Source organism: Myzus persicae, unplaced genomic scaffold (assembly GCF_001856785.1).
Source record: "Myzus persicae strain clone G006 unplaced genomic scaffold, MPER_G0061.0, whole genome shotgun sequence".
Classification (NCBI taxonomy): Eukaryota; Metazoa; Arthropoda; class Insecta; order Hemiptera; family Aphididae; genus Myzus; species Myzus persicae.
This window is the reverse complement of record NW_019103297.1, coordinates 5,051-123,662: the sequence shown is the minus strand read 5'-3', so window position 1 is coordinate 123,662 and position 118,612 is coordinate 5,051. Positions and strand designations below refer to the sequence as shown.

General features: G+C 28.3%; 10 protein-coding genes and 1 long non-coding RNA gene across 25 annotated transcripts in view; 3 read left to right on the top strand and 8 right to left on the bottom strand.

Moving 5' to 3' along the window:
* Nucleotides 1-2,880: 2,880 nt before the first annotated feature.
* Nucleotides 2,881-4,606, bottom strand: LOC111034210 (nucleoside diphosphate-linked moiety X motif 8). 2 transcript variants are annotated; one of them, XM_022315312.1, is made up of 2 exons: nt 3,506-4,606; nt 2,881-3,434 (listed from the first exon to the last, which is right to left on the bottom strand). In XM_022315312.1, exons 1-2 carry the CDS (start codon nt 3,980-3,982, stop codon nt 3,390-3,392), a joined length of 522 nt encoding a protein of 173 aa, XP_022171004.1. In that variant the 5' UTR covers nt 3,983-4,606; the 3' UTR covers nt 2,881-3,389. The 2 variants fall into 2 exon arrangements, with proteins under 2 accessions (XP_022171004.1, XP_022171003.1); XM_022315311.1 differs by having other exon boundaries at nt 3,501-4,543.
* Nucleotides 4,607-4,775: 169 nt separating this feature from the next.
* On the top strand, nt 4,776-14,235 carry LOC111034209 (myeloid leukemia factor). Of its 2 annotated transcripts, XM_022315308.1 has the most exons (6): nt 4,904-5,201; nt 8,202-8,442; nt 8,502-8,703; nt 9,592-9,679; nt 12,124-12,201; nt 13,777-14,235. In XM_022315308.1, exons 1-6 carry the CDS (start codon nt 5,149-5,151, stop codon nt 13,877-13,879), a joined length of 765 nt encoding a protein of 254 aa, XP_022171000.1. In that variant the 5' UTR covers nt 4,904-5,148; the 3' UTR covers nt 13,880-14,235. The 2 variants fall into 2 exon arrangements, with proteins under 2 accessions (XP_022171002.1, XP_022171000.1); XM_022315310.1 differs by lacking the exon at nt 12,124-12,201 and having other exon boundaries at nt 4,776-5,201.
* Nucleotides 14,236-14,444: 209 nt separating this feature from the next.
* LOC111034199 lies at nt 14,445-15,900 on the bottom strand (the record flags this gene model as incomplete). Its single annotated transcript, XM_022315292.1, has 5 exons — nt 14,445-14,672; nt 14,737-15,080; nt 15,144-15,321; nt 15,392-15,590; nt 15,653-15,900. Coding segments are annotated over 5 exons (1,188 nt in total), but the record flags the coding sequence as incomplete, so codon positions are not given.
* A 4,280-nt stretch (nt 15,901-20,180) lies between these two features.
* Nucleotides 20,181-39,678, top strand: LOC111034211 (protein Fer3-like). Of its 2 annotated transcripts, none has more exons than XM_022315314.1 (4): nt 20,181-20,366; nt 31,625-31,857; nt 32,347-32,513; nt 38,464-39,678. In XM_022315314.1, the coding sequence occupies exons 2-4, from the start codon at nt 31,792-31,794 to the stop codon at nt 38,831-38,833; spliced, it is 603 nt and encodes a 200-aa protein (XP_022171006.1). In that variant the 5' UTR covers nt 20,181-20,366; nt 31,625-31,791; the 3' UTR covers nt 38,834-39,678. The 2 variants fall into 2 exon arrangements, with proteins under 2 accessions (XP_022171006.1, XP_022171005.1); XM_022315313.1 differs by having other exon boundaries at nt 20,185-20,366; nt 38,461-39,678.
* A 5,210-nt stretch (nt 39,679-44,888) lies between these two features.
* On the bottom strand, nt 44,889-51,322 carry LOC111034214 (cytochrome b561-like). Of its 4 annotated transcripts, none has more exons than XM_022315322.1 (6): nt 51,012-51,322; nt 48,015-48,151; nt 47,802-47,943; nt 45,371-45,579; nt 45,125-45,279; nt 44,889-45,060 (listed from the first exon to the last, which is right to left on the bottom strand). In XM_022315322.1, exons 1-6 carry the CDS (start codon nt 51,022-51,024, stop codon nt 44,895-44,897), a joined length of 822 nt encoding a protein of 273 aa, XP_022171014.1. In that variant the 5' UTR covers nt 51,025-51,322; the 3' UTR covers nt 44,889-44,894. The 4 variants fall into 4 exon arrangements, with proteins under 4 accessions (XP_022171014.1, XP_022171016.1, XP_022171013.1 ...); XM_022315324.1 differs by having other exon boundaries at nt 51,021-51,322; XM_022315321.1 differs by lacking the exon at nt 51,012-51,322 and adding an exon at nt 50,116-50,296.
* On the top strand, nt 50,367-67,412 carry LOC111034212 (glutathione synthetase-like). 6 transcript variants are annotated; one of them, XM_022315315.1, is made up of 13 exons: nt 50,367-50,778; nt 54,970-55,108; nt 55,171-55,354; nt 55,414-55,489; nt 56,195-56,331; nt 63,720-63,762; nt 64,894-64,967; nt 65,140-65,304; nt 65,392-65,545; nt 65,774-65,881; nt 65,952-66,065; nt 66,138-66,307; nt 67,218-67,412. In XM_022315315.1, exons 2-13 carry the CDS (start codon nt 55,006-55,008, stop codon nt 67,345-67,347), a joined length of 1,458 nt encoding a protein of 485 aa, XP_022171007.1. In that variant the 5' UTR covers nt 50,367-50,778; nt 54,970-55,005; the 3' UTR covers nt 67,348-67,412. The 6 variants fall into 6 exon arrangements, with proteins under 6 accessions (XP_022171007.1, XP_022171011.1, XP_022171010.1 ...); XM_022315319.1 differs by lacking the exon at nt 56,195-56,331 and adding an exon at nt 63,064-63,194 and having other exon boundaries at nt 50,371-50,778; XM_022315318.1 differs by lacking the exon at nt 50,367-50,778 and adding an exon at nt 53,391-53,504.
* Nucleotides 52,640-53,268, bottom strand: LOC111034215. The gene is made up of 2 exons (XR_002604501.1): nt 53,081-53,268; nt 52,640-53,020 (listed from the first exon to the last, which is right to left on the bottom strand). It is a non-coding gene; the product is annotated as an uncharacterized LOC111034215 (long non-coding RNA).
* Nucleotides 67,413-72,139: 4,727 nt separating the features above from the next.
* On the bottom strand, nt 72,140-83,380 carry LOC111034195 (sister chromatid cohesion protein PDS5 homolog B-B). Its single transcript, XM_022315283.1, has 21 exons — nt 82,849-83,380; nt 82,233-82,340; nt 81,973-82,173; nt 81,723-81,907; nt 81,439-81,646; nt 80,871-81,377; nt 80,508-80,806; nt 80,259-80,440; nt 80,021-80,190; nt 79,089-79,193; nt 78,882-79,023; nt 78,662-78,813; nt 78,475-78,600; nt 77,614-77,718; nt 77,293-77,550; nt 77,001-77,223; nt 76,660-76,928; nt 76,149-76,319; nt 75,980-76,090; nt 72,618-72,662; nt 72,140-72,555 (listed from the first exon to the last, which is right to left on the bottom strand). Exons 2-21 carry the CDS (start codon nt 82,314-82,316, stop codon nt 72,487-72,489), a joined length of 3,612 nt encoding a protein of 1,203 aa, XP_022170975.1. The 5' UTR covers nt 82,317-82,340; nt 82,849-83,380; the 3' UTR covers nt 72,140-72,486.
* A 6,895-nt stretch (nt 83,381-90,275) lies between these two features.
* Nucleotides 90,276-105,013, bottom strand: LOC111034183 (oxysterol-binding protein-related protein 6-like). 2 transcript variants are annotated; one of them, XM_022315263.1, is made up of 17 exons: nt 104,881-105,013; nt 104,735-104,822; nt 104,398-104,540; nt 104,155-104,322; nt 100,000-100,126; nt 99,636-99,796; nt 99,383-99,559; nt 99,213-99,324; nt 98,949-99,142; nt 98,636-98,885; nt 94,043-94,218; nt 93,525-93,737; nt 93,340-93,457; nt 93,097-93,269; nt 92,756-92,909; nt 92,565-92,691; nt 90,276-92,459 (listed from the first exon to the last, which is right to left on the bottom strand). In XM_022315263.1, exons 1-17 carry the CDS (start codon nt 104,983-104,985, stop codon nt 92,231-92,233), a joined length of 2,715 nt encoding a protein of 904 aa, XP_022170955.1. In that variant the 5' UTR covers nt 104,986-105,013; the 3' UTR covers nt 90,276-92,230. The 2 variants fall into 2 exon arrangements, with proteins under 2 accessions (XP_022170955.1, XP_022170954.1); XM_022315262.1 differs by having other exon boundaries at nt 91,477-92,459; nt 94,043-94,221.
* LOC111034184 (probable ATP-dependent RNA helicase DDX27) lies at nt 104,991-109,318 on the bottom strand. Its single transcript, XM_022315264.1, has 14 exons — nt 109,167-109,318; nt 108,954-109,085; nt 108,701-108,883; nt 108,556-108,640; nt 108,135-108,492; nt 107,946-108,069; nt 107,559-107,884; nt 107,340-107,484; nt 107,148-107,282; nt 106,916-107,093; nt 106,606-106,824; nt 106,136-106,333; nt 105,971-106,082; nt 104,991-105,898 (listed from the first exon to the last, which is right to left on the bottom strand). Exons 2-14 carry the CDS (start codon nt 109,041-109,043, stop codon nt 105,754-105,756), a joined length of 2,298 nt encoding a protein of 765 aa, XP_022170956.1. The 5' UTR covers nt 109,044-109,085; nt 109,167-109,318; the 3' UTR covers nt 104,991-105,753.
* Nucleotides 109,319-111,125: 1,807 nt separating this feature from the next.
* Nucleotides 111,126-118,612, bottom strand: part of LOC111034201 (BRCA1-associated RING domain protein 1-like) — an 8,572-nt gene continuing 1,085 nt past the window's right edge. Inside the window, exons 3-18 of one of the 3 annotated variants that reach the window (XM_022315294.1) lie at nt 118,562-118,612; nt 117,904-118,171; nt 117,730-117,831; nt 117,527-117,631; nt 117,345-117,449; nt 117,171-117,275; nt 116,821-116,868; nt 116,579-116,725; nt 115,701-115,946; nt 114,854-114,958; nt 114,145-114,225; nt 113,867-114,063; nt 113,429-113,614; nt 113,225-113,349; nt 112,827-112,948; nt 111,126-111,571 (exon numbers count right to left, since the gene is read on the bottom strand). The exon at nt 118,562-118,612 is cut by the window's right edge and continues 84 nt beyond it. In XM_022315294.1, coding sequence (XP_022170986.1) covers nt 111,257-111,571; nt 112,827-112,948; nt 113,225-113,349; nt 113,429-113,614; nt 113,867-114,063; nt 114,145-114,225; nt 114,854-114,958; nt 115,701-115,946; nt 116,579-116,725; nt 116,821-116,868; nt 117,171-117,275; nt 117,345-117,449; nt 117,527-117,631; nt 117,730-117,831; nt 117,904-118,171; nt 118,562-118,612 — 2,308 coding nt within the window. In that variant the 3' untranslated portion in view covers nt 111,126-111,256. The remainder of the gene's footprint in view (nt 111,572-112,826; nt 112,949-113,224; nt 113,350-113,428; nt 113,615-113,866; nt 114,064-114,144; nt 114,226-114,853; nt 114,959-115,700; nt 115,947-116,578; nt 116,726-116,820; nt 116,869-117,170; nt 117,276-117,344; nt 117,450-117,526; nt 117,632-117,729; nt 117,832-117,903; nt 118,172-118,561) is intronic. The other 2 variants (XM_022315293.1, XM_022315295.1) reach the window with 2 other exon arrangements.

The window sequence follows — 118,612 nt, the reverse complement described above, 5'->3', positions numbered from 1 at the left end:
CAAAAAATTACAAGTCCTTCCTCTCCAACTTCAGCGTCTTCGGCGTGGGAATCTTGTCCCGTCTCGTCAACAAATGGTTTTTACCAACATTTTTATTCTAAAAGATAGGGTTTAATCAGTGTTGGGTAAGTTACTTTTTAAAAGTAACTAAGTTACGTTACAAGTTACAAAATAAAATAGGTAACTAGATTACTTGATAGTTACTCGAGTACAAAAGTAATGCATCACGTTACATTTTTTACTCAAAAGTAACTAGTTACAATGACGTTACTCTTGTGTTATTTAAGTTTCATAAAAAAAAAGTCTTTTTTAAATCAATCTTTTTTTATATTTATTTCATACAATAATGTATTTTCAAAATTTTGATCAGTTATTCTAGCTCGTTTTTTCGTACAAATGTCTCCAGCTACACTAAAGAGCCTTTCAACAAAAGCTGAAGAAGGGAGTGACGTATTAAACTTTACAAACATTTGTTTCATCATAGGTAAACTATTTAAAAATTTTAAATCGCCTGTATAAACTGTATTATAATTGCGCTCCACTTTACCATAGGGTTGATCAGAAACTAGGTTAAAATCAGTTAAATTGAAAATAATATTAACACAAAATCGTATATTTATAAAATTATATTAGATTATACTGTGAACATTTTGTAATTACATAAGTACCTACTTAAATTATTAATATAATTACATTTTCTGATGCGGATATGAGGGGAAGGACTGTCTCGTGAAATAGCACCACGATAGTATCCCAGCCCCGAAAAAAATTTAATTTATAATGTAATGCGTTCTTTTGCTAAGTTACTTCTAAATAATTAACGTAGTTTAGTTACTCTTGCGTTACCCAAAAATAATAATAATGAAGTTACCATAACGTTACTGAAAAATGCAACTATGTTACAGTAACGAGTAACGCACGTTACGTTACTACCCAACATTGGGTTTAATCTACTTATTAATTGACAGACGTTTTATAAGTTTCACATAAATTCAGACTTAGTAACAGCCCATTCCGTCTACAATTTGAACCATGTTTTAGCTCCATTAACGTTGGAATCCTGTCGTTTTTCGTCAATAAATAATATTTTATCCCAATTTTTATTCCAAAAGGTGGGGTTTCATGTGTATTAAATGTTTTTATACGTTTTTTATGTTTTAAATCATTCATGGACCATATTCTGGCAACTATGTCGCTGTAATCGTATCACGTACTTTTTTTTTAAGAATACATATTTTTTGCTTATATATTTTTACTTTATGTAAATGTAATAATAATATCTAATTTAATTAATCTAGTCTAATTAATAATAATATAACCGTAATATATTTAAATGTATTATATATGTTATTGGTAGTTGGTACATAGAAAGTACTTATTTCGCTGGGGTTGTGCAGGCAACTCTGTGTCTGTCATCAAGTTGGAATGGAATCGGTCCTGTCCCGTCTCGGGTTTTGGAATAACCCAATTTAAATCGTGGGGTCTAAAAGTTTGAAAATTTAATACAAGAGTCATGATGTATTTTTATAATAGCAGTTGTAAAAGATTAAAAATGTATAGGCAATTTTATTTTATAAGCATTTAAAGTTCAAATTCTGACAATATTTATTAAATTCAAAATTTTGAAAGTTTTCAACTTTTATTACTAAAGATTGAAAACTTAAAACAAGGTCGCATATGTAATTAATTAATTCTGTAACCAACAAATTAAAAATATATATAAACACATTTTTTTTAATAGTTATTTTATTTTCAAATTTGAATGAAAATACATATTTAAACCAAGAATAACAATTTTAGTTATTTTGTTGTAATTTGAAAATATTATTTGTGGATACTTAAAACTTTTAGAGTAGAACAGTTAAATTTACAGAAAACACTTTACACAAATTAATGATTACTAACAATTAATATACAAAAAAACAAAAATAATACTAATTAATTTCTACTATTACTATATTCTGCAACCAATGGCAAATATTTATAAACACTGATCCCATGCAATTTATTGCCCGTTAAAAATACCGTCTCCATATGCTCCAAACTTTGTTCAATTTGTTATTTAATCTTAAGTGTAATGGTGTTGAGAAAAATTCTCATTAGCCAATTATTAATTGTGCAATACTTTGAAAAAGTGTTAATTTTTGGAAAATGTTTTTTGAGTGCACTTACATGGGTACAAAAGATCCGTGAAAATTACAAGCCTAAAGTTATCCTATCAATTATCCTCAAGCTTTTAGTAGACGAAAAGTTAGTAATATGATTAACATTTTTACTAAGTTATATTCTTGGTAATATGGTGAAAATTACAATTTTATCAAGGGGATAGTAAAATCTTAACAGGCATTAATAAATATTTCTAGAATTGATGATTTTTTTTAAATAATTAAATAATGTTTATTGAAATTTGAATGAGGGAGTTGAGACGAATGTGAAACCTAAGAGTGTAGTATATAATACATTTTAGGCTTATAACAATAATAAGATAAAACGATAATGACACATGTGTAAATTGTATATTATTATTACATTCATAGTAATCATTAAGATAAAATATAATAAATAAAATTGAATTTAAGTCGTATAAATGTATAATAAATACATTGCATAGTGAAATGGTAGGTACATTTTAAAATTATGTTATCACAATTTGTTTACTTATAAGTTATAGATTGAATTATAATTATAACTACATACATCAAGTATTTATTTCACATACTAAAAATAATGTATATTATATGCATATTTTAATACATTAGTTACTTATTAGTTATTAGGTACTAAATTAAAAGAACATAGTAACAGCAATACAAAACATTTGTCTCTGTCTAACTATTGCATAATATAGCAAAACGTAAGTCCTGAAGTTCCAATTCTGTGTTTTTATCCTTAATATTAGAGAGAATTAACATAATAACATACTATCAAAGTTGAATGTAAGAACATTAACTGCGTTTTCTTGCTGGTTTTTTACAATACTTGAATTTTCAAGTGACTATAAGTCCATAAATTATCAATATTTGAATATACTCATAATTTACTTTAAAATTCAAGTATGATAGAAAACCAACTAGAGAACACAGATAATGTTATCACATTTACTTTTATAATAATTTAATCATCTCTAATATTTATGTTAAGGTTAACACACAATTTTAACTGCTAGAATTACATTTTGATATATTGAGCGTTATAAGACAAAGACAATGTGTGCAGATATTAATATATTATGTCCCCTTAATAAAATACTTAAAATGGTAACTATAGTTTATAATAGATAATACATAATCCTAATATCTTAAGTAAGTTTTTGATTAAACTTCTCTGGTATAATGGATTTTAATACCAACCAAGTCATATAAGCAGTCATGCCCCATATTCTTTTATAGTCATTTGTGTATACTGGAATCTTCATTAATCTGTTTGATTGTTGTCTGAAATATGTATGTTTACAATTAGATGGTATGCAAAAATGCCTTAAGGGAACAGCAAATGCATACTGTACTTCTTCACTAGAAATATTTAAATTCTCTGGTTCTATAACACCAATATTTCCTAAAAATGGCATAATTGCTATGTCTTTAGAAACAATAAATCTACCACTTCCCCAAATATCAATACTGGTTTTGCTTATTCCAAGTTCTTCACAAGATTCTCTCAGTGCTGTATCTTGTAGTTGTTCATCTGTTTCACGCATTCCACCAGGGAAAGATACTTGACCACTATTTCTTTTTAAATTATTTGTCCTTAATGTATACAATAAGGATATTTCATCTTTAACAATACATAATGGAATAAGAACAGCAGCTTGACGTTTACCATCAGTATTCAGTTTAGGACATAATGACTTAAAACATTTCACAGATTTTAAAGAGTTGTTTTTGGAAAATATATCATGAGAATTAAAATGTATTTTTCTGGATGAATAAGTATTTGATAAGAATCTTGAAAGTTTTGAACATATCAATTGTAGAGGCTGCATTATAATATTATTTATATTATATTATAAGTCACTTACTTTAGTATAATGAAGTCATTTAAAAAAAATGTATTTATTAAATGTTAGTAAAATATTAAAGTAAATAACACGATACATTTTTAAACAAATTGTTATACTATAGTAATATCCTCATTCCACATGTTCACTATTCACATATATTGAAATGTTATTGAATGTTTAGTACATAGTATGAACTTAAGAAAGGATAACTCACTATTCGTACTAGGTACCTATTATTATTATTATAATTAATCTTTAAGTATATACAAATTATGAAAATTACAATAGTAAAACAATATATCTGAGAAATAAGTGACTTATGGTATGAATTTCTTCAAGTTAACTAAAGTCTAATATCAGTAATATCTAAATTGTATTTTATATTAAAATTTAAAGGTCAGTAAAGAAATTTATTGTGCAAACCAATTATTAAACGTGCAATATTGACATTCTAATTTCTAATTCATGGCAACATGGCATAGCCATATTGGCATTTGGCAATAATACTTTTCCATATCATTGTCTATTAACATTTGAGTATTTGACACCTCAATGTTATCACAATATGATCAATCGTTTATGTTAGATACCAACATACCATTGATTTAAGCCTTGATCATCTGTCTAATTATAATCTACATACATATCTATAATCTATATACCTATTCTGTGGTTTAAATTTTGCTTGTTTATGTTGAATTATCATAAAATATTTTAGCGTTTTATTTATGGTCACACTGATTACGTGAAGAAAGTTCTCGATTGTACTAGGTATTTTTTTTATTAGGTTCAATTCAAGTGTACAACAAAAACACAAGTGGTAAATAGTAATTTGTACAACTGTTTCACTGACATGCAGAGAAACTAGAAATCACAATAATTTTCGATTTTTAATTATCACATCGCGCTGGACGCTGAACGCTGTTTGTTCTTTTACTTGGTAATCATCGTATGATTCTAATTTCAATTTTCAATACAGTTTTATCTTGTGAATGCAGTATTGTGCGATCGGCTTGCGTTTAAAAATTAGGATATCAATAACTGGGTGATTTTTCTCTTTTCGTCGTATATCCAGAATCGTAATTCTCAGTGAACCACTTTGAATCCTACAGTCAACTTTGCAATTGTTTTACTACAAAGAAGCTAACATGTTTCCCAATGCATTGACGACGGACATGTTTGGAAACGATAATCCATACAGGTATGTGTAATGCTTAATAATTGTTGTCTTTTAGGTATGGCTATGAATTATATATGTGGGATAACAAATATATCATATTTTTAAAAAATCTGATGTAGATTTGCTCATTTGTTACCTCGATTTATATCTATAGATTTTTTACTATACAGTAATTTATTTATATTTTATATAAAGGTACAGTAGGGTAAATTCAAAATTTTGTTAGGATTAGTATATGTATTAGTTTGAGTGAGGATGTGATGGATGGTATAAACTTAATCTGCGTGTTTTCTGCCCAGCATCAATTGGTATGTTCCTGTCCACTAAGATCTATTCTATTCTTTGGCCCAAAATTAATTAACAGCTCATTTTTTGTATTTAAACTGGTTTTCTTCACATTTTTATGTATATATATACTTCAATTCTCACACAGCGGCTTATCCAGAATTTTTTTTTTAAGTAAGTCGGAAAGAAGATAACAAAATGTACAATAGGTAATGTGCCTTGTAATGTATATACAATGTAGGTCTTTTCAATCTACATGATTACCTAAGTATGTACCTATACCTAATATCTATAACAATTATTCTGTATATATTATGTTTTAATGTTTATAACAGTCAGGTATTATATATTGTGACCATAATTTCTTTGCCGGGGGATACCTAGAGTTTTTTAGAATTGCTGATACTGATTGGATAAAATTACTAAACACTTTGGTACTAATTAATTACTGCGCTGGTTTAAAAGATGATAGATCAAATTTCATGAGATTTTAATCCCCCTACTGAATGTGCCGCTGCTCCATAGGCGGAAATCCATTAGAATTTCTGGGGGGGCTAAACTAAAATAAAAACTATATTCAAATAATTTGATAGATATCGAAAAACAAAGAAACACATTGTGTCGCATATTTTGTTGAATTGAATCTGAAAGCATTTTAACAGCCTATAAGTACACATAAATACAACAAAAAAAGACCATTAAAAGAATAAAGTTTATTAAAATTATTGTAANAATATAGGTTAAATATAAATTACTTTATTCACCTTAATATCACCAAATATACTTAGTAATACCATAAGCTGACTGACCGTTTTCGCTCAGAATCGTTTTTCTTATACAATGATATTATATCATTGAATTCAAATTCAACACCATCCATACAGTGACCCACTTGTAACGTACTGTACAGCAAAGCGACACCTATTTACCCACCTTTTTAATTTTGTTAATTCAATAATATTATCACAATAGATAAACAATATACATATTATATATTATATTGTTTATAGGTTACATTACTGTGTTTTGTTATCGCTACTATTTTAGTATACATTTAAATTAATATTTTGTACAAATATCATAAGCATTAATCACATAACAAGAGTTTTATTGTACTGTAATATAGTGTGATGTTATTGTAAATTACAATTAAATATTAATGTAATCGAATAATGATCTCAACCATAATATTATGCTGTATGCAAAAGTAGGTATACCTTATTAAAGTTAATAACACGAAATTAGTTCTGTTGAACGTACATTTGCAATATTGAATGTATATCTACACTAATTATGCAAATCGAACATATTTTATGGATTTCAGTCCTAAATAGTAAATAGTAAATAGATAGTAAAAATCGGATCTGCAGTTATAAGGTAAAGGAAAATAAAAATTTTCAAAAACCGTTCTTGATACCGATAAATTTTAAAAACCGATCTTAGAGACTTAGAACCTATACCAAAACCATAAAATGTAGAAAACCGTTCTCAAAAACCGAAAGCGTAACCGTTAAAATTTGAAACGGTTTCGATCCCTGGTAAAATCTTATGAATTAAATTAAATTTTTATCATAGAATATTTTTTTTATTTTGTAATTCAGATATTAAAAATTAATTTTTTAATTATTATAATTATTGTATATTTAGTCACATTAAAATTGTGAGGGCCAGGGGGGCTAAGACCTGCACTTTAAACTTCTGGGGGGCTTAGTCCCCCCTAGCCCCCCCCCCCCCCATTTCCGCCTATGCGCTGCTCTCACAACCAGTCTATACTTTAATCTGCCCACCAACAATATCTCAAATGCTCATTAAAGTTCTATCCGATCCTGATTTTGTCATCACTCATCAAACAACACTGACCATTGTTAACTACTATTGTTAGACGAGTATTGTTTTTTAATTTTGGTTCGAGTATCAATTATTTTGAGTCAAGTTCAAAAGTCGAGTACTCGACAAATTTCAAGTATGCGAAAAAAAGTTTGACTACTGGGAATTGCTTAAGTATTTTAAATTGTACCAGCATTTGGGTTCTTTTGATTATTTATAGTGTTTTTAATTTTTAATTTTTTAAAAGTAGTTATTAGTTTACCGAGAGCATGTTTATAAAATATAAAACTTTATTTGTATTTGATAGTTTTTGTTTTCCCCACAAATAAAGTCCATAAGAACAAATTTGTTTTCACACATTCATGTGGGGTTAATTTGAGAATAAAAGTGATATTACTGAATTTATTTTAAATTTACCTTAAACCACCACCATCTTGAAAATCATTCTTTCATATTATATTAATTCTAAAAGTATACCCACTTACCTACCTACATTATATTAGGGTCTGTAATTAAAATTGACCATTACTCATTATTAATACCATTAAATAGACTATAAATTTGCTCTTTAATTTATTTAAATATAAATTTTATAGTTACTAAGTTTATATGACTTACACTGGGTTGCATAAACAATCACTAAACATTTACTGAATCATTAGTGGAATCTAATGGTAGGGACTGAACATGAATTACTGGTCCATTCAATTTTAGTCTGTAGTGAATCATTAATTTATTAATCAATGATTTTGCCCCCCGTCATAAGCGTGGCAACTTAATAGTTAATTTTAAAAAAAGCTAAACAAAATAAATAATTTTTTGTTTCCATGGGATTTATAACAGTATTATGATATTAAATATTGACATTCATTTTAATAAATAATTTAATAACTATTTTATTTTATTCAGAAATTCGATGCGCCAAATGGACCAAATGATGAATTCATTTTTTGGCGGATTTCCTGATCCAATGGCTGGCATGATGATGCCATTTGGCGGTGGAATGTTTGGAAATTTTGGTTCCATGATGGGTAATATGAATAATCCTATGAATATGATGGTCAGTGGTAATCACCCTGGTCAATCATTCAGCAGCAGCAGTAGTACATTTATGTCATACTCATCAAATGGACCAAATGGACAACCACAAGTACTTCATTATTGTTCAATATGTTAAAGATATTTTATTTATTTATTTATATTTTCTAGGTATATAAAGCTTCCACTTCTACACGTACCGGTCCAGGAGGAGTAAAAGAGACAAAAAAAGCTGTTAGCGATTCAAGGACAGGTGTTAAGAAGTTGGCTATTGGGCATCATATTGGAGACCGTGCACATATTGTTGAACGTCAACAAAATTTATATTCCGGAGACCAAGAAGAAAACCAAGAATATATTAATTTGGATGATGGTTGGTATAGTTGAAAAACAAAACAAAATAAAATCTAAATAACTATTACTGCTAGATATAATGTACTCTTATCTTCATAGAAGCACTAGTCCAACCATTTTTTGGTAAGAGGACTAAAGCTGTTCCTTCCCTATATTTTTTATAAATGACATATTATTATGGTTTGTGCTAAATACTAACTTTTGAATGGGGGGTATAAGATTATATTCAACATTGTATAATTACAATACTACTTCAATTTGATGTCGATTAAGGTACCAAATAATTGATATCTTAACTGTTTTTTTTAATCCATTTTAATGTGCACTAATCATTTTTTCTTATAGCAGTGTTAATATATCAACCACACAAGGTTGTGCTCGCCTATCTATTGGTTTTACACAAGATTTGGAAAATACATTAAATTTTTTCTTAATCCCTAAAAAATGAAAGAAAAAATGTATAAATATTTTTAAACTAATTGTTAGTGTAATTTTCTGTCATAATTCACTATTAAAAATTCCATTAAGGTTTTTCTAAAAATAAATTTACTTTTCTTGAATATTGAAATTCCACTGTTCAGACAAAATTACATCATTGCCTCTATTCTAATATTATTTTACTGAATTACTATGCAGTACTCCTTACATACGATATAGTCAAATTTAATGCTTTCGTATTTGTAGTTATAACATTTAGCTACTTCAGGCTTATTTCCTGCTCTGATATATAGCTTGAAATGTTTTTTATTGCTATTTGATATAAAATACTATATTTAAAACTACTTAGGAATGATTTATTTTAGACCTCCATGTTTGTAATTTTTTACTTTTCAATGATAATAAATGCGTTTTACATGAATATTTTTTTATACAATGAATGACTTTACTTGAGAGTTTTCATTTTTAGATGAAGCTGAAGAGTTCAACAACGAATGGCGCAGTAAAGCACAAAACATAAATCCACATCGTAGCCGTTACTTGCCCTACACTCATAGGTATGTTTAATATATTTTTATTTTATATTATCTCTTAAACAAATATTAGAGATTAGTAGATATTATTAGTTTCAAATGAACTTGGTACAATAAAATAGCTCATAATTGGATAACATAATTTTTAAACAAATAGTCAATCTACATTACATTTAACCTAGTAAGTATTTTTATTATATCACGTAAATAAATAATGATGAACAAATATCTAAATGAACAATATTTTCATCACAATTAACATAATTCATATAGAAATATATTATATTCAAGTATAAAATATCTCACAAAATCTTAACTTGACATTTTTAATATTGTTTTATAGTTGATTAGCATTTTGCATCCTAGTATTTTTAATTACTAAGAACTCTTTTATTTAAAAATAAACTAAAGTATAAAGTACAATAAAAGTACAGTCTCATAACTCATAACATGTTTTTTGCACATAATATTTTTCTTTAACCTTGAAATATTCTTTTTATATGCAAAGCAATTGTATAAATCAGTTCATAGGCAAATGAATCGTCAAGAAAGCTTATTCAACTGGAGCTGAATACTCTCAGTAAAAAGATGTATAAACATAAAAATCCGGTCTCTACTTATGAAAGGTCTTTTTTTTTAATTTTCAATCCTAAATTTTAATAATTAAAAATATTGTACTTTTTAACTACAAAATTAGTTCTGTTAATTGCTCCATTCAGAATCTAAAAGGTGGGTAAGTGGGTCACTAAAATGGATGTGTATTAACAGGGGCGCCGGCAGAGAGGGGCCAGTGGGTGCTAATGCACCCACTGGAATTTTTTTTATAAACCAAAAAATCAGTGTATAATAATGTAAATATGTCACATAAATTTAATTTTGCACCCAGTAAGATGATTTTCTGAGGGCGCCCTGTGTATTAATGTGTTAAATTTGAATTCAATGATATGTCATTTAAAAAAAAAATTGATTGATTTTCAAAAAGTGAACATTATAAACATTTTTTTAAAAAATAATTTGTTATTGATGTTTGTGATCATGTCAAATTTTGTCAATATTTGGACTTTAATGCTTATAAAAAAAATAGTGCCCGTGCATCTTTAATATTTTTAACCTGCTAATAACATCTTATGAGAAACCCTATATTACATTTTCAAGCTTTCTGATAATGTAAAAAATTATTTTTCAACATCTAAAGAAAATATTTTCTTGATAAAATATTAGTATACAATGTTTTGACTTTTTGTGTCATTTGTATATATATTTGACATTTTTTAATTTTTAATTTATCTACGATTTATATTGATGATAAAATGTTTGTTTTGTTATTAACAAAGCTTAAAAATTGATTTCAAGGTTCTTCATAATATTATGTTGTTCTCCCCACATTTAAAAAATATTAAAAAAATATAAAATCACAATAACTGTTTTATAATTGTTTGAATTTCAAATTTTAACAACATTTGGCACAATCACAAAAATATATTTTATTTTTATAATATTTATACAATCTATACTTTTTAGCATAATAAGTGAAAAGAGACAGGTTTTATTTTAAATTGTTAATTGTCATGCCTTCGCCCAATTATACTAGTTACTAGAGAAGGCTAATTATGTGATTTTCATAATACCTATTAAGATTAATTTTAAGCTATTGATACCATAAACCTATTCACACCATGTCATGAACTTATAATATAATAATCACTGTGTATTTTTTTTTTTTTTTTAATTTAAGCTTCGGCAACTGAGGCCATTAGCTGTAGGTTGTGGTACTGTAGGGTTATGGAACCACGTGTGTGTTTGTTTGGCAGAATTTCTAGTAGGCACCCGTAGGTTTCTGCCATGCCAGGTTGGGGGATGACGGCCTCTCTCTCCAGACACCGTGACTGCCCGGAGAGAAGTGCCGCCTGTGACCGAGGTTCGAACCGACGACGGTGCGCGTTGCAACCGACGCGTTATCCGCTCNCTTCGCCCCCCCCCCCTCACTATGTATTATATCATAACATATGTGATTTGTTTTGGGGAACAATTAGTTCATCTCACCATATTACTAATATATAAAATATCCTGTAAAATATATGCTCAGCAACCATCTCTACTGAAAATTGTTTTTCTTTCTGTACTATGATTTATCATTGAATTTAAATTTAACACATGTTATATTATGAGACAGTGCACTCAACTCCTAATATACAGCAAAGACTTCCTTTTTTTTTAAATTTGATTTATAAATCTAGCATGGTTAGAAGATTAATTTTAATATGTAATTGACCATTGAGGGATGACATTTTTTTATGCAAATTAAGTTGATCTATGTTTATGTTAAAATTATATCACTGCACTATTATTTAATTTTGCTTCTTAAGAATTTAGATGTACCTGTATATTCTTTTACACTATATTTTTAGTTGATTTTATGTTTGTACACACTGGTATTATTTTTTTTTTTTGATTTTATGTTTTATTAGAGTTCAAAATTCTTCAGTTCCTTTAAAAAGGCATCTCAAGGCATTACCTCCTCCTCCTCCTTCAACATCACGTATCAGGTATGTGTAGTTATTATACATGAATCATTTAATATTATTTTTTATAGTATGTATAGGATAGGAGTGATGAATGTGTTAGTTGGTTTTTACTACATCACTAATTATAGATGTTGTTATTATTATTTATACCAATAATAAAATGAGTTCAGTTGTACTCAATGCCATAAAATAATTAAATATGTTGTTTGTTTAGTTTAAAATTAATATATTTCCTTTAAAAAAGTTAGAAATTATTGCTGTATAATGTATATTATAAAATAAAGATTAAAGTATGGCACTCAGTGGTGTGCTGAATACTTCCAAAAGTTTTTCAAGACAAATTACCTCGAGTTTAAAATAGATGGGTTTATTATACAGTAAAATATTAAAAATACAAAATTATATAATATGACAATGTAGTTTTTTTTTGCTTTGTAAAAAATATTTAGGGTAAGTGCATACTTCATTTTTTGTCTTGCCTCAAGTTTAAAAATGATTCAGTATGCCACTGGTATTATTTTAAATCATAAGACAGTTTTATCAGGTGAGTTGAAGTTTAAATTAAGTGTTTATTTTAGCATGCTATACAATATACATGTTTGAATTTGTTATTTTTAAACCTATACTGTAGGCTTTAATTCTTCTGTATTGATTTGACATGTTCAATTAAATATTTATCTGATAAATTTGTCTCACATTAATAAGTGGAAAGCAGATGCATAAATTAAGATTTAAGGTGAATAGTAAATTAGTTTGAATAAAATAAAATGCATGTTTTATGCATACAAAGAAATATTAGACATTCTGTTAAGATCTAAAAAACAATAAATAGTCAATATCAATGTCTGATATGCTCTATAGTATCATATAATAAGATACAAATTTACAACTATTCTAAACAGTAAGGATAAGACACTCCCATTATCTTGGTCACAATGAGAGCGTGTCTTTAAATTTGGATGAATGATTAAATTATTTGAATATAACAGCTTGACAGTAACCAACTGGGGTAAATGTATTTAAAATATCATGAAACTTCTTTGCATCCAAAAATAATTAGTGTGCTCAGCCCACTTACAGAATGGACCAAGATTGACTAAAAGAAGAGTGTATACCTATATAGTAGCAAATAATTTAATTAACCCACCCATGGGTGGTTCAACCTTTTGCAGTTAATGGGCTATACACCACATTTATAAACACTAGAGGGGCAGCCAAAAGAGAAGAAAAAATGTTTTATTTTCTTTATTTTATAACAAACATATTATAGTTGTATAATATAATAAACAAGTTATCACATCATAGAAAATTAATTTGTAGACTAGTACTGCCAGCTCCCAACGCCCAAAGTTTTTTTTTTAAATTCATCACACTTAAACACTAAAATGAAAAATTATATGTCTTCTTCAGAGTGCTAAAAATTGGCTTGAAAGGGGAGAGGGAAGCTACGTGTTGGGACACCCTGGATTTTAAGACATAAAATAAATATAATCATTCATTTGAAAAAAAAAACAAATTCTTTTGGCCTAGTGGTAGCGAGAGTGAAGATATTCATATTTATTTAAACTTAAACATAAATATATTTTGTTTTTGCAGTGAGGTGTTGGCTGTAGAAGGTCATCAAGATCAAGGAAGAAAACGTGCAGCCAAGCAGCGGACCCCTAAAAAGATCGAACAATATCCTACAAATGATGCCTAAATTAAGCTAGCAAGTTATTTTTTTTTTACTCTTCATTAAAAATATATAATATAGAATTTTACACTCTCATTGTATTCACAAATTATATTTCAAACTGTGTTCCATATAATAATTTTAAGGAAAGGGTGTGAAAGAGTATGACATTTAAATAGGATATGTTTAATATTGTAATATTAATTATTTTATAAGAATTTTAAGCTGAAAAAGGATTAGACCATTCTTAATGTTCGGTAATTATTTTTATTTTCTTTACTTAATATGTGAGCGATTTATTGATTTTATAGTTTTCAATTTGTGATTCTTGCTGGTAAAGCTTAGCTTATAGTTAATACTTATAATTATAATAATCTTATAAATAAAAAAACGAATAATTTGTTCAAAAAAAAGTATTTATTTTCAAATCGAACTATCCTTGTCCATAAATATAACTTAAATGATAATATAATGAAAGAAAAAGTTACTGTATAATATTTAACTAGAAAATATTCTATCTAATATCACTTATGAAAATAATAATTTAATAAAAAAACGTAAAAGAAAAAAATATAATTTTTATAAAATTGTGAATGCTAAATTAACCGGATAAATTGTAATTATTAACGCCTTCATTATTGTTATTTTCATCAACTCCAAGTTTGTATATATCATCATTAATTTTGCACATTTGATCGAGAAAATCTTTGTCTTCTAATATTTTTGCAAGTGCAGACAATATATTACAAAACTGAACCTTCGTCATCTTAAGATGTTTACTACTTGTATCTAATATCTTCTCGACATCATTATCAACTTCCTAAAAAAATATTAAAATTGAAATAAACAAGATACAATTTAACATTCAATTTAGCTTTCTTTACATTTAATGTAATAAATTTAGCAGATGGAACTTTAATTCGGTGTTTAATTGTTGAATCTTGGTCATCATCACAAAACAATGTAAATGTGGACTGTAACGCTGCTTTAAAATAGACACCAGCCAATAAATGACCTTTTCTATCAGTGGCCAATAAGCTTCTAAAGTTGTAAACTAAATTTCGACGTTCAGTGACAGACACTGGTGAATGATAAGACGCCCCTATATATACCAAGTTGGTTTCTGGTTTTGGTGATCCATTCCATACGGACCATTGCACATACTTTTCACCAACCATTGTTTGATAACAATACTCTTTTTGCGGACAAGATGATGGCACAAAACGACCTAATAAATAAACCATGATATAAGTTAAAATAAATAATAGATATTTTTAGATAAAATATTTACCAGTATGAGGATATTGTTGATCAATCATTACAGTTACGACTCTTCCAATTTGATAACCTGGATCCAGCAATATCACACCACCACGACCATTGATTTCAATTTGCATAGCAACCATAACATGTTCTTTATCACTTACCCATGGGTCTGGGTAGTCATTACTTATGTATCCTTCATGACTCTATTAAAGAAAAAATAAGGTTTTTAGAAAAAATGTACATCTTTACAACTAGCATAAAGTGAAAACTAACCTCTATAGATTCTTCACAAGATACCAAATAAAGACTATCTTTAACACCAGGAAATCTGTTTTCCAACAACGCTAATTTCCCAATCAATAATAAACCAAGTCCCACACAAGTATTTGCATTTTTAGTTAATGGTGGTTTATATTCCCTAAAGAAGTTCTCCAACGTATCACATTTTCCATTTTTGTATTCATTATAAAATCTAAAAAAGAAGTATTATTAAGTTTTCATATCATAAGTGCACTATGTTTAAATGTTATTTACTTGATGAAGTTTGTTGTTGAGTCATAATTATATGCCTGAAGTAAAGTCTGTACTTCATTTTCAAATTGTCTGGTCAGCTCTTCATATTCCTCAATGGAGCTGACCGTAAGGGGTGGCCTTGAACTACCCCATTTCGGCAAGGGCACTGGCTGACCAATTGGCCAGTCGGCCGCCTTCTGGCCATAGTTCAGCCAAAATGTATACTCGTCGTCATTGTTGTGGTTGTCAGGAGAAGGCCGGGTTTCGAGTCAACTCGGCCATTCGTTTCCCCATCTACCGACTGTTGGTATGTAGCTGGATTCATCCCTGTAGCAGCTGTCTTCTGCAGCGCCAACAGGCCCTTCTACTTCTAATAATTTTTTCTCACGCTCTTTAAACATAAATAAAATAAACGTTAAGATGCGCACATAATTTAAGTTGCTATCCTAAATTATCAATATAATTTATATCGATGTAACTATTTTTAGAAATTAATGGTGAATCAAAGGAACACCTGCATGTTAAATTATCAAAGAAATGAAAAAATAAAAATTCTAAAAATGTTGATTAAAAAATAATATATAAGTGAACAACAATAGCAGTATTATATATATTGTATATTTGTATTCATAAAAAATTGTAACAGGAATTGTTGTTACCTACATTTAATATAACTTTCAACAATTCAATTATTGTGACATTATAAATGTTGTTGTATTATGTACATACTGTCACATATTATAAACGTATATAAAAACTCATATACGTATTATGTAATGAATTATATAAATGATTGTATCTATATTCTAAAATACAATACATTGAATTTAGAATATGACATCATAATTCATCATAAATTTCAAAGAATCAATAAATTGTTTTTTAGAATAAACAGTGCTGCCTATAGTACGATATATTTTAAGTTAAAAATGTTAAGTAAAATGAAACGACGAGTACAATGTAATGATAATTCAGCAACTAAAATTATTTTCAGAAATAAAATGTTTAATTTGTGCGCGTACCAGATACGTCATTATAATTAATAAATTATACCAAACAATTTACAAATAATTGAGATAAATTCAACATTTATGTAAACACTCATAAATCTATTAATAACGTATGATTCATTTAAATATTAAACAAAATTACATACCTACATAATATAATATTATTGTTCACTAGTAAATTATTCAAGAGGAATTATTATGTACCCTAAAAACTGCAATTGTTGTTAATATTTCTCTCGTAGAAAAATAAACGACGGCAGTAACCTATTATGGCGATATCTCGATGAAAAAAATTTAGACGAAAGTGATTAAACTCCAACTACAATTCAAGACGATAAAAAGTCTCCATAGAACTATAAAATTAAATACTCCGAATGATATTTTATTTTATGATAATCATAATACCAATGATGCGTGTTGCGTAATATCGTTGATAATAATTAATATATATACTTAAATTGAGGAAAATCAATGGTAATAGCGTCTATATTACACGACGCGTATACGATTAATAGTAATAATAAAAGTAATACATTATTCCTTTTATCACATAATCGTTTCGACACACCACAGTTTCGAAACTCGTAGTAAGTAAGTTAGTAATTACAAACTGGAAATTGTAATAATTCTATAAAACAGTTATTGGTGGGCACGGGTCAATTTCAATTAAATTAATCGATACTCGGTGATTGGACACGGCAATGCATTATTAACATTGAAAGGCAAGCACAAATCTCGATTAGGACAGTAAATTACAAATAATAACTGTTGTAGTGGAGTAGTGGACAACGAACGGCACTGGAAAGTGCGGGATCGTGGTTTAAGAATATCGTGGCGCGAACCAAATATTGAAAGACATAATTGGGCCAAGGAATTCGAACTCACTCTTCCACGGTCCCATAGTCGTTCGGTGGTAATATACGGGTGTGAACATTGACACAGTTATGTCCGTCCGTGACCGCGGTACGTTAATACATAATATTATACTTACCCGTCTATTATAATAATATGTATATTAATATTGTTACACACGGTCACTGGAAGTCAGGACCGAACTGTAACGAATCCGCGGTACGGAATGGACGTGGTGGGCAAGACCGATGCAAGTAGGTGGCGAGAAAGGACGGAAATAATAAAACCACTTAGCACCTACGCGTTTCAATGCCAGTGTGGGACTCTACTCGTAATAATATAAGGTTGATATGCCATTAGTCGTTAGTGAACTACAGTGGTCAACGTCGTACAGTACCAAAATATATTATCACAATCTCTAGGTACGTCGAGCCCGACAAAACCGTAATAATAATTTTACAAACGACGCATCGCACCGTCACGACTTAAGGGTATTGCGTTACAAAATTACAATATACCTATATTATGATTATTAATTATAATTACACTAATGTTATAACTAATATTGTAGCCGACACTCACCCATACAACGAAAACACACGACTTGAAGAATACCTTTGCACTCGTGGCCGTTTGCGACTATGAACAACCGTTGATTAACACTGGTGCCCGTTCCCCGACGAGCGGAAATATTTATACGGTTTTTACGCGACCGAACGCGGTGGGGACGGGGGGCTGTGCGTACGGTTCGGGCGGACTGGTTGCGCGTTCCCCACTGTCTGCGACCTACGTAGGAAGGCAAACAACAAATAAACAAAACAAACGAAAGGGCACAGCGGAAGGGAAAACGAACGCGTTACGCGTGAACACTTAATTAATTGCGATTATTAAAGGCTGTTGTTTAATGCGCACTGCGGCAATCGTCGATTGCACGAACCCGGACGGCCGCCGCGTGTCGGTGTTGTTAACAACAATAACAACAATCACCAATTAAACACGCGTTTGAAACGGGACGACACGACGTCCGAAGTCCAACAGTAACAATTGTACTGAAGTATGACGATCGCTACACGTTTAACGTGTGGAGATATCGTCATCGTTGTCGTTATACGGGCGAAAACTGGAACATTACGCTCGAGAATTAATAATATTTAAGTAAAAAATACCGTTGCCGATTAACTGGGACAACGACGGACAAACACTTGGTTCGGCCCCGACGAGTGACGTACTCAGCACTGTCGTCACGCCACCGACGACGTTTTATTAATTACAATTTTGTAAGAGGAACCCTTTTATAAATTCGATCGTTTCCCGTACCACTGATTGATAACAATCGTGATAAGGAGGACGAAAAAATGGCGTAAGCCTGGAATGCCAACAGTGTAGGCAGCCGAAAATAAAAAATGCCGCCAAACGTAGGGTTAAAAAAGTTCCGCGACAACGGAATATTTACCACTTCGCTTCCTCATAGGCGGTCCCAGGATTTTACTTCAGGTGCAGCCGTGCAGCATAGATGGTTAATTTCTAAATGTTAGGGGTATTGGGAAATGGGAATGTGTACGAAGTTAGATTTACCATAGATAATAAAGAATATATATATCTATGAGATTTACTGAGTATCGATGAACCATAATTTACTTTAGACTATTACATATAATTTTTGAAACTAGTAAAATAGTAATTTCCTTTCCTCCGAACTTGGTTTTTCTTCATATTATGATAATTATAGATGTGATCGCGCGTGACTATAAATACCACCAGGTTAGGTTATTCTGTGATACCACTGTTAGCCTAGGGTCTTCCTCCCTTTAATTCTGGCTTGATCATCAGATCTACGAGCTAACAACTATCCAGTGTTAGGTAAATTACTTTCGATAAGAAACTAATTACGTTACCTACTTGGCTACTTATTACATTTAATATTTTTATTTAAATTACATAATTCGCGTTTCCCGACATTATTTTTATCACGTTATGTTACTTTTTCATTCAAAAAGTAATGCGTAATGAATTGTTACTTTTTCAAAATTTAACGACAAATTCAGTCTATAACGAATGCCGAATGTAATAAGAAGTAGGTATACTATTAATTATTATATGTAAATTGTATAGTAGTATATGTAATACATTAATTATGTAGGTACACTATATTGATAATGGATGGATGTAATACACATGAATAAAATACGTAAAATGCCTGCATATTTTATAATATTCATCATTATTATCTAAAATTTTCAGAATGGTAAATACATTTTACCGATTTTTAATTTTTCTCGAATATCTTAACCCTTAGTCTATGTCATGGACTCTACATTCATAACTTATTTTAATAACGTGGAAAATAACACGTTGCTCCAAAGAAATTACTTTTATAAGAAATTTGGTTACAATTGCGTTAATTTAAATAATATATAATAAAATTACTACAGCGTTACTGGCTACTACAATAGTAATTTGTATTCTTCGTTACGTTACTATCCAACACTGAAACTAACAAAGTAACAACTAAGTTCATGATCAGAACAATATATCGTGAAATAACAAAGATATAAACTATAAAATATCTACCTTATGAGTTATGAATAGTTATATGATTTCAACCAATAAAATAAAGTGGTGGTTGTAATGTCAGGTGCAGCACAGGCTGCAGAGGCTGCACCCGTAGGACCGCCTATGCGCTTCCTCCATAATATACTTTCAAGTAATATATTAGCATACATTTTACTCGCTCACTTGTCACAATTAACTAAATAATTACAAAAAAAGTCAACGTATTTAGTTTTAGCCATGGTTAGGTTGTACAGTGTACAACGCTACTAGAGACGACGAGATTTTGCAGCGTCAACGGGACACATTTCAATCACGTAAATGTAAATTATAATATCTATTTAATACTTAATATAATATTTAATAATAATAAATATTATATTGCACACGTTAAAGATCAAACACCTATCGGCTGTCATTGTCGTAGTGGATTCGATTCAAAACGTACCTATTTCCTAAAAAATCTTCAAAATTAAATTAACGATAATTTAAAAATATATTCGAGTATAAAATCAAACACATCTCTAACTATTACAATTATATATTATCAGATATTTTTCTTTCTAAAGTCCTACAGTTTATAATATATATATAAATATATAGTTATTTTAATATTTTAATATTTTATCCTATATAGCTATACTCTATATCCTTATAAAATACAAATATTATTTTATCATATACGTTGTGAAAATTATTTCAATAGTCGTTTGTATGTGTATATAATATTATTCACCTATGCCGAATTTGAAATTACAATATCAAATGTTTATTATATATTTAAAGGATTCTTCAAATAATAATGATTATAATGAGCTCGGAGCTTTAAGGATAAATCAATATACATGGTAATTCAAATAATGCAAGTAGGTACTCATTTTATATCGATAAACAAATTGTCTACATTCCAGAATATTTCCATTATATGTATTATAATCTTAATTATAACGAAGTATTGTAGTGTTTGAATATGGTATAACAATCAGGGTTTCTATTATACATTAATTCTATAATTACCTTATTCGATGAAAAAAAATTACGGCTAAGTTGATAATTCATATAGCTCATAGCTGCGGTAATAAAATGTTATGAATAATATGTAATTAGTATTACTATTTACCATATATTATAGTTTGCAGTGGACTATATTATATTTATTATACATTTATAACAGTTACTATTTAGTACTTACTAGTTCGGTACTTAGGTATTAAGTATTAACCTATTTACCTATAAGTTTATTAATTAAAACTTAATAATAAATAATAATGTAATACTTATATGCTATATCATCTATATTACGTGTATATATGTACTACATTTACTATATACTCACTATTTACTTCTTTAGTTCTATACAGTACCTATACGAATAAGTAATTATAAGGATTAAACACGATAAATTAAAATGTCATTAATTGTAAGGCCCTTAAGACATAAAAAAAATTAAAATGTCCTCTGAAGTAATATTCTGTTGCATTAGGTATTATAACATAATACAATAAAATATTATGTATAGATTAATTGTCATATTGATATTATTATAAATCAAGGTTTTGAACTTGCATTGTAGACTTTATAGAACTTAATTTAATTAATTTTTCATGCCTTCTGATAGGTTAGGTTAGAGTTAGGGTCAGGGTTAGCCGTTAGGTTAGGTTTCCTAACCACCTTAGGCCTCTACCTTATCCCTATATGACCTTACTACATATTGAGTTGGAAAGTTTAAAAGTTTTTCTAATTAAATATTTTGTACATTTTCAAGAACAGTTTCTGTAGTTAGCTGTGACTTATGTATTTTTAATATTTCACACAATTCTATTGGTATCATAATCTACTATCTGGTATGTTATAACTGTTCTAAATATAATACCTTTATAAGCTACAGTCATACTATACTTTTATTACATGCGTTGCACTTATGTGCGAAATAATCCATTGGAAAATATTATAAAATATAAATTAACCTAAAATACTTTAATAAATAAAATATAAGGTGGGTAAGTGTGTACACCTCTGTTGTACCTTGTGCCATTGTAGGTGTCGTGTGAGTCACTATGTATACCTGTTAAATTTGAATTTAATGATAATATATATTATCATATCATGAAAAATGATTTTGAACGTAAACGGTCTGCCAGTCAATATATACTACTAATTAGTTAGTATATATATTATATACTTAAGTACCTATATTATATGATATATTAATGTTAATTAATCAAAGTAATTTATTAGATTTTGCTTAAAACTAGTTTTGAGTAAACATTTCCGTTTTTCCTTCATTTTTTTTTTAGATTTTTAGTGGAGCGATGAATGTATTGATTTTATAGCCGTGTGTTTTCTTTTGTGTCTGTCATCTCTTTTTGGGTGGCAGTGAAAGTGCTTCTGTTTTCTTCAGCATCTTTTCTGGTAGCTGGTAGGAAGATTAATGTAGTTGGTACTTTGGAGGGTCAAACGTTAAAAGTAAAAAATTCCCAATAGTTTTCAAAAGCGGCAAGAAAATCAAACTAACAATTAAATAAAACGGGAATTTTTACAGAAGCCCGGTTTTGACAAAGTCGATTTTTGTTTTTGATGTACCTAACTTAAAAAAAAAATACCATAGATTCATGAAATTTTCATTGAATGTGTATAATCACATTTTCTATACACCATACAAATTTCAAAATATTTTGACTTGTGTTGAACTATTTATATGGTCATGTAAAATTTTCGATTATTGTTATAGTTTTTTCAAACTAATATCGATAAAAAAATTTTCGCTCTGTCAAAAAACTTGAAATGTAATACAATATTCCTCAAGTTGTTGTTAGTGGAAAAAAATAAAAAAAGTGAGCGTAAATCCACAATAATTTTTTATGATCATTTGAAGTTGAAGTTTTTACTAAATTGGATATTCACTCGATTTCTCATCACGTATGTATCTTATTATTTTGTATGATTGTAGATACTTGAAATTTACACCATTTGTTTATTTTATCAATTCATATATTTGACTAAAATATTTTGACGCGTTTTCAGCTGTTAACTTAAAATTTTCGACTTTTAAAATTTTTTTTATAAATGGCAATAAAATTGTATTTGTTTTGTTAAAAAGCTTGAAAATTTAATACAAGGCTCCTTGTATATTGTTACAATATTCGATGAAAAATATTAAAAACATATACGCACGATTTTTTTTATATGCATTGAAAGTTTAAATTTTGACAACTTTTATAGCTAAGGTTCCACATAAGTAGGTTATTCTGTAATCAAAAAATCTAAAAATACGTAAGCACAGTTTTTGTATAGTTGTTTTATGTTTAAATGTGGACGAAATAACATATATACCAAGAATAATGATTTAAGTTATTTTGTTGTAATTTGTATATATATTATTCGTGGGTACGTACTTGAAGCTTTTAGAGTATATTATTCTATTTTATACACTTGATGACTTTTCAAATGTATTTCTTTTGGCAAAAATGAATTTAATCTACTAAGTAGTACTAATGCTTATTAGCAAAATAAATTACCCTAATCACAATAATATCATCAAATATACTAAATTACTATAGGTAATGTTATTGGCTGACAGATTGTCTTTGTTCATAATCGTTTTTCGTATACCTACAATGATTTTACATCATTGAATTAAAATTTAACACCATCCATAACAGTGACCTAGTTGTAACTTTCTGTACACCAGAGCGACATCCACTAACCCGTTTTTTAGTTTTTCTATTATAATTTGAAAAATGTGGGGAATATTTACTACTTAAAAGTACCAACTAGATACAATTTGGTATCAGAAACCTGCGCTTTAAAAGTTGAAAATCGTAGTATTTTTTCAACTACTTTTAGTGTATAAAGATATAGATATATAGATATAGAGCGTACCTATAGACACAAAAAAAAAACCATTACAAAAATCAATTCACAGCTCAGAATCAAAAAATGGAAAAACATGAAATAACATGGAATAATAAGAATGTATAAAATATATTCGTACAAATAATCTTATATTAAAATGCACATTTTGTACATTTTAGTGCATATTTGCATACTGATTTTTTAGAACTACAAGTCCTCACGCCTCTGCCCTACTAAAAACTGAACATGTTGAGCAATAACCATCTTGTGATATTTATTTTTGAGTTACACCAAAACACTAAAATCGATTTTATCACAAACTGGCTTAAAATGTAGAAAAGGAATGTCAATACATTCATTGCTTCTCTCAGAATTTAAAATATAATTTATTTGAAAAGGAAAGAGTAGATTTTAATTTATTATAATATTTATTAACTATTGCACATTTCCATAGTTCCATTATTAGTACATGTTTGTTAAAACTATTGTGATGGAAGTAACATACGTTATTTGTGATGTTTATGTTTACTATTCTATCCTTTTACTAGACTATTATAATTATAGTGATGTTTACAATTTAAAAAGGAATTGCACCATTTCATGGCATGACATGTGCATGGTATTCTGTAAGCACACGCGTGCGCATAATTTAATATTAAGTGCAGCATAGTAATCAGTACAATCTAATAATTACGTCTTGACCTAGGTACAATCACTGAGTTTTTTTATTTATATACTGAAATATTTATTCTACGATGTAGATATTAACGATTTTTGATAACATAGGTTTTCGTATTTTACATTATGATAATATTGATATTTTGTACAAAAATTACGAAAACAATAATTTTATCAAATAAATACGATTTACTCATAGACATAATTATTATATAAACAATATATATATGTCTATGGATTTACTGCAGTTGATATCATAAACATTTATTTCTATGGTTGATACCAATAAGCCACGATAGAAATCTTGAGGATTAAGCATGATAGCCCATAGGTAGTGTTTTAACTGTTGAGGAATTATAGTCTATAGATAAAGACTACTATTTACTAACTTCAATTATTTAGTTAGATCACCCTTGCATACCTAGTATATATAGATAGGTAATTGGGTTGCCAGACATTAATTTAAGTGGGTGGATTATAAGAATATGGTTTATTATAGATAGAATCGCAGTATTGTTTACTGTGGGAATAAATATAAATAACACTCATTGGTAGGAAATTGATGGAAAATATTAAAAACGTGGGTAATTTACCAATTGTTATTGTGTAGGTGTTGGGACACCAGCATTGGACGTTATTAAGTATAAACATAGAAAGTCCAATGTTAACTAATAATTAATAACACTATGGTAGTCGGTGATAACTAACTGGTGTACACCACAACTTATTGATGAGTAGTTTTAGATAATGAAACTGCGCCACTCCACGTCATTTTTTATATCGCAGTATAAAATATTATATAATATTATATTTATTATTAAATGATAATTATTATTATATAGTTAATAACATTTTAGATTCTGTGTGGAGCTATAACGATTAATGTTTAGGTTTTACAATGAAGTGATTTTGATTCTGTCTTTCGTCATCTTTTGGGGTATTAAAAATGTGTCAATTTTCTTATTTAATATCTTTTTTGGTAGAAAAATGAAGAATCTAGATGCTACGTCGGGGGTCAAAAATTGAAATATTCACCAAAGATTTATAATATTATTTCCATGCATGATAAAATCTTCAAAACATTTCAAGTTTTCTCTATTTTAAGTTATAAGAAAATTTCAATTTTTCGTAGTTTTTTTCAACTATTTGCTTATAATAGATAATAGTTTTATTTTATTTTTGTATATAAATGGTTGCCATTGGTTACCTTGTCAAATGAGGTAAAAGTAGATATGCATCAAATAATCCCATTATGGCCCCGAATGCGGAATGAATAAATAATATCTTAAAATAATAATTAAATGATTAAAAATATATAATTATGAGAGTTAAATATATGTTTGAAGCTTATATATTCAAAAACCAATTTACCGACTTTGTGGAAATTTAAAATTGTTTTTAGAAATATATGCAAAAAAATGTAGGGAGTTTAATTTGAACCTCTTTCGATTTATACGAATAGTGCTATATTATATCTAATTTACTACAGGAAATTGTTCATCTTGGTCGAATTAATATAAAAAGTGATGAACAGTACATATGCCAATTTGCCGGTAAACGGAGTTACAATAAAACCAAAATACACAAATAAATATAGTACTACATTTTATGTTATTTAATTTTTTCAATAGCGAAGTCTGGTTGTATATACAGCTTAGAATGAATGTTGATTAATCTGGAGTTAATAAACACAAAAACTACTAGGCCCTTTTCAATAAAAGTTATATCAATAGATCCCTTGAAACTTGATGGGTGTATTACTGGGCGAGGCACGTTTGGGCCAGGGACGTTTAGGTCACTAATAAAAATGCAACCTGTTTGGACCAGGATTTTGTGAACCCGTTTGGGCCAATTTTTTTTTAGTATATTTTAAATAAAGAACTTCTAAATAATTACTAGAAAGCTCGCTAAGGCCCGTTTCACATGGACGAGTATCGTACGCGCACGCTTTTAGTTTACATTGGTTAAGTTTATACGCGTCGTATCGGCGAACAAAACGCGCCATCGTCGGAGTAATAAGATGTCCAGTTAAATTGTGTAAACTAATTTGTAATTTGTAGATTATGTACAGAGCAAAATTATTTATAATTGATAACTGACCAAAAACCCACAGTTATACGTATAATACAAATGTAAAAAAATACATTTTCGTAATTCAGTGGACTCGTATTTAAAAAATTAATAATTTGACAAATTGTATATTGTACCTAATGTACCTATTTATTATTTAATATTTTTATCTTTAAGCCGAAGTAATCATATATATTTGATATTATTATAATAAAACAATAATAATAATAATAATAAGAAACGGCATTTTTAACCATGCCAAAGATAGTCCTAAGCCTGTTAAAAATAAAATGGGAAGGAAAATGCTGGTCCAAACGAGTTGTATACAACTATACAAGTAATATTTTTTAGTCCAAACGGGTCTTTAAAATTGGTCCAAACGAGCTGTGTTTTAGAAAAATTGGTCCAAACGGGTCCTGCCCGTAATTTGATAACCTTGATAGTTGTTACAATATGTATTTATATTCTGTTTTTCTATCTAATTCAAATTGTGTTAACGCATTACGCAGTAAACTATAAACATCAAGCTGGCTTAATTGTTATAATCCATTATTAATGAAGTATTAGGTATCTACTATTATCTAATTCAGTATTTCTATTTGATTATTAATTGGCATGCATTAGCTCATTTATGTATCATGTTGTAACAACCGTTACTCATATTTTGCACGTGATTATTTACGCATAACACTTGTCATTGATTTAACAACGCATTTGTAAAGAAAATAGCCACGGGTCCATGTAATGTTTACTTATGTGAATATGAGATTATAAAATCATAATATTTACCTATCAGCTATCACGTGTTTACACATCAAAGTACATTCATGTTGAAGTTTAAACTGTTAAATTTGCAATTTAAAAAATCACGCAAAAAAACAAAATTATAGATAACATCAGTAGGTATAGTATAGGTACTACACTACTACATATAGGTACCAAAAACATAAATATGTTGATAACTGGTAAATATAGAACACAAATTATAAACAAACATACATTTTTAATAAATTACAAAGATGTATTTATATTGTAACAATAATATAGTCAGTAACGATCAGGGCTTGGGACTTATGGCACTTAAAATCTTTGAAATGGGCACTTAAAAACATCATTATAAGCATTTAAAAAACTTAAATTTAAGCAAAAATATTTATTAAAAAAAAAAAACTAACAATTTTAACTAAAAAATCAAAAAATAAATAAATAAATCTTTTTATTATATTTATACATATTATCAATATCACGTCGAGTGTTACTGCTGGGTAACTACGACTCACCTCACGCACTCAAAAACAATGTAAATTCAGCTAATATGCTTATTGTAAGTTGTAACCATTATAATATAACAGACTGTATATTTTCTAATAAATGTTTAAAAATATATATATATTATTATTATATTATTTATCTTTATATTACAAAAATAATTGTATTTTACTTTCAGGATTTTATGTATTTGCTGAGGGATTTTTGAAAAATAAAATGTAATCGATATTTACAAATAGTTGAAAAAAAGTTAATTCAAATTAAATCTTATCGTCATTATTGCATTGAATGATCAAAATATATGTTTTAGGTTTTCAAATATAAATTCTTTTATTCGCTGAAAATGACGGTTCGACATCAACTGATTGTAATAGGCGCTCACTATCAAAAACAACTTTGCAGGAGAAAACTAAAAAAAGTTAGATAAACTGGTCAAAAAATCAAAAATAATCAGGAAAACTTCAAATAACCATTTTTTTAAAAAATCTGTGTAAAAGCAAAGAAAAGCACTTCAAATTTCATAATTGAACTTGTTATTGTAACATGACATACACTTCCATAGCACTCTGCTACATTTTAAGTTAATCCATAAAAATTAGTAAATGCGTTAAGTCCTTAGCCCTGGTGATGATTATACATTTAGTACACGGACACAAACACACAAAAAACACATAATTGTAAAATCAATATATTCATCGCTCCGCTCAGAATCTAAAATGAATCTATTCAGAAATCTATCTATTTTCGTAATAAACTATGTGATCGATGCACATTTTTTTTTAAACCACAACTAGCCTTTTAGATGGGTACTTACTTATTATAATTATTCTGATCAGTTGTTTTGGTAAAAAATTATATTATACAATACGATATATATGCCAATCTGTATAATAAAAAGATATTAACTATTATGTGTATATTTTTATTTAAATTCTTTCAAATTTTATTTTGATATATTTATTCAGTTAGGTAGTCTATGCTTTAAACTTTAAGTATGTTGTATTTATTGTTGTTATACTAAATAAGAATAATATATTAAAAAATATATTTATTCTATTAAAATATCAATGCAGAAGCGTAAATGTAGTCATCGCCATAAATATTTATTATATATTTGCATTGGCATATAACAATATTGTTATACGCTCAACTAAATATTAAGTATTGAGATCACGGTGCATTGCATTATTTTAATAAAATTAATAAAGGCAACACAATATAGCAAATAACAATAGACCGTGTATATTGGCAAGAGGGGAATTAATAACTTCAAGCGTGATACTGCTGTATAGAAATCATTTAGCTATGGTAACAAACAAGTGAACGGTTAATATTATTTATACATAAATATTAAAATATTTATATTATTATTGGAATATGCAGTTATAATTCAATTTTGGATTTAAAATTTAACTGGATCGTCCAGAAATTATAGGTATCTAAATGAAATATGTTTAACATACAATATAAACAAAATAATACTAGTATCATTCGTGTATAAGTTATGTACCTATATCCAACTATATACGAATATACGACTATGTAATATGAATTTAATCATTAATATTCTAAACATTTTTGAATCTCGTTGAGAATTAGTAGTTCGGTTCCAATCATTTTTATGTATAATAATATCCATTATTCCGTAAAAAACATATGAGGGGATACTGTTATATACACTTGATAGAAACAATATATATGAAAAGGATACGGCAGATGCTACTGGAGTCAACTAAGGGTGTAATGCTAATCGTATATCATAACACGCGGTTAAACGGAGGGCGACAGTGTTATTGAACAAATCAAAATATGTAGGGAGGCTTAGCGCGAATACGCTCATTTAGCAAAATATTTATTAAATTTGACATGCGTTTCGACACACGACTAATGCCGTAACAAATTAAATAATTTCCTAACGCTTAATATATTATTTCAATATATATAGAGTTCAAAGAAGGATTTTTATATTATATAACGTTATACGTCATAAATCATCCTAATATCTTCTGCTGTCGTAATATAGATGAAATTACATTTTTTGTCAAAATATAATGTCTGTAAGTTTCATTGTTTTCGTAGTCCAGAACTTTTCAATGTCCATACCTTAATAAATAATTGTTCATAGTGTAGATTGTATAGGTATATTTTTAATATAGAAATATTGAAATGTAGAAAAATCATACAGGTAACTTTCAAAAAACGTAATGATATTTAGGTTCTATGATTCATTTGTTTTTTTACAAAACCTTTTAATTATTAGGATTAGCTGCGAGCCTGCACATCCTATTATTTATTATATAAAATTCACTCATATAGTCATATATATTATATAAACATACATTATATGATATGAATAGATATAACTACAAAGTATATAGTTATATATAGACATTTTGAAATATTGATTTAATATCAATATGTACTTTCCTACCATTCATTTTTATCGTGCAATAATTTATTTTTTAGTTTGTTCTGCTTGGTATTGTTAAAATTGTTTAGGCTCTGTCGAAAAGCTTGAACATTTAATAGAAGATTTCTTATAGGTATATGCTATAATTATAAACTTTTGGCATACATAAAATGTACGTTAGCACGAATTTTTTTATAAGCGTATTTGATGTTCAAATTTGGGCAAGATTCGTATTTAATTTTCAATTTTAATAATTAGGGCTTGAAATTTTAAAACACTGTTCTTCAAATGTTTGTCTTATATAGCACAAAAATAAAAATATTTTGTTTAGACACTTGAAACTTTACTTATTGTTTTCTATACATAGTGAGATTTTCAAAATATTTTAAATGTTATACCATTGTTTAAAAATTATCTTTTAATGATATTGTATTAAATTAAATTAAATTAAATTAAATCATATAACTGGGTAAAAACTCGTACAATATTTAAATAAATAAATAAACAAATAAATAAATAATATATGAACATTATATATTATTATATATTTACGCACCGTTCCTCCATTAAATACTATAAGATGGTATTGCAGATTTACACAGGTATTAGTTAATACAAATAATATACAATATAATTTATTATTGTTACATAATTTATACGTGATTTATACGTGAACATTTTTAAATGGTAATCCGAATAAATTAGAAAATATCACTATAGAAAGAATGATTGACTATATACGATTATCTCAGAATCATTTTTCGTAGGTTATTAGATTTATCGTGGCAATATTAAAAAATAAAAACAGTATAGATTCATTTCAGATTACAGTTATCTAGTCAATATAACAATGTCTACTATACAGCGGGGCGAATTCTCCGGTTTTTAATATTAACAATAATTTGTACTGTAATATTAATTTATGTAGGTAATTTAAATATGTTAAAATGTGTATAAGTATAAATTGTAAAATCATCCGGAATCGATCGAGGCCAAATATTTTTTCATTTTAAATAAATTTCCATTACATGCTGGCTTTTAAAAATTACAATTTTACAGATACATCTTTATTATTTTTATTTTTATAAATATCAAACAAAGATAATGTACCTAAGTGGCTAAGTTTATCACAAAAATATCTTTTTCAAAACTACATAAGACATAAGTATTTATATTTTATACGGTAGGTAACGCTACTAAAATGCACTAAAAACGTAACATAGTTCGTATTTTATATTATTTTTGATTATCAACAGTTCAAGTAATGAATTTAATTGGACATTTTTATGATTTTTTTAGAACTACAAAATAATATTTTTCAAGACAACAAGAGGGTTGAAACGGACCAACATCTGCTTGCATCATCATTGGCTGATCTGATGGACCAATATCAAGCTTTCACAAAAAGGGAAATACGCCCCCGGTAAACTCGCTGTACTTGCTCTCATATTCTGAAGCACTGCACAATGATGAGCAACGGATTCGCAACTACGGGTCATACACCCACTTGGGATTCGAGTTTGACGAATACAGTAAGTGACAATATTTAGCAAATATCTAGAATAATTAATAGTTATTACAGTTGTTATAATGTGAAAAAAGTATTTTTATAACTTTTCCAATTAAATTTTTTCGTATATAATTTTAACAAGGACCGCTGTTAGTTATGAGATATCATCATATATGCTGACTTAAGGCAAGCACCTCGAATTCAGCTTTTCTCATATTATTTATTTACAACTTATCCTATTTTAATCTCAATAAGTTTTTTAAATTGTTTTAAAATGATATGCTCATATATTTGTAGTGCTTATTTGTGAGCTTTCTCATCCTAATTAGATGTACATAAAGTTCTGAATTGCTGAATGTCCATAAGTAACAACGATTACATTGCTTATAAATTGCGTAGGTGATGTTATATCATATAGCTTGTCTATAGCTGAATTAGTTATCCATTAAAAATATTATAATTTATTAAAAAAAATTATTAGAATAATACTAAATAAATTACTCGTTAACAGGATAGTCAAAGTTACGATGAATGCTGGCCGGATGCTCACCTCTATCATTATCATCACCATTTACACCATCACCATATTCACCAACACTCATCTTCAGTATCTCAAATGTGGCCAAATCCGCATAACCATGCTCAGCAACAGAGTGTAACTCAAAATGCTGTTCCCAGGTAATAATAATATTATTCATTAATATTTTAATATATACGATATACCTACCTATGATATACAATTTTCGGATACTGTATAATGTATATATTACATCGTTTTTCCGTGTTAGCTTTATGGTAAATTTTAACGATCTACTTCAAGTATATACTTACAGGTAATGCATAAGTATATGATTATTGATTGATATAACTATTCAATACTGCAAACTATAAAAAAACCTACCTATATTACACCATGTATACCAAATATGTCCTCTAATCTATATAAATGAACGAAAAACTTATAGAACTGCATGATTGAGTACCTGCATACATTTTTTCCTAGTTTTTTTCTATGAATAATGAATATACATAAAAATGAATAGGCACCCAGAGACCTATTTAGTAGGGGATGAAGGGGGGGTGATTGTACAACAGAAAGACCTTACAAAAAAACATAAATACTACTAGTTAAAAAGTATGACAAAAATTATAAAAATTATATGAATAGTAAATAATTTAAGAAATATACACTGTCAAGAAATACAAAAAAAAAATATTTTGAAAAAAGTTATTACATTTCAAATTTATTTATTCCATAAACATATTGATGTTTAAAAAAAATTGTGAAAATAAATTACACGAAACTATGGAAGTTTTACTGTATTATGTTTAATCTGTGATTACAAAAGCTTAAAAATTGAAATTATAGACTAGATGCCATTGAGCATAATGATATATAAACAACGTCTACTGGTATACTGGTACTCAATTTGGTTATTCAAGATTTTATAACCATACATTTTTTTTATAGCAGTTTGTTTTATTCATTATTTTGGTTGATACAACATGATATTTGTAATATTTATAATATCATCTTGTATCATGCAAGTCGTCTATAAATATTGGTTATTACCACTAATTGGTTTTTAAATATTTTAACTATGAATCATATTTAATACTTGGAATAAACAGATTATTATAAATTAAACAAATGAAACAATAGAAAGACATAAGTACCCATATGATATTATGAGATAAGACTATATAAGTAAATATTACATCGTAAGTCAGATAAGAAGAGCCGTATACGTTCTATATAGGTAATCTATAATCTATACATTATTGTATTATAATTTATAATATCTGCAGACTGGAATCATTCAATATTTCTATGCAATTATAGAACAAATTATTAGTATAAGTAAAAATATATTGATAGGCTGCAAAGGCAGGTATTTAACCAATAGGTACCTGTTTTAGCAAATAATTCACGTGCTACCTGTATATACGATATACCATAATATCTCAATATCTGTACAATTAATTCTGTGGACTATATAGTGTGTAAAGTAAGTACTTTTCTTCAGTATCTTCCTGGTGGGAAAAATAATTTTATTAGTGCATTCAGGAGGACAACATTTAAAATTCCCAGTAGTTTTCGAAAGTGGAGGGAAAAACAAATAAAAACCTTAGAAAAAACTGGGATTTTTTACTCATAATAATTTTTGGTGTAACTAGGAAACTTTCGATTATAATAAGTTTTTTTAAAACTAATATTGATAAAAAAAATTGCTATATATCGCTAAAAAAACTTGAAAGTATAAGTTGTATTTAAAAAATATTATTTGTGGGTAGGTACCTACTTGAAACTTATAGAATATACTATTATATTTTATAAACACAATGACTTTTTAAGCGTAATTTTTTTGACGAAAACGAATTTAACCTACTGTATAGTAGGTACTATATAGTACTATAGACGTATTTTGTCATATAGTATCTATCTACCTACCTATGTACGATGTACCGGGTTATACCGATAGTATAATTACCTATTACTCATATTAATACACTGTACACTGTAGATGCACTATATACGCAGTCACTATACTACATTGTAGAGTAAAATGATTACTCAATACTTTTTATAGTTATTACTTATTAGTTATTCATTGTTAATATTGTTATTGGTATAGAAATTACCTATGTATGCCGTATATCATATGAGTTAATGATAAATATATACCTAATATTATACAAATATAAATAAATAATATTAGTTTGAGCATTGAGCTTTTAATTTTAACGTTGTCATCCCTATAGGTTACACATTTATAATTCATACGTCATACTACCTTCCAATCTATCCTCCAACTTATAGGTATTAAGGTATGACAATATTAAAATTAAAAGCGCAATGCTCAAACTAACATAATTATAACTCATATAATATACGGCATGCAAAGGCAATGTATAAACTAAAAATTCAAGTTTTTACAGCTTATGAGATGTGCATTGCACATAAAAATAAGTTTTTTAAATACATAATTGAAATATTAGATTGGAGGGTAATCTAAGATATGAAACTCATACTTTGGATAGGTAGAAAATATAGAATAGAACTCACAATAAATGTGCATATTATAATATGAAAATCCTTCACATGAATTGATTTTAAAAGCAACTAACTGATGGAATTTAACTCTCAATTATTAAGGGGACAGTATTTATTTTAAATAATAATCACAATTACTAATTTATTTACTATACATCAGTAGAGAACAAGAGCAGCTTTTTAAAGTATAAATACTCTTAAAAAAATGTATAGGTATCATTTTTATTATAAAATTATTTAAATATGCAATCAAAATGATAGTATGCACCATGCATAAAAAACGATCGATTGACGATTGAGAACAATAGTCAGCGATAACATAGAATTAGTGAGTCTTGGGTGTATATATATATAAATAATATTATTGATGGTATACGAGTCGGTAGAAGGTTTTATGATTTTTATTTTTATTATTAAAATGTAGTATTACCAATTAGGAAACAACTTGTTAAGTTAACAATTTAACATTAGTTATTACGATACTTATCAAAATCCAAAATGAAATTATATTGATAATAATATACCAATTAGTACTTTATTAACAATGAAAAAATAGCTCATTAATTACACCGCGTTGTTAATTGGGATTCTACTTTTAATAATCGAACTATTGATATTTTTTAGAAATGTTAAATAAAAATACTTAATTATCTTATACAGTTAAATTAAATCAGAAAATGTTTTCCAAAACAATTAAACGAAAACTATGGATATCTTAGGTAGGGTATTTTACCATCTAGGGATAACTTTATTCAACAATGTTGAAATAAATGAATGTAGAACATTAATACATGTACATAAATGTTTTGTATTTACGATTTTTTTTATTTTGTTGTAACTAAAAAATTAATCCTAAACTTGAAATTTTTACCAAATCTTTATTTTATTATTTTTCATACACGATACAATTTTGATTTGCTATGCGTTATTTATAGACATTTTCAAATTGTATTTTAGTATTTTTTCTATAAATATCAGTAAAAAATTGTTGTAAAAATCCTTGAAAATGTAATACATGATTCCTTTTAAGTTGTTTTAATAAGAATAGCAGTTGATAAATATCAAATATACATTTGCACGATTTAGTCAAGTATTTGTCAAGTATTTAAAATTTTAATTTTATCAAAATCTCGAAAATTTACAAATTATAATAGAAATTTATAAAATGTTCAATTTGTAGAACTAAAGGTTTAAAATTTAAAACAAGGATTTCCATAAATATATCCAAAATATTTAAAAGAAATATATTAAAACAGTTTTTTTTGCTATAGACATTTTAAACTTAAATTTACACAAAATTATTGATATTTGAATTTGAAAAAAACTCTAAAAACCTATTGTACAGCAGAGTGGCTTCCATGGTTGTATACTTTGTTTTAATTGCCCGTATACTCGTAGGTATTACTGTATGAAGTACCTACTGTAGCATAATATGATTATAAAATTGATATATTCATGGCAATATTCTAAAAATTTAAACTTTAAACAGAAAATTTTAAGGTGTATATAAAATGTTAATATAAACATTTAGTAAAAATTGCATGTAGTGCCATGTACCTATCTAACCGAAATCGATTTTGTCAAAAACCAATTTTGAGTAAAAATTCCCGTTTTTCCTTAAATTTTTTTTGTTTTTCACGGGGTTTTTAAAAAATACTGAGAATTTTAATTTTTGACCTCCCAAATGCACCAACTAGATTTACTTTCCCATCAGAAAAGATACAAAAGTTGAAAACCGACTACTTATCGTGTACAAAAAATAAAAAAAACTTTGGACACGTGGACTATGACAACGTAGAGCGACCAATACTTATACAATTTACTTCAACTAATGGAAACCATGCATGAATACTTGTTGGATCACTCTGTATATATATGTATCATAAAAAGAAAATAATTAAAATTATTAGTGAGAATCTTGAGCTTGTCGTTTCGTACACAAAAGTTCGATACGCGTTCGAATTGAAAACAAGCACACACGCATTTCCTGATCAACGGAATGAAGTCTCTCCCGATTTTTTTTACGTTTGTTAGTGCCGAAAATACTAACTCTCATAAGTAGGTGGTTGAAAACAGTAATAAAATATTGATTGTTTCTTCTGCTATTACAAGATATTCTGTCTTTGCATACACATTCAAAATCTAATTAGATTGAACTAATTAGTTGCAATTCATTATATTTCACTATTTCAGCCATAGTGTTCTATCCTCTTGAATTTCTGCCAGCTGTTCTACTTTCTCAAGAGATAGGTCAGTTGTTGATTATGACGAAGTAACGTAAGGATTACGCACCCAATCATACTTGTCTACTGGGATTTGGGGAAAATACTGTGCCATACTATACCCTCAAGAGCTGTGAGCTGATTTAAAACTAATTGAGCGGTTATGTCACCTTGTGCACAGGGTTGATATATGGATTTATATCAAAAAGTAAAGGAAACATCTTTAAACTTTCCTTTTCTACATACAGTTTCCAAACTTGTAGTTTCTTCAAGAACTCTTTCAGTTTATCACTTGAGATCAGGACATTTTCTTCTTTTCCTTGCATACTCTCATTTAAGCAGTTTAAATGATAAATTGATAACATACATTTGCTAAATATAAGCTACTTTGGCACACCACTCTGTGTCATTCAAATACCCAACAGTCAGGTTTTTTAGAGCTAAAGAGTCTTGACAGCTCGTTTTTAAGCTCATAAAATATTTGCAGGACTTCATTTTTCGACAACCAGCTTATCTCTGTATGAAGAACCAGAGTATCATGTTTGGATCCCGCTTCATGACACATTTCTTTGAGAAGTCTTGTTTTAAGAGCACTTGATTTAACGAAATTTACCAAGTTTACAACTATAGGTTCATAATTATTTTCAGTTCTGCAGGAATAGTACTCACCATAAGAGCCTCGCTGTGTATAAAGCAATATGTTGAGCCCATATTTGGAAAATTGTTCTTAACTTTAGCAACAAATCCTTTGAATTTTCCAGTCATAGCAGGTGCTCCGTCAGTACAAAGTACAAACAGAAAAACAGTTTTTAGAATTGTACAGTTGTTCGGACATACATAGAAAATACCAATTGACTAATTGTGCACTAATTGTGCATATAAGACGATACATTAATAGGCGCGTTGGGTTAACTAATGCCCTCGGTGAAGTTGCCGAAGTTGTTGTTGTCAAGTGCGTGAGTGTGCCACGAAAACTTGTGATGAACGTGTGCCGTGAACGGTGAACTAAAAAAGGTGGAGAACTACTGCTCTACAGTTATCATAGTTTTGGCTGAATGCTAATTAGTTGGTAAAGAAATCCTCTTTTATAATATATACATTCTAAAGGCTCTTTTGAAATTATTTGCGATTTCACTTTAGATTCTAAACGAAGCGATTGATATAAAATTCTTAAATTTTTGTCTGTCATCACCTTTAGGAGGCTGATACAAATATTGTCTTTGTAGAATAATATAATTATTATAGGCACATATTAGAAACTTTTGTTGAAACGGGAGCGGCCATTTTGCTATCGTTCAAAATTGAGTTGGGTTCATATATTATATTATTATTATTATTATCGTTTCAGAAGCAGCGGCGGTAGTTCGCAAAAGTCGTCATCAATGGCGTCGTCGAAGAAAATCCGGCGACGGGTGGCCACGCTGGCGCAAAGGCGCGCGGCCAACATACGCGAGCGCCGGCGCATGTACAACCTGAACGAGGCGTTCGACAAGCTCCGGCGCAAAGTGCCCACGTTCGCCTACGAAAAACGGCTGTCCCGGATCGAAACGCTCAGGCTGGCCATCACGTACATCGGGTTCATGACCGAACTGCTGCAGTCGACCCCGTCGCCCGGTGGAGGCGCCGACGCTGCCCAGTCACCCGCGTCCGCGGCGTACGCTTTGCCGCCCCAACACCATGACATCCCCTACGCACCTTACTCGTTGATACCGCCCGTCTAGGGGGGTGAAGGTATGTAGTCCACGGGCATCAGCCGCCGCCACCCCTCCTCGTTGTAAAATACTCGAAAGCTGTTGGGCAATAATGTGTACATATATATAATAATATATACGGCGTGTCGGCCGCCCGTAAGAAATCTGCAGACTGCAGTTATTTGTTTTGTGTTTGCAAATTGCAGTGGGGGTGAAATCGATCTGAACCTATTGTCCGTATATTATTATAGATAATCTGACATTATTACCCCCAAAATCTCCCTCTAATTATTATACGAGATTACCTTGCAGGGAATGACGAAATATTACTATCGAAAATATTTGTATTATATTGTACGTTTTTCAATATACTTGGAAAAAAAAATACATTAAAACTATATTTTTGATACCGAAATCTGGGTTTGAAAAAAAGTTACTCACTGTCCTCCTCGCTGTGTATGTTGATATATTTTATAATATATATATTATATACTATACACTATATACAGACATATAGTAATTATTCAAAATTTTCGCGCTTACGTAGAAACTTTTGTACATGTATATAAATTATTGTAATATATGCTTTGTATTTATTATTGTTATTATTATAAAGGTTCGCATTGCATTATGATTTATGATCAAACTAAACCGTTTAAAGTTATTCTGAACTATTGAAGTACAATGTATAAATATATAATACAATTTATTACAATGTTGTGTGAATTTTTTTTTTGGTCTGTCAGAACCCTTTTGGAGAAGTAGTAAGAATGATTTGATCTTCGACTTTTATTGTAGAAGAAGGAAAATGAAAAATCACCAATATTTTTCAAAATAATCTGGATAAATTTTATAAAAATTACGAAAAGCCGGGAATTTATTCTTTAAATTCTACACATTTTTGATTAAAATGTATTTTGTTTTTTTTTTTGTATTTTAAGAATTAATAATCAAAATTAGAAATGTTCGTCTTACGATGAAAAAATATGTTTGTCAAAAAACTTGGCAATTTAATTAAAGTTTATTCGGCAGTTGTTCTTACAGCATTCTAAAAATAAAGAAAATATATTATTGACACTACTCTTTTTATAGACATTTTAAGTTGTCATTTTGACATAAAAAATAAGCTTTTTTCAAACTCCTACTCAATAAGTAACCTACTTGTCCTACTTAATTATGAGGTATACATTTGAAACTTTATATGCTATACAGCAGAGCGTCTTATCCTCTTCTTATTATTGTCATTGGCAATTTGTATTTATATTTTTTTTCAAGTTTTTATACGTAGCTGTTTTACATGTTAATAAAATGGGATTACAAATCCTACATGTGGCATCAATATATATCACAGAATTGGCAAGTCTCAGTCAATCCCAAATCTCTATATAACAATCAATATTTGTCGATAAGTCGATGAATTGTATTTTAATAATTTTACTACTAGCCACTAAGACACTATAGTATGTAGATACTATTTGTTTGAGTATGAGTCAATACTAGATAAATATTTAATATTTATGAATTATGAGGCTAAATATTAGTACATACTTCCTAGTGCATAACCCACAATATGAGCTGTGACACGTGTTTAATTGTATTAAGAACTTTATATACTATATAAGTAAAAACCTTTAAAAGGTAAAAAATGTTAAAAATTATAATTTGAAGATATTATGTTTTTGAGTGCTCTAATAAAAATTAAAAACACCATTCAATTCGGTAATGTTTTTATTTTATGTAGGGAGTTACATTAATTAAAACTAGTTTAATATGATATATTCAATATTGTCGTCCACTAGTATAGTAGTTTAATATGTAAAAACATTAGTACAAAAAAATAAAATATCCAAAATTCTGGTCTTAAAATTTATATTATAATATTTAAATTTTTATTTTTAAGAGGACCGAAGGAATATTTTGAAAATAAACTCCAAGTTCAGCATAATATTTTGTCAGTAAGAATAAATTATAGCCTGCAGGTAACTGAAGACCTGATGACTTATAAGTATCTGTATCTCATAAATATAAACATTAAATTATTTTAATTTACAAATACCTACTGGTCGGGATATTTTGTTATTGTAACAGGTGAGGTTGGTTACTCACATTTTTGTACATTTATTCAACAATCAATACATAATATAGGTTGAATACTGTTGTTAATTGTTTGTATTAAAACGTTGTGATTTCATATTATGTTAGACGCTCGCACATATACACAATTAAAAAATGAAAATATCATTTTACCTCGCAAGAGGGTAAAGGTAACATATAAAACATTTGAAAATAAATAAATTTACCCAACAATAAAATATATTACATAACAATGCAAGCATAAGCGATAAACCTATATTTGTTTATTGTATATATTATATACTAATATACTACAGTTAGTATCATTATATTAAATATTTTATTAAATTGTTTGTTGTAAACTGGTTACCTTCTTTAATATAGGTATATGGTTTATGGAATTTGGATTATTCATTTATAAGTTCATCAATGGTTCTAAAAAGTACTAGCTAAGCTGAGATTTTTCATTGATTTATTGTGTCTACCTACGTGTGAAGTATTTAATTCTAAACGTTTTATTTTACTTAGTACTTAGTAGGTTATCAGCTGGCTATAAAATTAAATATTAAACGAAATTATCGTTTTAAAATCAGATATTGTTGCATTTTTTCAATTTAAACTTAAAATCGAAATGAAAAATATCATTAATTCTTTATTCAAATTAAAAAAAACTTATTTGGTTTTTTGGTTTTTATTATATTATATTTATTTGCTAATTATATATAGATAATATACAGAGTGATCCATTTAAGAGGGTACACTAATTATCCCGTAAAGTATTAACTTTTTTTGAATTTTTTTTTTAACGTTTATATATATTATATATGCTTTCCTAAAACTGTGTAATATTCTAATTTTTTCACCCTTATATTTATTGGCGAAACTACTATCAACTTTTGATTTTCAAATGGGAACATACAACAAAAAAATCATTAATTGATAGGACTATTTTTTTTATGAATTTTCGCATACAATTTTTTATTTTTCGTTATTTCGTTTGCGAGATACAGCTCCTCAAAGTTTGGTAGTCTAAGGAGGTATTATATAGTCGGCAGTGCTACTGCTACAAATATCGAATTCACAGGTAGGTAATTCGGTAAGTATAATTAATCGATATGCTAATAAATGATTTGGGTTCAAAATACAATAGTTGATAACATCACTTATTAATTGTTACCTTGGGTTGAACCATATAATGGTTGAACGATATCGAATTCATCACGTCTAGCTCCTGGTCTATAAAAATGAATAAATAGTATAATCAACACCTCCTTAATCTAAAAAACTTTGAAGAAGTGTATCTCGTAAATGAAATAACGAAAAATAAAAATGTTAATGCGAACATTCAAAAATAAAATGGTTTTATGAATGTATAACATTTTTATCATATGTTCCTGTTTGAAAATCAAAAGATGATAGTGGTTTCACCAATAAATATTAAGTTTTAAATTTTAAATATTATACAGTTTTAGAAAAACAGATATCTAAAAGTTTAAAAAAAAATTCAAAAAAAGTTAATACTTTTCGAGATAAATAGGTAATTAGTGTACCCTCTTAAATGAATATCTATATATTTATATATCTGTATAATGTATGTCTATAACAGGGATGGCGAATTTTTCTGTACTCATGTGCCAAATTAAAATTTTGGTTGGATTTTATTTTACCTACGTGCCAAATAATTTGATAACTCATTCTTTAAACTTGAAAAATTCCTACATTCGTGGCTTGAATGATAAAAAAACAAGTTGAGTGTGTCTCTAAATGAGATAGAGTAGCAAGACTCGTGCCATAGGTTCGCCATCTCTTATCTATAATATATGAATAGGTAGTCTCTCGTCTCTATTGTTATTATTGGTGAGTATATTATTTGTTTTCTATACTCTGGCCTGCTAGATTTTAATTTCCTAAAAATTGGCCCTGTAGTTACTTTGAGTTGCCCATCCCTGATATATTGCATTATATAGTCTATAGATAACCAGCTAATCCTAAACGATGGCGTTTCCCATTACAAATTAAAAAATGCTTTGGATTTACTCCGTTAAGTGCAATACTATATGGATTTTTAACACAGTAACTTGAGTGGTATTGACCAAATATAAAAAAAACTGGTCTAATTATCAATACGTCCAATCATAATAACTGTAATTATAAGTATATATAGTTTACAAATATATTTTATTTTCTATAACCAGTATTATTCAACTAAACAGACAGTAAAAAGTAAGTCATAAAAACACAGACCTTGCTGAATCTATTGACAAACTCATGTAGCACATTAATATGTTCTATTCGTTATAAATAATACATATTCTAGGGAGGGGGCATATGACCACCCAACCTACCACTATGGTCGAACTTCAATTTTGATCTGAATTAGCTCTAAAACTTTGATACATTTATATATATGAGAAGGCCCAGAGGCGTAACTATACCTTAAAGTAAGGGGAGGACTTCAGCCCTACCATCTTTATAATTAGTAAAAAAAACCCCGATCATATTACATTAGTTATTACTAAATGTAAATTTAATATTTTATTTGATTATTTTAGTGTGTACTGTGTATACGAAGTACGAACCATTAAAAAAGTGGAAAGAGGTAAAGGTAAACATAAATTATTAAAATAGGTATATTATTTTAGCTACAAATTCAAGTTTTTAATTTCTTGTAATATAAGTGAAAGTTAAGTAATTGATTTGGGTAACATAATAATAATGCACTAGTCATTACAATTCAAGCCTCTATTCGTATTTTCATTTTTTTTTTAATTGTCTTTATTTAGAACATTTGATAAATCTCTTTCAATTACATGAAATACTATCGATTTAATAACATAAGTAGACTTTAATTAAGTTTGACGCATTGCTGAAACTGTTAACTGTTCTTTCACTAGATGCAGACTTGTTGGGACAGAAAGTGATTAATCATAAATGTAGCATTTTACATAAATGTGGAAAAATAGATTTTTGATCAATACTCATTAGCCTCTTTAAATGATAAACAATTGATTACCTAACCAACATTTTTGATTTTTATTGGGTTTCATTTATTTCGTATTTATTTAAACCTGAAAACATGAGAAAACAAAATTTGACTAATTAATTATTATAATAATATGCTGATGTTGACCAGAATACAAACTATCAGACGTAAACATACAACTGTTGTACTAATGAAGATCAAAGGACGATGATAAATTACAGTATATTAAAATAGTATAAAACCTGATTTTGATTTTAGCTTAAGACCCCTATAAAAGTGGCTGACTGGCTCAGCGATTGACGTTAGGTCATCGTTAATCGTAAGTCACAAACTTTTATATAAAATTAAATATTGAGTTCCTTCCTTCTAGTCATGGCAATTTTAGCCTTTTATTACACTAGGGTGCTCCCCAAACTATTTTTACAAGTTATAACTAACCACTTTTTAGTATGGTGTGTCTTGCCAATGGGATCAGTCTTTTAAAATATAATCCTAAATTATCCTGTTGTAAGCTAGATGTAATTTTATTTTTTTTACTTGCAATTGTTTGATTAAAAAATAATAATATAGACAAATCATCAAGTTTGCTGAGGAAGAAAGAACAATTACAGTGATAATTAAAAAAAAAAAATTGACAATGATAATATTAATAGTTTCAATTACATAATGGAATTTCATAATTATCCACTATTATTTGTAAATAACAAAAATAACTTTCAGTACATTTTTAAAGTTTATTTTGACAAAAAATAAAATAATTGTGTAAAACAGTATTTGTTAGAAAAAATAATTTTTTTAATTTGTATAATTAAAAATAAAAATAAAAAATGCAAGAGTAAAATTGTATATGTTAAACAAATGTTTGAAAAAAAAAATTGTTTGAACACAATAATTACAAAATATAATTAAACAAAAGCAAAATTAGGTTTAATTTAATAATAGAGCATGGGCCATGGAAAAATAAAATATCCTCAATAATTTTGTAAACAAATTATGTTTATACTAGCTATTTAATAAATATGGATATTATAACAGTTATTCTAAAGCTCCAGTTAGCAGCACACCGTCTTCAGGTTTAGGTTCTCTCTTAAATTCTGGTTTTGTTACCATATACACTACTAATGCACCGTAAAAAACACATAATAAGCCCAAAAAATTACCAAACATTCCTTCTTTTGGAAAATTTTTATATTCTTTATCCCTATTGGAAAAAACATTAAAAATTAATAATATATCATTAACATATTTATAATTTTAATACATACAAAGCAAAAATTAATTTTTCACTGAATCCAAGGACTGAAGTACCAATTGCCAGTATAAAATTGAAAATTCCAAAGAAAATGTGATAAGGCATTACAACTTCTTTATATTGGACAGCTATTCCAGGATACAAGAAGGACACAAAGCCACTTACAAACTAAAATATTAATATAACATACAGATAATAAATTAACATATTTAAAAATTTGAGTATTAACCAAATTTAAAATGATTAAAACCTAACTAACCTGAGAGAGGAACATTGAAATAGTAACAACACCCAACCAACTGTGTAAACTATACAAATTTGGAATAGGAGGATTACTATACATATGAGAAGCAAAAGAAGCCCAACCAGCAAGTAACACAAGAACAATTATACAGCCATGAATAATCGCATGATGATTTTTCAAATCTCGTTTTTTTAAACTGCGGAATGTTCTATAATGAAGAATAGCTAAAAAAAAAAATGGTATCAACAGATAATTCATTATAAATATTCATATATTATAGCCAGGAAAATCTGTATAATTTTTATTCAAAATGTATATTAAACTATAAATAGAGAAACAACTAACTTTTATCAATTTAAAGTTGGTAGTTTTATATGCTGTAGACAATGCATCTAGTTTATGATGCAAACATAATTTGAAGCATAACAAAACCAAACAACATTTTTATTGATAGTGTTTACTTTTATGAATGACAACATACATTGTTCATTTTTTTTAAATATTTCATATCAATAAAAATTGAATTGTTAATAATTAGTTGATTCGAAATGTGTTTAGAGTTTGAATGAATGAAGTAATTTGTGAAATTTGATAAAAGGAACGATCCTGTAGATTTAGTATATATATAAAAAAGAAAAATGTTCTATTTTAAATTGTTTTCTTAAATCAAAAATTTTATTTTTGTAAGAGTAAATATTACAAGTGTAATGTTCATTAAATTGTATCATTTATTTTTTGCACCATAGGTCTATTTAGGAAAAGACTGTTAGTAAACAATGATAATACCTTATTAGCTTACTCCTAAAAAATAATAATAAGTAGTTATTTATAATAATATGTATGATACTATAATGTATATTTAATCATAATTTTATATTATTTGTTAAGAGGACACAATACCCACATATAGTGTTGTTATCTCTATTTCATAAAAACTCAATAGCAAATTTGCATTGAGTTAAATACACTTTGTGTAATTAGTATTAAGGCAATATATGCAATTTCTAACTATGTTGTCACTACCCACAATTTGTGTGTTAGTCGTAAATAATTTGTGTGTAAGTGGTTCAATATATGTATAGAACGTCATGAATGAGCACAAAAATATTTTTGTACTTATTAACAATGAATATGTCAATAAGCTGGCAAAAATAAATACACTTCTAGTAATCCAATTTTAATTTCGAAAAATTATTGCAATTCAATAGCCTTTTCTCTATATTTATAAGAAAGATTTTCAACATTTTGGATAAATTAGGTAGTATGGTTCCAAATTAAGTAGCTTAATATCTCATGATAAAAATGCTCTTTAAAGGGTTAACTGAACAAAAAAATGAAAACATTCTTCTAATAAAACATAAAAAAGGGGTTAATGTATACTAATTACAAAATTAAAATTGGACTACTATCCAATTGATTTTTGCCTGATTAATGGTCTAAATGGTTGAAAATTCCAATTGCTTAGAACCTTAAGTAAATTAACCTATTGACAAACTAAAAGGTCAGAGCATTATCTATGTTTTGAAGACATTTTTTACAATTTTTTAATTTTTAAAATGAATTTTAAGCATTTTTAAACTATAGAATAGGGTTTATAAAAGGGTAATACCAATACATACTAACTTAAAAATTTAAACAATGTAAAAAAAAACCTATGTACAAATTCAGTTAATTCTTATAAATATCTTTAAGTTTAATAAATGCCAATTCACTCTAATATTAAAGCTATAAAATAAATTAATGCTTCTAAACACTAATATGCTATATTATAAGTTTGCAAGAGACACATGTATAGACAACATATGGGTAATGTCTTCTTAAAAAGATGTTTTATCTGCATGTATCGGCACTGTCTTACTAATACACTACATGGCAAATTTTAGGTTTTTTTTTTATTCTTAAAGATATAATAACTGTTGGATAAAACAGCAGGTGAATTTGTTATGTGATAATTAATAAAAGTTTCACATGAGTAATTTGTTATGAAGCTGTTCACTAACAGCAACTCAGAAATTTTTAGTTAAGAAGAATTTGTTTTGCTGTTATTTTTAATATTAGAGTGAATTGAATAATGATCAAACTTTTAGGTGATAATATTATCTAGGGCATGTCGATACATTTTTGTTTCTATTCTAATTTTGAAGCAAGTTTTGAGGACTTTAAAATGAATAAAAAAAATAACCAATTTAAAAATTTTCATAATTTGCTTTAAAATTAAAATATAAGCAAATACCACTTGGGGTACCATAGATAAAATTATAATTTCTAACCTACATGTTTGATACTAAGTTTTTTTAATATTAAAAATAACAGTGTAAAACGGATTCTTCTTAACTTAATATTTGTCATTTACATGTAAGTAATCCTGCTCGAAAGAACTATAGTTTTTTGAAAAATTAAATACACTAAGTAAGTTTTTCTTATTCCAATAGTTAATTAAACTTACAATTTGCAAATAAATAAATAAAACCAATTGTCATAAACAATGGGTGCCAGTTGAAAATGATTTTGGCTTCAGTAAATCCAAATCCTCCTCGGAAATTGAGAATCCAATAAAATACAGAAAATACAAGTAGTAATCCAACTATCTAAAACAAAAACATCATAGTACAAACAAAATGTATAATATTAATAATAACTGTTTTTAAAAAGTATCTACCTGACATATTGTATATAATGACGAATATGCACCAACATGGCTGAATTTTTGGGACGGAGCGTTGTTACGATTTTGTTCAGTCATATTATTTAATGTTACCGCTTCCTCAATTCTATTGTTCTCTAACTCCGGTGTAACTGAAATAATAGTAATGAGATTATAAATATAAAATGTATCAGTTTAACACTTAATGTGTTTATTTTCAAGTTTTTAAATACAAATGGTTATCAGCACAGAATATCTTAAAAAATAAAGACCGATGATTTTTAAGATGGCATACCTAGATAATTCCTTAAACAGAAAAAAGGGACGCCCAACAAAAATATTTAGAGCAAATACCAATACTATTCAGCAACAGGCAACGTAAGTTCGTTGCCAAGGAGACATTGAAAATAAATATTGAACGCCGAATGGCGCATGGCCAAAATTATGTTATGATAAGAAATTATCCTTGTCGCTTGTACATACAGGACGATTCATTTGTTTACATGACAGTCGACGGCAAACGGCCAACATTTCTTGACATTTTAATCAAATTCAATTAAATTTTTTAAGACTAAATAACTAGTTTGTATTTTTGTCTTTATAATTTAATACATTTTTCACAAGTCCTACAATGTTTGACCCTGTCTCGAGGTTAGGTTAGGTTAGGTTAACCTACGTGGCTATGTGCTAATTAAGTATTTTTTGTTAATTCCTGAGTTCTGATTTTTGATTTTGAGATGTAATAATTATAGATTATAAAAGTAACTGTACAATTAATAAAGTGGTAATTATTAATTAGGCGTAAAAATAAGAGGACGCTACACTCGCATTTGTAGTTGTCTTGCCTCCGTCTTATACAAATATACAACCAGCAGACTAAGTAACCTAGCAAAGACTGTTTTGAGCGGGACAACTTTACTCCCTCCGTATTTATAGTAGAATTTCCAAAATTCCACAACACATAGGGAAGAAGTTTATCTGTGTCGAAGCATTAAGAGGACGTCGCACCCGCATATTTATGTTGTCTACTTGTCTCCGTCATATACACGTCCAACATAGCAAATTTCACTCTCGGCAGATCACGTTTAGTTCCGTTAATTTAAAAATTAAAGTGAATTTACCTCTTATAAAATTTAAAGGTAAGATCATTTTCGAGGGCATCTCTTCGGGTTTTTGTTATATTTTAATTTTAAAGCGAGTTATGAGTATTTTAAAATTGTAAATTGTTTGCACACCTTTAAATACTCATAACTAGCTTTAAAATTAAAATATAACAAAAACCCGATGAGATGCCCTCGAAAATGATCTTACCTTTAAATTTTATAAGAGGTAAATTCACTCTAATTTTTAAATTAACGGAGCTAAACGTGATCTGCCGAGAGTGGAATTTGCTGTTGTACGTGTATAAGACGGAGACAAGTAGACAACATAATATGCGGGTGCGACGTCCTCCTAACATTTTTTTGATTACACTATCCAATAATTTTTAATAATGAAATGAAAAAAAACACATGTTCTCAAACTGATAACTTTAATTGTATTTAATGAGTAATGACTATTTATGTTATCCAAATAATAAAGACACTACGATACAGATAAATGTCTTCCTTATACTTTGTTGAGTTTGGAAATTTTACTATAAATACAGAGGGAATAAAGTCGTTCTGCACAAAAAAGTGTTAGCTACGTTGTACAATTATTGTAGGACAGGACGGAGACAACACATGCGGGTGTAGTGTCCTCTTAATAACGAATTAACATTTGTGGTACTCAACGAATTTTTTTGACTTAATATATTGCATAATATTAAATATTTTTTAAATTTTTTGCATGTTTTAAATATTCACTATTCATGGATTCGATTTACGCTTAAAATCATTCTGTAGATAACATTAATATACGGACCATCTTTTGGAATACATATTAGTATCTATATTATAAATTACAATGTCAATAATCAAGATACAGCCATGAAGAGCTCAGGGAATAAACATAATATTCATTATAAGTTATAACATAATTTTATATGTATCAACAAAACTCAATTGATTAATTATTATTATCTTTATGTGACAAGTGTCAAGTACACTAATAATAGAAACTATTACATACTTACTCTTTAATCGTTTCCTAGTCATTTTTTTATGGTTTGTTATACTTAAATACTGATATAATTTCGTTTAACTTATTAGAAAAAATCGTTATTAACTTAAAAACGTACGTTGCCGATAAGTTTTTGAGATAAAATATACCAGAATGCCAAAACGAACTTGTTTGAATTATGAGTAGTGCTTAATATATTTACATTTCCTATTACCTTTTCATGCACGTAATAAATGGTTTATCAGTTTCAATGAAATCAGCATAATATTTTATCCATTTCAAACTGTGATAGTATTATATTATTATTAAAGGTGCGTGTTAACGTAGGTATTTAATTCAAATATCCTTGTAGACTGATTGTAGGACGTTTTGTGTATGAGTACAACAAATTAACACGGCACACGTATTATAGTAACCGAGTAGGCACTATAGATACTCTTAAATCGTATTTAGTACTTTTAAGCATTAAGTAGTGATTGACAATCGAAAATCGTATCGAATCATTTCAATAGAAATTTATTATTATTTATCCGATGTATAAACAAGATACGAGAGCTTAAACATTCGAAAAGAGTCTATACGAGTACGTGACAACTGACGGCGGACGCGACGCGCAAACAATATCATAATATTATATACAGAATAGCGGACACTTGACGTCTTGACCAATCAATTTGTAAGTGATAACTAGTCAAATACAAAATAAATAGTATAATATACAGCCGGAAACAATATTATTATAATATAATTTTATAATGATTTGACTTCGTAACACACACACACATTTTATTATTATAACACTCGTTGGTTTATAGTTTGGTAATACAGTATACTTGTATAGGAATACTGTAATTGTTATATTATGATGTTTAATGAAATTATTATTATTTATTGGAAAAATACTCATACCAGTCGTACCCATGTTGAAAGTCCAGTAGAATAGTACCTAAATGCCTTTTATGATAAACAGATAAAGTATGCAATATAATGACGGCGAATCGATCAACTGTTGCATTATGTTCTTCTCCACATTGTCAATAATGATTTGTGAGTTTCTAAGTAGTAACCAAACACGAATTTATACCTATATAATATATTTACACATAAATCACCACTCACTATATAGTCACTACTTATTTGTTAACGTCAAATACTAAATCATAGCCCATAGGTAGATAATAGGTACTATACTGAATTCTGAACAGTGACTAGTGAGTGATAAATAATGTTTTTATTGAACATCGACCAGTTAGGTTAAGTCAGGGGTGGCCAACCCACGTACACCAAAACATAGGGACCAGTTTTGAGCATATTGAGAAACGTCTGTAACAACAGCTAACGAAAGTTATGTACCAAGTATGAAAGGGTACTGGCTCCTGGGTAACCCAATATGAAAAAAATATATTGATAAATTTGATTCAAACCGGTTGTTTTGATACTTTGAGTTCCAATTTAAAATAATAGAATAGAACCGTTGAATAAGTTGTATTTTTATAAATTAAAACTAGTTTTTATTAAGAATTTTTCACCCCAACCGGCATCTAGGTCACCAGACGTGGATACAAAGAGGGGAGGTGCATGACAATAGGAGTCATAGCATCACTCTAATCCTCACGCCCCCCCCCTAAAAAAAATAGTGTTACATTTATGTCAAAAACAATAAAAATTGCATACGAATAGTTGACCAACCTATATTGGCGTTTCGACTTAAAGTCTTACTCAATATTTTACAAGTTTATTTTAGAATTTGATAGTCAGCGTTTCTGAGTTGAAGTCAACATGTATAATGGTCAGTGGTGTATTGGTACGGATACGCGGGTATACGCCGTATACCCGTCAGCAGATTTTCGATTTTCTGCGTATACCCAATGTAAAATATCATTTTACGGGTATACGCTCTTAAAATAACTCGAAAACCAATTATTCATAGGAAAAATTGTTATTTTAATATAATAATGAATTTTAAATTAAATTTATTAATAACATTTTGAAAAATAGATGTTATTAAAATATTATGTAATATTACCAATATGGAGTATGAATGCTCAGTCCATGGTTCTCAACCTGTATTATGTCATTTATAACGCGCGGCAAATGTGTTTCTTGCGATGTTATGTTTTTGTAACCACTGATGTTATTAAGTGTTTATCAGGCTATGGCCAATTAAATGGTTTATGGTGTTTATTTATAGATTTATTTATAAATTATTGTTACTGCAATAATGGGTATTTTCCTTCTTGAATCTTGCTATTCGAGTTTACGACTTATTGTACTTATCGTAGTATCGTTTGACAAAGAAGAATGAATACTAGTCGGTTCCATTGATGATCAGTGTTAATTTTAATATTATTATATTAGTAAAAATACTGAAAATTTAATAAAGAAATAAAATAAAAATAATATAATATAAGAGATTAAGTCACCTAATTATTGTAATGATTATTGACTACGAGCGAAGCGAGAAAATTTTTTTTTGGTAGATTATACATATTTTATTAGTGCGTATACCCATAAATATATTTACCAATACACCACTGATAATGGTTTAAGCCTAACTTAAACCATTGTTTTTAAAATCAATACTTAACCCAAGTCGTCCAAAAATTATGGAATTAGTATCAAACAACAGCGTGATGTTTTGCTATAATTTGCGAGTGTTTAGAAAAAATTACAAGTCTACTCTACTCTATGAAGGATTTAATCAATTCTGTGGTTGTAGACTGCAAAGAAAAATGTTTTTATCAAATTTAACAAAAACCTACCCATAGCTACTGTCACAATTTATATGAAAATATTTCATATAAACTGTGCTATTGCTTCCAGTGCAACCTGTGATATACTGGAATGTTGAAGTCGTGTGGCCATTTGTCAACAGAACAATGTTTATAACATAACTCAATAGACAATGCACTATGCACCTATACATATTTATATGGTATGAATATTACGAAAATGTATATAAGTAATATAGTATCGACCATGTAATTTTGCCCTGTCGGGCGTCGGCATATGGCTGCCCGACTACAATATTATCCTGTAGCGGTAGTCGGCTATCCAGTTGTCAATGTATGTCTATAGTCTATGGTTCATAATGATGACCCTCGTGATCATCATATATTCATATAGCAGGAAGCCAGGATGTTCTGCCGGAAGCTCTAGCGATTACCAGCTGCCAGCTGCTGGATTTTGTATAGTTTGATAAGAACATTTAACGGCACCATAGATAATAAAGAATTGTAATATCGATGTACATACATGGCCCCTCAAGGATTGTTACACAACTATAATAATAATATTATCATTTATCAGTTATCACAGAAGACAGAAAAGATGAGCTTAATAAACTTACATCTCAGAAAATACTATAGTGGCAGTAGTCCACTATAGAGTATAGCTAAATAGGTATCTACATTCTATATAATATACTATTTCATTTTAGTTATTATTTAGTGTTTGCGTTCAACTCATAATTAATATCAATATGATGATAGAATAAGAATAACAACTAAGTTATAACTATAAGCAGAAGACACTATAATATAAGATATAATAGGACGTCATACTTCTAGTTTGTGTTCAAACATTCAAATTAAGAATACCTAGTGAGTAGTGACAACTATTTTTGGATAATTTTTGATTTAATACAATATATAACTGGGTGAGTTGGTGCGTATAGTATATTATATTATACCTTATAGGTCTACACTTCTTGCTCTATTAAAATTCTTGAACGAGACCCATTTGTATTATTTATCTTGACTTGTTTTCATCATAAACTAAAGATAACACATAAGTAGTAAAGATTATGAAAATTAATATAAATAATTACATCATTAGGAAAATTCAAGTTATATATCATATATATATATCAATTTAACAGTTGAAGAGTTGTTTTCAAATTAAAATGAATTTAAGTTTGTTATTTATTGGTAACCTCAAAGAAATTCTTTTTAAGTGTATAACATAAACTAAATTATGATTAGCAACGTTACTGTGTATTTTGTGCAGAAAAAAGTGTGAGAAAATTCAGATTTTGTTTGCAGGTCTCCCTGTCTTTATACAATTTTGGTTTTTAACTTTATACAATACTAAGTAACAATAGGTAAGTCATTACTATTTAAATTATTGTACATAGACTATTAGCAATAAAAAACAATAAATATTATTATAATGAAAATAACACATTTAAAGCCCTTACAATAAAGTTATTAAACCTGTTTGAAGAATAAAATTAAGGATAGTTTTTATAAATGAGTCATATTTGTGAGAAAGAGAATTAATGAAGGAACATTTGAGATATTGAAAGTAAAAAAGATAATTTAAATAAAATGTATCACCTGAAATGGTAGGATAATTAATTAATGAGTAAATGTTGTCACATGTGTTTTCTACACTATTAAGTAGGGTATAGTATGGACTGTTATTGGACCTAACTTTTAGAAGTGGTATGGTACCAGTTTGTTGGCTATAAGTAACCTGAAGACCTTGACCACGACAGCGGGTCTAGTTTTTAGAAATTGAAACTACGACTGGAGAGGGATGATTATAGATTTTTTATGCCCAGAGGCAAAGAATTCTGGAAGGTTCTCCTGTTCCGGCATCAAATTTCAATTTAAAGTCATATATTTATATAATTATCTTAACTACATTAAATGTATTTAAACATTTTCAATGAAGAGGGTAAAAAAATAGATCTATTAATTTCTTGCACAACTTATAACAATATAATACAAAATATAGTTAGCAACAGTATAGTTTACTATTCATATTTTCTGGCCAAGTATAAAATATAATCTATATTATGTAATGATATTTTATACATATTTTATTTTACCATTCATAATTTCACACTATTTGTATTATTTAGATTGAAAATTTTAAGCGCACATCAATTCATTATATAATGGCAACAAAGTTAAACCCATGCATATCACTTCCAATTGGTTTGGATAAAAATGATTTTCAAGATCTCATACAGAAGGTCAAAGATTGGACCATCATGCACGGTTATTATAATTTTTACAAGTTTGTACAAACATGTTAATTAATGCATTTACATTTTCTTTAGGAGGTAGCATGAGGTCAAAAACACAATACAACTATGATTCCTTGACTGTGGTACCGTTTACACTATTACCATCGGTTTTCCCACGGTCTGAATTCCAAAAAGCAGTTGCAATACAACCAGCGCTGAATGAGCTTACACATCGAGTAGCTAATGATCATGAATTTTTATACTCTTGTTTAGAAAAGTATTTAAAATTTTAATCAATCAATATACAGTTTAAAAAAATTCATTATTTATTTTTAGAACGATAGAAGTTGATGAATTTACTCGTAATTTATTTAAATTGTATGAAACTATGCGGAATGAAGGTTTCACGCAGGTAAGTTTCTAATTTTTATAAAGCATGTCACATTTTTCACTTTTTATTAAACAGATATGCCTATATTTTTACACATATTTTTACATTCAACAAGCATTTTGAATTGTATGCAATACAAAGTCCAAATCGAATGAGATTGTTCCATAAACATGCACTAAGGTGGGGCAGGATGAGTGTGTGCACATTATATGTCCATGTGCGGCTACTGCTAAAAGTTTTATACTTTTATCAATATTGTAGATAATGACACATTGTATGTATGAGAATATCTCCTCAGGGCAAAGGGGGGTACACAAATGGTAAGACATATCTTGCAAATAATTACTAAAACCCCTATGGAGGTCTGATATAGGTTTTTTTTTAAACATTTTAATAAATAAGTTTAAAATTATAATTAAATAATAATTAAATAACAGCCTAATAATCTAGATGTTACATTATTTATATATAAATACATTTTACTATACGCTTTTGACACTAATAGCTTCACCTAAAGGTTCTATTAAAAGATTACTAATACAGTCAAATAAATAATAATAATAATTAGAAGAAAAACCATTATTTAAGTAGTGATAATAATCGCATCATTATAAAAAGCTAAAATTCATTATAATTATTAGCGTTTCTTATGGAAATGCTAAGAAATTATAACATTTCATCTCATTGGGGATATACATAAATGCTTATCACGTATGATTTTTCAAGCGCTTGAGCCTGGGAATATTGCGCTCAGACATCATGCAGGAAAAGGAAGCAAGCGATGATCGCATCAAACAAGTTGAAATGAACACAATTGCTAGCGGATTTGGTTGGCTTGGTGTCGTTTCCGGGGACATTCACAGGTCAGGATTAAACACACCTAACTTTCTATATATCTGGACCCAAATCTTTTTTGTTGTTGTGTATACTGTATATATATACCAGACCTTTGTCTTTATCGAGTATAAGATACTGATTGGTTTGCACTCCTTCTAATTTAAATTGTTTTTTATATGTTCTGACAATACAATGATAAACATTAATTATTTAAAATATTTTTCATCGTACTCAATCAATTATTATACAATCAACTGTATCCATATATACTTTTATAACAATAAAATGGGGTGTAACCTGTTTGTGTACATTTTTACAATTTTACTTGTAAATTGATAGAATGTTTGCGCACCAGTATTGAAAATCTAACCCAACTGCGCACTTTCTCACAGCTTGTTTGCATCAAATTTTTCATTATTTACTTCTTTAATGATTATATTTCATGTGACAAATATTTAAAAAAGAAAGTAATACAATTAATATAAAACTAATATATTATTTTTATATAATTAATATTATTTTATTAATATAATTTAGTCAGTAGTTTGTTTAAATGGTGGAGATATCCAATACTCAATAATAACTTTTTTTTTAAATGTTGTTTAGTAATGTTTACTTTATATGAGTCATAACCAAGGTTTGTGACTTGTGTTTTTGAAAACATTGGAACTTTTCATTATATTTTGTACAGATTTCCTGAAAAATTTTCTAGTAATCGAAAAAAAAATTAATTAATTTGGCTGATTAGTAGATAAGGGATCAAATACAAGTTTTGGTGTTTATTACTAGGAAATATAATACAAAAGAGATAACTAATTTTTAGTTCTTGATTTACCTTAAAATCTTTGAAATTAATTTAAATGTCTTGGTTTTTGTCAGTTAAAGTGTTATTAATAATGACTTATTATAAATCATAACTAAGCAGAAATATGCAAAAAAGTAAAAAAAAAAGCACTTTCTAATTTCATAGCAGAACTTGTGGTAACATCCATAGAGCATCCTGCTAGATTTTATGTCAAACCATAAAAATAAGCTAATGCTGTAAGTTCAGAGCCCTGGTCATAACTAACAGATTACTTAATATAATTTATAAATATGTTTTGCGTGGGTAAAAATGTAATTTGAAAAAAGTAATAGCAATTTATTGTACATGAACATACCTAACAAAAGCCAAATTATTTGGTAGTTAATATTTGAATTTTGAGTATAGGCATGTCGAGATCTCCATGGCAAATTGTAAAATTGTAGTTTATACATACTTCATTTATATACCTGCCTAATGTTGGTGACTCTTTTCAAATAAGATTACAATATAAACACCTGTAAATCAATGACAATGTATTGTAAATGAGTGCCATTGTGACAAAATATATCTTTAATCGTACTACAATCATTTAATAACCTAATAAGGTAACAAATGGTTTTAGGAGAAAATCATAGACTTAACCTGGTATACTTGGTGTATAATTTTATCATAATATTGAAAATTAGACAATTGTTTAATATATTAATATAAACGACTCAGATGGTAAAACCCTCCAATAAGTACCTGGAGAGGCAGTTGTCCACCCTGCATCCTCTGTAGACACGCCTATGATTTTTAGTAGTATTAAAATAATGTTTTGTTAAATTATTAGATACTTTATTACTCAAATAATAATTATCAAAAATATATATAACAACACTGATGTCTGTTACTATATGTTATAGATTAGGATAATAATATAATATAATTGAGAAACTAGATTACTGGATGATAGGTAATACAATTCTAACTATTGTATAGAGAATAGTTATACATGCACGTGTAGTCTCTGTCTTACTAATTCATAACAGCCATTTTTTTGTTCAGAATAATCCATCATACATTGTACTTTAAATTTTAGAGTGAAAATGATTAAAAAATTTAAAGGTAAGAATATTATCTACGGCTTCATGTCTCTATGTTTATTGTTATTATAATTTATAAGCAAATCGTGAGTATTTTAAAATTGTAAATTTCTTTAAAATATTGCATAATTTTATATATATCTATAATTTGTTTATTCCATCAAATTTTAATATCACGAAAGTAATGTTTTAACTATGATATCTTAATGAGGGTAGTGAGTATCTTCTATATTAAACCATCCAAATTAACGATTATTATTTTTAATTATATAGTCATATGTTTACATATTAGATAAATTTTCATGTTTAAAAAAAAAAATAGATTAACTTATTTGTTTTATAAGAGTGTGTTTGTAAACCGGTCGTAAGTTTATGCACACACTTGTTATGACCTTCTTTTAAATTTGTGAGCAAATAAATTATTGTTTGATCATGTATGTACACAAACAGGATGCGCCCATACAAATTCTATTTTATTGTATTTTATAATCATAAATCTTCAAATGCATCGTTTTACTCATATGCCTGGCTTGATACTACTTTTAAACTTCTATACTTCTATAGCTTAATCTATTAATTTGTACCTGCATTGAATGAAATGATATTTAATCTTGATTTTTACTATTTTGTATTTTTAAAATTTATAAGTGTAAAAAGTATATTTTTATATTAGGCATATTTTTTATAAATACATTTAATTTGCTATATTTCAATAAATTAGTATAAACTAGTGTGAAATGTCATTAAAATTTATAAGTTTTCAATAAGAAATAATGATTTTCATTTTTTTTTGGTTTCAAGTATTGATCTATATTAAGAATACTACAAAATCAAACTTTTTCTGTTAATATTAAAGTCGTCAATATATTTTTAACACATTTTGAGAAAATTACAAAGAATTGATTTGATTTGTACTTCATTGATATTGTTAAAATACTTAATATTGGTAACCATTAAGAAGATGCCACACTCGCATGTGTTGTCTCCGTCTTACAAACGTTCAACGCAAAAACTTGCTTGAAAATGTATTATTTCACACATGCAGGTGTGGCGTCCTCTTAAACAAGATATTTATTAATTAAATTCTTAAAGGTTCAAATTAGTTAATTAAATAATAAAAAAAGCTTGTTCCTTAAGTTCATTAAAATAGTATAGATACACCTAAGTAGATAAAATGTCACATTTAAACATACAAACTGTACATAAATTTGTATGTTCTAAAATTATAAAGTAGAGTAGCAATTGATTTAATATAATATTATGCACACTTTTAAATGATAAAATACAAATGATTGAAGTATAATAAAAATGTACATTTATTTACTTTTAAATCTGTTTATTTATTAACAATAACTTTATTTGATTTTTATAAAAATAATAAATTGTAATTAAAACTAACTTGATATAAAAAGCAGTACCTAGTATTGAAATAGCTGCAAATATTAAAACTTATTTAATAGTGTTGTCTTACTCTTATATGGCTAGTATAATAACTTGATAGTTAAGTTGTGCTATTATTTAATAATTTAATAATATAAAAGTTATCTGGTTATAAACTATTATGTATGTTCCATAGTTTATTTGTTTTTGTTGCAGATAAGCATGTACATAAAACTGCTTGTTATATTAAACTAAAAAATGTGTGTTATTAATTACTATTATATTATAAAATTTATTTTCTTGAGAATTTGTTCGGAATTCATTACATTTCACCACACTGTCAACCTTACAATTGTACAGTATCAACATATTATAATAGTAATTTAGAAATTAGAATAAAAATTAATTCCAATTACGCTGTCCTTCATTGTATGCAATCTACTTAAAATTGCAGTTTTTAAAAATGTTATATAAATAAATATTATATAATGGTATCAATACCATCGTTTTACTGACTCTTACTAACAATTCTGATATGCATGATATTAACCACAAAAAAATATTAAAATATATGAATAATTCTGTATTTTAAAATGTATTATCATCAGATATATTTCTTGTGAATAATTAAAAACTAAAAAAAATAATTAATCTGTTTAATAGTTAGGTTAGGTAAGTGTTGAATGTACCCTCGTCATAGAGTAGTTCATATTTAATTTGGATTCAATGAACGACAATGATAAATCATTGCATAAGAAAAACGATCATGAGCAGAGACATATACAATATTTTATATATATTTATATCGCTATTAGAAATTAATTTTTTTATTAGTAATAAATGTGATAGATTGAACAAACTTTCCAAAAATAAATCTCACATATTACTCATATTATAATAATATTAATAATAATAATAATAATAATAATTTTTTTTTTTATAATTTACTAAGGCTTCAACAACAAAGGTTTTAATCTGTGTTAACTAACTATTAGATAAGAAAATATAAACTAATTTACATTAAATCTAAAAATGGTAGGTATATACAAATGTATATTGACATGTCTTAGAAAATTATAATTATTAGTATAATGTTATTTAATATAAATTACTAAGTGTTATTAACTTTTATGTTAATGTTAAATTACTATAGAACAGTGTGATTAGGTTTGTGGTATGAATAGCTCTAAAATTAATCGCAATATTATGAAAGTTAGATTGTGTATAATAATAATAATAATAATATCTGTTGTAGTGAAAAGTTTTAAATTCTTGGAATATTATTTTTTTTTATTATTGCAACATAATACATGTTATTACATGTTGATGCTCTGCTTGTTTGACTAAGGAAAACACTGACACAAGAAAACTAGACTATTTGTATTATCAATGGTTATACACATATTATTACTTAAATTTAAAATTTTTTAGAACGCATACTTAGTTAAAACTTTTATTGGAGGGAGACCACATCATTTTCAGAATCTTAATACCATAGCACTAGCTTTTTAATTTAGTAGTTACTACCTTGCTGTTTTTTACTATTGGTGTAATATTATCTTTAATAATATTTACATCTATATAATGTACATACCTATTTTTCATGTCTATTGATAATGTTCCTAAAATCTCCATAGTCTCCACATCAATGGTGTAAATATAAAAATTCTGTGCAGTTGCAAAAAACCAAAAGGGCCATATTTAAAAAAAAAATAGGTACCAAGTATTGTGGAACATTTTTTTTGGTGTTTTAAACCGACTAAGAGGCCTCTGGACATTGAAGCCCCAATATGTCATTGTTCAACATATTACAAACCTTGTCTTCTGCCATATAGTTAGTATTAAGAATAAGGATGGAGTTCCGGAGAACAGTGGCGTAGACATGGGGGTGACGTGGGAGTCAGATCCCCCCCCCCCCAATAGCTTTATTTTTTGTTGTTCCTTACATTATGTAATATGCACTATAGTGTAATATTTTGTCATATTATGATCTATCGAGCTATTGAATTTTGACAGCTTTGTCTACTGAACACCAATATAATTTTATTTTCGTTTATTTATAGCAAAGTAAATAGTAATATTTATATGGTCGAAATGGTCGATGACGATTGACGACTATGATTATACTTTATTATAGCTTATCTTATTATTTATAGATTTTGTGTTTAATGTGAATTTCGATTCATTTCAAATTACATTCATTGTTCCTTATTGTTAAATATTTTACTAGGTAACTTAGAAAAAAGTTTTGAGAGAGTGGGGGATTTTCCAATTTTCACCTCCCATTTAGCTGTCATTTTTTTTTTTTTGATCCCCCCCCCCCTTCAGAAATCATGTCTACGCCACTGGCGGGGAAGTAACAACTTTGATACCATTGCTAACTTCTCATATAAATTATAAGTTAAGCGTATGATTAAAACCAGTACTACCTATCTAGACTACAGACTTTAAAAATTATATCTTAGTTTTCTTACTTTAATCAAGTACTCGAATGCCATTTAACATTGCATAACTTTTGCAACTTGTATCTACATTTTAATTGTACTTACGTTTTGTAAATGTATGATTGCTCCCGACACCTGTATGGCTGTATGGCTATATAACAGCTGTCAGCTGATCTTCGCTTAAACTGAAAGTTTCTTCGTATTTTTTCTATGCTTCCTATGGTTGGTCTTTTAATTGTATCTACTGCTTCCTCATCATGCACATCCATCATATTAGTCTTTACATTTGTTGTGGTAATTTCACACTTTCTGGTAATGGTTTAAAAATGTTTCAATCTTTAAATATTTGATCTAATTGGTTAAAGACCCGTAATAACTTTATCTCAATGCATTGGCACGACATAATTATTGTTTTTTTTATTTTACGTATTATCAGATTTTGTTCATCAATTACTTCAACGTCCCCAATATTCGTTAAATTTCAAATTCCCATCAATAATGATAAAAGAGTAATTAAAAAAATGTATTATTGTGGTTTACACTATTTTGCAGGAACATTGAAAGATGTAATTACGAAATATTGTCACTTCTCGCCTGCAGTCACCATCAGCTTGGGACCTCGGGTAGTACCATATGTCCATATTCGTATTTTTGACGTATATATCATAAAGTTCCGATCATTTCCGAGACAAAAATGTCGTGGACTACCTCCTCATTGCGTATACACTATACATAATATTATATAAAATTATAATACGATTATATATCGGTATCGATGCTCGTTTTCGCCCTTTCTCTTATCTAATACTATATTGTCTACAATTTGCATACACTTGAACACAGTTGTTACACACTTATGTATAGTTATAGTTACTTCTTTGAAACCTTTAAGTGATCTTTAAAAAAAAAAATGCTTGTTGGATGGATGTTGGTAAAAAAAAAAACATAGAACATAATTTGTGTGAATCTTTGCTCGGGGTTTAGACGACTCTTCTGTAGAAAGATACACGTTGTGTATTTGTGTTGATGTGTGGTGCTTTACAGTCGCGGTGTCTGGGATTATTGAGATCCGACTACTTGTTGGACGTTTGCAATTCCACATCCGTGAAACAAGTGGAAATGAACACGATCGCTTCGAGCTTTGCCGGTTTGACATCTTCAGCCCCAACTCACAGGTACATAACAAACACCAGCAGCTGCAGCTGCAAAAAATATCGTTGGATCTATACTCTATACTGACTTAATACGGCCCCGTAACAATATATTCTGCATCTAAATCAGCTATATGTATTATATGTTTTCATACCTTTATGTTATAAGTGTAGATAATAATTATAATTAATGATACATATTATGTTTATTTATTTAGCGCCTTTACACCTATTTTTTAATAACAATATTATTTATAAGTACGCTCCTCTATTTGAGATACATATAGACCTACTACGCCTATATAATATATTATATATCTATTACCGCCACCTAGATACTTTTTTCTTTCTTTCTTCTAACCCGCAAAATTGTAAACTTGATCAAGGACAGAGGTCTAATGTCAGATCAATAAATTATCTATACCACGAAGAACATTATAATAATATAGTACCTAATACATGATATATACCAAAGTTACCTTGCGGCTTGCACATTACACGATTACACGATACTGTCGACGTATGATGTGAAAATCATTTTTTTTTCAGGTTTGTTTTTCAACAGTTGGGTTTGTTGGACAAACTGAAAGTGGTATGTATTATTTTATAATACTCGTGAGAGATGTATTTAATTCTCCCGTCGTCTTCGTAAATCACTAATAACGATTGTTGATTGCACTGCGTCAGTAGCGTATTTATGATTTTGGTCGGGGGGGGGGGGTGTAGAGAAGATAGATATTTTTTTGAAGAAACGCCACATTACCATAATACTCTGTTTTTGTTTTTAATTCACCACTCTATTACACTATAAAATAATTTTTTATTGAATTATTGGTCATTTTATACACATAACCTATTTAACAACACATCTTTTTTGTCTTTAATATTTATGAAATTCATATGAGCTTGAAATTTGAAATTAAAACTTTCTTTACAGTATGAATAATGAACTACTTATAAGTAACCTTGTTCTCCATTTTTAATTCTCACTATAAAAATTGAACATCTTATACATTTTTATCTACAAAATAATTTGTATATTGTCAAGAATTTTATTTATTTTTTCAAAATGTGAACTTTGATGTCTATTAAAAAATCATTATACGCACCTATATATATCTTTAATATATTTTAACTGCTGTTATAAAAACTTACAAGGTACCTAATATTAAATTTTCAAGCTTTTTGATCCAACGAAATTTATTTCATCGAAAATTTAATTTGTTTTAAATTTAATAAACAGTTCAAAACAAATATTTTGAAAACTGTATTGTGTATAAAAAGTAATAAAATAAACAATTGGTGAAAGTTCAAAGTATTTACGGCAATTAGTTTTCGAATTACACCAAAAAATCAAGTCAGTTTCGTCAAATTCTATCTTCTCTTTAATTTTTTTTCTGATTATTTAAAAAAGATCTGAACATTTTCAATTTTTACCTCTTAAAGTACAACCTATATTCAATTTTCCATCAGAAGCCATCCTCAAAGTTGAACATCGTATAAAATAGAATATTAAAATATGTACCAATACAGATACAAAAAAAAAAAATTTTAAAACACATCATTGTAACAATGCATTGATCGTTTCACTCAGAATCTGAATAAAGCTCTGGGAGTGGGATCGATCCCCTTAATTCATAACTACGCCACTGCACTGAGTCACACCTATTTGTTACACGTCCTTTTGGCTTTTAATTTTAATCGAATTGTTTTCGATTTTTAGTTACCCGAGAATAATGCATTACAAGGCCTGAGTTCAGCGATCATTAAAGCTTGGGAACTGTTTGGCGAAAAAGAGTACGTAAATCGTTAGATATAATTATTTATTTAAAAATTAAAATATATTTTAGTCCCGGGCCGAAACCGGTTTGAATTGTTTTTACACCTATACACTAATTGGGCAATGGTAGGCGACAAATGACAGTAATAATATAATAATCATACATTATACGATTTTAAATCTTTTCAGTTCCGCTATCTTGGTGATTGTTGAAAATCATCCGATGAATATCTGCGACCAACGTTTCCACCAATTCGAAATCGCTCGTCTGAGACCAGAAGTCAAAGTCATCGTCAAGACGCTGACGCAGATATTCAATGAAGCAAAGCTATCAGATTCCAAAGACTTATTAGTGTAAATCTACAAAAAATGATACATGAACCTTTGAATCAACTACGTATACTAGTTAATATAATATTGTAATATTAATTTGATTTTCAGCCAGGGGAAAAAAGTGGCCGTCGTGTACTACAGGGCCGGTTATTCGCCTAATCATTATTTCGGCGATGCTGAATGGTCAGCACGCTTGATGATTGAACGTTCGACAGCTATCAAGTGCCCGAACATTCAATATCATTTGGCGGGAACTAAAAAAGTACGTAAATAAAGCTTGAATTTCGGGGTTTGAAACACTATCGTCGTCGGGTTTAGAATTATAGGATGATTTAAATTATAAACTCGTATAAATTCGGTAGTTCGCTTTTATTTGTTGTATGAATAATGTAAAGTATTAATAGAATTATAGCTCGAAACGCCGCCGTAAGTTGTAACTTGTAGCACATTATATTAATTGATGTCGTGTCTCATTTCGTTTTTATCTCAGGTACAACAAGCTTTGGCGACTCCGGGAAATCTAGAACGTTTTGTTAAAGACGCCAAAAAAGCTGCAGAAATCCGAAAAGTGTTCACGGGATTGTACTCCCTGGACTTGGTGAGCGATGAATTCCGTCTGTAAGACAGTACAGTTAAGTGAACTCATTAATTTAATGTCATCCTTTTAGGACGAAAATGGTGAAAAAGCTGTCAAAATGGCTTTAGATGCTCCGGATCGGTTTGTGTTGAAACCGCAAAGAGAAGGCGGGGGCAATAATTTGTACGGAGAGGACATCAGAAAAGTAATGTTTTATGATTGATAACTACTTACTTAAATACTTGCGTTATTTATATGTTTTGGTCATATTTTATAGAAACTCATGAGCTGCATGAACAGTAAAGAACGATCAGCTTGGATTCTGATGGATAAAATAAATCCTCCCGTCCAACAAAATTACTTAATTAGACCGAATCAGGATTTCGAGAAAAACTCTTCCTTATGCGAAGTTGTATCTGAGATAGGCATCTTCGGTACCATAATATGGTGTGTACTTTCCTATGTTAATTAATATAGTATATGTGTGTATAAATCGGTAAATATAACGTATTTATAGTAGGACGGGGTGCACTGGTTATAAGCTAGTTTAAGATTGTTAGCAAAACAAATTATAACATATTTTACACAATAGTACAATACACTTACATAGTATGTAGCCATGTAAATAGTAAGTTCTAGCCACTATGTACACACAATAAAATAAGTCTCACATTAAAAACTACCATTCCCGCGAATAATCAATTTAATTTCAAAATAAAAAGTAATGAGCTTATATTAAATAAATACTAATAAACTAGAAATTAATTTTACAATAATTGTAAAAATATAATATTTAAATCAACTGTATTTATTAAAAGTTAAAACGGACACTTCATTTAATTCATAATGACCAAATAATAATTAACACTATTAAGACATTTCAAATCAGAATTCAAAGTATGGTTTTATATGTATTTGTACTACGGTTATCTACTTATCTACACCGTAGATAACCGTGATTTGTACATATTATTAATGCACAAAATAAAGTTAATAATATTAAATGTAACACAATTACTTATTTATTATTAATATAGTTGATACTATAAAATAGAAATTAGTACTAAGAAAAATTATGTTATTGTGATGAATTAATAATTATAATTGTAATAACTTCGTATTGTCAATCGTTTGAATATGAAATGTATCAAACTATAAACAAAAATGTCATAAAAATTAAAATAATGTGTAAACAACTGCCAACAATATAATTTGTATTGCTGATTGACATAAATGTCATAATAGATGCAATAATTAAGGGTGTATTGTTGTAATTGAGTTTTAAGGAAGTTGCATGTGCTATACACTGGTTCTAGTAGTACTTTTGTCGTTATTTATTTGCAAACAAATGTTTCAGTGACGGTGATGAAATATTGTTTAATGAACAAGTGGGTCATATGATGCGCACAAAATTGACATCGAGCAATGAAGGTGGTGTGCATGCTGGTGACGGTGTGTTGGACAGCCCATTCCTCATTGATGACTAGTGACTACCCAAAAAGTTAATAATTATAGCCTTGGGAACATATTATTCAAAATTATTTTACTTCTGTTATATATTTATTATTATTTACACATTCTGTGCAAATGTTACCAATAAATAATAATTTCTTTATGAAATATTAAAATATACACAAATTGAAATTAAATTTATTTTGCGATAAAGTAAGAATAATATTAATACTTGATACTTTTGTAGCGAATGTTGGAATACACAATGGTATTCACCAAATCAAGGTACGGATATCAATAATTTACATTTATGGTAATTTAGAATAAAACGTTAATTACACTTCTAAAGTTATTTTTATTATTATTTTAAATGTGTTATAATAGTTTATAATGGCCATCTGCCAATCTATATATGGTATACCTATAAGAAAAATGGTTAGAATCGATCAAAAATCTTGAAAAATGAATCTAAATATTATGTTATTCAGTATTCTTATGGGCTATGGTAATTAAAAAATAAACCTAAATAATACATTCACACAGGAATCTCCTTGCTCAACTAATTGGTATTCCTCATATACTTTCTTCAAACTCAGTATCAGTTGCCCTCTTTTCAGACTTTCAGAGACATGGTTTCCTAATAAGTGGATTAATATCCCTGGTTATCACCTAGTTAGAGGTGATAGGGTTGATAGCTATAGCGGCGTCGTGATTGCCATAAAAAAAATCCTTCAAGTTTCGGAAGCTGGGCATCAACACTGACTTACATCAGTTTTCTAACAAGTCATAACCTTTACCTAGATGGTGTGATAATCCTCCTCAACAATGACTCGAATTTGGATCATTGGTCCTGTTACATTCCTCCTCATGCTCATAGGCGTGCGCATACTTTTTTCGCAGGAGATGCCTATATTTTTAAAAATATCTTACCCAATACAAAAAAAATCACTCCCCAAAAACTCTGTGTATTATAAATAAAAAGGTGATGATGAAAGGACATGATTTATAATGTATCGAATCCGAAATTACCACAAATATATGTATAATACATAAAGCTTTTAATTATTATTTTTTATTATACAATAAATATTTAACAATATTTATACAGAAATTAAATAGTTTTAGAATTCTAGTCTTCTCTCAAAAGGATGCAGATTTTTAAACTCGTCAATAATACTATCTTAAATTGTGTTATAACTTATAAACTATGTAAATTATAGAACACTTCACATAAAAATATAAGCTATTATGTCAACATCAAGGTTATGGTATCTACTATCTATAGAAAAGATGAGCATCACAACTATAATTTCAGTACAACTGTTCTGTATTATATTCGCAAATCGCAATCTAATTGATATTAGATATCATCTCAATTCTAAACATTTTTATAAGTAAAAATAAAAATATTTTTATCAAAAACCAAAATGTTTAAATTTTAAGCAAAATTTTTACAACCATAAGCTATGATAAAGATGACTCCACAGGGGATGCCATAGCATACCCGGCATCCCCCGTGCGTACGCCTATGCTCAGGCTAACACATCCCAATCAATGGTTAGTAATATATTTAACATCTTGTCTAATTATTGCATATTTGTAGGTGATCTCAGTGGTCTTCACTCATGTTGAGGCTCCAACAGAAATGATCACCAAAGTTGTCTCAATCATTCAGTCATTGCGGATCTGCAGCTTTGAATACTCAATAACGAGTCCTCCGCTCGCCGTAATCGCTCTTCTTTTCTTGACACCGTCGTCAAAATTTCCGTTTCCTCACCTTCTCCTAACCAGTCAATGGGAATTCCTGCATGATAGCATGGTAGCGATCACCATCTGAATATAATAAGATTACGTTGTGCCGTCTATTAGTCATGCTCTCAGAGTCCACCAACATGTTCATAAGTTCAATTCCAATAAAGCCGATTGGTCTTGCTTTTGTTCTCTGATTGACTCGAGGTTTACGCTTCTTTTAAAGATATAATAATTAGTGTAGCTAACTGAAGCATACCCAAATATTAATCTTCACTCCCCGTTAAGGCTTCCCCTATTTGGTGGAATTGCAATTGCAGAGTCGCAGTTAAAGCTAGAACTGTTGAATTTCATTAGTATAGACAGTCTAAAACTTCTGCTGATTTTCTAATGTATAAAAATATTGTAGAACACTTAAACTCACCAAATTAACATCATGGTGAGAATTTACCTTTATACTTAACCCTAGTACTCCTATCTCAATTTTTTGGTTCTAGTCAAACAAAAAGGTTTCTCATCCACTTCTTCAGCGTATAACGATGATTGGTTTGATGATTTTTGTTCTTAAGTTGCCCCAGACTATGTTCCTACCTAAATGAAGTTGAGTACGTTGAATGCGCCCAATACTAAAGCTTAGGTAGAGGATCACATCTCAACCAAGACTTTTTTGCTGATCGAACTACAAAACGCTACTAATTCCAGAAGATCTCCAGCTACTGGGCTTGACTCAATTTTATTCATCCTCACAACAAACGTACTGGAAGGAGGTTTTGACGGTTTACTAACTCAACAACCTATATCTTAACCTTAATGTCCCAAGTTTTTCGCAGTTTAAGATAATTCCCATACCCAAGCTCAATACCAACTTGGCAGAATACAGACTAATAGCCTTTTCATCAGATCTTTGTAAAATAACGGAACATATTCTCAAAACTAGGTTGGATTGTTGAGTTGAACACTTGTCCTTTCTACCCTAAAAATTATTTGGGTTTCGTAAAGGTTGTGGTATTCTTGAGTGTTTATCTTGTTTTGTGGGTGGTATTTACAATGCTTTTAACAGCTGTATTTATTGATAGGTAGGTAGGTATCCGAAGAGCTTATGACTCCGTTCACATTCCTAATTTACCTCTATATTACACTCGTATAACAAACCTTCCTCCTTGGTTCATTTCATAGGTCTTCTGTTATACAAACTAGAATTAATTTGTATCCCCCCTTCGGGGTCTCAAGGTAGCAGTCTCAGCCTTCTACTGTTAAATATATACATGCCCGTTGTTGCGCTTGCCCTGGAAGAAGCTAACATTCCGTACCTCATGTATGTAGACATGTAGTATGTTAATAACTTGGTTATTTTTTATCTTCATCAAGATATAAACCACGCATCATCTCTCTTGAGCCATTCTTTGTCAGTTCTGGCCAGTAATCTGAACAAGCTTAATTTCTCCGTAGCTTCACATAAATATTATTTTCACAAGGAAATGTTCCTCTAAATGGCCCAATTTGTTTACGCCTTTAGCTGGTACCTGGCTGGGTTCAGATTCTTCATTTCTGTTTTAAGTTTACAAGTCAATCATTAGAGCGAAAATTGAATATGGATGTAGTTTTCTTAGTTCCGCCGCCTTTTCTCACCACAAAAGATTAAATTCATTACAGGCTAGCTCATAGCTGTCTTTGCACTGTTTCTTTGCTAAAATCAACTCCAAATGTTGTACTGATTGTGGAATCCTCCCGTCCACCGCTCTCAATTAGATATCGTTGGCTTACTGTCAAATTTATCCTGCAATGCTCTTCTTCATCAAACTCCCTCATAATTGATATATTTAACTCGATTACCTATTATCAAATGGCTATTCGTTCGTAGGTTCACACTGTTCTTCTCATCTATGATACAGTCATTCTCTACGGGTTTTCACAACGTTTACAAAGCCCCCAAACAACCCTTATACGACATAAACATTGATGCACTTACCCTCATACCAGTCACATGGTCTCACCTAACTTCCTAGGCTACACTGCTACACCCGAAAGATTTACAGTCAATGCACAAATACATAATCAACAGTTTATTTAGAGTTAATCGTCGAAAATTGTAATCGATACATTGGTCTTCACCGATGGATCATTTACACAATCTGGAGCGGCGTTCGCTTATTTTCCCCCGAATTACATGTATAGCCATCCTCTAAACTGTCTGTATACATACGTCTCGTTCTTCGAGGGGGAATATTGGGCTATCTTAGAAGCTCTCAACTGCATAAGTTTTCTGATTTTAAGTTTCATATTAATAAATTCTCAGTAGTTTTCAAAAACGCCAGGAAAAATAAAAAATTAAATTAAGAAAAATCGGGAATTTTTACTCTAAACCAGTTTTTGAAATATAAAAGTAAATTTTTGTATTATTAAATATTTAAACGAAGGATAACAATTTTAGTTATTTTATTGAAAACTTAAAGTATTATTTTCAGGAAATTGAAAGTTATTATTAATAATTATATTGTATATTGAAATTAATAAAATTAAAATACTTTAATAGCAATAACATCATAAAATATATTAGTAATAAGGCTGATACATCTGCCTTGGCTCAGAATTGTTTTTTGGTACACAGTGATTTCATATCATTGAATTAAAATTTAATCCTTCTACTACAGTGAACCACTACAACAAATGTGCAGCAGAACAGTACCCACTTGCCCACCTCTTGTTCAATAGATTATAAAATATTGTGATAAAAAATAATAAAATTCTAATCAAAAATTCAATCAAAAATACTTTTTATTTTAAGAAAATAATTTATTTTAAACATAAGTTTACTTATAGCTTATTCAGTATTAAACTCTTAATCTAAACTAATTATAAATGTAATAATTAAAAAATAAAAGGTATTTTTATCTAACATTTTAACTTAAAATTTTTACAAAAATATGATTAGAATCAATATAATTATTAATGAACAACGGTGCTCTAAATTCCATATTTTACATTTCATTAAGCAAGACAAATTTTTATAAATGTAATATTTTGTAACATTACAACATCATACCAATTTTAGGTATCATTTTTAAATACCTATTCATATTTTTTATTTTAAATACCATACTTAAAACATCCCTTTGTTTTTATTTAAAAATTTGGTTTTGTGATTTAATAGAGGAGTACAGATCAGAATATAAGACATATTTCAGGGTGGAAAAATGATATATATAAAAACCATGTAATATTTTTGTTTTGCATACAAGACTGATACCAATATTTCACTTAAGAATAAATTACTTACATAGTAAATTGATGTTGAGAATTTTAAATTTAAAAAAATAAAATCGAAAATATTAACAAAATAAATAAGTATTAACAGTTTTTAGTAGGTATATAACAATTAAAATATACAGTTTAGCTTAAACGCTAAGTAAGTCCAAACAAGAATTTCAACTAAAATTATTGTTACGGGTTGTTCTCCTGCGTTTAGGTTCAATTACATCCTCATCTTCTTCTCTCTGTAAAAACATCAAAATTGTTAGTGAAAAATGGAGTGATAGTTAATTAAATCCAAACTTACTTCAACAGACATGTCTAACATAGTAGAATCTTGAAGGTCAGTATTCTGAAAAAAAAAACAAAAAGGATAGTAAATAAAAAAATCAGACATAAAAAGTTTATTGAAGAAACCTAACATAATATCAGTATTGGTTAGGCATAACCCTAATTTTTTTTAGCAAAATTAAAAAAAATTACAAGTTACCATATAATTTTTATTTTGATAGAGTTTATAACATTAAGTACAATTAATTTATAATTTTAATTTGGAACCATATTTAATAATTGCTTATAAATTCAGTTTGGGTATACAAAAATAATCAGTTTACTAAAGTTTAGACTGTTACTGCATAGGGAAGATCTCAGAAATGAACAAAGCATAAACTAAAAATATTGAAGTAAATTAACCATGGATATTATACTACAAGAGATAAGACGGAACATCCATACAGATGATGTGGACTCATGATTGAGAGGTTGAAGTTATATATGTTACGGGCAATGTAAACCACAAATTTTTTTTAACCAACTAATAGTATTTTTTATTATTATAAATTATAATTATTACCTATTTATAGTATTGTTTTTTTTTAAGCCATCATAAAATTATAATTTATTATAAAAACAAAATGATACTTGTTAATTTTTTTTGTTATTCCATCAAAATATTTGTAATATTATGATACACGAATAAAAATAAAAATGATTGTTTTAAAAAAAAATCTAAACTATAAATAGGTTATAATTAAAGACCGGATTTATATATTTTTACATATCGTTACTGGGTCTATGCAGTCTTATGAGAGTAAAAATTGTGGACGATTCGTTCAATTCTGAATGCGTAGAAAAAAGTTTTTTTTGCATATTTGAGAATATTTCATGGGTTAGAGAATATTTAACCCATTTAGCAAATTTTGGAATATTTAGTAAATTGTGAGAAAAAATTTCTATTTATTTTTAATTTTAATATTACGGTACCCAGAAATTTTTTTTTGAACATTTACAATTTATTTTTTTTAATCAATTTGATATAAAGAAAACACAGAGTGTTATCAAGGTTTATCTATAAACCTTGAGTGTTACAGCGCTAAAGTGAATCAATTATATCAAAAAACAAAGGTTACCAAATGTTAGAAAAAGTTGGGAACATTTTATGTGAAAACAATGAAGATTTCCCAGAAAATTTCACACCCAGAGTAGTTGCTGACATGAAGTTTGCTCTTCTAACATCAGTTGATGTTGATCGTTCATTTGGTCTTTATAAACACATATTAAGCGATAGAAGAACTAACATGAGTACAGATAATATGGACAAATATATTATTGTTACTTCATATAATAAAATTTAAATTGTTTTTCAAGTTTATATTTTATTTTTCAGAAAGTAAATATTTACCATAGTATTTACCAAAGGAATATTGTTTATTTTATTTTATAAATGTATTATTATTTTGTATTCCTAGTTACTTCAGTGCAATTTCATTATGCAAGTGTAAACCACTTAATTAATTATTATTTAAGAATTACCTATTGTTTAAAAAATAATTTTGTTTTATTATGATTTAATATATATTAATATTATACTTGTTATTTTTTTACACTGTGAATTAAGTGATTAATACAACTTAAAATATACCAAAGGAATATTGTTTTTATGTTTTAATATTAAACTGTTATATTTATATTATATCCCTATTTCCCACTCTTGCTAAAGTGCAATAGTATTCCATTAGGTATAATACAACGCAACTTTTAATACGTAAAAATTAAATAAAAAATTTAAAAAATGCATATTAAAGCATATAATGATGTTTATTGAATATTTTTGCATATTTTAGCATATTTTATAAATTGTTGAGAGAATATAATGAGAATATTTGAAGATTTTTCAGAGAATATTAGCATCATATTTTGGGTATTTTAAAAGAATATAAATCCGGTCTTTAGTTATAATTAATATTTATAATAATAATGAAAAATAATATAAGTTGGTTAAAAAAAAATTGTGGTTTAGATTGCCCGGGCAATACCACATTGACCGGGCAATGTATACATTGCCCATCACATATATAAATATATAAGTATGAATGTGATTTATATTATGTAAACTCAAAAAATACTTTTGTAGATCATAAGCCGTACATTTAAACCAGACTGTTGAAACTACAGTCGTCCTTTGTATAGTAGTACAATTGTCTATGGAATAAACATTAAAAGTTATTAATGCACTGTAACGATATGGCCAGGGCCAAGTGGCTGTAATTGTTGCCTTGAAATGAAGACAAACTCATTTACTTAAATTCCATGTGCAAAAGACAAGACTATGATATATTTGGAATTTATTTTTAAATTAAATGTACAAGCACATTAAAAAATAAATGTGCTTTTAACTTTACATGCTCTACTTGGAGTTATTTGATTAATAAATTTTTCACTAGCTCAAGATAAAAATTATAAGATGTCCAAAGTATATTCTTATTAAATACAAAGGTAAAGCATAAATAAATAATAAAGACCCAGAGGAAAATTAAGATCAATGCCTATTATATGCCTGGCCAATATTGTTGAGTGTTAACACTGAGTGCCTCCCCCCCCCAGATTTTTGCTCTAGATTCGTGCCTATTATCAACAGAACCATAACTCATAAGTCTTAAAATGTTTTTCATATTGACTTCAGACCTCCTAAGGAACAACAGTCCAGTTTAAGAGGTCCCAAATTTCAAGTCATTTTTCTTACAAAGCAAGAAATAAGCTCGCAAGGATGGTTTTGTCATCATTAGTCAGTTGTCTACAAAATTATTTAATATTCTAGTTACAATAAATTATCTTTTTATCTCTAATAATTCCTTAAGTGGGATCCACCTTGGCTCGGTAGTGGAGTCTAGGCGGGGAGAGAATCTTAATGTAATAAACGGCTCGCTGATACTGTTTACCACACAATTATCATCAGAACCATAAATCTTAAAATATGTTTTTAATATTGACTTCAGACCTCTTAAGGAACAACAGTCCAGTTTAAGAGGTCCCAAATTTCAAGTCATTTTCCTTACGAAGTAAGAAATAAGCTCGCAAGGATGGTTTTGTCATCATAAGTCAGATTCCTACAAAATTATTTAGTATTCTAGTTACAATTATTTTCTAATCTGTAATATTTCCATTTGCAGGACCAACCATGGCATGGTAGTTGGGTCAAGGTGAGGGATTTTAAAGCAATGAATGCCTTGACAAAAAGAAAATTAATTCTATTTCTTTATACATATATAAATATAAGATAAAGATTATTTGTTGGAAACAGGCCAGTCCAAATCTTTATTTATAATCATTAATCTTACACTTAAAATTAAAATAAATATTACTAAGTAAATTAAGACTAAAAATACTCACTACTTTAGATTCATTAGCACGACTGGTTTGAATATTATGTTTCTGAATTCGGGGTTTAGTGGTTCTTAAAGCAGCTGAAAGTCCAGTTTTTTTTCCATTGTTGTTTACTTGCTGAAATTGAAAACAAAATTGTCATCATCAAATTCATCTTTTAACTACAAAAACTTACTTTGATTTGGAACTTTTCTGGCAAATAAACCTTAACGTTCACAAACATGGAATCATCATGCCTCTTAAAAAACATAGCTGAAATTCTAATTTCAGAAAAAGGAGATGTCTCAAATGTACTAGTATGAACTACTAATACGCTCATTGCCAAATCACAAAGAGCCCACATTTTCTGAAACAAAGTTTAATTAATATTTTAAACATTAATTTTAATTGTTGTGTAACAAGATTTAATTAAAAATAATTGAAAAAAAAATTATTAGATTCAAAGTGAATTAAGCAACTTACATATATTAATGTTTTTGATTTTGAGAAAAAAATTTATTGGATTCACGATACTAATTTTTAACTTTACTATGTACTTATAATAACTAACATAATAAACTGTCAGTATTTATCTGATAATGTAATTACAATACATTGAAACACTATGATATTTCATAGCTTAAGTTTTCAATATTTATAAGTGCATTGAAGTAAGAAATAGAATGATAAAAAATATTTATAATTACAGCATTAACAGTCTCATTTGTTGGTTCTACAGCGTCAACATAATTCTTGACTCGCTCCAACATCTCTTTGTAAAATCCAAAATTATAAGAATCATTTTTGGTGATCAATGGTTCAAGAATGAACCATAGGCACTGTTGCATCAATGTCAGACTTTCTTCATCTCTATTATCTTTATACACAGGAGAGTGTGTTAAAATTGATATAGCAAACAGCAACATATAATCAGGTAAAATATGAGGTAATTGTGCCATTGCTTTTTCAATTGAACCTGTAAAAAATTTAGACATTCAATAATAAAGTTTGAAAGGCATTTTTAAACCACAAGAATTAATTAAAATACATGTGGCAGATCCTTGAGTTAAATTTCTGGCATAATCCCGTCTTCTGTTTATGTCTTTTAAAACGTAATCATAGATTTTACTCCTCAATCGTTCATCTGCTTCAAGTCCAGCCAGAGCGTACATTCCCATAAAATCTAATGGGAGACATTTGAAAGGTAAACCTCTCCCTAAGCCTTTATGGAGTTTTGCAGCAAAAATTTCCCTCACTTCTAAAACTTCATCCTGAAATCCATTTCATTTATTACACGTTACATTAACATAGAAAAGTAAAATGCCAAAATTAAAATATACCATCATAAGTCTTGATAATAAAAAGAACTGTTCAGCTGTATACTGATCGCCAACACCTTTTTGTTCACAAATCTTCAACATAGAACAGCCTGCTTGTAATCGTAACCAAGCTAATTCAGATTTTGATAAGATCCCAGATTGTGTAAGGTCGCCTTTTTGTGACAAAAAAGCATTAAACATTCTAAACGTTTTTTGAGCAGATACTTTATCATTCTTTAAGCCAATAAGCCACCTTGCCATAGCCTTCATACCTTCAGCCTTAAAATACAATATAAAAATAAGCATACAATTTTTATACAAAAACTTCAAGTTATAGCTTACTCTACACTTTGTGCCTTTTGGTAAAATTTCTTCGGAGCACCAATTAGCATCAGCATTATAAATTTCACTTTTTACAGACACTTTTACTAATAATTCTTTGACAATCTAAAACAAAACATATTTAAAGTTGATATTCATTATTAGCATATTTATAATTATTGCTTATCCTGTATGTATATGAAGCAATATATTGTAATTTGACAATTATATAACTTCTTTACACTGTTACAAGACACAGGGGTACAATTAATTTGGATTAAAAAAAAGTACAGCTTTAGAAACATGTTAATAAAATAATTCATGTTAAAATCTTATTTAATATATTTTACATTCCTCATACCCACCATATTATGATATTTACATAGTTGAAACATTTGTAAGGTTTTATTTATAAGGGATTTTGTTTTTATAATTTATATTGACTTCAGACCTCCTAAAAAACAACAGTTCTATTAAAGAGGTCCCAAATTTAAAGTCATTTTCCATACATAGTAAAGAATAAGCTCGCAAGGATGGTTTGTCATCATTAGCCAATATTATTGTATGTATATTTAAAGATTGTCAACCGTTTATATTTAAAAAAATATAATAATCTAATAATTTTTAATCAGTGGTTCTAAACATTTTGTTAGTTCAAGACAACCTTGTTTGTTTTATAAAAATTCCAGGGCATCTTACCCACCGTAATATCTTTCATACCATGGCTTCATATTTTCAAAAATTTAGCAGTACATCTAAGGCCAGTTTGTAGCACATGGGTTAAAAAAATATGTTTTAAATATCATAGAACAATTAATTTCATATTTTCAACATCACAATTTAACTTTATTACTGAATACAATTTGTATTAATTAAACTTACCTTTCGAGAAATCATATTCTTGAAATGGACATTATATTTTTCAGCTACATTGATAGCTAGATGCCCAAGAGCTACTATTGCTGTTTCATAATGTTTAGAATCTGGTTCTAAATTAGTTTTAGTTTTCTGCATTTTTTAAACAAAAATATTATTAATTGAACATTAAAAATCATACTAATAATGTTACCTCAACAATATCATCAAAAATATCATTTTTGGATTTATATACATTCACATAAAGACAACGTATAGCTCCTTTAGCTTGTTTGGGAGTTCCAGTTACTGCCAATTTTTTACATATAGGTATTAATTTTTCTGTGAATTCTGGGTACGAATCACCTGTAATATTTACAGTTACATTAATTTTTTTAGATAATTTAATAATATATTATGGAAGAAAAATTTACCAAGTGCACTATATTTGCCAATTGTAGTCAACATTGTGAGAACTTGAGGAGCTATGTATTCATCATCATGATGTGATAAATCTAACAGCTTATCTAGTATGTCTGGATGATAAAAGTGGCAAGCAAAAGTGTTTGATAATACCTAAAGTCATTAGATATTATAAATTATTATAATTAGCAAATAAGTGATAAAATAAATTATTATACATTAAGAAGCTCGAGTCCTCTGTATGCAGCAGTTTCTGGGTGCAAACCAAGTTCTTCTATCATATTTCCACCACTCAAACAATTTTCCACATGATTAAACAATTCCTAACAAAAAAAAAATTAAATTTATTACACTGATCATATTTACTTTGATATGAAAAATAGAAAAGAACACAATTTTTTATAACTTAAAATAGTTTAGTAGCTCCAAGATAAATAAAAAATTGAAAGACTCCATGATCTGTATGTGTTATCTTACAAACGTTTAGCATAATACATTTGTGTTCATTAGAACCAATTTTGTGAATTTAGCTTTGGTAACTAGTATTAAGAATGAATTGACTTTTTTATCACTTAAGAGAGTGCCATCCCTGCATTTGTTATCTTCATCTTACGTGTATGTAACATCGTAAATTTAAGCTATGCACATGTAACTTCGTTAATTTAAAAAAGAGTGAATCAATCTAAAATGAAACTTGATGATAAGAACACTCTCTATTTGATTGTGGATTTTTTGACAATAGTTCAATTGTTTAGCAAGTTTTGGGTGTATAAATATAGCTGAAATTAAAAATGCTGACAACTCATATAAAAACTGAATTATCATAGCTTGAACCTAATCATGGTCCCTCCTCTCAACAAATACCAAATGTATGTATGAAGTGGCATGCAGTTTATACAAATTAAAAAATTATAAAAGGCTAACATAAGCAATTATTTTAACATGATAGTTTGATAATTATTCAATTCACTCTTACATAAAAGCTAACACAAGATTAGTTCAGCAGGAGCATTTTTAAAGTTATGTATACCTATATATTGTATATTTAAAGTATAGGTCACAGATTAAACAAAAAATATGTGAATACTATTAACAAAAAGAATGTTGGTGTTTCTGAAAACTATAAATTCATAATTCATTTTATACTAACCTTTAATGCTTGAGAGTCTATCATCACCGATGAAGCTCTTTCTAAAAGTGCTTTTACAGTGTTGTAATATAGATTTGTCATAACTGGTTGACCAAGTTTCCGTAAAACTAAATTAGTAGCTTCGGATATTTCAGCAGTACTAGAATTCTGTTTAGCAATTGTATCCATACCTTTAAAAATTATAACATATTATACCCATTTATTACTAAATGTAATAATTTAATAAAAATCAACTTACAACTTAATAGTGTAGAATCTTTAATTAGGTGTTGTGAAAATTTGCCAATAAACTCTGCTGCTTTAACTGATTCAGGTAAATACCGAGTTAATAATTTTATACTAGCCTGAATTTCTTTATCTTTTTGAGGACTGTCTTCTTTCTTGTGATTATCAAGAAATTCTTTTAAATGTGAACGGATTCTACATATTTGTTTAACAAATAAATTAATGATACGCTTTTCAAACAAATAAAATAATAGTCACTTACAAAAGTTGAGTTTTTTGAATCTCCATAAAAGCTTTTTTAGCATAATCATCAATTGTACCATATAAATGATAAAGTCTCTTCATTCTCTCTTCAGGTGGTAATTGATATGGTACTAAAGATGTATTCACTAGCCGTTCAACCAATGATTTATCTTCAACACAACTTCTATAATACCCATGTAAAATTTTATCTTTGATCCAAGTAAATGCTTTTTTAGTGCCTTGAGGAATGTCTGGATCATTTAAATATGTTTTGTATATAAATGCTAACCCAGATGTAGCCTCTTTTCTTATTTTAAACTAAAACACATACACAATAGTTTATAATAAATAATTGTTTTTAGTTAAATATTAAACATAATACCTTTTTATCACACATTCTTTGCTTAACAACTAAAAGTAGTTCTTCATTATCTGCAATCGGTTCAAAGTCATGTTTAGCTGTTGATACAATAGCCATAACTGTTTCATGACGTACATTCATGTCACTATCAGAGCTTCTTAAACGTAATGCTTCTGTCAGATCTTGGCGGAGTTCAGGTTGATTTAAAAGTAAATGCATAGCATACTGAACACACTTAATACGGATGCTAACAGATATATCATTAAATCGACTAAGGAATGCTTGCCATAAAATATTATGATGGCGAGCAAGATTTGAATCCCTTTCTGAAAACATACGAGCTAAAAGAGACACGGTACCATGACGTTCTTGTTCAACGGTTGACTTCAGTTTGCATTCAAGTTGTGGGAGGACTGCTAACAATACAGATGGACTGATTCTGTTCAATTCATAAATGAGATCATAAGTTTTAGTACTTATAGCTAGATTTTTTTCATTCTTTCCCAATATCAAAACATGATTGAAAAACTAAAATAAAAAGTAGACAGTTAAAATATAAATCATACTGTAATTTTATATATGTATGTACCGATTGAATGTAAGGCTCTAAAGTATTTGAGCATTTAAGAATAAGATCTTTAGCCAATGAATATGCATTTTTTCTTTGTGATTTATTGGGTTCAACAATATTTATTAAAATAATATCAAGAAGTTCACTGGCTACCATATCAGATTCACATATTAACGGGCATAAAATGTCAAGCATAAAAGATTTCACTTTAGTTGAATGTTCATCACTAGTAAACAATAAAATATTAATAATTAACATAAAGTAAAATATTACGTAAAACTAAATAGTGTATTTGTGCTTACTTCACGATTTTAAACATGAGTGAAAATAACTTGCAAAATATTTCTTGACAGTCTTCAAGTTCAAAGCACATATTAAAAGACTTTACATAAGCAAGATTTTCCAAAAGATAAAAATAACGTTTAAATGCTGGATCCTTTGGATCTTTTAGACCGGCAAGTTGTTTGATTAGGAACATAAATATACCCTTAAACAAAAATATATTAATGAAATTAAAAAAATTAAATCTTAGTTTAAGCCATTATTTCGTACTTTGACTTGCTCTGGATCTTTGTAAGGAGCTTCAGGAGCATAAACTCTAAGTACATCAGCGATGCAACATGCTATTAAAAGCTGAACATCTTTACTAGCATGTTTTAGAAAATAATCTTCAGCCAAGTGTAAAGTCAATGGTATATATTGTTGATACATGCCCTCATCTTGACCCATTGCTTGAAGAGTATGAGCTAAAGTCTAAAACATTACACACATTTTAATACAATTAATGGACTTAAATAATTAATTTAGAATACTTTTAATCGGCGAATAAGTTCATCTGGACCCAGATCATCTGTAACGGGGCGGCATCCAGCCGGATAAGTCATGTCCTCCTGCATATTTGTGATAGTTATTACTTTTATCTGAAAAACAAAAACAAATTTAGTTAAATTACTTCAATAATAAATTCAAGTACCCAGGTACCCGTGAGAAAAACCAGCGTAAAGCACTTTATTATCTGGGCTATAACACATCATGTAAACTATAATTTTCCAATTTATTGCCAAAACAATAGCATTCAATGATAAAAATAAAAAAACTTAACAATTATAGCTTTGGAACAAAAACAAATAAATTACCACACCAATGCCAGATTTTAATCAAAGTACCTATATATTTTCATAGGACACGAATTTGTGTAGAACGTTTATAGAATGACAAAAAAAGATAGTTTTTTTGATAATGTTAAGTAAAATAAATTTAAAAACAATTATAAAGTGTAATAATAAAATTATCACCACTTATGTCCTATGACAACACAAGGTAACAACTGAAAAGTCGTCGTACAGAACTGTGGACTAAGGTGTTAATGGAACGAGATCGAAGCATCTTTAATCTGTGGATCGACGGACTAACAGTTCATTTACTTACAGAATGTGACCGATCCCGCGCAAACAGCAGTATAGCATTTCCGAGTGTAAACTTGTCTAGTAGTCTATGAGCGTCGGCTGGTGAAGCGGGTAAACACGGATCGGTGAAAACAACGGCTTATCACATTGGTCACATCGTTGCACTGCTCATCACCAAAATTGAGAGGATCACTAAAAAAAATGATCGTAACCGACATACAGCGCGTACGTCAGTTCCGGCGACGATTCGTGTAACGTGTTGGTGCGTTACAATAATATTCGATCTGGTACTTAGTACGCGCACTGATCAAGTGAAAAACTACGAATGGTAATCACCAATGGCAGAGAATTTACTGTTAGGACTTAGGAGGGTTTGTACTGTTTGTAGGGACGATGAAGAGTACTGAGTACAAGTCAAATATGAAAAAATATATTATATTAAAAGCAAAAACCGCTAAGGAGTAAGGGATGCGATACAATAATAATAATAATATTGTAAATAGAACACGAACGAAAAAGAAAACACACAACATACGTAATAAACGGACTCCAAACTCCAAAGATGCTAGTAAAGTCTGCCTGGGTTAGCAGTGTGGCCACGTTAAATGACAACAATTTACCCGCTGAAAACTGTTATTTTCTTTATAAGTATTCGCTCACAGATTAATGAGACATGATAATAATATTATTATATTATGCAATGTGCATAATAAAAAATATTTTTCTTGTAAGTATTAACGAGTTACCATAGAATATGGAAAAAGATTGAGGGATTGAATATCGGTACTCTCTCATTAGAGACCAATGCAATGCTATAAATTGTTCATTTCACTCTATGATACTAACTATATTATTATGCGCAAAGTGCTGTTTTTAACTCGTCAAAAAACATAGAAATTAGTCTCAAAAAAAAAAATTAAAATTAGTAAAAGGCGCGATGCTTGGTGATAAACCGCAACAAAACAAAAAAATTGCAATCTTCGGAAGGATATAATATGCTAAGGACATTATGATTTGAGCACATTTTTGCTCCATCATTCTTAACTCGTCGAACTACATGTTCCAAAAATTTATTTCGATAACCGCTCTCGCTGCATTACCTTCCTTACTCTCCTCTCATAACATGAACAAATATTTCTACCCATATATTCTTCTCCCTCATTTTACTTACAAATGGTGATGTTCAACTCTTTCATTTTTTCGGACTTTCTTCCACAAACACATCAGCCATTATTGCACTTGCACGTCATCCTGTATATCTTTCGTAACAATAGAACAAGTAAGGCCGTAGGGGCTTAACATTGAACACGGGTGCACATCTCCACATGCACTAAATCGTTTAGTTTCTTGTTTTCTCAAATACTCTATACATAATGACTCTTGTCTCTTGTCGTTGCCTGTTCTTAAGTACACACCCTCTATTTATTTTACATTCACCTTCGATACTCGCATTTCCTTCTTTAAGTAGGAAAGCCTAAAATATCCATTGTTAAAACGTGAGTTCAACATCCTAGCGTTTTATCAATTGTTTGCAAAAAGTACATGCTGAGTGAGAAGTATTTTGTAACCAACTTAAAACAGGTAACAGTCCCCCTAAAAAATTAAAGAAATTTATTGATGCGGAAAAATTAATTCTAAGAATTGTTCAAGGTTATGAAAATAGAACTACATATAGCATCATTTTACGTAAAATCGCCTAAGATATTTCACTCTATTAATGTAATGTTGGTACTATTATAATTTGATTCAAACTCGATATTTTTAATATTTTATATAGGTATTTATTTTTAACGTATTTTAAATTATAATAAATAGAAATAACTGTTTTTAATATTGTATTTTAATTTTTCTTTTTTTTTACGTTCAATTAGTCCAACGTCCAACGGCTACGTCCATTGCCTATTGGTCTCTATTTTGGAAGTAATGCATATTATAACAATATAACCTACCTACATGATGCGTTTGTTTAAACTTTTTGTTATTATTTAATAAATATATTATAAGTATTCCAAGTACTTATTTATGTACAATATACCAATAAATTAATATTGGTATGCAGGAAAAGGAAAACATATCAAAAAATCAAGTACCCATGTAAAAAATAAATAACAGTTACTCAATTTCATAACTTATTATTAATTGATATATTTTTTGAAGAAGTCTCGGCTCTGGGGTGAAGATTAATTGGTTAGATGGGAATTAGTAGGCTGTTTAGCAAACCTAAAAACATATATGTCTATATTGCTGAAATACTGACCTCTTCAATTTCCATACTCTTGTACATTTTCTTCGACCCTTGTCTTTGAGTATAAGTACCAAAATATATTCCCTCTATTCCTTAGGCATTTTCTCTTCCACCCAAATCTTATTACAGAAATTTGTTACAATGCAGTTTATACTCCAAATTTCAAATTATAATTCAAATATATGAACATTATTTTTTGACTGTATTATATGATTTATGACGTCATATAGAAACGTGCATGGTAGATTACAAGTGTGCGGTAGACCACTTACAACAAGAATAGTTTTTTTTTTACGGTATGAGGTATACAGATTTGTTTAATTTTTAAATATTATCTCGAAACAATTTAAATTTACAAAATTTTTTTTTTTTTTTTTTTTTTTTTTTAATTTTGAGTCCCCAAGTCCTCACAACCTCGATACAATCAGCTATATATAAATCATCACATCCATATACTCCAAGGAGTATAAATCAAACAAATAATCAAACCTTACCCATCCATATAAGAACTTTAATTTCTGATAAACGTCGTGCTCGTTCTAGATGGCAAAAGTATCGATACCCATCTGATAAACAAATATTTAATCACTTGACAAACACCATCAAAAAATTAATATCAAAACATAAATCAGAGTTTTTTGAAAAAAAATATCAATCCCTAAACACAAATGACGGCTCACTATGGAAAACCACAAAAAACTTACTTAATATAAAACAGCAAATGCCGCCAATAACTGGCCCTAACAGATCCATGGCTATTTCTGATGATGAAAAAGCAAACCTTTTTGGCGAACATTTCTCTAACATTTTCAAGCCTCATACTGATATACATCCCAGCACTGAACACCTTGAAAGAATCAACTCATTTATAGACAGTCCTCTTCCAATGTCACTTCCAGCAAAACATACCTCACCAAGTGAAATCAAATTTCTAATAAGTAAATTAAAAGAAAAAAAAGCACCCGGTTATGATCTTATTACCAACAAAATTCTAAATAATCTACCGAAAAAGACAATCATCCTTGTAACTTACATATTTAATTCCATGTTACGGATTTCTTACATTCCATCGATATGGAAATTATCAACAATAATTGTTATTCCTAAGCCCAACAAACCCAAGAATGAAATCACGTCTTATAGACCTATAAGCTTACTGCCTACTCTTGCCAAATTATTTGAAAAAATCATAAGATTAAGAATAAGACCAATACTCCAAACCTTCAACATAATTCCACATTCCCAATTTGGCTTCAGAACGGGTCACTCCACTGTACACCAAATTCACAGACTAACTGATCAAATTTCATCTTCATTTGAAAAAAAGCAATATTGCCCTGGAGTGTTTTTAGATGTAGCCCAGGCGTTCGACAGGGTATGGCACAAGGGTCTACTCTTTAAATTAAAAATGTTCTTACCTGCCCCATACTTTTTGATAATATGTTCATATTTAGAAAACCGTACTTACGCAGTCCGGTATGGTAACTCTGTCTCGTCATTCTACCCAATTGAAGCAGGAGTTCCCCAAGGTAGTGACCTTTCTCCCGATTTATTTAATGTTTACACGGCTGATATTCCTAAAACCCCAAATACTGTTATAGCCACCTATGCTGACGACACTGCAATTCTCTCACCTGGTATTGATCCTGTAGAAACTGTACATTTTTTACAAACACATTTAGACTTAATAGACAAATGGTCATCCATCTGGAAAATCAAAATTAATCCTGACAAATCAATCTATGTTCCATTTACACTAAAAAAGTCCATACCCCTTCCCCTCTATTTTCAAGGAATACAAATCCCAATATCCTCAGAAGTAAAATACCTCGGTGTCCTAATTGACAAAAGACTGACCTGGGGTCCTCATATCAAGTCAAAAAGAAAAATCCTCAATAGTCGACTCCACTTACTTCGCCCAATTCTGAAATCAAAATTACCCTTCCACACAAAAATAATTATCTACAAATCCTTATTACGGCCTATCTGGGCTTATGCTATCCAAATTTGGGGATGCGCTAAACCATCTCAAATACGTACACTCCAAGCCTTCCAATGTATCACTCTCCGAATTATCTCTTCCGCACCTTGGTATGTATCAAATTCCACACTCCAAAATGACTTCAAAATAGAAACAGTAAATCAATTAGCCACAAAACACTATAGAAAATTTCACTCTAAATTACAATGTCACTTTAACCCTTTAATCGCTGAACTTGCTTCCAACTCACTTCCTAGTAACCCCCCACGCCGCCTAAAGAGAAACTGGTGTCGTGATTTATTGAATGATTGATGGTTCATACCATTTAATTTAAATTTAATTTATATCAAGTCAATAATTAATAAATAATTAAAATTAAAAAAATTAATTAAAAAAATTAAAATAACGTTGGGTTCTATCACTGGATGGCCTCCCTCCTCATGTGTTCATGTTGTAAATAAAATTGTACGTTGTGTGCTCAAATTTGCTTATTATGCCTTATTGTAGCATAGATTGTAAATATTCTAATAAAAAAAAGAAAAGAAAAAAAAAAAAAAAAATTTTGAGTCGTATACGGTGTCAAAAAATAAATAATAAAATCTGATATAGTGGTATTTCAAACCCTCAAACATATTATTAATATATTATCCTCCATAATATCTAAAATGGGCTCCAAAATGTTCAGTAATATTAATTGATGATGAACACAATTTTCCCAAATAGTTTTAATTCTGGCTTTAAATCATTGAAGTCAATACTGTTGGTAGGTATCTATAACAAATTTCTAAAATATCTTAATTTCTCGAAATTAAAGTTTCATCTTGGTTTTGTTATTATTCGAGAACTACGAGAGGAGACTAAATGCTGTTAACATGATGTGCCTATTGTGATGGCAAGTTTATTTATTTTATAATTTATACGCCAAATGGGAGTTACAATGGGGTAAACGCAACAAGTTATTCAATAGAACAATGCAAAGAAAACCATACCTGTGTTATTTATATAGTTATGAATATAATAATTAAAATACACAAATAAAAATATTAAATATAGAATACATCTAAAAGGTAGGAATCAGGAGGTAGTCGTCGCGGAAGCGATGTGAAAGCATTTTCCACGGCGTTGTCGGTTCAAAACTGTAAAAAAAAAAAGGAGTCAGGAGGTTCTGAGCATGTGGTTAAGTGGCTGGTTATGGCCGTAAGAGGTGGTGTGACTGGAGATAACGAAAGGTAGCGTACGATGGAACTCTAAAGCAAACTTTTTTAAAAAGGTCTTGGACATCCAGGAACCCATTTAAGATAGCCGACATGAATCTTTGGTCAGCTTCGACGCGGAGAGAGGACAGAGTATAGATAGGTATGGAAAACTTCATGTACCTATGGATGGTAGAAGTGGTCATGTTGAACGACGGACATTTTGAGAATGAAAGCAGCGTATTGTGCTAAAAAAATATTTTGTACACGTTCAAGGCGAATTTTTGTCTTTCGCAAGAAAAGGGTGCCAAACAACCACATTGAATTCAAGAAGTGGTCTAACAAGTGAAAAATATAGTGAATGGCAGAGGTCGGTTTTCAAAACTTTGGTGTTAGTGTGTTACACTTAATGAATCTGAGCACTTTCAATTTCAACGCACTATTAATAGTAAAGTTGATGTGATGTCCACAGGAAAGAGAGGAGTAGAATATCCCAAGGTATTTAACAATGAAAGCACTTAGAAGCCGATGGTAATTTAAACTATAAGGGTGAATTACGGCGGGGAGGTCGAGATCTTAAGAACGGCGTTATCTGACATTTATTCAAATTAAAAGTTAATCTAATGCTAATAACCCATTGGTTAAAAATGTAAAGTGCAGCTTGAAAAGTTTGGCAGTACAGAAGCAAATCAATTTAAGAGGACGCTACACCCGCCGATAACGACACCGCGGGACGCGGCCCAGACACGGGCAAATATAATTTCAGTTTATCGTGGTGAGGGAAATCGTATTCGCTGTCGCAACGATCGTAGGCAGCAGCACAATACAGACAAAAATATTCAATGAAATTGAAACCTTTACATAAAAGCTGGTTCGCGCGGGAAAGAACCGAGAAGGCTCTGTCATAACTAAGAAACGAAATGTCCACCTCACATAAAGGAGAACTTTGGCTGTGAAACGTTGGTTTTACTTTTTCGATATCACAAATACAAAACAAGTGCTTAATGTTTCAAAATTGACTATTTTTGTTTTTTTCAAACTTGAATAACTTTTTTTTTAGTTCTGATATTGAAAAAGTAAAACCAACGTTGCACAGTTAAAGTTCTCCTTTTTCTGCCGTGAAAATTTTGTTGCCTAACTTGGACTACAGCCCGAGTGGTTCTTTCCCGCGTGAAGCGGTTTTTACAAACATTTTGTGGACAGTATAGCGTCCTCTTAAGTACTAAATTTTATGTCATCAACATACAATAAAATTCTTACCTTATTTAAGTTCAAATGGTCAGCGATTGAATTGATAGACAGACAGAATAAAAGTGGACTTAAATGATTACCTTAGAGATGATGGCAAAATGGCCAAATGGCAATGATTACAATTTTTTTGATTAATCTATTAATTATTTTTGTCTTTAGTTAATTGTTTAAAATATTATACTTTTCTTGATAAAATAATTCTACAAATGCATTTTCGATAATATTTTTCTAATTAATTTCCAAAATACCAAAGGGGTACACACTGCCCCCTTTAAATTTTTATAGGAGGGGGGGCCTTGTAACCTCTTGCTCTTCCCCCATTTTAATCCTATGGATGGTAGGGAGATAACAAACCTGAGTAGTTGGGCTATAATGTTTTCACACTCCCAAGCAAACCAGAACCGTTGAATTTAGTCTATTAACCGGTATCAGTTTAATATTTTACGTGACTGCGTTTTATCTATGCTGCATGTATCATGCTTCAGGAGGTATAACAGATATTGCTGACTCCTCTTTATAAAGCGAAAAGTAATTTAGATAGTTAAAAAACACAAAAAAAAATTATTTAAGAAACTTTATTATGTTTAATAATAACATGCTATAGTATTTTTAATAATTTGTAATTGTATAATATATTAATTTATTGAAATGGTATGAAATATTTTATTACTCAAAAACGTCATCATTTCTGCACAATGTAAGGAAGATCTTCTATGTATTGTGTGTGACTGTCGTCTGTCGCTATCTTATTATCTTAATATTGACATGTTAACAAAGTATGTTTTACGAGCAGTTATATATATTCAATGGTGTTAATAACATGTATATTAAAATTTATAATGCTCTATAATTTATATATTTTCTGAATTAAATAATAATTATACAAACAATAAAAAACCTACAAAATCAATTTTTTTAAGCAAAAATAAAAATATAACAGACCACAACCTACGTAAACAATTGTCATAATTTAAATAATATAATAATGTCATACAAATACAAATACACAAAATGTAATGTGCATATGAGTTTATAGACACAAATAATTTAAGTAGCTCACTTAAATGAGATAATCACCCTTCCATTGTTAGATTAACATTTAATAACAAACAAAATTAATAACGACAGTGATAATGATCAATAATATATCTATTAATAAAATAAAAATGTATGTTTTCGATTTTGTTTTTATGAGCCAATCAATAACACTAATGTTTATAATATACATTGGGAATGTAAGATGTTAATATAATATTATTAACACAATAACTGTTTTTAACGTTTACAGAACGTATCACAGAATAAATATATCATTATATCATTATATCATGATATTTTCAAATTGAAATTAATCCTATCGCATATTTAGCATAATGCATTTCAGTTATGAATATAATTATAATCTAAACAAATTGTGTGGAGAGTATAATGTAAACTAAACAAAACATAAATAAATAATATTGTAATATACTTATTAGTTACATCTGTAATTATTATTATTTGTTTTCTACCAATTGATATTTATCTAATTGAGATGGAAAAATATATGTATAGCATACTCTTGAGCTTACTTCATTATAAAATTCAGTTAAATAGTTTGAAATTAATTAAATAATTTACAATATCAATAATTATTGTTCTAAAAATACATTATTACAATTATTAACGAGTTTCTGACCATAATACCTCATGAAAAATAGTAAGTGTAACATAGCATATTGCTGCATTTACTTCATGATTTTAAGTTTTGACTGTACATAATAAAGTAACAGTATTAATTTAAAATAGTAATTAATATTCTTTTTACCTATATGGCTTAAAAAAATTATTAATTTAATTTTTCAATAATTAAAAAATCTATATTAATAAAATTATGTAACATAACTAAATCATTATCATTCTATCCTAATGAAAAATATAATGGGAATGTTTAATCATTGTTTCAAAACAACTAGAGTAATTATTTAGCTTAAGTTTATTAAAAAAGCCTATTTTTAAAAAAAGTCGAATTACTAAATAACAATAAAATATATTGAAGCTGATAGGTATTATCAGTTTATTACTTGCAGTGCCTCACATTTGAAAAAAAAAAATGGATACTATTGAATGGTTTTATGGTTAAAATTGTTACTTAACAATTACATCACATAAAAATTAATGTTGATGTTATATTTTTAGGTTCTAAATATTGAATTAATAAAAATGATGTTTATAATAGATTCGGTCATAGAATTGATACAATAAAACAGAATGAAAACTAGTTTTTAAGTATTCAAACTATTTAGGTTGTTCTTAATATTTTGTAATACTCTGATTTTGTAATTACTATTATTTATATACCTACATTTTACAGTCAAGTTTTCATTCGTTATAGCATATTATTCAGGTACCATGTATAAACAAAAAATAACAAAAAAGTAAATAGGCATTTACTACAATTCAAAAATTATCTAAATAAATTTTTTGGTAAACTAACAGAAGGTTTTTTATATGGATGTGTAAGACTTTGAAACTTATCAAGTGATTTTTAATGGAAGAAAATTAAATATAATGGAAAAGTACAAACACATGAGTATGAAAATATTGACTAGATTAACTAATTTGTCTCAGTTTTGAGACTATTTGATTCATATTATTTTGTTCACCAGATTTTATTAAACATAAGGCTAACCTAACCATAACACCACTAACTGACCAAATGACACACTGATTACATAAAGTTTAATGGTAACCTTCACCAAAGTTTTTCAAAATGGTAATTAGTAAATCCTGGGTTTTTACGTACATCCCAATACGTATTATTATACTCCCAAGTTTCAATACCATTTCTAACAGTTTTTCTAAACCATTTAGGTTCATGTTGTTCTCCAGTTTCTTCTTTTTGTTTACGGCGTTCACGCTGAGTTTGCTCTAAATTGAGTTTCATAGTTTCCGCACGATTCAGATTACCTTCCTCTAGTAGCCTATGTTAATACAATTAATTAATTGTCAAACATCCAATTAAATTTAATATAAAAAATTGTTCATAAGAATTGACCCCTTTTTAAATACATTGTAAGATTAAGTACCTTTGATCTGGTCGAAATCGAGTATCAGTTTTTGGTAAAAACTTGGCTGTTTCTAAGTCAAGCTCATTTAATTCCATTGCAAATCTTGTAAATCCATAGTATAATTCATAGTCTTCTGGCATAGTACCTGTAAATAAAATGTATTTATTGACCTACTCAAATTAAAAACATTGTTCATTTTATTCAAATACCTGGTCTCCATATACATTTTGCAGAAGGTGCAGCAGAAACTCCACAATACAGAGCTTCATTCCATTTACCAAATAGTTTACGTACAACTTTCCCTTCATTATCATCAATTACAACACCATGTATTTCATGACGTTTAGCAGAAAAATAACTAGCCTATAATATGAAACAACATAATAAGTTCGATTTTAAGTGATTAAAAAAAGTAATGAGTACATACAAGATTAATACAAATGAGATGCTTTTCACTATTTAGTCACCCAAAATTAATTTTAAAAGATAAAAATACTATAATTTTTTTTTTACAAAACATTACATATGTGATGGTTACATAAATACAAACCTTCAAAAATGTTAATTTGCATGTAATATTTTTATCCAAATTGGTAATTTTCAGTTCACCATATTGATCTACAGATCTTTGACCACCAAATAAGTTATGAACACAAGTTGTCACCTTATTCCATCTATAATGATCTTTGCTATCCTGACATAGTAACTGTACATTTACATACCCTAAAAAAGTAAAATTAAATTTTAAAATATAATAAAATACATAATTTATTTCCTTTCACATTTAACAAACCTGTTGGTTGAAACTCCATCGATTTCCCCCAAAATTTTGTCTTAATTCTAACATCTTGCCAAAATATAAAATTTTTTGATTCAGCATGACAAACACTAACTGGTGGATGATGACTAACCTATAAAAAAATGTAAAAGTAATAATATTATAAGTGTGAAAAATTAATAAAAAGTTTTTTTTATTACCTGTTCTGCAATAAATTTGAAGCCTTTATCATCTCGTATACATTCATAGGTTTCGCCCAAAAGAGGGTTAAATGGTTTGGAACCAGCACGATAATAACTGGAACCGTAACTCGACACTGCAAATGCTGCTACATATACCATGCGTTCATATACATCCGATTGTTCTGATGCTTTATCTAAAAGTTCACTGTATTCTAGTTCTTCACACATACGCTATACATATAAATATATATCATATAAAAATACCATTTTTAACTTTAATGTAAAACATGTTATGATTTAAAACTATTTGATATAAATAGTATTTAACACATGTGTTAAATTTAAATCCCATAGTCAATTTTACATTTAATAACTATAAAAATCAAAAATTAGTACGTATTTAAAAAATAAACTTTAATACTTCAATTTGGTCAAATTACATCATCAAATAGATTTAACACATTTAAAACTACTTTTAAGAAATTGTTATTATATTAATAAAAGAAAAATAAACAAAATTACATTTAAGTGCTTACCTGTAACATATTAAGAGGTTCATTAAGTGCAACTGGCATCGAAACTTGGGAAAGATCTTTACCAATGTTTTTGCATAAGAGATTCCATAAGGACAATCCTTCGGTGTCAGGTTTTGGACATGGTAGCTTTGTACGCCGTCCAGTCATATTCCGGGTATCACCAGATCCTCCACAATCTACTATAAGAAATAACAACAATTATTATTTTTGTAATAACAAAAATTAAAATTGGTATATTATATGAAAACGTTTTTATTGTGTTTTATTCAACTCACGCGAAAGTATTTATCCATCTTCCATTATAAACATTTATTTTTGTTAACTCACCCAAAATATTAACAATTTTAAAACGGGATAATGTCTTATCAGAGCATATTTTGTAAAATGTAGAAAAGGGTGATTAGTATTTACTACTGACAAATGCATTGATTTTACGAGTACAGTGGGAGAAATATAGTCTTGCACTCTTGCCTGAACTTTTACCAGTGTGTAAACTTTAACAGAGTAGCCACTATCGAATGCGCGAAATATTTGAAGTTTTGCCAAACTTTCACCATATAAATAAAACTGAAACAATCTGATTTTATACAATAAGTAATATTTGAAATGCTGAATATAAGTCTGGTTACTATGAAAAAATTGAATTATAATTTTTTTTATAAACGTTATTTTATGGGAATCCGTGATTAAAAACCTCCGTAAACGCATAATGAAAACAAGTAATCCGATTTCGTGATCGTTTCCCAAAATGTACAACGTAAATGTATGTTTCTAAAACCAATTGTAAACATTTGGTTAAAAACTGGTAGGTACATGGGTACTGGCATGGGTGTTTCAGTTAACTATTTTTAGACGTTCAGTAAACATTACAATCATTACATAGTTATTGGATTTGATCAAATAAAATATGTAACTATTTTCCAGCTCAAAATTAAAGCATTCACAATAAAATTGTGTATTAATATTAGATATGAAGAAACAATTAAAACAATGAAAACATTCAACAACCGAATCTACATAATATTATATTTTTAGTAAGTACGCAAAAAATGTAATATGTATAGGCCGCTCATATCTACTAAATAGTATTTGGATGTAGTTGTGGATAGGTATCTACTATCTAGTATTGTTTCCAAACCTAACCTTATTTGTATAGAGAGAATATGATAACAAACACAATTTAGTACATAAACCTTCATAAAGGGAGAGGCGGTGAAAATAATAGAATAGGTACTGGGTAGATGTCAAACCAGCTAACTGGGTTACATAAAATAAATCGATTTTTCAAATTTCAATTGGAAAATTTATATTAATTTATCTCCTAACGTTTTATTTGTATTATTATTTCGTTTCCAGACCATACAGATAAATATATATCGATATATTTACATAAAAGTTTACACATAACATTTTCTTACAGCATTTAAAAAATATTAAATAAGAAAATAAGAAATATTTTACCATTATGACGTATATTATTAGTTTCTAAGCAGAATGAAATGTTTAGATTATTTAAGGCTCTTAATAACACGAACCTATTCAAACCATATAGTCTTTAAAAATCTGGTACTCCGATATTTACTTATAAATTATAAACAATAATATAAACGTTGTTGTAATAAGTTGCTGTAATATTAGTTTTTAGTATATATTCTATGAATTTATTAATAGGTTTTTTTTCAAAACTATGACTGAAATTAATTAATGCTACATCGAAGGGACTACGTAGTTAAGTCTCATTAACTAATAGGTTGCATAAATCGATAAACATAAACACAGGAAATTCAGCTGGATTTAATAAAGATTTTGTGCGTAATTACCGATATGACATGTTGACCGATGACGTACTAAATAACTAATAAATTATTAATTGAATACACTGTACTCAATCGAATAATATAAACAAATCGAATTAACAAAGTCGAAATTCACTTACCTACTCCTCAAAGTTATCTAAACCACATTTCACCAACTCAATTTTTAAAAAAAAAGGACAGCCATTATCTTCATATTCTAGTTCAAATTCTACACAAACCCGAATCTGGCATAGGAAAATTTGAGCACACATTGAATGTATCTACCGTTATTTTTTTTAGAGATTTTTAAAATCGATCTTGTCAAAAACTGATTTTTTTTGTTTTTTCTAATGCATTTATAAATAACTGAGAATTTTTAATTTTGACGAGGTGATGCCTGGGGCAATTGTCCTTCATGGCCTCACTAATATGCCACTGGCCGTACTTGCCTGGTGAAAAAACGGTACCATGATTAAAAAGTTAATTAAAGTAGAGCCAATAAGGAAAATTCAAAATACTACTAGGAACACGAACCTGAGATAGAAACATAGTACGAATGCCGATAGATTTTAAGCAGTGCTCAGCAATTAATGAAGGAAAGCAGCCGATTACAAGAAGAGAGAGAGAATTGTAGTAAAAATATACAAACTGATTTTACAAAATCGTCTAAAGGCTGAAAACAATAAAAAAACCCTTCAATGAAATAAGTTCAATTTAGCGTTGTTTTTTTTTAATGTGACGATGTATAATTAATAATTATATGTATCATGATATTGTATATATCATTATATTCGGCGCTGAGGTTACATATGAAAAATATGTATGGAATATGCATAATATGGATATTGGATATGTAGCAGGATAATGGTGTGTAGTGATCATAGACAAAATATTATTACATACATATTTAAAAGCACCTAAGAACACTTTTAAACAAAAAGTTCTATGAAAATACTGGTTGAGTAAGGTGGTTTTGTTCCCCTTATAACCCATAGGTTATCCACTTAACCAAATTACGCCACTTTTTGTTGACATTTTGTAATTGAGAAAATAATTAAGTTTCTTAATATGAAAAACACTCAATTTGACGTGTTTTCTATAATTTGCTTAGCACTTTTTTTTTATTAAAAAAGTGTTTGCAAAAGTATAGATAAAAACATTGATGACAAGTTGTATGAAAGTGACCTTAGATCATATATTATGGATAATGGGATGCACCAATGTCCCGATAACTTGATGCACATATATTAGCGACAAGTCTGACTGATCTGTTTAATGTGCACGTGCGCAAGAAAACTGCTCATGCGCAAAGAAAAAAGTCGACAAAACTATATGTAAAAATATAAACCAGCAGCTAAATATGCGACGATGTGCATGCGCACATCAAGCATTTCATCGCTCATAAATTATTTGGAACAGAATTATCTGCTTATTTAGTTTTCTACAGTGAAGTATTGGGTTCAAAATATAATATCCAAAACTAATCATTATTTCTAAAAACCTATAAGCTCGACATGTTGAATAATGGTTCCTTCAATAGTCCAATGTTCTAGATATGCAATAAGAAGGGATTTAAACAAATTAGCATTTTAAAAATGGGCGCACGCAGGAATTTATTTTAGGCAAATAGAAATCTAATATTTTTTTTGTATATATTCGACAGATTAGTTTTTGGTTGCAATTGGTATCAAAAATGTAAATAGTTATAATGATTGTAATGATTGGATATAATTTACAAAATTGTATTATTTTTTTTTATAATTGTCATGGAAACTCGATATAATCCTTCATATAGTTAGAGAGGAGTTCTTGGAAAAACTTTGATTTTCTTACGGGTAATTACATGTAATTATATTATGTCGCCTGTTCATGGGTTACCACATATCTTTGGATAATTAACTCATGCAATAAAAAAACAATCTTTTTTTTAAATTTTAATGACCTTGTGTACACATAATATGACATATTAAAAGTATTTAAGTTGTACATACGTGGTAATTTATAAACGCACAAAATTAATATTACATGAAACACGCACCGATACATTTGATCGTCTGCCTGGGAAAGTTTTTTAGCGAATTGAAATGAACCGATTTTAATGGGTTTTCAACAGTTATTACATTAGGTACTCGGTAAATAAAATAGTTATTATTAGGGTTAAAATGTCGATACTATGTCCGACAAAATGCTTTCCAAGTGACAATTAATGTGTTTCATGTACACACCATGCTAATAACAAACTTTTTCAGGGCATATTTTGCATTTTTCAAGATAATTGAAGTTAAAAATGCATTTTTCAACTTTTTAAGGCATCATTTTTTTAAAACCAATTTAAAGTACTAGTACGTGAACAAATAAAATTAAAATACACTTTAGTGTCTAGCTGACCCCGTGCAAGAAACCTTCGCGCGCGTCTACTCAACAAATTAGTTACTTCCTGAAGGTTCATTGTTCATGGAGATCGGAGTATCGGACTAACATTGGCTTTTAAAATATAAATTATAATATAGAAGATTACATAGCTTGTCATGAAATCTTAACTATTATCATACCCATATATGATAACTTTAATTGTATTTATGTTATCCAAATAAGAAAAACTTACTAATAAATGTTCATACATTAATATAATTTATAATTTTAGGCATTTTTTTTTTTTTTGATCAAAACCTCTCAATCCGACCATTCCTGGTTCCATACAAGATGAACTAGCTAGGTCTTACTACTTACTGTATATATTGTAGTAGCATATTAATATATTATATATTATATTTAAAATACTTAAGATATTACTTACCTCCTTGCGGATTATTGTACTCAGATGTGGCCCCGTCACTATTTTCTGAAGATATAGATCCATCCTCAGATGATAAAGATCCTGCTTCAGAAGATGTATCTGAAGTTTGTGTGACTACTTCACCAGAAATTAATTCATTTGTTACGGTTTCATTACAATTGTTCATTTTACCACCTTGATATTCTTCAGCATCAAAAAATACTTCTGAACCACTTACACCAGAACTATATGATAATGATGAACTTAGAACCTAAAAATAATACCATTATTACAGTTAAATATATTATTGAAATTTATATTTATGAAATCTTACAGGATCTGGAAAATTTGATGCATCTGAAGTAATATGAATATTATTTAATTTAGCACGAAGTTCACTATTTTGTTGAATGGCCTTATTTAAAGCTACTCGGTAATTAGATAATTTGTCATCGCTTGCATCACCAACAAACACATGACTGCGTTCTTCATTTATTGCATCCATTATGCACTTAAAACTATTTTGAACTTACAATACAATGATAAGTTAACATTTTATACCATTCAATATTTAAAAATGCTAACATATTATACTTACTATCTTTTGCTAAAATAACAAAATCAGTATAGAGTTGAAGATCACTAGGTGATGGATTAACAGTTAATGATGGATTACTGTTGGATAAATGTTGAGAAGCTATTCCAGTAGGCTAAAATAGAAAAAAAAATAGTGCCTGGAAATATATTTGTATTTAAAGTTATATTTACAAAACCAGACAAGTCTGTAACATCAACAGCTTTATTAGTTGATTGACTGATTGATTGATTCATATCAATGCCCCATCCAGCAATTGTACCACCCCAACTACCACCACCACTTTTTTTTTTACGCAAACGAAACCTGGTGCTTTTTTTTGCAACTGGAATTCCATCGAGTACGCCAACCTACAAAAAACGACAAATAGTTTTATGAAAAAATTTGATTAATTATAAACAAAATAATAATAATATTAATAATTACATCATTATCAACTGATTCTAATTGATCAAGTATTCGGTTTAAAGACTTCAAATTTTGTTCAACTTGCTTAATTTCTGAAGTTGCTGGATCCAATTGTGAACACCATCCATTTAAACGTACATTCGGAGTACAGTTTTTAATTGACTCTACAGGAGATATTACTGTATAATAAAATATAAAGAAAATTATTTATTTTACAAACCACTTTATTATGTGCTAAATAACCTCATCAAAATTTAGATATTCATAAATAAATGTATGAAATACATTACTTAGTATGAGCCAATACAAATGTGTTTAAAATATTATCGGTTATCTATCGGTTTATATTTATGATATTATTAATCAATGTATTCATATTTACAAGATGTTTTTTTTTGTAGTGGAGACTGTGTCTGTTTTGTTTGACCAAAAGTTAAAACATGTTGTCTATAGAGACGATGTTGCTTTATTTCTTTTACCCACTCAGAAAATGCTTCAAATGTTTTTGCCTATAACATAAAATAGTTATATAATTTAACATTAATAACTCAATCTTGGTATTGAGATATATAATTGAACGATTTTTCAAAAATGTTGAACACAGTATGTAACATTTTACAACTTTTAAATTAAATTTTAATAATAAATAATGATTTCAGAACCAATAAATCAGTAATTTTAAAATAGTGCGACAGAGACACATATTAAAAATGATATTTTTAGGTACCTATTTTATATTATGAGTCTTAGAAAATAAAATAATCATTTATAATGAGGACATATATACAAAGTTCTAAGTCAGGTGTAGTGGCGCCCAGATAGGTTAGCAAGGGTGCAAACTGCATGTGCTCTCGTGGAGGGTGGGTAACTTTTGTTAGTTGTGTTAAAACTTATAATCTTTGAGTATAATAAATATTACATTTGTCAAATGAGCTATTTCAGTTGCCAACAATGTGTTTTTTGACCCTTGACATGTCTAAATACTAAACAGAGACGGATTAGGATTTTGAGCTCTCTAGTACTTTGAAGCTCTCTACTAGACTTGTATTTGGGATAAATACTATGCATAAACAATAAAAAGGTGTGAGGGCCCTATGCATAATAGAAAACAATATTGTACTGCATTTAATATAGTATTAGTTAATAATTTAAATCAAATTAAAATATTTAAATACATGTCCTCTCCAAACAAACTAATATTATAATCAGGGTTTGGGACTTATAGCACTTAAAAGCACAATAATAAGAGCTAAGATATGCACTTAAAAACCCTAAAATATGCATAAAAAATTTAGGAATATGCATTTAATACATTTATTATTTTATTAATAATTAGTAATTACAATTAGTGTACTTCATATAAAAAATTTTAAAAAAAATCAACTGATTGTTGACTAGTTTCTTGAATTTCCGAGTTTTTTGAATTTTATTCGTCAACTATATAATGATGGGAAAAATTAAAAATTAAATTTTTCATTTAAATCAATAAATAAATAATTTTACATTTACCAGGAATACCTTTAGTTTCAAAGAACGTTTAATAAGCGCAATATATGCTATATGCTAAAATTATTGTATCGCTCGTATGGCAACATATTATATAATATGTAACAATACCGGACATGGGCAATCAGGCCATCATAATATTTTCAAACCACAAAAATGGACACAAATAAACACACTGTTGTATATAGCAAATAGGTACATAAGACTGTGATTAAGCTGCATTACTATTTTTTTTTTAGATCGGGTGAAATTTGTGAAGTTGAAATTTTGAAAAATTTTCCAAAATATGTAAATTAAGCACAATAACGTAAAAATAAGCAGTTTCCGACAAAATGTATGAAATATGCAAAAATATGCACATTCAAATTTTAGATTTGGTATCATGGCATTGAGAAATGAATTTATTTTGTACTCTGCTACATTTTACAATAAATACAAAAAGTATGCAAATGCTATGAGTCCCGAACCTTGATTATAATATAATAATATTATATTATTATTATATTATATTATAATATAATAAATGACTTAATAATTAACAATTTACAAAATGGATTACCTAACTTACTTTTTTAAAAATAATTTTAAGTACCAGCCCTAAATGTAAAATAAATTTATAATTATTATATTATATTAGTGTGTTACCTAATTCAGATTATTTTTTCCTTCATAATCCTATGATAGTATATTATAACACAACATTCACAACAACAACAAAAACAGCAGTTATTACTCACTATTCACTTTCTGTTATACTACTAAAATTTTTTTTTTTTTTATGAATAATGACTATTCCTATTTTGCTCTCTGTATGAAAAAAAAATATGAGAAAGCTATATAAAAAAAAACAGTCAACAACTAATCCTTTTTTTAGTGGAATACAGACACTGGCAGCGGCTCCATCGATTTATTAGTATGTGGCCATATGGAAATTTCATGATTTTCAGATGCCCTAATCTATCCTTGTGCCTAAACATCATGTATCGACACAATTTCATCAACAAGATATCAACATGTCATGACAATAATACAATAAATAAATTTTATTTAAGGGAATAAACTATTCTTAGATTATACATAGTTTAGAGGTACATTTTTGAATATATAACATTATGTATAATTTACAATCAGGATACAACTTTCAATAAGTCGTTTTAAGCTTTGGCCTTCTAAGTAGGATTATTTACTAATTTATTTAAAGAAAATAAATACATAAATGGATTAATATTTAAAGTGATTCGTTTGATTGGTTAGAACTTAAAAATTTAAGACATATTATGTATTGACTAGCAGTTTATGATTTTGATGAAGGTGACCAAAATACATATTGTATTACACATGTTATAAACATAACAAAAATACATTTTAAAAAACTTGGGTCTAAATTGTCTCCTATATAATTAAATTAATCCTACAGTAATTGTTAAAATAATATATTTTTGTTCTTCTATCAATAATTAACTACCTATTTTAAGATATTTTAATTAAAAGTATATTGTTTATACATAGCATTTTTATACCTTATATTATATAATAATGATCTTTGTCCTTGGTAAATTTTAAAAATTATGTGAGTGGTTCTTAAAAATATCATTAGTTAAGATCTGGATAGCCCTTAATATATTTTCAAATGATAATATGAGAATTTTGCATTATTAAAACATAATATAAATATATATAAAAAACAGGTGAGTTAGTTTTGTAACTTATTTGTTAAACATTGTTGGGTGAATATTATTTGGAAATGCTCAGTATAATGCGTAAAAGATTTAAAAGAGAAAGGTAACATTAGACATTTTTGTTTAGGTAAGATACAGGTTTTTGTGTAATATTAGTTTATAATTTATTAACTAAGTAATAATTCATAGATCCGTTCAATATATTAATACATTATTTTCAGAAATACGTAACCAAGATATATGCAATACAATAATTTCAACAAGACTAAAAGTTAGTTAATTTATTTTATTTTAAGCTTGCAGTGTTACAATGTTTAGTTGAAGAAAAGAGAAATTCCCTAGATTAATTTATACAATTGTATACTCTTTTTTTTTTTATTGAACTTTAGCCTGTCGACTAAGGCCATTAGCTGTTGTAGGGGTAACTGTGGTAGGGGTAAGGTTGGTACGGTAGGTTGTTTTTTTTTTTACGATTGTTAAGATAGGTAGGAAACATGTGTATGTGCGGTAAGGTTTTTTACTACTATGAACCCAGGTGGTCACCCATCCCGGAGCTAGTAGCTGTGGCCGTTACTTAATTACAGTCGCATTCTGCAACTGGCAGCAGCCAACGGGCCACGCCGAGCCACGCTCTTTTTTTGTATTTATTTTAATTTATTAAAAACTTTTTAAAACGTCATATTATAATCAAATTATTTAATCTCAAATTAAAGCATTATGCAATTTAATTAAAAAGGATTGAAAATAAATGAGTTTAAAATGTTATAAAGCTTGTACAGAACTAGGGTGATAAATTTAAAGTAAGACAAAAGCCTTTATTTCAGAAAACAGTTTTTGTAGTTAAAAAACATAATTTTTGAAAAAAGTTATACTCTTACCATCATTTTTAGTATTTACTCCTTTAAGAGACAACTTAAATTTTTTATTTCATATTTCTAATCAGAATTTTAACTATTTAAATTTTTTTTTTATACATAAAAATCAAATTTTGGACAAGTAGCTTATTATTTAGAAAGAATACGAAAAAAAGAGGGAAATAAAAAACCCAATGAAAAGAATTTTCTGTTGATATGTTCTGGATGACCTGATAAATAATAAAACAGTATCTCTATGGCCGAATTATTATTGGCGTGTATTTTTAATATGCACTATGACGATCATGGATTGGCGGTGGCCTGAAGGGCTCTACTTGTAACGCCGATCTGTGATTGCCAGCAGAGATAAACGTGTTGAGTTATTTCTTATCATAAGGAACAGGTAATATTACTCGTAGGAAACTAACGTAAGGGTATATATTCTCAATTAAACTGGATAGAACAAAAACAAATAAAATAAAATATATAAGTACTGACTTTTAAATGATAAATGAATTCTTCAGCATCAATGTCTAATCGTTTTCGTTGATATTTAGTAGATATTACGGATAGTCCAATATCAACTTGACCATGAATTTTACCTCTAGACATATCTAATGGATTTTTACCATATTTTAATATTCCTTTATCCAACACAAAATAACGCTGAAAATTTGATCAACTGTTATTATTACTGTATGCAATTAAATATAATGATTTTAATAAAACAACATTTTAAACCTTATGCCATCCTTTAAGAGGCCACTTTCGTTTCTTGTGTAAATAACCTTTAAAGACGTCTGGTTTTTTGTCATATCTTTGTCCATCTTTAAGACCTTCAACTATCTCCCATTCTGTACCACGGCGAATAATTTTTTTGGAACCTATCAAAATAAAATTACACAAGTAACTATCAAACACATAAAAACTAACAGTACATATTGTTAAAATATCATTTTTTTTTATTCCTTTATAAGTTTTAAGTATTATTATTTTAAATAATACAAATAAAAACACCACTCTATGTTAATAAAATATTCCTATATCCATACTCACTACATATATTCTGTGCTATTACCTGGTTCTCGTCCAAGTTTCCTTTTATGATAAATAAAACCATCATCTTTTGATTCCACTGAAGGTGTGTTGCTATCTACACTAGCATCCTACGGTTCAAACATCGGTATTAATTTTGAATTATTTAATAATAAGTAACAAATTTACCGAATCCGAGTTGGCAACAACTGTTCGTCTTTTGAAACTTAACTGAGGTGACTTTTTCTTCTCCATATCACGAGGAACAGTTATGGAATTGGGACCACTAGCCATCACTGTTTTTTCAGTATAAAAATTAGATGTACTAATGACTACGGAAGGTTGTTGGTAAACATCTTTGCGCACTATGTAGCCACTACAGACTGCGCTGCCAAGGTTAGCAATTATTATAATTATATTTAATATTATTATTGCGATTATGATTACTGATTACGAATAAGGTAATAACAATATAGCATGATTTCATCGTTTAGATAACAGCTGTTATTGTTGCGAATTCTGATAAGATGAAATACAGCAGCTGGTGGGTGGAACTTACTTTGATAATTTATGCCGGGTTGCATGAACAATCGTGAATCAACGAATCAATAGGGAGCTAATTTGCTAGTTGTCCCTTTAACATGAATTAGTGGCCCATTATATTAATAAATTGTTCCTACGACTCAGCATGTATGCTTACAGTATATTAGTATCGTAATTTTACTGTGGAAGGTGTTCATAAAAAGACACATATCATAGATAGCACTCATGGCTTATCATTATAAATAACTTATAATATTTTATATTACTAATATATTATAATTCTTTATCGAAAGCATAGAGTAAAATTACAATGTGATCAGGAGGATTAAGGATTTAAATCGTGGTTTTCTAAACAGTGATAAAGGATTTATACTTTAACTCACCCATCATTCCAATAGCTCCATTTAAATAAAATAAATATTTACTTTAATAAGTAATATAATTAATGTATGCACTTTTTTAAAACAAATACAAAGTAAATAATAATAATATAAATTGTCAGTTTTTATAATGATACGCTCATCTTCTTTTTCCTCCCCTTCCACCTTTTCCTCCGCCTCTGCCTTGAGAATTTGGGTTTTTCGAAGACGTAGATTTTGCTTTTTGATTTTTTTGATTTAAAGCAGATTTCTTTTTAGCCAACATCCTTTTAGCTTGATTTGCCCTAATAGTAGTATACTTTATTATATAGTTCAATTGAACCAAGATTAACCATTTTTTAAATATAAACACTTACTCATATCTGTACTTTTTAACGCCAGATTTGCTTACATCTGTAAACTGGGAGTCAAACACAGAACCTCCTTTCTTTTGCTTACCACTAGGAGACTTTGAAGAAAATTTGCCACCTAGAAACATAAGTATTTAAAAATGAAGAATAAAAAAAAAACACTTCACAAACCTTGACCAAAATCTGCCATAGCACTCATTTTCTTAGGTTTCATTTTGTTTTTGGCACTTCTAGCTTGGAAATTAGCAACCCTCTGCATTTTCTTTTGATTTTCAATTTCTTCTTCTTCATTAACGTCTTCTTCTTTATTTTTCTTTTTTTTTTTAATATTTTTCTCTATTTTGGCTGAAAAAGCTTCTCTTGATCTTTCTAAAAATACAGCACTTTTTAATCAATATTTGTTTTATTATGAAATGAAAATTTCAAATACATATACTGAATATATGACACCAACTTTTATTCAGAATCGGAACAAAACAGGCTGAGGTTATAAACTTGATGTTCACGTATCTACCCCACTACTACAGCTGCGCCCACAAATGAGACACGTAAGCTAATCCCACCCGAACGCCTAATGCTTATTTGCCATGTGTAAACGCCTATTCATATTCTGAATATAGTATAACAAACTAATAGCTTACTTTTAGCTTCTCCTCGCTCTTTTTGTGTCTGGAACCAATCTCTTTTCTTTTCATCTTTCTTTTTAATAAGAGTACCAATACTTGTTTTTGCCATTTTTTCAGTTTTGTCAGCAAATTCTTCTGTTCGACTCATTTGCCGTTCTTCATACTCTTCGTGCATTATACATTTAACCTCATTTCTAAGCGAATCTACACGCTCTTTGTACTTATCCAAAATTTCTAGAATGCATAAATAATTTAATAATTGAATAGCTTATATTATAAGATTATTATTATTACTAATAACATTTTCAATAGTTATTCTACACACCAATAGGAATAACACGATTTTTTACTGGATTCTTGGCTTTTCGTATGACTTCCTTGAGTACTCTACGGTCTTGTTCACTGGCAATAGAAACAGAAACACCAGATCGTCCTGCTCTAGCTGTTCTACCAACTCGATGAATATAATGTTCAACAGTTGGTGGCATAGTATAATTTATAACCTGAATATTAAATAATATAAAACATATAAATGTATATTTCATAAATTAACTTACAGCTTTCACTCCTCGAATGTCCAATCCACGAGCAGCAACATCTGTGGCAATTAACAAATCAAGTTCTTCATCTTTAAACTGCCGTAATGCTTCTAATCTTTGAGGTTGAGATAAATTTCCATGTAATTCTCCAGCCTAGTGACACATTAATGGTAAATCATAAATAAATAGTGATATTTAACATTATTTTACCTTAAGGCCGAAAAGTCCAAGTAAAATTTTCACTCTGTGTGCGTCAGCTTTTGTCCTAACAAATATCATAGTATGATCCCTAAATGTTCGACATACTAAAGCAGCTAAAGTTGCATCTCGGTCTTGTTCTTTTCCTTGGCGTAATCTAAAGCCAATAAAGTACAAGTAATTTAAATTACTAACTAAATTATGTCTTATAATTTAAACTAGTCTGTATACCTTACAAATTCTTGTCTTAGATTAAAAGCAACATCTGTATTACTGTCTACAAATATTTTAACTGGTTTGCTCAGAGAAACAGTAGCAAGATCATTAACAGCATCAGTCATTGTAGCTGAAAACAACATTGTCTGTCTGGTTCGAGCACACATGTTAATAATTTCTTTCATTTGGTCAGCAAAGTTTTCATCCAACATTCTATCAGCTTCATCCAATACTAAAACTTCCAAATCTGATAGTGAAAACGAAGGAGTATTTTGTAAATGATCTAACAAACGACCAGGTGTAGCTATAACAACATCAGGGTTTTTACGTAAAATTGATTCCTGAAAATAATAATAGTTATAAAAATATACATCAACATAACATATTATGTGTTCATCTTACTTGCACTTTGAGTTCTAACCCACCAACAGAAAGACCAACCTCAACCGATGTAAACTGTGCAAGTTGTTTAGTAACTTGATATACTTGTACACCTAATTCTCGAGTTGGTACCAATACTAAAACTCTAATCAAATACTACAATTAATAAATGTATATTAAAAATTGAACTACCATTCAAAACTGATTTACCTGGTAATAGGAGTAAAACCTTTGGGCCGGTATAAAAGTCTTTCGAGAATGGGTAACATATAAGCCGCTGTTTTACCAGTACCAGTAGCAGCACAACCACAAATATCTCTTCCTAAGAGAGCCACTGGAATTGCAGCTGCTTGTATAGGTGTCGGATGAACATAGTTCAATGCACTTATAGCCTTCATCAAAGGTCTTGAAATGTTCATTTGATAAAAAGAAGCATTTTCTTCAAATGGTGGAGCATCCTCAAAAAATTCTTCTTCATCTTCAACAGTTATTTCATTTTTATTTTCTTCAATTTCTTTCTTTTTTTTATTTCTTTTACCAACCATTTTTTGTCGATCTTTGATACCATCTGAAGAATAAATAGAATGTGAAAATTAAATCTTGTTAAAAATATAAATTGTTAGCACATAACCTTTTTTGAGTTCGTCTTCAGATAACGAATCACAATCTGACTGTTCGTTGTAGTCTTCATGCTCTTCAGTAGTTACATCAGGCAGCTGAAAAAAACACATTATTTACATTTGAAAGACTTGACTGTCATAAATGAGAACACTCACAAAAGACTTCACATATCTACGGGATTTTTCTATTTTTTCATCAGTCCTATTGGTACCTTTACGTTTTATATATTTCTGTAGATCATCCCACGTGTCGTGATTATACTCTGAAGCCATGTTCAAGAACTTGAATTCGTCATCGAAATACGAATCACCCTTGGTCTTGTGTTTTTTCGGTTGGTGCTGAAAACAAACATCATTAAATATCTCAACACTTATGGATGTTTGAATCGATGAATCAGTCTGAAATTACTTCGACTTCGACATCGGAATCCGATGAGGCATCTTCCACTGCGTCTTGATCGCCGATCGTTTTTATCATGTCCCATTTTATCGTACACATTTCTTAGTTTTTTCTTATTAATCGCAATGTATAAAATAGCTCCTGAAAAATATGTATTATTATTTATTATAGTATCTTCATATAAGTTTAAAAAAATCACAGAATCTTGACTTGAAAAATTACCTGTCCTTAAACTTCTACTTAAAAATATTTAAATTCTTCGTTTCGTGTTACAATTTTACGCGACCAAAATTTCAATTTGTATTTTGTATATTGTAATACATCGGTACCTATTTTGTTGTTAAAAATTACACATGTCAAAAAACCGACATAACCTCTAAATGGGAACTTGGTGTGATAAAAACCACAAATTCATGATAAAAAGTAAAATCATTCTTTGATAATAACCATGAACAACGACGGTATATCACATAGAGTAATACTCTATGGTATATCAGCTCAATTCATGATAAAAACACCAGACTCGTACAAACAAGTTTATATAATTATGGGCATAATCTAAGATCTTGTGATAGAGTAATAAACTAAACGGTACGCGCATGGTATAAAGAAGATATTATAGAGAATCTTCTTTACAAAGTTTCTTAGGCATGTGCAATAATTACAATAATCTTTACGCGGTACCTACCTGTATGTTACGTAGGGCAGATCCAGAATCTCTGTACAGAGGGGGCACTTAAATTAACAACATATTGAAAATATACATAAAATATTTTTTTTTTTTTGTTAACGGGAAGGGAACTTGCCCCCCCCCCCCTGGATCCGATCTTGCATGAAAGATATAAGTACCCATAGAAATATTAACAAAGTTTTTTATTCTATAAATGTCATTTAAATTTTATTTTATTGGTCGATTTAAAAAATTTGAGAATTTTATACGATGTTCCTTAGTTCCTTATAAGTTGTTGCAATAATAAATTATAAATATGCACAATTTTTTTCTATAATTATTTTAAGTTTTAATTTTGACATTTATCAAAATCTCGAAAATGTTCAAACTGTTGTGTAGTTAAAAATTATAAAATATACATTTTTTAAAGTTAAGGATCAAAATGTAAAACAAGGATTCTCATAAATAGTTCATACTGTAACCAAAAAATTTATTTTCTACAGATATTTGAAGTTCAAATATTGAAGAAATTATACATTATAAAACCAAGAATTTTCTTTTCTTCTATTTGTATTCTTCTCTCAATTTTTAATTAAATAAGTTATTATTTAAATGTAAATCCATATACAAATGTAATGCTAATGATCTTAGTTATCAAAGAAGAAATTTATAATTTCAAAACCAAAAATAACGGTTTTAGTTATTTTGTTGTCATTTAAAAATATTATTCCATGGGTACCCTTTAGACTTTTAGAATACATTATTATATTCTATACAATATCCACACAATTATATTTTCAAATTCAATTTTTTTAGCAAAAAATAATTTAACCCCCTGTAGTACTAATTCCTCATAGTAAAATAAACTACAGTAGAACCTCATTAATTCGGACTAATTGGGGCTCTAGGTTGTCCAAAATAATGAAAGTCCGGATTAAACAAAATAATCAAAAATCATAAATTATAAATTCAAAAAAAATTTTATTGGATATAATGCATCATCAAGGGATTGATCTAGTAGCAACCGCATTCTTTTTACAACACTTGTTTCTTTTTCTACATTAAATTTCAAAACAAATTTTCTTACATCATCTTTTTATACTTCGTTTTTGTGTTTATTCTTATCTACGACATAAACTAGCGTAATTAACAGCTGTCTGGATTAAACGAAGTCAGGATTAATGAGGTTTTACTGTACTTTAATATCTGAGTTAAATCACAATAATATCATAAAATTTTCGTCATATTATGTTATAATATTACAGACCGTCTTCGCTCAGAATAATTTTTCATACACAATGGTTATTAACAGTGAACCTCGAGACAGAGGAGCATTACCCACTTACCCACATTTTTTAACTTGTTATTTTTCTTGTATTTTTAACCTAACTATCAAATAAAAATACATCATAAAATATTTTATAAAAATTAAAAGTAAATATTATAAATCAAGAATCAACAAACAAATTCTTAAAGATTTCTTAAAAAATTATAGACAAAAATAATTTATGTATTTTAAAAATACACTCTTTGTGAATTTATTAGTTCAAAATATAACTGAATTGTGTTTACATAATCAACTTGTATTCAATTACTATTGACAACATCAAAATGATTATATAATTGGACATAAATAACAATTTTATATAATATTATACTTCTGTACAGCTTGCATGAACCATGAAATGTGAAAAGCTTTCAAATGTTTCATATTGTACTTTATAAGTCTACTTGAATCCATTGTATATAATATGATGGTAGAAACATGAAACATCTGATCATTATTACGGCAATGATATGGTATTATATTAGTGGGGCAATCTTCTGGATTTGGCATACGTATTAATAGTTTTGCTCCAAATTCAACAACCAGTTTTTTTAAATTTTCAATTGTGAACTGATTCCAACCATTACTTCCACTTATATGTATGTTTATACCATCAAATAATTTTGGATACTATACAACAAAAACATCAAGTAATAAATTAAATATGAAATACATAACAATTCTGAAGTTTAAAAGGATATAAATTTACATAAACAAGTAAATTTCCACGTTGGGAAATTGTCACCATGCATAATAGATAGTTACAAGACTGCAAATAGGTAAGAAGTTTGAATAAACGTGAGAAGTTTTTTATAATTTTTTTCATTTAATGTCAATACATTTTTTTTTGCTCTGTCTAAAAACTTGAATATATAATAAAAGGTACATCATAAAGAGGTAACTCCCTAAACTGTAATTAGTAAATTAAAAATAAATTTAAGCTAAATTCATATTAATGTTTTATGTGGATAATTGCAATAGATTGAAATTGAATACAAGGTTCCTCATATGTTGTTCAAACTATAACTGAATAATCTAAATAGTATATGAATGATTACAGTTTTTTTTATAGATATTCTAAGTTCAAATTTGTTTGAAATCAGATATTTAAATACAAAGTAAAGATTTTAGTTCTTATTTAGTAATTGAAAAATATTATTAGTTGGTACTTGAAACTTTTGAAGTATATCAAATATAATATAATTATTTAATATTAATAATAATAACAAATTATAATTATAAATATATCATTTTATGCAGTAGCGCCAAACTCATATACCATGTGAAGCATCTCAAATTTAGATGATTGGGAAGATGCTGTGAGTGGGTGGTTGGATAAAATGTTTAGACTGCTTCACAAAAAAATGTAGATTCCAACGCCACTGATATTATGCATGTTTGTTTGTGATATATACGAACATTGCACATATTAAATGTATTAATATATATAATATGCATGTACATATTATTTAGTATTAGTAAAAATACCACTATTCAAACTTTTATATTTCTGAACTATGTACAGTCCCAATTAGTTTGGATCGTTAAGGTTCTACTATAGTTCTAATTATCAATTAGAATTCTTAAAAATATTTCAAAATTAAAACATTAAAATAAAAAAAACCAAATTTTCCTTGAGTTTATTAAGAAGTTATTGTTAATAATTTTTTTTACATTATATTTTTGAAATTGTGTATTAGAAAAAGAACTTTTAAATAGGAAACGCTATATTATTATTAAAAAATTGTAAGTTTCTTGAGAGATCATAACATTGATAATACTGTCTTGTTTCTATTTTGGACTTAAAAACCTTTTTTTCTTCCTCGATATTTTAATATTATTAAATTCTTTAATGATGTATCATTTCAATTAGCTGTATATTTACCAGTTTTTGTTTGCTTATTCGTGATATCTTTGGCCCATTACAATCAGCAAACAATGTTGTTCCACTGACTTCATAATGTTCACAATTCAAAAGTTTATTTTGGTCTAATGAATCAGAAATCCCTAACAAAGAAGTAATACATTGTAATAAAATAATTTATAATTAACACATACAAGTTATTGCAGAGAATCTATAAAAACAATCATAACATTTTTGGGTTACCATTGATTATATCAACATACTAAACATTTAGCTAGAATAAACAAATCCCAATATCATTAATTAAAAACATTAAGTATACAATTTTTGAGAATCCAAAACTTTGTTCATAATAATTTAATAGCTATTTATTAAAATATAGTATTTCTAAGAGCTTTTAAAAATTGAAGTATGCTTACAATTTTCATTGATTATAAATAATCCATTTGCTATGGCAGATAAACATTCTAAATTAACATCACAAGTATTACTTTTTGTTTTGGATACAATCATGTGAGTAATTTGAGCAAATTGTTTTTCTTTCCTTTGTGTGACATAAATACATAAAATTTTTTCAGTAAAACCATTATAAAAAATTTAAATATAAATAATAATCAACATACAAAATATTTTGAACTAATTTAATATTAAATTGTTTACAAAATGTCTTCACAGTTTCACTTTTTAATGAAACATTATTAAGGGCTATGACAGTTTCATCTAGTTTATAGTTAGGAAGGCAAATTTGTGTTAATTTACTTGAAACTAGATTTTCCAATAACTCAGACAACTTTTCTTCATTAAGACATCTAAAACATTTAAAAATTATTAAGATGCACATAATAAGTTGATTTACCTTCCATTTATTGTAAACAATCTTACCTAAGTAGCCACAAATATTTTTAAAAATCACTTTTGTAAAATTGCTTTCAGATGAACAAAATAAATAAAAATAATAGATTCAAATATTTTTAGTAAATAAATGTCATAATTATTAATAAAATTGTTTACCCAATAGAAAATATATTTTTTAATTATTTATTATTAAAATCAATTTTTACCTCACATTATCTCCATACATATTCATACAATTTGCATCGGATCCATAACTTAGAAGTATTTTAGCTATTTCAAATTTACCATACTTAATTGCTGTATATAGTGGGCTTTCATATTCAAAACCAGGAACATTTAAATAAGCACCAAACTTGATCAATTCTTTCACAATATCTATATTCCCAGATTTCACGGCTTCATGCTTTAAATACAATTGTAAGAGCACTGTTTTTTTTACCACAATAATAGAATTATAGAACATTATATTATTTTAAATTATTACCATGGGTGTCCATCCAGCATTATCTTTAACATTAGGATTGAAACCATCTTCAAGCAATGAAGTTACTAAATCCAATTTTCCCTAGAATAGAGTACAAGAGTAACATATTACATATTTGCTTAATGTTAATACATAATTTAAAATTATACAATGGAATAGACAGTATAGCATATTACAGAAATTTTTTTGATGTCAAACTCCAGTCTTAATATAAAAAGAGAATAATAGACATCAGAAAATATTTTAATTTGCCTACATTTCATATCAACATTAAGTTCAAAATGTAAATAACTAGTAAATAATTTTTTTTATTAGGTGGGATCCTCACAAAATAGGCTATTGAGTGTGGGATTGTACGATAATGGGTTATTTTTGGGTATTTTTTTTTAGGTTTTTGAGATGGTAGGGCTGTACATGTGGTATGGTGTATGTGTGCCATGTTTTGTCGCTAAAAACATGGGTTGTCACACATCCAGGAGCTGGCGACGCAGGACACAATGTAGTTTAAGCAATCTTATGAGATTGCGGTCAGCCACTGTGCCACACCATGGCATAACATATAAATATAAAATAATATTTTTATTTACTTGATCACTTTTGACACTCAGCCTCATTTTGCACAAAAGTAAAGATTCATAACAAATAAAAGCGTTCACATTCTAAAGAATTGAAAAAATTTGATAGAAATTCTATGAATTTCATTTTTTACCTTGGCACAAGCAGAATGTAATTTTGTTTCTCCTTTACTATTTCGACAATACAAATTTTTGGTAACCTGTTTTATAGATTCATTTAATACTTTGACTGAAATTTTCTGAAAGAAAAATTGTTATACACATAATATACATGAAATATTTTTTATACATTTGCTTTAAGTAGTAGTATAATATTTTTGTCATCAATGATTTATACACTAAAATACCATAACTGAAACCTAAGAATGATTAGTTGTTCAAATTTTTGGATTTTGAAATGCTAACATATAATGTTAAGAACCACTGTGAATTAGTAGTACACTATTAAGTAAGACAGTATACAATGTTATCCATTTAAGTATCTACACTCCTAATTTTGAATATATTTTTTTGTTGCAAAAATAACATTTTTGAGAAAAAAATTATATTTTTTTATAGTTATAATTTTTTAAATTTTTACTTTTTAGAATTACTACATACACTTTGAATTTCATAGTTAAAAACAAAATATTTATTTGAATACTTCATTAAAAAAGTCAAATTTGGATAAGTTTATGTTCATTAGTTTAGACATTTTTAATGTACGATGTAGAGTGGTACTACTATAATCGCTTTATTAATCTAATAAAAGGTTTAGTTTGCATTTTCTTAACTTGACACAGTAACCTAAGTTTTTGGCAGCAGCTGATTGTTGGAAATGGATATTGATGTAAAAAAACTTATTTACTTAATAGGTAAGTCTGATAGAACCAGATAAAAATTGGTGCTCCTGAGGTTACTCTTATTTTAGATAGACCGTAGACATAATATTAATGTATACTCTTTCAATCATTGTTTGACATAATAATTAATAAAACATACATTGTTATTGGTATTAGTTTTTCTTCCCACATTACTAGGAGAAGGTTTTTCTATTTTCTTTTTTTTTGATTTGTGTTCAGAATCTGTTACCGAATTTGATCTTTTTGTTGATGTATTTATTTTTTTACTAGTTTGCTTATTGGCCCGTGTACATCTAACAGATTTTGTAGAAGTTTCCAAACACATATTTGATATTTCTTCACTAATAATATTACTAGAACTTGTTTGAGCTGAATACAATTTTTCCTAAAATTTGTACATTTTAAAATTGGATACAGAAAAATGTTTTGTTTCTATACACCATTCACATTAAGAGGAAGATATATCTGTGTTTTGTCTCTGTGTACATATTTGTAATATATCAAATATATATTCTTATTAATGTATATTTATAATTAATATTAGAGAAAATTCACATACTACCATATTTGTAGAAAAGAATTTAACCTATAATTGAGCAAAGAGTTATCTCTGCAAATATGTATTATATGTTATTATTTTGAGTTGTATAAATTTGAAATTTGAATTTATTCAAGTACTTCAAATTATAACTTATTATAAAATAATAATAAAAATTATAAATCAACCATAGTTTATACCTTTCTACAAATTAGCTCTAATATTAATTATAAATAATCTATAGTAAGAATTTAGTACCAATATTTGCTTGTTACAAGTATGTAAAACAACAACATGTGCGGGTACAACTTCCTCTTAAGAATGAACCTTGGCAACCAAATTGTGCACAAGCGTGTTGCTTAACCAAACGACAGGTGTAGTTTTACAAATGTTTGACTGAGTATTACCTGACCGTAGCCTGATAAAAACTGTCCACCAAGATTCTTACTTACTTAATGTGAATGGAATATATAGCATACCTTATTCACAACTTTGTCATTTGTATTGTTTTTAAGGTTGTCTGATGTGCTTTCATTCTCATCATCAGTAATGTCAAGATTTTTAAATTGAGACTCAGTTGATATTGAATCAACAGCTGAAGAAATATTCACCAAATTTGTATTGATCTAGAACATTACACAATATCCATAACATAAATTATAAATTTTATCTCATTTAAACATATCATCAATTCTTTTCTTGTGATCATTAGTATACTTACAGCAGAATTATCTTTTGGAGAAGCTATTAATTTACTTTGATTATTTTCCTAAACATTTTAAATATATATAGATTAGTAATATGTAAGTTACGGAGGTTAAAAGAGTTAAAAAATGACAAATATGCACAAAAAAATTGTATATGCATGAAAAAAGGAAAAACAAATGTAGCAAAGTAGCATAGAAATTTCTGTTTAGTAATCTAATCTAATAAATTCCGTGAATATCATGTTTTGGAGAATTCACATGTGTTTATTCAACTTAGGTAGAGTATTATTTAACTGAAATATATTCGATATGATTTACTGTTTTAAAAATATTTAATAAGCTATAATGTTATCATAATTAATACCATATCAATTCCTTTCTTGTGATTATTAGTTGAAATTCCAAGAGTATCACATTTTGGAGAAGTTACATCTGGTGATGTAATTACTTTGTTATGAGTATTATTTACCTGAAATATTCAATATAATTAACTGTTAAGTAAATATTTAATAAACTATAATGTCACCATAATTAATACCATATCAATTCCTTTCTTGTGATCATTAGTTGAATTTCCAAGAGTAACATGTTTTAGAGAAGTTATGCCTGGCGATGTTATTATTTTATTTTGAGTATTATTTACCTAAAATGTTTAATATAATTTAGTGATTTACTGTTCAGTAAATATTTAATAAGCTATGATGTAATCATAATTAATACCACATCAATTCTCTTTTTGTGATCAGTAGTTGAATTTCCAAGAGTATCATGTTCTGGAGAAGTTACATTTGGAGATGTTTTAATTATATTTTGAGTATTATTAACCTGAAAAATTTAACATAATTTACTGTTCTGTAAGATTTAATATGTTTTAAGCTATAAGCTTATATATTTAATCTTAATCTTTAACCATAATTTAATACCTTATCAATTCCTTTCTTGTTATTATTATTAGTTGAACTTCCAACAGAATTATGTTTTGGAGAAGTTATTTCTGTCATTATTAATTTGTTTTGAGTATTTTGCTAAACATTTAGAATATAGTTAAATAATAACTAACAAGTTATCAATTATTCAGTTATTGTAATATTAAATACCATGAAAATTTCAATATTGTCATCATTAATTGAACTCCCAGGAAAATCATCATTTTTTATAGTTATATCCGGTGATGTTATTATTTCATTTTGAGAATAAGCTTCAGTTCTTGATTTATTATTTTGTTCATGAGAACTTGTATTTGAATCAAGAGCTGTGCAACTTAAACTCATTTTTGTACCATGTTGTTGAATATCACTTGTCTTGAATAACTGTTCTTGTATTTTTTTATTAGATTCTGATGGTTCCCCATTGCAGTATTTTAACCTTAAAATCATACAAATAATTAAGTAATTTTCAAAAACCATTGTAAAATATTAGGTAGGAATAAAAATCTAGATCTAAGAAGCAAACTAAGTCACTTACTAACTCTGCGATAAGTGTAGTAACCACTAGTACCAATTGTAATATAATACTAACAATTTAAAATTTTACTATTATTTATTGTTATTCTCATTTAAATAAAATTTATTTTTGGTATGATTTTTAATTTTAAGATTTAGATTGAAGAGCTTTACTTTATTAATAATTAAAAAAAATGTGTTAACAGTAACAATGTTAATACAAAAATGTACTAAATAATATGATATAAATCTTTGCATTAATTGTATCCAATGTTTTTTCAAATATATTAATAGATATAACAAAATAACTTACTTAAGATCAAGCCATGATATTATATTTTCCATGTATGTGGCAAACTCATTA

What these genes read in the sequence shown, in the direction of transcription:
- LOC111034211 (XM_022315313.1), top strand. Translation starts at nt 31,792, where the DNA reads ATGATGAGCAACGGATTCGCAACTACGGGTCATACACCCACTTGGGAT. An exon ending in ATTCGAGTTTGACGAATACA is followed by an intron (nt 31,858 to 32,346) that starts GTAAGTGACAAT and finishes ACTCGTTAACAG; the next exon opens with GATAGTCAAAGTTACGATGA. An exon ending in ACTCAAAATGCTGTTCCCAG is followed by an intron (nt 32,514 to 38,460) that starts GTAATAATAATA and finishes TTATCGTTTCAG; the next exon opens with AAGCAGCGGCGGTAGTTCGC.
- LOC111034195 (XM_022315283.1), bottom strand. Translation starts at nt 82,316, where the DNA reads ATGCAGGAGGACATGACTTATCCGGCTGGATGCCGCCCCGTTACAGAT. An exon ending in TTTTTGATGATATTGTTGAG is followed by an intron (nt 78,601 to 78,661) that starts GTAACATTATTA and finishes TAAAAAATGCAG; the next exon opens with AAAACTAAAACTAATTTAGA. An exon ending in AGAATATGATTTCTCGAAAG is followed by an intron (nt 77,719 to 78,474) that starts GTAAGTTTAATT and finishes GTTTTGTTTTAG; the next exon opens with ATTGTCAAAGAATTATTAGT.
- LOC111034210 (XM_022315311.1), bottom strand. Translation starts at nt 3,982, where the DNA reads ATGCAGCCTCTACAATTGATATGTTCAAAACTTTCAAGATTCTTATCA. An exon ending in ATTTCTAGTGAAGAAGTACA is followed by an intron (nt 3,435 to 3,500) that starts GTATGCATTTGC and finishes TACATATTTCAG; the next exon opens with ACAACAATCAAACAGATTAA.
- LOC111034183 (XM_022315262.1), bottom strand. Translation starts at nt 104,985, where the DNA reads ATGGCTAGTGGTCCCAATTCCATAACTGTTCCTCGTGATATGGAGAAG. An exon ending in TAGAATCAGTTGATAATGAT is followed by an intron (nt 99,560 to 99,635) that starts GTAATTATTAAT and finishes CGTTTTTTGTAG; the next exon opens with GTTGGCGTACTCGATGGAAT. An exon ending in TTACAGACTTGTCTGGTTTT is followed by an intron (nt 99,325 to 99,382) that starts GTAAATATAACT and finishes TTTCTATTTTAG; the next exon opens with CCTACTGGAATAGCTTCTCA.
- LOC111034184 (XM_022315264.1), bottom strand. Translation starts at nt 109,043, where the DNA reads ATGTGTACGATAAAATGGGACATGATAAAAACGATCGGCGATCAAGAC. An exon ending in AGAGCGAGGAGAAGCTAAAA is followed by an intron (nt 106,334 to 106,605) that starts GTAAGCTATTAG and finishes CTGTATTTTTAG; the next exon opens with AAAGATCAAGAGAAGCTTTT. An exon ending in TATGGCAGATTTTGGTCAAG is followed by an intron (nt 106,083 to 106,135) that starts GTTTGTGAAGTG and finishes TTATGTTTCTAG; the next exon opens with GTGGCAAATTTTCTTCAAAG.
- LOC111034214 (XM_022315321.1), bottom strand. Translation starts at nt 50,137, where the DNA reads ATGACTAGGAAACGATTAAAGA. An exon ending in GACTAGGAAACGATTAAAGA is followed by an intron (nt 48,152 to 50,115) that starts GTAAGTATGTAA and finishes CTATTATTTCAG; the next exon opens with TTACACCGGAGTTAGAGAAC. An exon ending in TTTCAATGTTCCTCTCTCAG is followed by an intron (nt 45,280 to 45,370) that starts GTTAGTTAGGTT and finishes TTAATATTTTAG; the next exon opens with TTTGTAAGTGGCTTTGTGTC.
- LOC111034209 (XM_022315308.1), top strand. Translation starts at nt 5,149, where the DNA reads ATGTTTCCCAATGCATTGACGACGGACATGTTTGGAAACGATAATCCA. An exon ending in TACTTGCCCTACACTCATAG is followed by an intron (nt 9,680 to 12,123) that starts GTATGTTTAATA and finishes ATGTTTTATTAG; the next exon opens with AGTTCAAAATTCTTCAGTTC. An exon ending in CCTTCAACATCACGTATCAG is followed by an intron (nt 12,202 to 13,776) that starts GTATGTGTAGTT and finishes TTGTTTTTGCAG; the next exon opens with TGAGGTGTTGGCTGTAGAAG.
- LOC111034212 (XM_022315315.1), top strand. Translation starts at nt 55,006, where the DNA reads ATGGCAACAAAGTTAAACCCATGCATATCACTTCCAATTGGTTTGGAT. An exon ending in GGAATGAAGGTTTCACGCAG is followed by an intron (nt 55,490 to 56,194) that starts GTAAGTTTCTAA and finishes TGATTTTTCAAG; the next exon opens with CGCTTGAGCCTGGGAATATT. An exon ending in ATCTTCGGTACCATAATATG is followed by an intron (nt 66,308 to 67,217) that starts GTGTGTACTTTC and finishes CAAATGTTTCAG; the next exon opens with TGACGGTGATGAAATATTGT.